Source organism: Microtus pennsylvanicus, chromosome 9 (assembly GCF_037038515.1).
Source record: "Microtus pennsylvanicus isolate mMicPen1 chromosome 9, mMicPen1.hap1, whole genome shotgun sequence".
NCBI classification, from domain to species: Eukaryota; Metazoa; Chordata; class Mammalia; order Rodentia; family Cricetidae; genus Microtus; species Microtus pennsylvanicus.
Genome location: NC_134587.1, coordinates 38268040 through 38411712, shown reverse-complemented (window position 1 = coordinate 38411712; position 143673 = coordinate 38268040). Strand labels below are relative to the sequence as shown.

At 42.8% G+C, this 143673-nt stretch overlaps 6 protein-coding genes across 6 annotated transcripts; 3 read left to right on the top strand and 3 right to left on the bottom strand.

Moving 5' to 3' along the window:
- Window positions 1–10054: 10054 nt before the first annotated feature.
- Il36rn (interleukin 36 receptor antagonist) lies at window positions 10055–13971 on the bottom strand. The gene is made up of 4 exons (XM_075984417.1): window positions 13940–13971; window positions 11719–11804; window positions 10480–10607; window positions 10055–10279 (listed from the first exon to the last, which is right to left on the bottom strand). The coding sequence occupies exons 1-4, from the start codon at window positions 13969–13971 to the stop codon at window positions 10055–10057; spliced, it is 471 nt and encodes a 156-aa protein (XP_075840532.1).
- An 18200-nt stretch (window positions 13972–32171) lies between these two features.
- Il36b (interleukin 36 beta) lies at window positions 32172–36950 on the top strand. Its single transcript, XM_075984596.1, has 4 exons — window positions 32172–32253; window positions 34050–34157; window positions 35836–35975; window positions 36738–36950. The coding sequence occupies exons 1-4, from the start codon at window positions 32172–32174 to the stop codon at window positions 36948–36950; spliced, it is 543 nt and encodes a 180-aa protein (XP_075840711.1).
- A 9872-nt stretch (window positions 36951–46822) lies between these two features.
- On the bottom strand, window positions 46823–48833 carry Il36a (interleukin 36 alpha). The gene is made up of 4 exons (XM_075984595.1): window positions 48794–48833; window positions 48576–48689; window positions 47969–48108; window positions 46823–47035 (listed from the first exon to the last, which is right to left on the bottom strand). The coding sequence occupies exons 1-4, from the start codon at window positions 48831–48833 to the stop codon at window positions 46823–46825; spliced, it is 507 nt and encodes a 168-aa protein (XP_075840710.1).
- A 13928-nt stretch (window positions 48834–62761) lies between these two features.
- Window positions 62762–84656, bottom strand: LOC142856966 (interleukin-36 gamma-like). Its single transcript, XM_075984594.1, has 6 exons — window positions 84579–84656; window positions 84376–84422; window positions 67318–67370; window positions 66730–66837; window positions 65791–65930; window positions 62762–62971 (listed from the first exon to the last, which is right to left on the bottom strand). Exons 1-6 carry the CDS (start codon window positions 84654–84656, stop codon window positions 62762–62764), a joined length of 636 nt encoding a protein of 211 aa, XP_075840709.1.
- A 6640-nt stretch (window positions 84657–91296) lies between these two features.
- On the top strand, window positions 91297–95162 carry LOC142856965 (interleukin-37-like). Its single transcript, XM_075984593.1, has 5 exons — window positions 91297–91381; window positions 92405–92461; window positions 93638–93757; window positions 94336–94469; window positions 94929–95162. Exons 1-5 carry the CDS (start codon window positions 91297–91299, stop codon window positions 95160–95162), a joined length of 630 nt encoding a protein of 209 aa, XP_075840708.1.
- An 8162-nt stretch (window positions 95163–103324) lies between these two features.
- Window positions 103325–126396, top strand: Tbpl2 (TATA-box binding protein like 2). The gene is made up of 7 exons (XM_075984416.1): window positions 103325–103378; window positions 105064–105521; window positions 106140–106227; window positions 109445–109536; window positions 118800–118967; window positions 121852–121946; window positions 126320–126396. The coding sequence occupies exons 1-7, from the start codon at window positions 103325–103327 to the stop codon at window positions 126394–126396; spliced, it is 1032 nt and encodes a 343-aa protein (XP_075840531.1).
- The last annotated feature ends 17277 nt before the right edge of the window (window positions 126397–143673 follow it).

The following is a 143673-nucleotide window of genomic DNA, read 5'->3' as shown; positions in this document are numbered from 1 at the left end:
TCTACACGAAGCCTTTTGTCTCCAAGAACAACACCAACCTTTATGGAGCCCAAACCAAAGGCATTTTAAGAATTATTTTTCTATTTCTTACTACCTCCCAGGATCTTTGACATTAGTTGAGTTCTTCAAATTTCCCCTTCTATCATTCAGAGGCACATTGTAGAGTCCCTTTCCTAGGGTCATGTCTAAGGCTGAGAGTCACAAGGAGGTATCCTAAGTATTTGTATTTTCATTTGCTATGGAATCATAATCCATCTCTTCCTCCAGCTGCAACCATCATTTTGCCCTAATGCCTCCCAGACCTAGGCTAAGCTTCAGCAGTCCACAGTCCACCCTCTTCTTTGGAAGTCCTGCCATCATGCACATCAGATATGTGTAAGGTTAATTGTCTTCTTCTCTCAATCCACTTATCTCTCTCAATTCTACTTCTCTCGCTTTTCTAATATTTCTCTCATCCATGAACTTCAAACCCTGAGAAGCACTGAAAATGTACCTCTCTTTCTCTTTAGGAGACCTTCCTTTAAAATGTGACTTTATTTTTGTTTTCAGGTGCTGCTGTAAACAAGCTAGTGCTCCTGGTTGCTGTACCAGCAACCCAATCTATAAAAAGCACACGGGATTCATTTTTAAAGTACATCTTTGACCATACTACTCCCCAGTTCTAGAATCTACAATGGCCACCTATTTTGCCACCATCTTACCCTAGTTTGCTTGTACAGTATGGTCTCATTTCTCTCTCCAGGACTCCTTCCTTATCCTCTCTAAGGGCACACTCAGTGTTGCCTCTGGTTTCTTTGCTCCAAAGCTACCCCCTTCATCACTGATCATTCACGTCAGTCATATTAAGGTCACTGGGCATGGCTTCAGTACACACGGGCTCAGCACCTTGTCTGTCCAATTGCACAACAACCGAGAATGAGAGCTCAAACACACCGGGTCATGTATCCTCATGGCCAATCCTCAGGTTCATGGCATTACATTATGTGGTTGTCAAGGTTCTTTCTAGGTCAAACTATGGTTCCCATGACTCGAAGTTTAATGATTCATTCATGGTTATAACACTACTCTGAGCACCTATTAAAATTTACTATATTGTTTATTAGTGTATATTAAGACAATTGTTTGCCTTATAAAAGTTGATAAGATCTTGAAATCATGAAGCTCATCGGAAGCTCTATTCAACCACATGATTGACACATACAGGAACTTAAGATGAGAACACAGAAACACATGTATCAGGCTTTGACTGCAAGGATGGATTCCAGAAGTAACTCTGCTACTAATTCATCTTGATTCTTCTTGTCCCTGGGTCTCCAATCTATTCCCATAGCAATGAGATGTTGGGTAAGATAATTTTTTCAAAACTGTTTAAGTTTCACAAGAAAACTTTTCTTTTTCCTTAAAATAAAAACACAGTTGGATGTATGATAGATAAGGGGGTGATGGAATTGCTTCAGAGGAGGTGGTGGAGACATTAGCATCTTGGTGGTATTCCTACTGTCCTACTGAAGTGAGTCACAGAATATCTCTAGAGAATGTCTGTGTGTCACAAACAAAACACTGAATACTACTGGCCTAGATGATTATTTTTGAGGAGACTTTGAGGTTTCAAATATATGACTTTGCTTTAACAAAATCTATACTTCTCCTCAAATTCTATCAGGTGCTCCCAAACTTAGAGAGCATCATACAACACTCTGTAAAAGGTATTTTTTGCTCCTTGGAGAACTTGGCATTTTGAAGGCATTGACAGAAAAGTGTGTGTGTGTGTGTGTGTGTGTGTGTGTGTGTGTGTGTGTGTGTGTGAGAGAGAGAGAGAGAGAGAGAGAGAGAGAGAGAGAGAGAGAGAGAGAGAGAAAGAGAATCTGTCACCACTGACCTGTAGATCCTGGTGTCTGGAACTCTGATGCCTGGAACCTCCAACTGACTTCTTCCGGGCATCAACACTGTGTTTATAATGTCTGGTCAGGGTGGGACAGGCCTGCAGCAATCTGTAATTGCCTCCAGATCAGGGAAGAAGAGCCCAAAGATTTCATAACATCTTCAACACAGTACGAATAATAAGGAGGTGGGGAGATTAATGAGTATTTGTGGGAAGGGGAGAGAGTCACCCATAAAGCCTTGACAGAGGCCAGACAGTGACCTCCTGTCTCTGTAGCTACTGTCATTGACTGTGTTATTAGTGGTTTTGCAGCTAGATAAACAATGCTGGGATCAAACATCTTTGATGCTCCGTGGGGTTCCATTTGAGACTTGGAAAGGTCTGAAGGACCAGAAATAGAAAGACTACGGCTGCTGGGAACCAGATGCATCCAGGGAGCCATGATGAAGCAGGGGCTGGTTACATCATGAGTGCGGCTCTCCTTGGGAAGATGAGAAGGAACCCTTTGCTTTTCAGATTTAATTAGTTGATGCAAACTTATTAAGATGGAGTATATAAGGAAACATGGCTGTAGAAGACATTGGCCTGTATAGGAGCCATGTGTCCTGGACTATTAGGAAGTATGAGAATTTGAACAGTGCAGGGTCAATAAACTCAGTTATCTTGTTGAAATTACATAACTCTGTCCATCTGTTCATCCATTTTCCCATCTATCCACTCATCTGCCCAGCGAATTATCTATCCAGCCAACCATCTACATATCCATTTATCCATCTGGGCATCAATCCATTTGTCCATCCTTTTTACATCCCCTACTAGAGGTAAAGAATTGGACAGAATATTCTCTGGAGATTAACTACCTTATTGTAATTTTCCTTTTTGGCTCATTTGCAAATTTCTTGCAAAGGAGTTGGTGAGGAAGACCTGGATAATCACAGAATGAGAAATGAGAAAAGATGGATGAGGATGAGACCCAAGTTTTGCTTTTTTTGTTGCTGTTATTATTGTTGGTATTTTAAACTAACAATTTGTCGATGATGTATATGCCTAGAAACATTTATTTTGTATGAGGTAATGGAAGCTACTGTAGAACTTTGCTAGGTTTTCATTATTGTATTTAGAATCCAGTTCATATTTTCCACCACCTTAAGCACTTTTGGAGAAAGAAAATAAATCCTTATTTCTTGTTAACATTCTTCATTTTTCTCCTTGAATTATGTTTCATAATCATTCATTTCCATGTACTGTGCTGTTCTGGAAAGATAATATGTTTAACATATGATTGATCATCCTTTGGGATATGCTTAAGAGCAGTATAGCTGGTGTAGTGGTGTAGCTAGGTCTTGAGATAGATTGAGTTCCAGTTTTCTGAGAAACTGCCATATTGATTTCCAAAGAGGCTGTATAAGTTTGTACTCCTAACAGCAATGGAGGAGTGTTCCCTTGCTCCATATCCTTTCCACTGTGAGCTGTCACTTGCATTTTTGATCTTAGGTGTTTTGACAGGTAGAAAACAGGATCTTAGAGCCATTTTGATTTGCATTTTCCTGATGGCTAAGAATGTCGAACATATCTTTAAGTATTTCTTGGTCATTTGAGATTCCTCTCTTGAGAATTCTCTGTTTAGATCTTGTAGTAGTAGGAGCGGCGGGGCTGCGTCTCTGGCACCCGGCCGCCCCCATGGCTAGCTTTACCCAAAATAATTACACGGAAACTGTATTCTTTTAAACACCGCTTGGCCCATTTCTATCTAGCCTCTTCTAGGCTAGCTCTCACACCTGGACTAGCCCATTTCTAATAATCTGCTGTAGCCCACGAGCTGGCTTACCAGGAATGATCTTAACCTGTATCTACCTGGAGTGGGAAAATCATGGCGACTCTCTGACTCAGCTTCTTTCTCCCAGCCTTCCGTTCTGTTTACTCCACCCACCTAAGGGTGGGCCTATCAAATGGGCCTAGCAGTTTCTTTATTGCTTAACCAATGAAATCAACAGATTGATATATGACACTCCCACATCAAGATCTGTGCCCCACTTTTTAATTGGATTATTTGGGGTTTTTTTTTTTTTGGATGTCTAGTTTCTTGAGTTCTTTATAGATTTTGGAAATCTGCCCTCTGTCAGATGTGGGGTTGGTGAAAATCTTTTCCCATTCTGTAGGCTGTCATTATGTCCCCTTGATGATGTCTTTTGCCTCAAAAAAACTTTTAGGTTTATGAGGTTCCATTTATTAATTGTTGATCTTAGTATCTGCACTATTGGTGTTCTGTTCAAGAAGTTGTCTCCTGTGCCAATTCGTTTGAGGCTATTTCCCACTTTCTCTTCTGTCAGGTTAAGTGTATCTGGATTTATGTTGAGGTTTTTTTATCCACTTGGACTTGAGTTTTGTGGAAGGTGATAAATATGGATCTATTTGCATTCTTGTCCCTTGTTTGCTTTTATGCCAATACTATGCAGTTTTTATTGCTGTATCTCTGTATTACAGCTTGAGATCAGGGATGACGATGCCCCCGGAAGTTCTTTTATTGTACAGGATTGTTTTAGCTATCATGGGTATTTTGTTTTTCCATATGAAGCTGAGTATTGTTCTTCCAAGGTCTGTAAAGAATTGTCTTGTGATTTTAATGGGGATTGCATTGATTCTGTAGATTGCTTTTGGTAAGATGGTCATTTTTACTATGTTAATCCTACCAATCCATGAGCATGGAAGATCTTTCCATCTTCTGGTATCTTCTCCAATTTCTTTCTTCAAAGACTTGAAGTTTATGTCAGACAGGTCTTTCACTTGCTGGCTTAGAGTTACCCTAACATATTTAATGTTATTTGAGGCTGTTGTAGAGGGTGTTGTTTCCCTGATTTCTTTCTCAGCTCATTCAATCCTACCTCAAAGACACTTGCTCAACTATGCTCAGAGCAGCTTTATTTGTAATAGCCACACTACTGGAAAGGGGGGGGCGCAATTCAGGGTCAGGTAAACACCTGACATAAGGGAATCACCCAGGAATCTACGAGGATGATCTCAGCTAAGACTCCTAGCAATAGCAGATACACAGCCAGAATGTCCATCTCCTGTGACCAGGAAAGACTTCAAGTGGAGGGAGTGGAAAACCAATCCAGCCATAAAACCTTTGACTGACAGTCTGTAATGCCTATGGGCTGTCCTGGGGGTAAGGATGGCCTAGAGACGAAGGGAGTGGTCAACCAATGACTGGTCTACCCTAAATTCATGCCAGGAGAGTAAGTTCAGCCCTGACACTGCCTGGAGCACCAGGAACCACAGGCTGGATGACCCAGAGACCTAGGATAGAACCAAACATGACTGGAGGAAAACTATAATGTCAACGTAATGATGCCTAACAATATTCTGCTATACTCATAGATTGGGTGACTACCCCAATTGTCATCAGAGAGGCTTCATCCAGCTACTGATGGAAACAGATGCAGACTGGCAGAGCTTGGAGAATCCTGCTGAAGAGAGGTAGGAAGGATTTTAGGAACCAGAGGGGTCAAGGACATCACAAGAAAACCCACAGAATCAATTAACCTGGGCTCATAGGAGCTCACAGAGACTGAACAGACAACCAGGAAGTCTGCCAGGGACTGACCTAGCACACTGCCTACATGTTATAGCTGTATAGTCTTCTTGTGGGACACCTAACAGTGGGAACAAGGCTGTCTCTGACCCATTGACTGGCTTTTGGGACCCTATTCCCCATACTGAATTGTCTTGCTCAGCTTTAATACCCGGAGAAGTGCTTTGTCTTATTGTAACTTGATATGCCATGTTTTGTTGATATCCATGGGAGACCTGCCCTTTCCTGAATAGAAATGGAGGAGGAGTGGGTTGGAGAGTGAGGGTAGAGGGAGTGGGGGGGGTAGGAAGGAGGGAAACTGTGGCTGGGATATTAAATAAATAAGTAAATCAAAACCAAATAAATAAATAAAAAAATATTTAATGGTTTTAAAGATTCCTCATTCCCTGAAAATGATTTCAAAGCTTGGTTTGGGTTATCCATCTTTTTCTTTTGTTGCCAATTTTCATTCTTTATTATTCTTCACAAGTTTACACCCTTCTGTTGAAAGTACCAAAGCATGAGGTGTCCTGTTAGGCAATCAGTAATGTGTAACAAGCACTTACATTGCTGTGTCAAAGACACACAGTGTCTAAGGAACTTCAGAGTTTAGCTGGGGAGCTAAGCCACAAACAAATGACCATTTGAAAGGGCGTACTCAGCTGTGAGCCAGGGTATGTGAGAGACATTAGAGAAACCCTTTAGACATGACATCAGAATCTCCCGCCGAGTGGTTAAATGCTATGGTGTCTTAAAAATAGTTGGTCAGGCTTTCCCCCAATAACTCCAAGGTCAGGGACTTTGTATCCCCTGGGAGAAGCATAAATGGTGTTCATGATCTTTAAGGTTACGATTGGGAGGGGAGTCCATTCATGAAAAAATGTCCTTCAATAATCTGTGCCTAGTGGTCCTGTTGCAGCTTCCTGGAATTATACAAAGCAAGTGCATCCTCCTGCCTGCAGACCTTTGGGTGCTTTAAGCATGAGGTGGCTGCATTTTGTCTTTTCAGGATAAACACCATCAGCTCCTTCATCTCTTCCCTCATGCCCTGATCTTAAAACATCTCTGCTCTCGAACATCTGCGCTTGACACAAACCTCAACTGCTGTGGCCCAGGTCTGTGGATTCTACCAAAATTACAGAAATCTAAAAACACTAGGTTGTCTTCATTTGAACAGCCATGACGCCAGGCTCTCTTAGGCTTTACATACCTCCCTTTACTGTTGCTGTTACCACAATGACAAAACAAATGTGTTTCTGTTTCTTCTTTCCCTCTGGATTTGGAAGTATCACCTTTCTAGGCTAAAATCTTTTTGAATTCTGCCACCCTACAAAGGATGAAGCAACCGCTCTGACCTTTGAGGATGAGGTGGGATTTGAACTACTCTTTTATAAGGGTGTAGATGGGTGGAGGAAAGGGAGAGGATGTTCCAGAATTGTGAGCTTCCATGTTCTGTATTCACCATGCTCCAAAAGTTTTGCCAAGTATTAATCTAGGTGTTTAAAACATTGCTCAAAAACATATTGACACAGCTCCTTAAGGTAGTCTGGGTTCTGAGCCAACTTTGTACGGGGAGACAAGCCCAGAGAGTATCATCATAGCAAACGACCCGGGAACTCATCTCTTCAAACGCTTCTTACAGAAGGTATTATCTTAGCAGGGTGTTGAAAAGCAAGTGATTTCTGTCAGCTGACCTTATGAGGTGGTAGAAATCGTGCTGCCTGTTGCTCAGGAGATCTTAGCTGCGTCTGGACTGCCGATTTTAGGACAGGTGGAGATTGCCTCTTCTGTCCTGCCCTCCTTTTGGCTGGTCCTCCTACTAACCTGCCAACCTGCCAAGCTGGCCTGACAAGTGAACTACAGCTAAATACATGGGGCTCAGCTCTGGACCCCTTCTTTTGCTCTCACTCTTTAGTCCCCAATATTTTAGGCAGGAGTGTTAGAGACAGAAGCCGATGTAGTAATAAGAGCGGCGGGACTGCGTGCCCAGCACCCGGTCGCCTGGCTAGCTTATGCCCCGAAATAACAACACACAAATTGTATTCATTTAAACACTGCTTGGCCCTTTAACTCTAGCCCTTACTGGTTAATTCTGATATCCCGATCAACCCATCTCTAATAATCTGTGAGCACCGGTCTTATCGGGAAGATTCTAGCCTACATCCATTCTGGGTCGGAGCTTCATCGCGTGTGTCTGCCCGGGAGCGGGGCATGGCATGGCGTCTCTCTGAGGCGTCTGCCCCCGAGAGGAGAGCTGTCGAGTCTGAGCTCACTTCCTCTTCCTCCCAGCATTCTGTTCTGTTTTCTCCACCCACCTGTGTTCTAACCTATGAGGGCCAGCCAAGCAGTTTCTTAATTATTTTTAACCAATGACCTCCCTCCATCAAGCCGGCGTGTTGGTGGGAAGTAGTGATGGTTATAGATCAGTCAAACGTTATGGCAACAGGTTAACAGTTTAACAGGTGAAGCAGGTCAGCTTTTAAATTTGTTATTTGGGTCAATAAAGGGCTGGTGTTCAGTTTGAGAAGAAAAATAAAAATACTGGAGAAAGTTTTGATCATAACAGAGTAAATGCACAGGTTTCTCTTTCATTGGATATTACTTACTCCAGAGTCTAGAGACGGCACTGATGAGCTCACAGGGTTTCTATGAGACAGGAATCTGGGGGAGCTGGGCAGCTGTGCTACCGTGTGAGACTGTAATCAAGCCAGCAGCTGGGTCAAAGTGGCTGCTGGGTAAGCCCCGCTTCTGAGCTCATACATGCAGCTGTTGTCCACGGGAGATTAGTCCCCCCCCACATGATCTCTCTACAGGGCCGCTTACAGCATAGAGTCTAGCTTCCCCCAGCGTACAGAGAAACGGGCCCCCAAAGAAGCCGTTAAGGTGCCTTTTATAACCTACCCTCTGCAGTAGCCCGCTATCACCTCCGCTGTATTTCAGCGTCCAGCTCTGGTAGAGCGGTAGAGGGAATGAACCCCAGGAAGCAGGGATGGCAAGAAGCTTCATGTTCCCTCCAGCTGCTCAGGCCAATCACCCACACTTAGAAACTTAAACCAGCAGAAATGTATTCTGTGATAGTTCAGGGTATTGGAAGTCTGAAGTCAAGGCAGCACGCCATCTGAGGCTTTAGGAAGGAACCCCTCCTCCCATCTTCCTTGCTTCTGGTTTTACACACAGTCCAGGGATCCTCTTTGGCTGGTGGCGGCAACATCACTTCAACCTTTGCCTCTGTGTCACATGGACCTGTCCCCTGTGCCTCTTCTGTATTGAGTCCTCGTTTTTGAAGGACACCAGTCAAGTGAGAGTTAGTACAGCGCTGTAACTGTAAAGACCCTGCCCCCGTAAGAGCATCGTAGATTTGGGAAGGACATGAATTTGAGGAGGGAACTTGCTAACCAACACAGTAGCCCTAGGAAGCTGGCTGCCACTCAGAATCCCAAGGGTTGCGATCATCTCGGGTCAAAGTGCAGGGTCGCTTTTCTCCTTCCCTTCCCTTTCCTTCCCTTCCCTTCCCTTCCCTTCCCTTCCCTTCCCTTCCCTTCCCTTCCCTTCCCTTCCCTTCCCTTCCCTCCCCTCCCCTCCCCTCCCCTCCCCTCCCCTCCCCTCCCCTCCCCTCCCCTCCCCTCTGCCTTCCTCCTTCTTTCCTCCCTCCACCCTTTCCTCCTTTTTTTTCCAGCGCAAACCCTTTACATTCTTCCTAGCTTTTCTGGGGTTTGCCTCTTGCTCTCTGTGCTTGCTTCTCAGGCAGCTGAGCTCAGAAGTTATGTACACTCCACTTTCCACCACAGGGATTCTTTTCTTATTATTATGCAAATCACACGCCTCCATAAACACAAATTAAAAAGTCACCTATACTGCCCCCACCTGGACATTGCTACAATTGATGTAAGCACTTCCAGAGCCCTTTTAAAATAGCTTAGTTAAGTGTATTTTAATTAAGATGAAAATGCAAGCAAGACATGTCACTTTACAATAAGCTCTTTCCACCTAATATTAACGAACATCTTTCTGTGTAAGTAACGACCAGAATCTGGGATTTTTCTTAAACCTCTGGTTTCAAACCAGAGCAGTATGCCTGGCCATCTTCCGTCTTCTCTCCTGACATCGCCCTCTCAGTCCAGGGCCAGAGAAAGATGGCAGGGATAAAAGAGGCAGCAGAGGCCAGCAACAGGATTGAGGGACGGGTCTCAGCCAACCAAAGATCTTGGTGACGCCTCCTTCTCCTGCCCGGGAGGGGATGGCAGAGCTTCTGAGGTTCTGTGCCAGATCTCACTAGGCGGGAAGAATCTCCACCACTCGCTCACCCAAGAATCATTTTATGTTGTTCTTTGTCCCATATGGTACGTATTAGGTTCCACACCAGAGGTAGGACCATCCTATGTGGAAGGAGTCTACACCCTGAGCTCCAGATACCCGAAGAATTTACTGGCGCTGGGAAACCGGGAGAAGAGAGTGGCTGGACCTCCTAAGTCAGAAGTGGGAGTCCCGAGAGGAGGGAGAGGAGGGAGTCGTCCTTCGTGGACCTCCTTGATCACTACTTGCCCCCCTCCCCACATTGCCTACTCTGCCTCTGCCTAGAGGGTTTTGGGGACCACGCAGCCCTAGTCACACTGCTGAAAGTAGAAATCCGTGATGGGAGCGTCCCAGGCGGCATCCTCAGGGATCTGGGTGAGCCTGACAGGCTGGTCAGCTTCGGGCACGGTGCAGAGGAACCAGCCTGGGAAGGCAGCTGACTCGAAGCTGGAGGTGAGGCCCATATCCCGCCGGTAGAAGGTGAAGCTCTTGGATTCCTTGCTCCCAAGGTAGAGCTCCATAATGTTCACTGGCTGTAGAAAAGGGGCATGGTGGATGAGACACAGGAGTGGGCAAGAGAGAGGGCTTAGCTGGGCAAGGGAAAGGTCCTCAGAGAGGAGGCAGCGCGGGTTTAACAGTGCCCTCGTCCAGGGTTACCTGGGCTCTGGTGGCAGAGCGTGCGCGCCTCTCCTGGCTCAGGCTCAGAACGTGAAGAAGCCGCAAGCAGACTCACCTCAAGTTTCAGAACTGGCTCCTTCTCTGTCCCACAGGACAGGCATTGTCTTCCTCCCTGAACACCCAGGATGACAGGGCACAGACTGGCATCCAGTGTCCGATTTGGGACAACGCTGATCTCCTCACCTAGAGGAAAAAGACAAGATGCAGACACCTGCTTGTCCTTCCGCCCACTCTCCCCCCAGTAGGGCCTTAAAGGGATTAGAACCAGTGTGAGGCGTCCTGCCTTCCTCCTGGCCCAGATCATAAGCCAAAGCACAGGAGCAGCAGGCAAACCCATTCCTCTTGCTCAGGGCCAAACTTTGATTCTCTAAATTACAAGAGATCACCCCTCCCACGACTCCCTTTAACTCCCTTGACTTTCAGGCCCCCTTTTCTGGACTTTGTCGTCTGCTGTTAGAGTTGTGTCATGCCTTTAGCCCCTGTGGGATTTCTGCAGAAGAGGATTTCCCTCTTCTTCTCTGTACGTCATCCATCTCCCCATGTACACATGCGCAGACATTCACACACATATTACATCAACATATGCATATGTATATAGCTATAATCACACACACATGTATGCATTCCACGCATATTACACATAATCAAAGCATACATATCCATAGGCACACGTACAAGCAATCCTTATGTGCTTGTATAAGTACACACATACATACTTAAGCACAATTATATATGAGCTTATGCATTCACATATAGCTATACCATCCCATATAGCTATACCGTCCCATATAGCTATACCCTCATGTAGTGTTCACATATGCAGCAAAGGGGTCTGTATAGATCTAATACCCCATAAGGGTGCCCAAGCAAACATGTATGCAGCAATGTGGAAAGGCCTGTCAAAGTATGAGGGCACCATGAGTAAGCAGGAGGCCAGAGGGGGCCCCACTATCCAGATGTCAGCACCGAGGGGATCCAAGGATCTCTAGGGAGCAGAATGGTGAGCAGAGCCCACCCACTTGGGAATGGAGATCTATTTTAGCCTTTTGCACAGTACTGTCTCCCAAAAGAGTTTGTGACGGAAACATAAGTCGCTTGTCCTGGAAAATATCCTACCTCTACTACACAGAGGCTTCCCTGATGTTCTCACCTGGCTTGAAGCCTGTTTTATGGTGCCCTATCTGACAGGGTCGTTCTTGGGTCTGAAGGCCTGCCACTGGTTTACAAAGCCATTTAAAGGCTTCTAAACGCATACCCCCTAGAGTACAGAGGCCGGGGACTCATAGATACCAACCTTTAATGACCTTCCCAGCATGCAGCCCGCCAGCCAGCAGCTGGTTATTGTGCAGATAAAGTATCTTCAAGGCTGAGTCCTTCATTCTGAAACATCAGGAAGGGACAAGACTCCGTAAGGGTAGGGATGAGCACTTTGCCTTGCCTGATTCCAGAAGGTCTCCCCAAACTTAGATATCTTCTCTTCTTCTATTTCTACGGTGCCAGACACAGCCACCAACGTTCAGTCCTGGTTCTGCAAAATGACCCCTCTGCCACCCATCTGGGCCCGATGTCGGCTCTCTTCCCTTATTAAACCTTTTACATCCCAGAAAATCTCTCTGCTCAGTTGGAAGAGCCTGTGAATTGGAGCCCAGGTTCTTCAAAGCCCCGGGACCACTTCTCCAGCCTTCTCAGATGTCCTTGACACGTGGGCTTCTTTGACTAAACCCGTCTTGAAGAGCCTCAAGTTGTTTGGACATTCCTGGCCCTGTGGGATCCCTGTGAGCGAAGAGCTAACTCTGCACAAGAAGGTTTGGAGAAGAGCTGCAACCAACAAAACACTTGCCCTCTCTTTGTTGCTGAGCCACGGCAGTGGGTTAAATAACACTCAGAACTCCCCTTAATTGGAATCTGCTGCTTGTTTTTTTTTTTGTTTTGTTTTGCTGTTTAAGACAGAATCTTGCCATCTAGCCCTGACTGGCCTGGAACTCATTCTGTAGACCAGGCTGGCCTCAAACTCACAGTTCTGCCTGAATCTACCTCTCGGCTCCTTCTTACCGAACATTCAAAGCACACTTGCTTCCACTGGGCCAAATATTCCACCCTGAGGGCTTTCTTTAAAGTCCTATTTTATTTTTCAAAATGACTTTTCAGCTGATTTTTTTTGACACTCTGTAAGGTGAAATATGCTTAAGTAGACCTTATGTAGACTTAAGTAGACCTCTTCTGATGTCATACGGGGATACTTTGCAGTGTAACAATTGCTTTGATGTCTGGCTGAATATTTTAGTGTGTGTGTGTGTGTGTGTGTGTGTGTGTGTGTGTGTGTGTGGTGCATGTTCACAAGTTTGAGCATGTACATGGGCCCACAACTCCATTTTGGGTGTCTTTCTTAATCCTGTACCACTTTATTACTGAAGTGGAATCTCTCGCTGAACCTGGAGCTTGCCAATTTGACTATTCCATGAGGTTGCCCCACGGATCTCCTACCTCTCCATCCCAGGTGCTGAGAAAAGAGACGGGCTTCAGACAGCCCCCAGGCTTTTATACAGATTCTGGGGGTTTGAACTCCATAAGTCACATTTTTCCCAACATGAACTTTATCCACTGGGCCATCTCCCCAGCCCCAAACATGATGAGGAAGCAGCATTCTGCAGCCGCACTCACTCAGAGAACATGAGTGCATGAATTATCTCAGGTGACTGAGCCTCAGAGAACATGCTTCGAGAAATTCTCCGACCCCTTGGCAGCATCGGGATTGTTCTGGGACCCCCTACAGATGATACCCCAATCCACAGGTGCTCAGGCTGTTAGACAAGATGGATGTAGTACTTGCATCTTACTGGCGTCCGCCTCCTGAATACTCTAATCCTCTCTCCATGGCTGTAATACCTAACGGCATGCTAACAGCACATAAGTAGTGATGCTGTTATTTAGGGAAGTAATAACTAGGAAGACTGTGTATGTTCACCACATATGCAAATTTTCATAATATTTTCAATTCCGTTTGTTGAAGCTGTGATGGAAGAAACCACAGATGCAGAGGGCTGACTGGGTCCAGGAAGAGTAAGGACCATTCTCATCTGCTGCTGTCAAGTCTGTAGTAGGGTTGCCTGGCTCAGTGCACACCAGGGAGCAACAGAGAAGGCTTTGTGCTATACCGAACCCCAGGAAGGACCCTGGAGGGATTACCACAGTGGCTGAGCTGATGGCAATTCAAGGCTATGGGAGGCAATAGTGGAGCATTGTAAGGGAGACCGGACTCTCCTCACCGAAGGCTGCTGCTCTAGACTGCCTAGCTGCTTGTCCCATCCCCAACCACACACACTTAGACCCAGAAGCCTGTGAGAATCCTGCTCAGTTCTTCTCAGCCTGAAGAAAGCCAGAAAAAGCTCCAAGGGCAGGATTGGTCCCATCTTCCCAGCTAACTGTGGAGGCCCTGCTGGGATAACAACACCTTCTTGTCTGCCCGGAACTCACTTTTCTGAGAACGCCACCAGATCAGATGACCGAATACTCACCGGAAGCACAGTGCCCCACTCAGGACCATCATGAGCGCCACACTATGGAGACCCTATTTTGAAAGAAACAGCAGAAAATTTTGGGCAAAGAACAGGCTGGAAAATCAGGGGCCTGTGTAGAAAGCAGACTCCAGAGCCTGTCAGCATGTGAACAGCCTGTCCACAGCAGGAGATTCTGGACCTGAAAATCAAGAAAGAGCCCACAAAGGAGCCCTCAGCTCTCTCCCTCTCCAGGCAGGAGCCTGTAGTTGTCCGTCTCCTCTTCTGAGATGCCTTGGTTCTTTAAGTAGCGAAGTACACTAATGATCCAGGGAGGAGCCCTGAAACTCAGGAGGGAGGAGCAGGCTTTCCCAGAATGATTTCACACCATCCCAAACTCCCCCAAAGCACCTGCTGCTGCACCTCCTCTCAATGAAGGAAGCTTCTCAAGACGGCCTTCTTCCCAGGGTTCTGAAGGGGTGCCTCTGGCTTTCCCAGCTCTCCAGGAACACTCAGCTGCTTCAGATCCAGGAAGTCAGAGCAACCTTCTTTCTCCCCTCCCTTTCTCCCTCCCTCCCTTCCTCCAGTCTCTCCTTTCTGCCTTTGCCAGACCTATGGAGCAGCTGGAGGCGGAGATCTGCTTAGGAATGTTTAGGCAACAGTTGTAGAAAAACCAGAAAGTCCAGACAAGCAAAAAAGAAAAAATATGCATGCTTACCCGTCTTTGGATACATTAAAAAAATATGTCAGCACCTTTTCCTTTGTACACATTTAACCACAGGCAACTTTCCATATGACAATGCTATAGAACCCGTGATTATTTTTCAAGCTCTATTTTTTGTGCAGGAACATAGCAGAATATCTTTCTGTACCAAACATGATAATGACATTATAAGTCTTAATAGCCATATAGTAGTTTATGTATAGCTATAGCATCATTCGTGTCTACTAGTCTACTTATATTATTGGTCTCCTACAACTGGATTTATTTGTTGCTTGATTTTATTATTGAAGACTGCTGTGATAAAACATTACTATTGTATTTTTGTCTTAAATATTTGATTAGTAAAATAATATGCATTTATAAAATAATTGATATGTTTTTAATACTGCCACAAATTGTGACAGAACTAGAGCTCAGGATCATTGCATAAGAAATATGTTAGAAGTTTTGAATACTTCTGATAACTATTGATTGCTATTGTGACACTCATCTCTCAGAAAAGTAAATTTAATATACAAGTTGTCTTATGAAAAATTGTCCTATGAACTTGAACTGCGCTATAATATCTAAAAACTAAAATTTAAGGAAGAAGCAGCCTATAGGCAAAGCAGAGTTTAAAGGAAGATTGTTCTTATCTGTCAGAGAAGATGATATTGTTTCACCTAAAAAAGCCAGAGATCCAGGACATCTTTTGTTCTTCTAGGCATGACAGGGATATTGCACCCAAAAAACCTCTATGATGCCTAAACAAGACCTGCAGAGTGACTATATCAGCCGACATGTCATTGTGGATTAGGGAGTTCCCAAGGCCCTGTTTCTAGATGAAGAACTATAGGCCTGATGAGATGGAGTCTAACTTTTCTAGGGATGAGCCCCCTAGTAAGGTTATCCAGTCCCAAATGGTCAGCACTAAATGCATGTACATACAAGAAACACTAAACAGACTAAGTACGTTATATATACACGTGTATGTAAAACAATAATAATAACTATAGAAGAAACAGTCTTGAATTTGAGAGAGAATAGAGGTATATAGGAGTAGTTACAAGGGGGAACAGAAGGAGTAGACATGATGAAAATACAGTACTCATGTATGAAATTCTCAAAAAACACAAGCACTTAAAATTTTTTTAATTTACTTATTTATTTATTAAAGATTTCTGCCTCCTCCCCCCCACCGCCTCCCATTTCCCTCCCTCTCCCCCAATCAACTCCCTTTCCCTCATCAGCCCGAAGAGCAGTCCGGGTTCCCTGCCCTGTGGGAAGTCCAAGGACCTCCTACCTCCTTCCAGGTCTAGTAAGGTGAGCATCCAAACTGCCTAGGCTCCCACAAAGCCAGTACGTGCAGTAGGATCAAAAACCCACTGCCATTGTTCTTGAGTTCTCAGTAGTCCTCATTGTCCGCTATGTTCAGCGAGTCCGGTTTTATCCCATGCTTTTTCAGACCCAGGCCAGCGGGGCTTGGTGAGTTCCTGATAGAACATCCCCATTGTCTCAGTGGGTGGGTGCACCCCTCGCTGTCCTGAGTTCCTTGCTCGTGCTCTCTCTACTTCTGCTCCTGATTTGGACCTTGAGATTTCTGTCCGGTGCTCCAATGTGGGACTCTATCTCTGTCTAATATCCAGGAGGATGACTATATGTTTTTCTTTGGGTTCACCTTCTTATTTAGCTTCTCTAGGATCACGAATTATAGGCTCAATGTCCTTTATTTATGGCTAGAAACCAATTATGAACACTTAAAAATTTTTAAAAGCCAGAATACCATCTGCCCAGGTCATTTACCCTGACTCCTTGCTCCAGTGAATTGTTCCCAAGTGTTCAGTGAACAGTGCACAGTGCACAGGCCCTGAGACAGAATGTTGCCTGTGTGTGACTGGCCTGCAGGGATGTAGCAGGCTTGCTGGGTGTACAAGCAGGGATGTCTCTCCCAGTGTTGCCACTGTGAAATGCGCTGACGTAAGGACCCACACAAGGATGGATGAGTGGAAGGACGCACAACCATTGTTAACCAAGTCTCCACATGTAAAAAGAAAATGATGTCAGAATGGGTTTGGATCTCCCTCTGGCACAACATGAAACAGACGTCCCTAACAATTACCTCTCTCTAGAACATATCCCTTGGTTCAAGTCATTCATTACTATGGATTAGCTCCCAGTGAATGCCTATGGTTCAGTAGCTCCATTAAAACACGTGCTGGCGTTCATCTCTACACCATTCAGGGTATCCAAATTATAGAATCCACCTAGGTACTCATCAGTGATTGAATGGGTAAAGACAATGTGGTGTACACGTATTCTGGAGTCTTATTCTGCCATAAACAATAATAATATTGTGCTACTTCAGGAACAAATGGAACTGGGGCTCATCATGCTAAATGCAATAAGCCAATGTCATAAAGACAAGTCATGCAGGATTTCAACCATTTGTAAAATCTAGCTAGAAGAAGAGAACAAGAAGGTAAAAGGGGGGTTATTAGAGATAGAGAATCAGAAAAGAGGAAGAAGAGTTCATAAAGAGTCATAGAAAGAATGATTATGGTCAAAGAATATCATATGCAGGTATGGAAATGCCATGAGGAAGCCATCACTTTAGATAACTAATAAATGCAGAAGAAGAGCGAACTCATGCTGAAATTCATCCTCATTGTGAATATTAAGAAATGGAATAGTTGGGACCTTTGAGAAGTTATCAAGTCCTGAGGGCAGAGGAATTAGCGGTCTAGTTAAGGATTACAGCTTCATGAGTTGTTGGATTATCTAGGGTGTGGATCTGGTATACGAGCCAGCTTGGCCCTATCTCCTGTGTATGCCTCTTTCACTGGGCAGTCCCCTAACCCAGCTTCTTGGGTTCCTGAAGAATCTTCACCACAGGGGTGGCTTCCCTAGATGCAAATGTGAGCTCAACTTTCCAAACTTTATAAACGAGTCAAATAATCCTCTCTTCCATATAATCAAGGCAGCAAAAAAAAAAAAAGTGGATTGTGTAGATTCAATATCTTTCCATGGATTCTTGAACATTTCAGAGGAAGCTTGTCATAGGGGGAGGGGAAAATAAAAACGTGAGCAGGGGAAAAGCAGAACAACATACAAGCATGAAAATGTCTACGGGAACCTATCATTTTGGATGCCAACTAAGATTAACAAAGAAAATAATCCTGCAGGAGATGATCCTTCATTTGCCTTCTCTTGCGAGTAGGCTAAACCTGGTGACTTGTTTTCCAGCAAATACATTCTGTGGCGGGCAATGACAATGTGTCACTTCTGAAGCCAGGGCGTAAGAGGCACTGCAGCTTCCTCCTGGTTTATTCCTGGATTATTCCCCTGGGGGAATTCAGCTGCCACATGACAAAGACACTCAAGTGACCTCACAGAGAGGCCCACACCATGGAGAGATGATGTCACCAGTGAAGGTGTATTGTTTACGTTGGCACAGCCATGGAAAGGACCCAAAGCCTCAGATTTATGGAAATGGCAAGGCCTTCCTCTGGGCTGCATATGGATGTTGGTGGATAGTTGCTTCTTAGCTTGGTCCTCATTTCCCATGACTGTAGCCCAGGGCTGCTCCTCTACAGAGACCCCTGCCAAGACTAGCTAATTGTGTACCAGATACCTGCCCCCTTGTTCAGAGGTATTTAATAAACACACTAAAATTCCAACTTGCAGGCTCATCGCCCTCAGAGCCCATGGCCCACTCAATGCTTCCTTTTCTGTATGGGCATCTTTCGTTTCTCCATTTCCTGTTGCTCTAGGTAGGTCAGTCCCAAAGTACGGCCACTCACGGTACCACACAGCACTGATCAGAGGTCTCAAGCCAGCCTCGGTGAGGACCAAGCTCAGAGGCCGATCCTCCACCACAGAATGAGCCTTTCATTGCCTGCAGCCCAGCTGATACCTGCTCGGCAAACTCATAAGAGCCTGGTGGAAGATCCATCTGATTCCAGAACCACGGGTTCCCTGCTTTAGGTTTGGGCTCATTTGCTAACTATGACTAACTAGCACACCTTGTCACAGTGATTGGAAGTCTGTGTCACTCTTGTTTTTCCTTCTCCACAATAGTCAGTGGCTTTCTCCCCTTATCAGCAAACATCTCAATTATTTGTGGTTTTCATATGTCCTAGATCGTGTCAGATTTGGAAGAGGGGCAGTATCTGCCAGCGACTCATCACCACCCTTGTGGCAATGGCAGTACCTCTGAATAGATAGGCATAAGGGAGTAAGACATTCATTTTCTGAGCATGCGCGCACAAACAGTCCAGGGTCCCCCGGAGTTAGGCTAACAGTTTGCCTGACGTGTTTCCTACTCTTATACTGCATGGCTACTACTTCTGTCTGCTATATGAATGTGGGATCAGACACGGAAAGATTCATTACATTTTACTGATATATAATAAAGCAAAAATTGAGACTAAGAGCCTGAACCCGAGGCTGTTGACTCCATGCAAAGTCGGAGTAATCCCTCTAGTACCCGAGTCAACCCTTACTGTTTTTCTGGTCCCCACTGCACTGTGAATAAAAGATACATCCTCACTGTGATTGAAAGACCCTACAAAGTAAGGCTCCCATGAACCATTAGCTCCTCCTTTCCTCATCAAAGACAGTGAGAGCCTACAATGGACCTTTTTTTCTTAGCTGAGCCCGTCAGGGATGCTCCACCCAGGACCTTTGCACCCACTTATCTCTCTGCCCAGATAGCTCTGCACCAAATGCATCACTTGCTCCCTCCCTCGCCTCTCCTTGTCTCTGATTCAGTGGCGCCTTTCCATCCGCAGTCACCATTGTATGCATCTGTTTGGTTCTCCTACGCTCCCATTGCCATTCTTCATTTTTTCCCGTGGTACTCACCAGCATTTAGCATATTGTACAGTCTATCAAATGCCCCGGTAATATCAGATTCCCCTGCCTAATACTGTTGGGTGCCGTTCACATCAGGGGAGGTCTTCCCTGCCAATTTTGTGGGTGGATGAAACCTAAGCCCTTTGGATGGTCCTGTTTAGAATGTGTTTCTATAAACAGACACGGTACCAGGATGAATGCTATACTCTCTCACGTTACTAAGGCCAGGGAGTTGTCTAATATTGTATCATTGCTATTTTATTTCCCATTTTCTTGATGTGGTAGTTAAGAACATGGGTTGGGGAACTGGAGTGATGTCTTGGTGGTTAAGAGCACTTGCTGCTCTTGCAGAGGACCAGGGTTCTGTGTCCCAGCACCTACATGGGACAGTTCCTAACCATCTGTAATTCCAGTTCCATGGAACCCAGTGCTGACTCCTGGAATCCATGGGCACTGCTCTCATCTGATGCCCATATCTACACTCAGGAACACAAATGAAAGAAACGATTCCTTTTTGTCTGTTTGAGATGGAGTTTTGCTATGTAGATCTTGCTTGCCTAAAGTTCACTTGGACTAGGCTGACCTTAAACTCATAGAGATCTGCCTGCCTCTGCCTCTGCCTCCCAAGGGCTAGGATTGAAGCCTTACACCACTCTGCCCTGCCCCACCACTACGTTTCAAAGAGCATGGATTAGAAAACTTAGGCTTTTGGGTCATGATAAGCCTAACTACTTGTTTTATAAATAAAGTTTCACTGTGATATAGTGAAGTAATATTTGTTGAAACATTGCCTATGGCTGTGTTTACAATATGAAGGCAGATGTAAATAATTGTGACTGATACAATGTGATCCGAAAAAAAAATATTTACTGCATGGCTACTTTAGGCACTTCCCAGAATAATGGCCAAGTCACCTGATCTTTTTATATTTTACAAATTTATATATAAAGTGAGGATTGTACAAATGATAATAATACTATTATTGTGTGAGTTAATACATGCGTTTAGTGCCTTGTAGGAGGAGAGAGCTGTTTGTTGGTTCCTGCTGTCTAGAACTGAAATAATCACACAGACACTGTATTATTTAAATCACTGCTTGCCCATTACCTGTAGCTTCTTATTGGCTAACTCTTACATCCTAATTTAACCCATTTTTTTCAATCTGTGTATTGCCACATGGCACTGGCTTACCAGCTCAAGTTCCATCAGGCTCTGGCAGGTCTAGATGGCTTCTCTCTGACTCCAACTTCTTCCCAGCATTTCCCTGCCTACCTCTATTCCCTATGCAGGCCCCAAACAGTTTCTGTATTAACCAATGGTATTCACTGAATACAGAGGGGAATCTGACATCACATTCCCTTTTCTGTTTAAATAAAAAGGAAGGTTTTTAATTTAACATATTAAAATTACATGAAATAGTTATCAAGCAAGAATTACAGTTACAATATTTATGTATATTTATCTTTTATCATAACTAAGGAAAACTATAACTATAAATTCATCAACTCCATCAAAGACTCCAGAAGGATATAGTATTACCTAAATAAACAGGAAATGCATTGTAAGCAACTTCCAAAACTCTAGAACTGACAGAGACTTCTTGCTGCCTGGACAATCACCCAAAGTTCTTCGGTACTATTGGAGCATCCATCTTAAGCTTACTGGCCCACAGCATCCAGCAGACTTTTTCACAAAGCAGGAAATTTCAAAGACAGTTCTGCCTATATTTGCAGTTTGTCCATCATTTTCTCCTTTGTCCTACAGAATGTCTAGCGGACTCTCTCATGAAGCAAGAACCCCAAAGGATTGTCTCACCTTTAGGCAAGTTTAGCAGTCATTTCTCTGTGGGTTCTGCATGTCCAGTTCATCAAGTAGCTCAGGGAAGAGCAGTTTCTTGTCCAAATGGCTAACCAACTCCATAAGGAGCCTCTTTAATGCCCATATTCCTCTTAAAGTAATTAGTGCTGCCAGGAGCAGATGTGTTTCACTGTCATGGAAAGTCCTAATTTATTTAAACATTTAAATTTCATATTCTGGAGGTCTCTGAAGAATATCTGATTAAAATATATCTCTATATATCTAGAAAAACTAACTAACATGACTATAAACTTGACTATTATAGATGACTATCTATTAACCTATATTTCTTAATTATACATTAAATTTTTAAATGAATTACACAATCAAAATACCTTAATCAAGAGCAGAGATATATAACAATATATATATTTATTATATAAATTATATAATCTTATATATAAATATAAACGTATAACCTTAAATTTGCACCAATAAACCAAGACCCATGCCAAAGAAAATCTCTATAGCATATCTTCCTTTAAATATAAAGAAACATTTATAAACAGTATTTGGGAATTTTTGCGTAGTACTCTCCAAACTGATTCCTCTTGTTTATTGGGCAAAATAATGTTTTGAGGGATGTTCAAGGCAACCTTTCAGGGGCTCTTGGTCAATTAAACCATACTAGTCTGGAATGAATTTGCAGGTTCTCATCCTCTGCGAAAACAAAAGAAGAACCTCTTTTCCAAAGCAATATATCCTTAGACCCAAATTCTGAAGTCAAGATAACTTTATCATATACATGCTGGCTTAGCTTAGCAGCCCATACAATGAAATGTCTCTCTATATGTAACTCCTTCACAGTCAAAAAATTCAAAGAAAACACAATAATATTACATAATCCAACTCTCTGCCAATTTTCCACTTTTATGTGGCTTATTTTTTAATTCTTTTAATCCACAACTGTCTATACTGTGTCTCTTTAAGACTTAATTTTTTATAACTCTCTATACTCTTTTCCTTCTCTCTCCCAAGCCTGTGTACATTTATCCAACACTGTGACCCGTGTAGAGTTCTTTTATGTCTGACTCTGCCCTATTGGGTATCTGTAAATTCTTTACTGTCTTGAAGAGCTTTTAAAATGGTAAGCAGCTTGGTTGCAGCAGCTCTGGATGCTGGCTCTGCCTCTCTCCACTTTCAAAATGGTGGAGGCACCATTACTGCCAGCTCTGGGACCACCAGGTAGGAGCTGCACTCAGCACTTTAAGAATGAGTATACAGCACATAAACCCTTTTAATCTGAGTAATGGATAGATATGTCACGCAGAGCATTGCACTGCCTGAAAACATCTCTGTGTACAGCAGCAGGAATCTGCCCTGCTCTCCTGCCTGTGCATCCCTAGCAGTCCTGATCCTGCTGCCTGTCCAGGTGGAGTGGGGGTGCTGAGCTATGGGCATCGTCTCAGTTACTTTCCCAAGCAGGCATACAAGCACCCAGGCCCACAAACCCCATTCAAGTGTTCCATAGCCAGACTTCCAGAAAGAGTCAGAAGTCGTACTGGCAGATGGCCTAGAAAGCTGGCATTTTAAAACTGCTGCTTTTTCCCTGCTACTCCTGAATCAGGAAAACCTCTCTTAAAGGAGCCATTTGTCTGCTTGCTTCTAGAAAACAGAGCCCAGCCAAGAAAATGCTGCTACCAAACCATGCTTAACTCTATTTTTTTTGTATCTAGGGTTTGTTTTTAAGCTCTCTCAGGTTTTTAAGTGGATTTTAGCTGGACACATGGGTGCCAGTTTGTAGGAGGAGAGAACTGGTTGTTGGTTCCTGCTGCCCAGAACTAAAATAATAACACAGAAACTATATTTTTAAAGTCATGGCTTGGCCCATTAGCTCTCCTTCTTATTGTCTCTTACTTATTAATTTAACCCATTTCTCTCAATCTGTGTATCACCATATGGCATAGGCTTATCAGCTAAAGTTCTGTCCAGGTCTGGTGGGGCTCCATGGCTTCTCTCTGTCTCAGCCTTTTTCCTTCCAGCACTTCCCTGCCTACCTCTATTCCCTACTCAGGCCCAAGACAGTTTCTTTATAAAACAATGGTATTCACAGCATACAGAGGGGAAACCCACATTAGTGCCTGTCATGTAGCAGGAACTTGAAATACAGCTATACCATTATTGCCAAGAACAGCATCCTCACCACCAGCAACCTCACCACCAGCATCCTTACCACTAGAGCATCATCACCAGCATCTTCATCACAAGCATCCTCACCACCAGCCTTGATGTCACCACCACCATCCTCAAAACCACCAGCATCCTCACCAGCAAAATCCTCATCACCACCATCCTCATCACCACCATCCTCACCACCACCATCCTCACCACCACCATCCTCACCATCACCATCCTCACCACCAGCATCCTCACCACCAGCATCCTCACCACCAGCATCCTCATCACCATCCTCACCACCAGCATCCTCACCACCACCATCCTCACCACCACCATCCTCACCACCACCATCCTCACCATCAGCATCCTCACCATCAGCATCCTCACCACCACCATCCTCATCAGCATCCTCACCACCAGCATCCTCATCACCATCCTCACCACCAGCATCCTCACCACCAGCATCCTCACCACCACCATCCTCACCACCACCATCCTCACCACCACCATCCTCACCACCATCCTCATCATCAGCATCCTCACCATCACCATCCTCACCACCACCATCCTCATCACCATCCTCACCACCACCATCCTCACCACCACCATCCTCACCAGCAAAATCCTCATCACCACCATCCTCCTCACCACCATCCTCACCACCACCATCCTCACCACCAGCATCCTCACCACCACCATCCTCATCACCATCCTCACCACCACCATCCTCACCACCACCATCCTCACCACCATCCTCACCACCAGCATCCTCACCACCAGCATCCTCACCACCATCCTCACCACCAGCATCCTCATCACCATCCTCACCACCAGCATCCTCACCACCACCATCCTCACCACCATCCTCACCACCAGCATCCTCACCACCAGCATCCTCATCACCATCCTCACCACCACCATCCTCACCACCACCATCCTCACCACCACCATCCTCACCATCACCATCCTCACCACCAGCATCCTCACCACCAGCATCCTCACCACCAGCATCCTCACCATCAGCATCCTCACCACCAGCATCCTCACCACCAGCATCCTCACCACCAGCATCCTCACCACCACCATCCTCACCACCACCATCCTCACCACCAGCATCCTCACCACCAGCATCCTCACCATCAGCACCCTCACCATCAGCATCCTCACCACCAGCATCCTCACCACCAGCATCCTCACCACCACCATCCTCACCACCACCATCCTCACCACCAGCATCCTCACCACCAGCATCCTCACCATCAGCACCCTCACCATCAGCATCCTCACCACCAGCATCCTCACCACCAGCATCCTCACCACCACCATCCTCACCACCACCATCCTCACCACCACCATCCTCACCACCAGCATCCTCACCAGCATCCTCACCACCAGCATCCTCACCACCAGCATCCTCACCACCAGCATCCTCACCACCAGCATCCTCACCACCACCAGCATCCTCACCACCAGCATCCTCACCACCAGCATCCTCACCACCAGCATCCTCACCACCAGCATCCTCACCACCAGCATCCTCAGCATCAGCATCCTCACCACCACCATCCTCACCACCAGCATCCTCACCACCAGCATCCTCACCACCAGTCTTGATGTCACCACCACTTCTTCACCACCAGTGCAGTCTTCTCTATTTCCACCCCAGTCTTGAGAGATTTGTCTCATTTTTCCTATACCACACATCACCCTGCCTAACTTTTATGTCTTTGTGTAAAGAGGATGGTAATTTCCTCTGCACTGAGATCTTGAGAGGACCCTAATGAGGCAGAGCCCATGAAGATCTGATTCTGCAGGTGGTGCAGATCCTGGTCACAAATTTGCTGTCCCCTAGGTTCACCCCCATCGCTTCTGCACTCATCCTAAATATTAAAGAGACCATAGCAGAGGCCTAGCTTGCTTTGACCTAAATCTGAGGCAGGTTTCAAGACCTAATGCCATCTTGTATGTGCTTGAGAAATTTCTCCACCCAACTCACCCTGTTAAATGACCACAGGATTCACTATTAGGTTTTCAAAACTCTGACAAGAAGGGTTAACTTTTGCTACATGTTTATTGTGCCAGGCACTGTGTTAAAGGACAGCCAACTCTTGTCTTAGCTCCTAGTCACATCAGCCATAGAAGGCAAGACCTGTTTTTATTCCCACTTAGTAGAAAAGACTCACTCAAGGCCATAAATGTAGTAGGATGTAGACCTGCTGTTGTGGACTTTCATGTCCAGTTCATCTAGTCCATATTCCTTAACATAAAACAACTTTGTAGATTATAGATTTAAAGGGAATGAAGATGGGTAAAGGGCAGAACTAGGAACAACTGCACATCACTGGCAGAGTCTCACTGCCTGAAGGACTAAGGGTCTATTTGAAAAGAATGGGATTCCAGAAACAACAAAACAGCACAGCTAGTTTAGACGAAGAAGGTTCCACTCAGCACTGCAGCAGGCTACCTTGTGCACGGGGCGGCTCCTTATTGGGGCGGCTTTGTGGAATAAAGGCATGGAAAAGATGTTGCTGAGGCAGGGAGCATGGAGGTGTTAGCAGAAGTGGATGTTTTATCAATCCCGACTCCCTCTTCTGTTGAGCTATACCATAAAATCATCGTCTGGGGCCGTGGGGATGGAATGAGGGAACAGCTTTGGAGAACAGACTTGAGAAAGACAGAGGGAAGCCGGTGGGTGGGGTCACAGCACTTCAGCTGGTACCATCGAGGCCCAGGAGGGGATGTAGGTGGAGGTTGGGGGAAGTGATGGTGAGGGGAACAGCCAGTTCTACCGGCTAGGACTGGGCATAATGTGCAGACAGCCCACATGATGGGCGAGGCTCCCGTGTCTGTAGCACCCACAGGCCGTTTTCCCTGATTGATTCACCGTAGGAAAGAAAGGGCCACCCTAAGGTCCCAACCCGAATCCAGGTCAGACCCCAATGGGCAGGTCCAAGCACTTTCCTTGTAATAAATATCTCAACAATCTCCAGACCTCGAGGACTCTCTCATGGATTGTATGGTTTGTGCATTGCTGGGAGGAACCTAATATTAAATTGAAATTAGGCACAAAAAAAGACAAATGCTGCTGGGTCAGGGAAAGCGTGAGTCTGGCTCCATTCACCCTGGTCTGGACAGGCTCTGTGGGCTGGACTGAAAAGCATGTTGAACTGCCAGTCTCACACTGAACAGGAGAGGGCGCTATCATCCAGTATAACCTAGAGAGGCTGCCCTTAGCTCATATTCTAATAGCCACATGAATGAGTCACGTACCTAATTTTCCATTTCTTTCTGCAAAAGACCTGAGCAGCTCACCCTGGCAGGCAAGCCCCTAGACACAAAGACTTGGCTTGGGCTCATGGGTGCATGGCTGAGGGTGCTTCAACTCCCTCTTCTTGATTTTGTCAGGAAGGCCTGGCTCTAAAGGGGAAGTAAGGCAGCATCACATCCTATGAACTCCTCGATGACAGAATCTTTTTAATGAAACAAATTTTAATCAAGGTACTAGATACTATTATGGCATATTTGAACAAAGTGTCTTAATATATTTTTCGTTTTTCCCCTTTCTTTCTTTCTTTCTTTCTTTCTTTCTTTCTATCTTTCTTTTTTTTTTTTTGGTTCAGTTTTTGAGACAGGGTTTCTCTGTAGCTTTGGAGCCTGTCCTGGCAGAAATTCTTTTCCAAAGCAACAAATCCCTAGACCCAAATTTTAAAGTCAAAGTACCCTTTTTGAAAGCAATTTCCAGAATCAAATGTCTCTCTCCAGTCAAAAAATTAAACACAATAGCATACATAATCCAAATCTTCTGTACACATTCTTTTTTTTTACTCCTTTTAATCTGTCTATTCTTTGTCTCTTTAAAGATTTCCATTCTTTTGGAGGCCTTCAGTTCACCCTCCTGCCTCCTCTTCATTACTGACCTGCTGGCCAGTCTTCCAGAGGGCAATTTCTCAGCGTGTCCCTAGTTCCCGATCTCGCTGTGAGCCTACACTTCTAACGCACTATAAAATACTTCAGAATATTCTATGCCTGTTCTACACACTCTGTGCTCTATGGTACGGTATGGTTCATGAGCCAGGGAAGGGGTTAGAGATTGAAACACACACACACACACACAGAGAGAGAGAGAAAGAGAGAGAGAGAGAGAGAGAGAGAGAGAGAGAGAGAGAGAGAGAGAGAGAGAGAGAGAGAGAGGTCATCCTTGCAGCAAGAACACCCCTTTATTGTGTTACAGGGCAACTTATATAAGGATCCTTGACTAGCGGCTACACCCTGACTCGCAGCTGCAAACCCACCAGAAACCACTCCCCTGCAATCAGGAACTCCCGAGGGTCTTGTGCTCAGAGCAGCTGCAGGTACAGGAAAACAAGTTGTTTACTCCAAGTAGGCAAGGGGTCACAGGAAATTCAGGGTCTGGAGGTCCACAGTCCCAAACATATATCCAGAAATGGAATTGCTAGATCCTATGGTATTTTTATTTACATTAAAAGTTATTTTATTGTGTACTTATGTATTTATATGTTTATTGAGAAAGGGATTCTTTGTGTAGCCTTGGCTGTCCAGGAGCTGCCTCTGTAGATCAGGCTGGCTTTGAACTCAGAGATCCATCTGTCTCTGCCTCTTGAGTGCTGGGATTAAAGGTTTGTGTCACCACCACCACCTGGCTTAAACATTTTATTTTAATAATATATTTTAATTAATTGTTTGTGAATTTAATACAGCATGTCTCGCATATTCAATGCCCATTCCTTGCCTGACTTCCTCCTGGATCCACCCCTTCTCTTTAGTCCCCCACTTGATGCCCATTTTTTTTGAAAGAGACAATCTCGCAGCAGATGTCCTTGTCCTCCGGCGCTTCTGCCTCTCTCTCCTGTGAGGTCCCTGAGCCTTAAGTGTAGGTTTATGTTGTGAATGTGTCAGTTGAGGACTGGTACCCCGCATGCCTTTTGACCAGTTAAAGCTTTCTGTGATGGTCTCCATCTGGTGCAAAAACAGGCTTTTTTTTTTTGTTGAAGGTCGAGGCTCTTATCTATGGATATAAGGACATATTTAGAATGCAGTTAGAAATGGCAGGGTCCATGGCATCAATCAATCACAGGTAGCTGGCTAAATTTACAGCATCAGGCATGCATTTCCTCCTATCGAGCAGGTCTTCAGTCCAGTTTGGTGGCTGTTGGTTGCCCCAGTATATGAACACAGCTATTGCATCTTTTGGAATATCTCGCCATGCTGGGCATCGTGGTTCTGGACATTATAGCCAAGTAAGGGCTATTGAATACTTTTCTCTCTTTGTAGCTTACAAGACTCCTTCCAATACTGAGAGCCAAGGCTTCCAGGCCAGGTCTAGATGGCTTCCTCCAAGTCCTCTGGCTGAAGCGTACAATATCTTCAGCATGCGATCTTTCCTTCTTTCTCTGGAAGGCACCAAGCAATGGCAACGACCAATGTTTTAGGAGTCTCTTAGATTCTCCTGACCAACAACTTGAAAGAAGGCTTCCCATGCCTAGCATAGGGGGGCTTTGCTAGATAGTCTATGGTTTTGGGGTGAGTACTGTCACCCTAAGTAATATAACCTCAATTAAATTATATACGTATACACACATTTACATACACCTATACATAGACCTACATGTTTTATGCAATTTGTGTAACCGTAAACTACTATGACTCCCTATGGATTTTTCAAATATTCCCAGTCTTATTTAGCCCTCCCCATGCCTTCTTCTGTGTTGTCCTCACTCCTGTCCCCAGGACTGGGATGCTTCTTTTTGTTGTCAGGTGAACTGTTGTACAAACAACACGTCGGTCAAGTCAGCAAAAAGCATTGCTCAGGTCGGTATCTTATCTCATCAACATTCCTTGCTACTTGTTCTATTAACTTTGGATCAAGGAGTGTTCAGTTCACAAAGGGAATTGAAGGGAAGTCTATTTGTTCTTTTAGCCCCACCAGTTTTTGAATCATATAATTTGAAGCTGTATGATGAGGCAAGTGCACATGCTGAATTGTTCATGTTTCGGAGGTTTGACACAGCATTGCGGATTGCTCGTCTTCATCCCTGTAAATCTTTCCTAAGAGTGATAAAGCCAGTGCAATATTCTTTCATTCGGTATTTATGTGGTATCAGAATCATTTCCCTTTCATCTATGTGACCTGTTGTTTTAAAAACCCTGTGATGGTTAGGTTGTTTTCAGAAAAAGCAAGACCTGGGTAGACACCCAGTGGCCCAAGCAGGAGCAATCTGGGAGAATTGGCACCTGTCCAGTGTGTACTGAAGCCAGGGAAATCCTGAGGTAGCAGCGGAAAAGGAAGGGGCGGGTCCTGTGGGCTGGGGTGACCAGTTCAAGGGTTCTGAGTGTCCAACGCTGAACTGACACCATTAGAGAGTTTTGAACAGGAAGGCGATGTGACTGTATTTCTGTCTTATCCTGGTCACAGCTGGGTGGACATTGAAGTCCAGGAAAAAGCAGTTTCTTGGTGTTTTCTCTGCTTTCTTTTCTCCAGAAGCCCAGAGCCCTCACACCTGCATGGTCTCCCTGCCTCCCTTTCAAATCTTCCCAGGTCTTCTGTGCCAGCCCAGGTTTCTTGGTTAAGTGGGCACAGACCTAGGGCCAGACAGGGACACTAGTTAGGGACCATGGCAAGATTCCAAGGGGAAGACTTAATGGCAGATTTCAGAGAATACAACCATGACCCACACTTGGCAATCCCCAAATGCGGAATATCAGAGAGTGAAATTTTGAACAAATTGAGCAGGGTTCTTTTAGTGTTTAGCACTGACCCACAGTATTATTCCAGGAGTGACATTTTCCTCCTGTTATCAATGTCTGGGCTGCATCAGACTCGTGCTACATAGTTAGGAGCTCACAACCCCGAGCATCCTTCATAGCATCTTCATCTGCTCCCTGGGTACAGAGTGAAGCCCAAGGCCTCCTGGGTATTTCTAATACAGTATGGAGAAGATCAAGACCATAAATGAACAGATCACAGGGCACCCAAGAGCAGAAGGCTTCACACTTGGCTGGGCAGTGTGACTGGCTAGGTGGCTTTTCTGTCTTCTCTCTGAGCTGGTTTTCTTCTGTGAGGACTACTAGCCTGTAAAGGACTGTTGTGAGGAATAAAAGATTATTCAGGAAAGGAGAGCCCTGATGTCTTTATCAGAAACAGAAGAAGCTCTCCTGAGCTGTAGCATACTAAATATGTAAACTCATGAGATCAGGACTGAGATTTGCCACGCTTACATATTTGCATTCACATTTACATATTCACATTCATATTAACATATTTACATATCACATTTTCACATTTACATATTTACTTTTGCCAGGCAAATAGCACTTTGTTGTCATGCTGCTCACTGAGTCAAGACAGCCACACCTCTGCCTTAAGTCCAGAGCCCATGTCTTCCTCTGTGACTCAACTTCTAGCCTGTGCATTTCTTCCCTGTTGTTTTCTGGTGTGGGTTCTGCTTTTGTTTCTCCAGGAGCCCAGACCAGTTATACCTGTATTGCCTCCCTGCCTCCCCTCCAAGGGCTCACAGGTCCTCCTTGCCTGGCTCAGCCTTCTTGCTAAAGTGGGCACACCCAGGGTCAGGCGACAGGGCTGCTGCCTGGCTAATTAAAAACTCCGTAGTCCCGGGCAAGCTCTCAGTGCCTGCAGATCCAGCTGCAGCCAAACGTTTGATTCCAGAGACAAGAACCTTTTTGGACAAAGGTAATTTCTGCTATTTCGAACCTTCTGAGAGAGACCTTTCACTGCTTTCTGTCTAGCCCTGGGTGCTTCTGGGGGCCTTGACCCGAGGTACAAGGTATCAGAGAAATTAGAGTTGCTTATAATAAAAATGCTGCTTGCATTTTTGCTTATTTCTGCTTTTAGACAACTCTCATGTGAGGCACTGAGGCTCTTGGACCAGGAGGACTGTGAACTACGGGTTCTCATGGTAAGAGACTGTGGACTTTCGTAGATCTTGTGCTATTAACCAGAATCTCAGAATCAAATATCTCTAGAGATGTTTGAGAGACTTGTGATGTGGCCGTGGATGTTCACATGCAGAATCCTTGGAGGTGCTTCTCTGAATGGAGAGCAAAGGGATACACAAGTCAGAGGGGCGGGTTTTCTGACAGGAGAGCAGGAAGTATAGCCATCCCCTAGCTGTGGGGAGCTAGAACAGGGGTGGGCAGCACACCTTGCTCTGTTCTAAGCCTGACGATTCAATGCACAAGAAGGCACCTGGGGTGATGGAACGTCCTCACCCTCCAGATGTAGTGGCAGATGGCATTTCAAAGCCATCACCACCCGGAGACCTAGGACCACACCAGTCACTAAAGGCCTGGGAGTGTCTTCTCAGGGCTTGCTGGCCCTGAAATACGTTCTGTCTAGGTACACTTTAAAACATCAGCCTGGGTGCTAGAAAGATGGTTCAGTGCTTACGGGCACTTGCTGCTCTTGCAGAGGACCACACTGGGCAGCTCACAATTGTCTACAACTCCAGTTCCAGAGGATCAGGCTTTCTCTTCTGACCTCCACAGACAACAGGCACACACTTGGTGCACATGCGCACAGACAAATAAAATACTCAACGCATGTAAACACCATAGATAATTCATCAAGACATCTTAATGTGTGTATGGGTCTTAGGGAGGCTTTTACTAAAGAAATTTTCATAAAATTCTAGGAGCATATAAGAGAAGAATAAGTTTCTTTTTCTTTCTCATGGCCAGGCAACGATGGCCTTCTCTCCACAATCTAAAGTACGTTATCCTCCTCAAGAAAGCTCTGAAGATTCAGAAACTAATATCCACAAAGAAAGTAAGTGTGAATCACAAACCTGTTTGGACCATCTCCGTTTGCTCTCACCGAAGAGTCTAAGGGGCCTGTTTCACTTTCTTAACCCACGAATCTCTTTGCTCTGGCTGAAATACTCAGAAATCTACATATTGAAATCTCAAGGCACCTAATTCCTTTCTTGTTAGTTACATTTAGATTGTTTGTTCCTTCACACACTGCAGCAAGTCATTGATGGGGCAGATGCTAGGGTGGGCCAGCTCAAGGGATGGGTGGTAGCTAACTAAGCTGGTTGGTCCTGGCCAATGCGACCCCACCCCCTCAGGCGAGGGGCAGGGACAACTCTCCTAGGCCCAAACCATTGGGGCCAGCTCACTCTTGCCTATAGTGAGGGGTGGGGTGGAGAGTGGGCGGTGTCAGCTCTCCCATAATGGGTGGGGTCAGTTGTCCTGCTACAGGGTCCAGCAAGGGGCAGGGCCAGCTATCCCCAGGGCTAGTAAGGGGCAGGGATGGTTCAGCACAGCCCTCAGATTTCAGCACACATAGTCCCTATGACCCCCTGTGGTAACACAAGCCCTTCACTATCAGCCCTGATCTTGGCTGCCTTTGGGCCACTGACCCAGACATGACCCACTGTGGTAGAATGGGCCCAAATGGCACCACGGCCCATGTGACTGTGCAGGCCACCCAGATAGGCCTGGCCCTGGTAGTGGCGTGGCTCTCAGATATTAGCATGAGCATAGATTCCAACCTCAGACCCAAACATGGTCCTCAGTAGCAGTCTGGTTTGGATGTCACCATAGCCCCAGGTGGCAGCACAGGCTATTCAGATTGGCATGGCCCAAGTTCCAGTGAGTCCCTCGGACATCAACAAGGTCGCAGGCTGTGGCCAGACCCCTGGCATCAGCAGTAGCTTCTATGGTATCAGGAGCCACATACATCAACACAGCCCCTGACTGCTGTAGGGCCACAGACCCAGATAAGGCCCTAGCAGGAGCTTTACCACCGCCTCAGTGGCAGTACGGCCCTCAGACACCAACATGGCTACAGGATGTGGTCTAGACCCCAGGCATCCGTGTGAGCCGGGTCCTGTGGAAGGATAACCACAGAATCTGCATGACTCGGGGCAACAACAGGATATCCGGGAGGAGTTTCAATGAGGGCCCAGGAATGATGACGGTGTGGCAGGGGACAGAAGCCTTGAACCAGACCAATGACTCGTCGCAATGAATATTTGTGGGTGGGGCTGATCTCACAGAAGGGTGCACATTGTGACATACTGCAGCTCCCAAGTAACTGGGATGCAGGGAGGAGGTGTTGGAAAGATGTCGGAGCGCCGTGAGTTTTTGGTTTTGAATTAGGTTTGCGGGGGCAATGCTGAAGAAGTGAGGGGCAGATATGGAGGAACTGGGAAGAGAGCGGGATTGGGGTGCATGCTGCGGAATTTCCAAAAAATCAATAAAGGGTTATGTTAAAAATGAATTGCGTTATTTATTTTGATTAAGATGATTAGATATTACACATACACACTGATGACAGATTTAAATAGTCTTGGTTGGTGTTGTTATGTGGAGACTTTATAAACCAGGAAAAGGGAACCCCGGAAGAAGTGGCAAGCGTCATGCATCTCCTGCAACCAGGAATGTACCCAGTTCTTCTCTGTGCTTCGATCCGTAAACCATCCCTGCCCTATTTCCCTTCCTGTGGCCATTTCTTCTCAGAACAATGTCTGTCACAGAAATTCACAGTTTGTTGTTATTAGAATGGAGCTCAAACCTTAAAGCCAATTATACCCACACCTGTGTCTTGTTATCTGGCAGGTCAGGAATTTCCCAGAACCTACAGGATCTATGACTCCCAACAGATGGTGTGGGTCCTGGCAGGAAATTCTCTAATAGCGGTGCCTGCTAGCAGCAATGTCAAGCCTGGTAAGTGACATGAGAGGGGACTATTACTCTTGAAGATGCATCAGACACACTGCGAGTGGACATCAGCCTGCATAAGTCTTCTGCCTTCCTTACCTGGTCACCTACTTGATGTTCAGAGGACAAGCAAGGAAAAAAAGACAGCCCCATGCTACAAAGGAAGATGTATACATAGAAACAACAGCGCACTTACCCTCATGAAAGCATCTTCCAATAGGAGAGAATCGTGTAACAGTCACCAAGTTTCTTTTAGAACGGCATTCCTTTCAAATTCCAACCAACCATACCCATATCTGCAGATTCAAACCCGCCCATCTTTCCACTGCCAAAATTACATGTTCTTCTCTTTCCATATCTCCTCTTCTAATGATGGTGAAAAATTCCTTCTTCCCATCAGAAGGAAACCCATCTCAGCCTTATCTCACTTCTTTAAAACTTCCATGTTTTGTTTAATCCCCCTCGTAACCTTGCCCATCACAGAGAGACCTCCCATATCATATCCCCTGTCTCAGTACCGAAGCTTGCTCTTCACTCTATCTTTCTCTTCCTTCTATCATTTGTGGGAGCCAGCTTTTCACTAGTACGACAGCCTATCCTTACCACCACCAAAAATAGCTTCAAAAATACTTAAAGATTGATTTGGGTGACTAAGTTCAGAGTTTTCAGAGCATTCTGCTGGCTCCACTGATTTTTTAGGTATCTGTCAAGACAGACACATGGTATGGTGGAAAAGAGCTGCTATCCTCGTGGTAGACAGAAAGTTGGGGGGAGGTTTTAACCTTCTTGCCTTAAAGGAACATCACCAATAGGTCTGGTATCCAATAACTCATTCAGCTGTGAACTCATAAATGGATTAATCCATTGATGAAGTTAGGACTTTCATGATCTGATATTGCTTCAATAGTGCCTCCAGGTGATGTTCAAGTTTTCAATATATGGGACTTTGAGGGAAGTATTTCATATCTTGCCCTAAACCAAATATTCAATGTCCTCATAGTGCTTTGTCTTAGGTGAATAGTTAATAAATAGTTTGTCAAATGGGTTTGTTTCCTGTCCTATGCCAAGAAATAGATACAAAATGTCTAAACTCTTGGAAAATTCTTCCTAAATTATTGGATAATTAATTCCAACCAAGAATGATAGAAAATTCACACAACAAGGACTAAAGTAAGATAATGGTTTGTTTCTTACATATATAAAACCAGTGGGCTGGGCCAGGCTGGGTTCCATGTTGGTTCCATGATGCCACCAGAGATCAAAGAGTCTCCTTTCTGATTCACCAACCTCAGGTTTGCGTAAGCTATCACTTAAGTGTTTGGTGTAGGTAACAGGATATGACAGATGAAGTATTTCCAGGTGAGTCTAGTCTTTTAAGGAACCTTGTAGAAACCCCCAGGATACCTCTACTCATATATCATGAATCACAATAAGTGCATGACTATATCTTATTTTAATTTTTGGGAAACAATGTGCCCAAGTGACAACCGAGGTTCTGGTATCAAGAAGCAAAAAGAAACTGGTCCCAGGATAGCAACCAGTAATCACTGTTATGTGGCTAATGTGGGAGCTTTGAAGGAGGAAATGATGATGATGATGATTGGGAGGGTTAACAGGGTGTGGGTCAAAAGATTGAATTTCTTTCAAAGCCTGACATTGTCCCCATTTTTTATTGTGTTTCCAGTCATTCTTAACTTGATAGCATGTAGAGATCAAGAATTCCAAGATATTGAAAAAGGTAATCTAGTTTTTCTGGGAATCAAGGGCGAAAAACTTTGCCTCTTCTGCGCTGAAATCGGGGGCACACCGACTTTGGAGCTTAAGGTGAGTACCTGCAGCTGGTAGGGGAGGTATACCAGATAGACTTTTATTTAAGGAAGCTTATCAGTTTGCAGAATAAAATTGATATCCCTGCAAGGTTGCACCCTTCAGAGTAAGAAAGGAGCCCTTACTTGGCCAGTCTCCAGATAAATAACAATACCACTGAGTTATACAGCATCTTTTTAAACCCCAGATTTGGGAATTAAAGTGAAAACCAGAGCATCAAACCCATGGAAATGTTTCTGAAAGTGAAGGAACAGTGGCTTCTCCATTCTTAGTCCTGAGCAACTTCCTCCTAAATAACATCAGAGATGCTAATAAGCCACACTTAGGCAAAGGAATGCTAATCTGAAGTTTTCTGTGTGCTAAAAGAAAAGATATATAGTTAAAAGTCTCATCTCTTGCTAATGATGGAAATTGTAATACATAAATTCACTCAGAGGTTGGGCATTCAGGCTGGCTGGCACAAAACTGTAGATGGGTGTATACCAGAAGCCCTCTCCCTCTACGCCATTCTCTTCCAGGGAGTTCCATACCTCAAAGAATCAGTCCCTTGTATGATGGGACTCTGGAGAAAAGCCAGGCTATTTGGAAACTAGTAGGTGCCTGGTTTGATAGCTTGCTATCTTTTCTTTTGCCTGTATCCCTAACCCGTGTCCCTCCTATTGGGCACAGCAGTTACTCCCATGTTGTGCACTCAGTGCTCAGTTACTGTAGTCCCCTCTCCCTGGTCATCCTCATTAATAAGTCTCTTTCTTACCCTAGGATGTAAGCATCATGGAAATATACAAAGAGGGCAAAGCACAGAAAGACTTTCTCTTCTACCACAGCACAGAGGGCTCCACTTCTGCCTTCCAGTCAGTCTCCTATCCTGGCTGGTTCATAGCCACCCCTGCCATGGCACGGCAGACAGTCACCCTCACACAACAGAGAGGTGAAACGACCAGTACCAACTTCTACTTAGAGGCTGAAGATTAAAGTCCAGCATGGGCCATATGTGCGGCTGAGTCCAGGACAAAGAAGCAAACGGATGGAGAATCCTTTACTTGGAAACACGGCAAGGCATCGTAAAAGACCACCATGTCTCCTCTGCACCAGAACATACATTGAAGTGTCACTCATCTGAACATCATTCCAGTGTGAAGCCCAAGAATCGCTTTTATCCTCTTCTGATCTCGTCCCGCCATCCATTCAGCTACCAAGTACAGTCAAGTCACAGACTTACATGCAATTCTCCCTCCCTGTTCTCACAGCATCCCATGGGGCAGAGGTGTGGATTCCAGTGAAAAATTCTTCCTTCTTAACTTTACATATGCTTATTGTAAATATGATAAATGCCTGAAAGATAAATACCAAGAATGAAGTAATATAAAAGAAGATTTTATGTGTCTTGATGATCATGGCAGATTCAGAACATCAGCAGTTAATAATTTGACACACAGTATATGCTTTTATTATGGATATCCTGTTGTTGCTCAAAGCCAGGAGAATCCTTCAGCTGGGCAGGGTGTCTGGGGACAGGATCCACTAGAGCTCCAGGCTGCTGCTGGTTCACATGGTATGACCTTTATGCCGACGTCCTCGGGCAACTCCATAGAAGTAGAGGCTCCATGTTGCAGACTGGGTCTGTTGACCCCAGGTTGGAATAAGGACCCTTCCTTCAAGCTGCTTCATGGTCCTGCTGGTGCTGGCAGCCACCACCATCTCTGGAGATACAGCCATTCTCTCTGATGCTGAGTTTCTCGCTGCAGCTGGGGCTTGGGTGGTGGCAGCAGCATCTCTGGCTCCCCCATGGTGGCTATAAGGGTGACCGTGGGAGGGAGGAGGCACTGGCTCAGCGGCAGCATCTCTCATCTATGCACCGGGTCCTGCATGGCCACTTCAGGTCATCAGCTATGGCCTGGTGCAGGCTACCCAGAGTTGGAGGATGTGGGAGACACTCTATTGTGCTTCTTAATAAAGATGGCCCAGTTCCTCTTTTGTTTGCTTTGTCCTGAAATGCCTGTTGTGTCTTCTTAACACCCTAAATCTGAAGTGTTTGGAGGTCGCACTTCACCTCCCCAGCCAAAGGCAGAACCTTTTCTTCTTCGAAGTCATAGAAATTTCAGTTTTTTATGGGAGATTTCTTTTGTTTGGCTTTGTACTATTCTTGCCTGCTGCATAACAATTTCTCAAGAAATATTGCTAAAATAAATTATCACCGCATACTGTGCATCTTGCATCAGTATCAAAGTGTGTTGGCAAGATCTTACATTGCCACATTGGGCAGGGGCAATGTTCAACTCCAAGTAATATCTAAGCAGATGCTGAGCCCCTCAATGAACATGGAACTGAAAAGCCCAGAAAGTTATATCTTACTTATTTATTGCTTAGTAACTTCTCATTTCATTTCTTCCTCTACTTTTTAATATGATACTTGTAACTCCAGGGAACTACGGCCATGAAAGGATGTCCACTCAGGAAGAGGTGGGCACAGACAGAACAGAACTGAATATTCCTGAAGTCTGTCCCCCCGCAAGTAGTGTTCACTGCCTGCCTCTCAGAGTGTTGTGGGTATAGTCTGAGGGTTTATACTTTGCCCAAGCCCTCCATCACATACCTTTAGGTATATGCACAACATTTGAGTAACATAGGAGTCCAAAGAATTAATGGAGATGTTATTTTTCTAGGACAGAGCACGGATAAAGAATAAGATGGCTCTACAGATGACCAGGAGAGACTTCCAACAATGAAGGCCAACACACAGTAGGGCCTGCTACAAAGATTCTGAGTTCTGTAAGCTCAGGAGGTGCATAGAAAGAGTGGCCAGTGGTACTGAAAATGTAATGGAGTCCTGGGTTGTGCTCAGAAGCAGTCACTTCCGAGAAGGTCCATAGGCTGGACCTAAGTGGGAGAGATACAACCCATCTTCCATGTCTGATACAGGAAGTGAGTGTGGTGCCAAGGTGAAGGGGGAAAAAAGAAGGGAGTAACACCAGACGCAGAAAGTGTCCAGATATCCTATTTGCGGTACTGGATTGATGCATAGACAGTATTTGCCACTTGAATTTAAGCTAGAGACCAGGGAAGGAGACTCAAGGATAGTGGATTTCTGCATGGTTAACCTGAAAGCAATTCCAGAAAGCCATGCCCTAAGATTTGCAGGAGAAGGACAAGTTCCTTGTCAGTCTGTAGCATGTAGAGAATTTATGTATGTGCACGTGCGCACAAGAAAAAACAGAAGGAGAAAGGATGCAATATGGTGTTGTTTCTTCTGTTCTAATCTCTGAATCACAAGTCCTTATGACTTTTTCCTGCAGTCTATGAAATAGTTTAATACTGCATAAAATGCTGATGCTATTTTGCCTTCTTAAACTGGAGGTATGGTGACTATATTCAAGCCTAGGACGCTGAATGTCAAATTATTCAAGAGTGTCTAGAAGGAAGGTTCATCCTCGAATTCCAGGTCCCCCTGAATTTCTTTCATTCAGCAACCTGAGTGCAAATCCATTTAATCTGTCTCATCGAAGTTTTTATTCCCGTCCATCTATTCTTTCCTTCTGTATGTTTTTGATATCATCTATATCTATCTTTTCTTCTCCTTGGTTCTGATTTCCTTTATTATTTGGAAAATACATTTTAAAGTCCCTACAGCTTAAAACTGAACACCGTTGTCACTTACATGGGTCAAGAGGGGTATCTTGATTTTGTTTATGATCTAATATAAACAGCAGGCAAAGAAAACACTTGTGCCACCATTGAGGAAGGAGGAAAAGTGGACATGCTGAAGAAATAAAAGCCACCTTTGGGTCACTTTTAGGGACAGGAAGTAACCAGAGAATCAAGTGGGCATTATGTAAGTCACAATGCATAAAGACATCACAGTGTGTTCCCATAAATATGAATATTAGCACATGTCAACTTAAAATGTGTGGTAACAAAAAGTTATTTCTCTAAGGCAAGATCGTCCAGACCTAGCATAACGGAGTAGTGATGGCTCCTCTTCCCCCCGCAGCGGCAGACATTCACAAATCACAGGCCTCCACCACAAAAGGACGCTTTCACCCAAGTGTAAAAGTACCTTGGTCATACGCTGCCTCTACCGTCTTACCTTTCTGTTTCTTAAGTACCCCTTCCTGGACTTTGTCTCTAAGGGCTATTTTGCTTCTACTTTCATGATATATATATATATTGCAACGTGCTTTATGTAGCTATAAAAAAATCTAGGAGCCACAAACTAGAGAAATAGTTGTCTTTCTGAAACGGACTTAATTTGCTTGGTATGATTATCTCAAGTTGTATCTATTTTCCTGCAAATTACATTCTCGATGCCTGAAAAAATTTATGCACGTGGGGGTGTGTCTGTTACATTTCTTTTGTCCACTCCTCTGTGGATGGACATTGACGCTTGCTGCAATGAACCTCTGTGCGCGTATCTCTGTGCAGTATGTCTGTGCATGTACCTCTGTGCACGTACCTCTGTATCTCTTCACAGCAATAGAAACTCTAACTATGTCAGTGGTTGCTTCTCTGTGACAAATGATTACTATCCTCCAGCAAATTTGGGGGATCATATGCTTTATTCTGGGGGGGGAGGTCCTAAGAATTCAAGCAGTCCTAGTTCTGACTGTCCATAGTGGGAAGGAATAAAATCTCTGTGTGAATAAGAAAGTAGCAGTCATTCATCATGAATAATTAAAACACATATTCATTTTTTGAGCCATTCTCCTCTCCCAGTAAATTCTTGGATGAAGAAATATGGGTCCTGATACTTTGCTCCTAGCTTTACTGGTGCCCTGTGGATACAACCTCATGAGTGGTGTACTGAGCTTTACTTTGTTGCTAGATGATGTAGGATCTTTAATCTTCCTCAGCCTTAGCCCTGATGTGAGAAACAATGACCATGGTCCCACCCACTCTCTGTCTAATGGGAAACAGTAGTTCCTTGAAGTCGAAGGGCCTTATCCATGGCTAGAGTTGACTTACTGATGGGCTTTGTAAGAACAGGCACCAGCTGCCTCCTGGGGAGCAATGCTTAGGGGTCCAGATACAGGTATCCATGTATCTGTCTTGGTGGCTTCTCTCACGGCAAACACTGTGCTCTGCCTGCTGAGGCAGGGCTTTTGGCCTTTGGCCAGAGGAGCATGTGTAGGTTTCTGTCGTGTAGAGAACTTCTTCCTGGGGAGGCTTTGGGAAGGGAGATGACAGCTGCAGACCAGATCAAAGCATCTCAAGGGAAGAAGGTGAGGGCAATCCCTAGAATAGGAAAACGGAAAGACATGGCAGAACTTTTTGGCAGAGTCTACCAAGCTGGAGCCTGGAAGCTTTCCTTTCTGAGCATGGGAACTCCCTGCAGTCAGATAAGACATTTTCCTAGGCTGTAACAGTGAAGTCCTGGGAAAAGGGCTCCTTCCAGCAAGTTTCCCATAGAGCCTAGGGCAGGTCACCAGTGCCCAACCTAGTGTCAAGAGTCTAAAAAGTTTGTCAACCTCTGATTCCTAACTCTTCCCAGTGCCCTTTCTTTAAATCCCATTGGCTGGAACTTTTAAAGACGATGCTGCCACTGCCAGATGTGAGGATTCAGCCATACCTTTTCACTCACCTGACTCCAGACTTCTCTGATTTTTAAAAAGCACCACAAGTGCTGTTTTTAAGGAAGACTGATTGCTTTTGGTATAATTTGGATAAAAAGAGTCAACCCAAAATCTTTGGTTTATCTCTACTAAGAGTTACTAAGATCAGTTACTCCTAGGTAGACAAAAGGCTGCAGGGCTTCGAGGAACCTTTCCTTCCTTGACATTTAACATCTGGAATTTGAGTTCATTAACTAGAGTTTTTATGTTTGGAAGGTATGGTGAGTTCCTGTACTATGGGGCATCGAGCCACATGTCTAAGACAGATGGCTATCAGGATCAGTGATTTAAAAAAACAGGCAACTCTGGCGTTAATTGTAATGTCTATAAGTTTATTGTATTTTAACATTTTAAATATCAATAGCAACACAGAAATCACGTTGGTTGGACCAGTTCATCCCCCCCCCCCTTTAAACAAAGTGTTATTATTTGTGGTTCTAGGAATTTGGCTCTAAAATAGAGGTGCCTCCAAAATGGAAGGTTTGGGGGACAGATTTACAGTAAAGCTCTGTTCAACATCTATACTGAATAATAATCATTTTATAATAGCAACAAAAATGTGAATATTTTTAAACATGAAGTCTTGGTTTAAATACAGTAAGTAGACTGTTGTGGGATATGAGTTTACACTATGTGAAGATGTGCCACTGTGATTGGTTTAACAAAGAACTGAATGGCCAATAGCTAGGCAGGAGAGGTAAGACAGGACTTCTGGGCAAAGAGAGGGACTTGTGATGAATCTAGGCACACAAGAAAGACACCAGCAAGACATGAAGGGAGTTGGACATACAGGATGGAGGAGAGGTAAAAAGCCACATGTCAGAACATAGATTAGTAGAAACAGGTTAATTTAAGTTACAAGAGCCAGTTGGGAACAAGCCTAAGCCAAAGGCAAAGTTTCATAATTAGTAATAAGTCTTTGTGTCATTATTTGGGGGCTGGTGGTTCCAAAAGAAATGGGTCTGACAAGAAAGACTGGTTACATCAGACAATCAAGGTAGGCAAGCTGTCATAGAAAAAACTTGACTAAGAGATCATTCTTACGGGCTGGCCCAGATCTTTGACTCAAGAGGGAGTCACCTAAGACACGAATATGAGTGACCCAGGTGGGATCCAGCTCGTTCAGTGTAACTGAAATGGAACAAGTACACGTCACAGAGGTATGATGACCCCTTGTCTCTGCAGAGCAGCTTGACCACAGCCTCCAGATCCCCAGCCTCCATAAAATTTTGCTTATTGCAGTCCCCTTTGCTGAGACAGCCCCCCTTTCCTTAATGCTCTCCTGTTATACTCCCACCCGACGAAAAGCACCATATAAACCCCAAACTCCTCTTTGGCAGTGCTGAATTCCTTTTCTTGGGGACAGCCCGACAGTCATACCCTGCGTAAAGCTTTGCATTCTAGTCTCAGCCTGGCTCCTGAGGTCTGGTTTTCTTGGTAAGCCAAGCAGTACTATTATCCTCAGTTATAGGTTTATAAAACCAAGGTTGTTGTTATTTCTATTGTTTAGAAAGTGTACCAAAGAAAAAAAGTCAGACCACTTTGAAGAGACCTAAATATAAACTGGTTTAAAGGAGGAGGGAAGAAAGTGAGAACTGGGATTGGTATATAAAATTAAAAAAGATAGTTTTTTAATAAAACAAAAAATAAATTAATAAATTAAAAAAGAAAATGCTCTGATAATAAAGTATTCTCACAATGTTGGTAAAAAAAAGAAACATATTATAAAAGAGCTATCTAGTAGAAATGAGCAAAAGGGGTTGGGGTTCTGTTTCTTGCAGAGTTCAGTTGTCACTGTGGTTTGAAGATGAGTAACCCCCAGTTCTTATGAAGTTACTGGGATCTGTCCTCAGAAGGACTGGAAACCAATTTTAGGTAAAAATGTGACCCTAACAGTTTATCTCTTGAAGTTTTATAGCACAGGAGATAGGTAGAAGAACCTGATAGGGCCCTTTGCACTGAAGGCAAAGGGAGGCTTTGACTTACTGTCATTTCCAGCAGGATAAAGAGATGAATTTATCAACCACCACACTGCAAAGAACTTAGCTTTGTGTATGTGTGTGCGTGTGTGTGTATAACGGAAGGAAATCCCGAATGTATCTGCCTCCTGTAAGACAAAGAAAATGGAACTTAATGGGTTTGAAAATACACAAACAAAAAAAAATGAGGACACAAAGCTGAGTAGGTTGGGAAAGAGGTATGGATCTGGGAGGGGTTTGGGGACAGAGTGAACACCATCAAAACATACTGTAGGAAATTCTCAAAGAATTACTAAGAATATTCTTGAACTTTAAAAGGATATAGGAAAGGATAAGCCTTCAAAAATGCATATGCTCACCACACATCAAAGCCAAGTCAATTTATGGTTGAAAGATTCGAAGGAAGAATTCAAAGGATGCTCACAGAAACACATTTCAGGGTCAGGCAGGAGATTTTCAGACAGTTACGTATCCACATCATGTCCTGAAATATAGAACACAATCTTTATTAATGGAACCCTGCTTGTCCTAGCTATCCCATATTTGGGCCTCGAAGAGCCTGGTTTTGGAAGAGACCACCTTTCTTAAAAATCTTGCTGGTTCTAAAGGCTAAGAGACTTGGGACAGAGAAGAGGGAATAGAGGGTAAAGTAGTTGCTGCTCAGATCTGAGAACCAGAATTCAAATCCTTAGTACCCACATAAGTGCTAGGCAGGCATGGTGACTGTGCTAGCCTACTTTCTATGGCTTTTTATAGAGATTATAATCAAAAGCAATTTGGAGAGGAGAAGATGTATTTGGCTTACACATTCTGGTCATAACCTATCAAGGAAGCTGTCTTGGTTACTGCTCTATTCCTGTAAAAAGACATCATGACCAAGGTGACATTTCTAAAGAAAATCATTTAATTGGGTGCTTGCTCACAGCTTCAGAGGGTTCTCATTATTTCCATGGTGGGAAACACAGAGATCAGGCACTGGAGCAGTAGCTGAGAGCTTTCCATCCTCTCAGACCCTCAGGCAGCAGGTAGAGAGAGAGAGAGAGAGAGAGCGAGAGAGAGAGAGAGAGAGAGAGAGAGAGAGAGAGAGAGAGAGACACTGGACCTGGTGCTGGTATTTGAAATCTCAAAGCCTACCCCTAGCAACACACTTCCTCCAACAAGAAGGCATCTACTCCAACAAGGCCACATCTTCTAATCCTTCCCATAACAGTTCAACAACTAGGGACTAAGCATACAAATATATGAACCTGTGGGGGGTATTCTCATTCAAACCACCACAGAGGTCAAGGTAAGAGCTCAAAAGGGTCAGGACCTGGAGGCAGAAACTGAAGCAGAGACCATGGAAGAATGCTACTATTGGCTTGCTCTTCAAGGCTTTCTTATACAACACAGGGTCACCGGCACAGAGGTGACACTTCCCAGAGTGGGTAGGACCTCCCCCCCCCCCCACATTGTCATTAATCAAGAAAATGCTTTACAGACTTGCCAATCTTTTGGGGGCATTTTCTTTCTTTCTTTTTTTTTTTTTGGTTTTTTTGAGACAGGGTTTCTCTGTGGCTTTGGAGCCTGTCCTGGAACTAGCTCTGTAGACCAGGCTGGGCTCAAACTCACAGAGATCCACCTGCCTCTGCCTCCCGAGTGCTGGGATTAAAGGCGTGCGCCACCATCGCCCGGCTATGGGGGCATTTTCTTAACTGAAGTTCCCTCTTCTTGCTTGTATCAAGTTGACTAAAAAGCTTAACCCATTTGTAATATCAGGACCCCTGAAGGTAGAGATAGGGAGTTCTCCATGAATAAGTTGACTAGCTGCGCTAGCTGAATTGGCAAGCTCTGCACCCAAATGAAAGACCCTGCTTCAATATAAAAGGTGGGCAGTGATTAGGAAAGACACCCAACATCAACTTCTGGTCTTCACATGGACATACATGCAAATACATACATACACACACACATACATATATACACATACATACACACACACACATACATACATACATATATACATACATACATACAAAAGAGAGAAAGCAACTTCATATGAACCTGCTTTATAAGCTATAACTCCTTATAAATGCAAAAATATTATGGCTGTTTCATTCTACCACAATCATTGTAGTCAATAAAGCAGGTGAGACAGACGATTTTATTCCACCAAGTTCACTCCTTATAAAACCCAGCAGTAATGCTTTGGATGAACACATGGTAAGATGGCCTGCAGCTGATCCAGCTGTCACAGAGAGGGTGACGGCAGCCACGGGAGGGCTCAGCTTTCTTTTTAGTCTTCCGCTTTGTTGGGGGTGTAGATGGTTGCTTCTTCTTGTCGGGATCTGAGAGATCTTGAGAGAGTGCCACAGAGCAATGTGCCTGAAAACCCAGAAGTGTGAACACAGATGATCACCATCCACATTTCTTAGTTTTCATATTAGCAGCTATATAGATACATACATCTCATATAGTATATAGTTAGAGCTCTCTTGGTTAGTTTTGTGATGGTGTTATGATTTAACTCTACGACTATGCAAAGATGCTCAATATATCACTACCATTTCTCCGACAGCCAGCATTTAGATCATTACATGAATATATTGGAAGGCATTAATCACCTATGAATGAAAAGCCCAGAAACAGATTTTTTCTTCCCATTCCAGGCTCAGGCTTTGCTACCAATTGCCCTTTAACCTGCTTCCTATCTCTGAAACTTGGATATGTCTGTTCGTTTGCTTCTTTGCTGTGCTGATAAAACATTTGCCAAAAACAAGTTGGCAAGGAAAAGGTTTATTTCATTTTACATTTCCAGGTACCAGTTAACCGTCCATCACTGACCAAAGTCATAGCAAGAACATAGGACGGGAACCTGGAGGCTGGAGCTGAAGCAGAGACCACAGAGCAATGCTGTTTCCTCTACGTGGCTTGCTCAGCTTGTTTTCTTATACACCCTAAGATTCCCCCACCCCGCTGTGGCACCAACTGCAGTGGTGTGGGTCTCTCTTATATCAATTACTAATCAAGAAAAGCCCCGCAGGCTTGCCGACAAAGCAATGTTGGAATTTTCTCAACTGATTTTTTTTTCTTCGCAGATGAATCTTGCTTATAGGTTGACGGAAACTAACCAGCGTTCACACGAGCAGACCTGCCTCTCTGTAAATAATTGACCAAGATAACAATGCTCATGTAAGGAGGAAGAGCCTTGAGGGCCAGAATGGTAGAGGCAAAGGCAGGGCTCTCTGCTTGGCAGACAATACCCAATACAAGACCAACCTTACTCCACCACAATCATCTCAAAGTCGGTGATGTGGGTTTTCCCCAGTTCTTGGGTCAGAAAGAGCGGACAGCTTCCTTTGGAGCAGACAGCGATGAACCAGCCAGGGAAGGCTGCAGATTCAAACGTTGATGTTGTGCCACTCTTGTTGTGATAGAAGAGGAAAGGTTTTACAGATTCCCTTTGGCTGTACAGCTCCAGTATGCTCCCTTCCTGGTGGATGAGGAGATCCCAGGAAGAAACATCACCATCTGAACTGTTCACTTGTCTCTAACATCAGCACCCTCTCCCCACATGAAAGCCTGGAGACTTCTGTTTCTTAAGAGAGTGTTTAGAATCACACTCCCAAATATATGTTAAAAGTACAGTAGAAACATTAGGACATGACTGTCAAATTTGTTTGTTTGTGTATAGCTTGCTATTTCTAACGGTTTGAGATAAATTCTCTCTTGTGTGTCCTCAATGCTGAGATGAGAGGCGGGTGCTATGTCTAGCTGCTTCAGTCATCCCAACTGTCCCATCTCCCCCGCCCCCAACCCCAGTCAGTCTAGTCTAGTTGGTGAGCTCCAGATTTAGTGAGAGACCTGTCTTAAAAATAATGGGGCGGGGGAGGATGGTGGCGCATGCCTTTAATTCTAGTGCTTGGGAGGCAGAGGCAGGATATCTGTGAGTTCGAGGCCAGTCTGGTCTACAGAGTTAGTTGCAGAGAAGCCCTGTCTCAAAAAAACAGTAATGATGATGATGATGTAGGGAGAGATGAAGGAAGATACCCACTGCCAATGTCTGACCTATAACCACATGTGTGCACACATGTACATAGACACGTGTGAACACGTGAACACACACACATGCACGAGTAACTCTAAAAACCTTCCTCCTTGTCAAAACTTACTCTTGTAAAATAAAGCAAAAAGTTATTTTGGAAAAAGCTACTTCCAAAGAGCCCTCCAATTTTGTTTTCTCTTGTTCTTTGATGATGCATGCACCCTTAAGGGAACAACAAATCGCTGTGAGGATAATCTGTGAATTGCCTTTTAAAAGATTTGAAAGTCAGGGTTTCTGTCAAGTGGGAGTGTGATGGGCTAGACGGGCTACTTAGATAGACTCTGGTCAAGCGATTTCAGATCCTTCTCTTCCTAAACTCACCTTAAGCCGCAGCACCGGCTGCTGGCCTTCCTGTGTGCAGAACAGGCAACATTCAGGGTCTTTCAGTCCCAGATATATGGGCTCCCCTCTTTTCATCTCAAGAGTCTCCAGATATTGGCATGGGAGTAAGGTGACAGTGACTAGGGATGCAAGGGCAGAAACTGGGGTTCAGTTCATACTTCCAAAGTATCTCTCTACACTAGAGACAAAGAAACAGTCGCTGGAATCTCCTCGCCAACCTTGTGCCGCCTGCCCGCCACTCACCACCTGGCTCACACAGTCAGCCCATTTGGGTGACTCTTTCCTTTAGAGAAGTCAGCTTCTCATAGACTCAAAGTTTAATCCCATAGATCTTTCTTTGTTGTTTGACTCTTTGAAACGTCACAGAAAAAATCTTCCCCCTCAACCTCAACCTTCTTGGAGTCACCTCTCGTTCCCTTGACTCAACCCCTAGCTGTTCAAGCCTATGGCTGCTCTCTATTCTAAACTGCCCACGCAATGCTGCTCCAGGTAAGGCCAGCTAACACACGTGCATTGAAATGAAAAGCTGAGGACAGACCCACAACATTAGCCAGAGGGGCTGCCACAAAGGGCCTGGGCTACTCACCTGGGACTGTTTGCTCTTTCCTAGGGACTACAGTGAGGATATCATTGTGAAGAACCCACACACGGCTACTAAGGTCCTGAACATGTCTTAACAAAGGTGTTTCTCTGCGTAATTCTGTAAAGAAAGTAAAAATGCGGATATGTAAGGACCAAGACACAGAATACCCCCACCCACTCACCCACCCACGCTTCCCAATCTTTTGCTCTTTTGATCTTTACGGTTTTTATCATTTATTACGATGATGTCATCCTTATCCATTATGGTGATGAGCTGCTATCCTAGCTCCAGTATTGTGCAGACCGACCCTAAGGGAGGAACAGAGTTAGTCCCAGTTTGACCCCAGGTCTGAGGAGCTGGTGTCCAGCCTAACAACCAGGCCGCCTCTCTAACCCAAGTCTCATCAAGACCCCTCTACATTCTTAGACTCAGCTTATTGTCCAAGCCAAGCAGCTACTCCATAATTCCCATGCAGGCCTGAGGTTCGACAGGACAGAGAGCACCAAGGCCAGAGGCAAACAGCAAGAGATCAGAAGTCACAGATTGAAAGCCACAGGATGCATCGCTCACCTGATTACGGAGGAACTGAGGCTGCGCGCCACGGAACTACGGCTGCTGTTGTGCTCAGCTTTTCTGACAGGCTCTCCTGGGGCCGGTGCCTTTTTATACACTACATAAAGGAAGGAAGTTCTGCCTCAGTGGATCTGGGACTGCCTGGCACCCTGGATAATTGCTGGTTCCTTGTGCTGGAGGGTTCACTGAGCATTTATCGGAATAAATGTCAGCGGCGGCAAGGTTGTAACCTATCAGAATGTCCTGGGATGGGAGGGCATGCTAAACCCGTAAGAGCAGAAAGCAGGAAACACAGTTACAGATTCTGACCGACTGAGGAAATAAACATTATGGGATTTCCCCAGGGTGGATGACAGGACTAGGTGACGTAAAATGAAGTACTAGAATATTGCTCATTCCATAGGAGCTGGTAGCAAGGGCAAGAGCCAGTAGAAGACCGAGTCCTAAGTCCTATGTAGCTTTTAACCTGGCACAAGTCACCTTAGGCTGACTGGAGGGGATGCTCTACTTTCTCCCAGCCAACATGTGCTTCTGGAGCGCCACTTCTCCACCATTGAGCACCGATTCTTGGACTGCCTGCCCATCCCTCAGCAGATATGAGTCATTACCTTGTTATAGGATAAGGAAGCCTGAAGGAACCTACACACCTCAGGGTGCTCCCTTCTGAACCCCATTTAGGCATAGAACACACCCAAGCACCGATTCCTAACACAAAGAGATCCTTTATTAAGCAAGACAGAAGAGAGACAAGATGGCTGAATCTGAGTCGGACTGAAACAACAGCAAAGTCTCTCCAAGAGTGCTTTTTAAAGGGGAAAGGCGGGGGCTGTCTGTGTTAGGATGAGTTGGTAGGCTCTGATTGAATATATTGGTCAGTGTAGCTAAATAGGGTATATATATATATATATATATATATATATATATATATATATATATATATATAAATCTGGAATCAACTATTCTGATAGCTGGACTTTGGGGGTTAGCCTCAGGAAGGAGTCAGGCATGAGGAAGTAGCCAAATAAGAGAATGGACCTTGATGGCCAGCTTTAGGAATGTGAAATTGCCTAAATAAGGGAACCTAATGGTTTAGCAAGAGAGAAGGAAGTGGGGAGGGCTGGGGAGGCAGGGCCTGATTACAACATATTTTCATGTGTGGGTCTCTTGGAGTCCTTCAAAGCCTAGTTGTCAGATGGTCTGAGACAACAGTACCTATATTAGATCTTTGCAAAAGGAAATTGAGGTATTGGTTTTGATGTTTTATCCCATATCTGAGTTCACAGTCTTCCTCCAATAGATCCCAGAACATGTCACCTTCATATCTCACTGGCTTCCATCTCAGGGACAAATGCTATCAATGGGCTAAGGGATTAGTGGATAAGGTCCCAGCCTCCCTGTCCCCTGAGGGCCCCTCGTTGCTCCCAGACATAGTTACCTGTATAAATACAGAAATTCAGGCTTTACTCCAACCTATAGACTCAAGATCTGAAAGAAAAGAATATTAAAGTTGCTATACCACTTGGAGTGATGGTACATGCTTTTAATTCCAGCACTCATGAGGTGGAGGCAGGTGGATCTCTATGAGTTTGAGCTCAGCCTGGTCTACATGGTGAGTTCCAGGACTCCGGGACTTTGCCTTCTGTGTTTACAGCACACATCCATGCTCAGTAACACAATCAAACCAATACAAAAAGAAAGAGGTGGAGGGGTCCAGGCATGTCTGGGGGCAGGGAGGGACCATTTCCAGAGCCCTGAAGCCATTTTTCTTCAATCCCTGAAAACTATGCAAATGGACTTTGTTGGCACCAAACAGGAGGAGGAGAGAGAGAGAAAGATGAAAAGAAGCCATTTCAGGAGAGCAGTGGGCACAGGTACGAGGTTATTGGATTATATCAAAGAAATGCCCTTATAACTTCATCAGCATACAATTTCATAAAATCAAACACAAAAGTCAAATAGTAAAACTAACAAGTAATAAAGATGCATTTCCTCCTAGGGAACCAAAGACTGACTGTAATGGGAGTAAGAAGACATTAGAATAATATCCCAATGCTGAATTCAGCTGGACTTTTGGGTAAGATAGCTGATTACATACTGACTCTGGGTGAGGCGGGAAGGAATCATGGTTTGAAATAATAGACTTTATCTCAAAGAGAGAAATAGAGGAAGAGTCTTGGGAATCCAAGAAGGAAGCAAAAGGATTCCTGAAAAAAGCACCCCCCCAAAAAAAAAAGAACAAAGAGAAGATGGAGAAGCAACTGGAATACAACCTCAGCCATGAGTTACATGGCCAGGGAAGGGGAAATTAGAAGCAGCTTTCAAAAGGTAAATGATCCTCTCCTTGAGACAAACCACAGTTCTCACGGGCTTCAAGGGCAGTTGCAGGTTTTAGTGAGAAGGTGAGACAGCAGTGGAGAGGAAGCCTAGGATGTCAAACTATATTACTTAGAGGCCAGCACCCAGGCAGCATCCTGAGAATCTGCTGGTAAAATCTGAACCACCCTAGGGGCCTGATGAGGGAGAACCCACAGGTCTGAGACTCAGATCTGAGCCAGCTCCTATGGCGAAAAGGCACCTGCAGGCAGGTGTGCAAAGCAAGGAGGACCAGGCACTGGAAGAGGAAGGATGCAAGGAGGACCAGGCACTGGAAGAGGAAGGATGCAAGCAGCTACAGGACTAATTTAGGGGGGAACTGCATAGGGAGAGACAGCCCATGTTGGGTGGTCAGAAATCGACCTCATCAACTGGAAATGGCTCAAAGAGACTGGTAGCTTTGAGCCCAAAGTCAGTGTATGATCTGATGAGGGAACCTCCTTTGTTCACCGCCTTAGAGTTTAAGAACACTGAAGTATAGGTTGTAAGTGTCTTAGAATTTCTATTACTGTGAAGAGGCACCATGGCCACAGCAACTCTTACAAAGGAAAGGATTTAATTGGCGCTGGCTTACAGTTCAGAGGGAATTTTCTTTCTTTTTTAGAAAACTATTTATGTATGAGTGTTCTGTCTGCATGTACACTTATATGCCAGAAGGGGGCTTCAGATCCCATTATAGATGGTTGTGAGTCACCATGCACTTTATGTTCCTGGGAATCGAACTCAGGACCCCTGGAAAAACAGTCAATACTCTTAACTACTGAGGCACCTCTTTTCAGCTCCAGGGGGACTTTCTTTTCTGGTCCAATTTATTCAGTGCTCTGTATGCTTCTTGTACATGTACAGGCAATCCTTCTCTAGGTTAGGAAAATTTTCGTCTATGATTTTGTTGAAAATACTTTCTGGCCCTTTGACCCGTGTTTCTTCTCCTTCCTATTATTCTTAGATTTGGTTTTTCTATAACCGTCCAGATTTCCTGGATGTTTTGTGTCGTGAGCCTTTTTGATTTAACATTTTCTTTACGAATGTACTCATTTCTTCTTTCATATCTTCAATGCCTCAGATCCTCTATTCCATCTTGCTTCTACTGGTGAAGCTTGTTTCTGTAGTTCCCGTTTAAATACCTAAGTTTTTTATTACCAGCATTTCCTCAGTTTGGGTTTTTTTTATAGATCCTATTTATATTTCCAGGTCTTAAACAATTTCATTCAGTTCCTTCCACTGTTTGTTTGTGTCTTACTCTATTTCTTTAAGGGATGTATTAGTTTCCTCTTTAAGGACCTCTATAATCTTCATAATGGATGTTTTAAGATCTTCTCAAGTTTCAGCTACATTTGAATATTCAGGGCTTGCTGTATTGGGTTGCTGGGCTCTCATGCAGACATATTGCCCTGTTATTGATTGTGTTTTTATACCAGTGTCCAGACATCTGGAATTAGGAGGATTATAGTTCTAGGTGCTGGTATCTGGTTTTGTTTTTGTTGGGTGGTTGTTTTGATTCTTGGTTTCTGTTTCTGTAAGTGAAGGGAAAGATCTTCTGGAAGCCAAAAAGGGCCTAAAGTTCTGAAGGGAAAGGTACCCCAATAGAAGTGTTACAGTTCTATTCCTGCAGGGGACAGTTTCCCCAGGCAAGTGTTACAGTTCTTGCTCCAGGAAAGGTTTCCTTAACGCAAGTCTGCTCCAGCAAGTTACAGTTTCTCCAGCAAGATTGTTACAGCTCTACCCCGAGAAGTGTTACAGATTGGCTTAGCTTCCCTGGAGTGTAACAATTCTGCTCCAGCAAGGGAAAGTTTCTTCAGCCAAATTGTTACAGCTCTGCTCTGTTCCAGCAGACAAACCTCACTCAAGAGATTCATTGGGAGGGGGAATCCAGGAGAGGTCTGCCTCTGCCAGGGTGGAAAATGGCAGCCCCAAACTGAACAGGTACAGGGCTTATATAGGGTTTCTTAGGGGTAGAGCTTCTCAGGGTGAAAATTTTCAGGGTAATGATTGGTAGAATCTCAAGGATAAGCTCAGAGATTGGTTGGAGTTCATGCTTAGGCATTGGCTGGCTTTTGTGCTCAGAGATTGGTTAGATTTCAAGTCCCGAGTTGGTTAGAGGCAGGTTGTGTTTCCTTGGCTCTGGTTTTAGATCCAGGGTATTTTTTGACGGCCCCTTTAACCCTATGTTTCCTCTCTGGGTTTTAGGAGAGTGTGGTGGCTATGTTGTCTGGTAGGAAATTTTCTGTGGCCCTTATAGGAGTGGCTACTGAGAGTTCCAGTTAAAATGTGTTTCTGGGTATTGGGAGCTGATACTTAGGTATGGAGATAGGCCAGGGGATTAACAGAATTGAGGAAAGCAGAGTGTTCCATCAGAATCTGCTTATTTAGTCTCTTTGTAACAGGGGTGGAGAGTGAAGAGAGAATTCACTCCAGAAGTTCTTCTATAGGGCTGGGGATAAGACTGGGGGATTGGATCTGGTGGAAGAACAGAAGGAGAAGGGAAGATCTACAGTCTGCCTACCTACGTTCCAGGCAGGGGTTCTCTGTGGGTTAGCCAGGAATGACTGTTGAATTTGGGGGACTGGGATAAAGAAAGAAGTAGAGGAAGGAGATCTATAAGAGAAGAGCTGTGGGATCTACTAGAGATGGGGTTGGGGGCGCCCTGCTGCAGATGGTCTGCTGTAGAGTTGGGGATTCAACTGGAGCATTGGATCTGGGGGACCAGAGGGAGAGGTGAAGATCTGCCCAACAATAAGTTTTTAAATTGACATACTAAATAATATTTGAAGACAAGTACACCTTAAGGCAGCTCATGCACTTAAGGCAGCACTGCAGAAGATACCTAAGGGTTATTATATATAGAAGAGGAAGAAAAATATCTTAAATTATGAGAGCACAGAAAAGAATAAATTTCCTAAGAGGAATGGCTAAACAAACAAAATCTAAAGATGGATCTATTTTGTCAGACATAGTAAATTAGTAAGTCCTTGATATTAATAGGGAATAAAGTAATCAACAAATAATAATCTAACCCCAAACATATTGACTTACATAAATTAATGAATATATCTCAATAGTAATGTTAAATGCAAATGACCTCAACTTACCAATAAAAATCAATGTAAACCGTCCTGCTTGATTAAAAATCTATATCCAAATATCTGTTACTGGCAACAGACACGCCCCAAACTTAGAACCAAAGATAGAAAGCTAGAAAATGAACAAACTGGTGTAGTTATTCTAATATTTGATACAGTAGATTTCAAACCAAAGTTAATAGAGAAGATATTATTAAATGAAACACATCATAAAAATAAAACCATAAAAAGATATGTATCAAGCATTAAAATTTTCAATTTTATAAAAACAAATACTTAAAAGACATAAAAGATCCTGATACAGCAATAGGAGTGATTTCAACACCTTCTTCTCATCCAAACTAAAAACCAGTAAGGAATTGCCAGAGTTAAAGTATACCATAGAGCAAATAGACTTCACAGGTATCTATGGAACATTCCACCCAACAGAAAGAGAACGTTGGAATCTTTCCTAATCTAGATTCCATTCTAACCAGCAAATTAATTTTTGATAAATACAGAAAAATCATAATCATTCATTGTATCTTTTCAGGTCATAGTTCAATACAACCAGAAGTTAATAGACAGAAGAACTGTATAAGCATATGAAGGCTAAACATTTCACTTTTGAGTGATAAGCGAGTCATTGAAGAAATCAGAGAGGAAATTTAGAAGTTTCAGACTATCTCAATAATAATAATCAAGGGAGGATGAGATATTATCCTTCAGGCTATTAAATAGGAAAGAAATGTCCTTCACTGCCCACTCTTGAATGCTCTCTCCTAGGCTTAAGTATTTCTCCCATTGAGTCTCTTGGCATCTTCTCTGCTAAACATCCTGAGTCACATGAATGAATCCCTAGAATGTGTGACTGTAGTTGAGTGCATACTCTATGATCTCATCTCCACAAAAAATTAAAACATATAAAGCTACACAGTACATATTCTAGGGGTAGTCATATATGCAGTAATATTATAATAAAATCCAAAGGAATGGTGGTCACCAAATTTAGGGTGACATTTAGAGAAGCAGGGAGTTGGGGAAGGAGATGGAAAAGAAGATTGTGAAGTGATGCATCCAAAGGTCTGTTTCTTCAGCTAGGTGATGGAGATCTTGGAAATCTTTGCTGCAAGTAAAATCTCCACACTCACTCAACAGTTATTTGAACCACAGGGGCAAAAAGTGGGTTCTGAAGAGATTTCCTGCATGTTCTAGAAATGATAGAAACACAACAACAATAACAATATTTTATTGTTTGCCACAATCTCTTTCCTTCATTAAAATCTTATAACAGCTTTGTTAAAAAGCCATGGATAAATTAAAATAAAATAAAATGTCATTTAAAAGGCAGATCACTATATCAAGTAGCGAAAATACAATAGCCCTGTTTCATACAGTAATCTTTATTAATCCTTTTCTTCTCCCAGGTAATATTCTTGCTGGAATAAATAATTGCCTTACCTTATCTTTTTTCAAGTTTTATTGATTCTCTGTGGGTTTCACATCATGCATTCCCATCCCACTTATTTTCCCATCCCCTTGCACCTGCCCTCTGCCCTTGCAACCTCCCTGCAAACCAAAACTCAATTTAAACGAAACCCCCAAAATAAAACCATACAAAAACAAACAAACAACAAAATAAAAGTGGGAGAATTTTGTATTGGTAGCTGTAGTGTGACCTATTGAGACACACAGTCTACCCTTTAGTCCATACGTCCTTACTTGCAAGTGTACATTGCCTCAAGTCACTGGTCTGGCTCGAGGCTTCTGGTTTCTGCTACACCACTGATAACGGGTACCTGCTGGAGTTCTATGGGGGGCCTTGAGTACCAGCCTCAGTACCCACTCAGGGTTCAGAATAGGACATCTATGGCAGATGAGAATGTCAAGCTAAAAAATTAACTCAAGCACATTATCTCTGCATGTTCTTTATTTTTCGGGCGAGGGGAAAAAGTGAAGTGAAGGGACGCGGAGAAGAATACGAATAAGGGGTGATCGCCGCGAGGTTTCTAGTTTTTAGAGACATAGTTGGAAAATTCCATAGGCAAAGGCAATATTTTGATATGCATATCAAAATCACAAAAATGGCAGGTAGAACCTGACAAAGTAGTACTCCAAAACAGACAACACCACCCAGGAAAGTGCCAGTAACCAAGGGGAAAATACCTGGCATTCCAAACCATCAGATGGAATTACTAAACATCCCTCAATCCTGTATTCACCATTCTCCCCATCCAGTCTCTTTTGTGATAACCAGCTTTGGGGACGCCCAGATTTATTTGTTAGCAAAGGTGGGGCACTCTATCTTTCTGTTCAGTGCCTGTCTTCTATAGAAATTCCTATGTGGTCCGTTAGAAGGTAATTTTGTGGGGTTGACTCTACGTAAATTTGACTGTTAAGACAAAGAGTGAATGCCATGGCTCCAAGGTCTCATGGTATGGGGGAATGGAGCAAGGTCATTGTGTTACCCGTGCAGAAGTCACACTGCTGAGGTGTTCTGGAAATGAATCCCATTTTGAAGGGAAGAACCATGGCTTCACAAGGTTTTTTACAGATATGACAATGACTTTTCTAAAAGACCAGTGTTCCTGCAGCTCTGCAAAATGGGTGCCCCAAAAGTTGAACACTTGTGGGTCTGTCTGCCTTTATGATCTGTCATCTGTACATTTACTGGATAGTCTTGCGGACTTCAACAGAGTTCCTCTTGAATACCCTGTTGTCCTGTGTCATGGAGATCCTGCCATTTTGGACCTGTAGGTTTACTTCCTTCACATGCTCCGATAGTTCATAAATTTGGTGGATGTTGGTGTGGGTCAACTCATATCCCTGGTTTTGGGCCTGGGGGTACCTAGATTGGTCAGCCTGCCAGCTTTCCCTCATGGTCACTACCCAGGCGAGCTCTCCAGCACTGCCTTTTCTAGCTCACCCAATGCAGCTTGCAGTGAGGAGTGGGGGTCAATTCTGCTCTCTGGGCCTCAGATCCAGGTCCCCCTTACCCATATTGCTAGGGCCAGCTCTACTATTTTGCCCAGGGAAGGTGCAGGGCCCTCTCCCAGTGGCTGCAGAGGACATGAAATGGGGTTGGGTTTGCTCTCCTGCTCTCTTGTCCTCAGAGTTGGTTTACCTGAGCTCTAGTGTGCTGTCCAGGTGGGGTGCAGGACCAACTCTCTCACCTACCACAGTAGCAAGGGGTAGAGGAGGGAGACCATCTTTCCTTCATCCCTGACACAGCATGGCAGGCAGGGGGAGGGGAGGGCCTGCTCTGTTGCTGGCTCACTTGCATCTCTGACATCAGGGTCAGTTCTAGTGTGCTGCCAGGGCTTCTTTAACCTCTCTGTTTCTCTGCTTCTGCCTCTGTCGGTCTGTCTGCTTGTCTGTTTTTCTCTCTTTCCTCTCTTTTTTCCCCTCCCATTTTCTTTCTCTTTCCACCTAGGCCTGGCCTCATACTCATTATCCTCCTGCCTCAGCTTTCTGAGTGCTAAGATTCCAGGCATGTACTACGACATAGAATTTTTCTTATTTTTATATAGAGTTCATTATTTCCCCCACTAATTTTCCCACCATCAAAATCTTTCTAATTCATTTAAACATACTGAGCTCACTGTCTACATGACTAGGTTATTTCTGCTGAGCCTAGAAAAGCTCTGCTCTGCCTGGTTATCTTCTGGGGTATTCCTTTACCATTATCAGGCAGGCTCACCTTCCTGTTCTCTGCTGAAGACACTCTACTTTAAGGAGGCCACATTTTTCTATTGTTTGGGGAGACATCTCTTTAGCAATTTTTTTTAAAAAGCAAAACATATGGAAACGAATCATTTTAAAACTTTTAAAATTTATTTATTGTGTGTGAGAGAGTATGTGTACATGTATGTGTGCTATGACACATGTGTGAAGGTCGGAGGACAGTTTTCCTGAGTCAGTCTTTACTTCTGTTGTCCTACTGTGGGTTTCAGAGATGGAACTTGGGTCATCAGGCTTGCACAGCATTTTTACTCGTTGTGCCATCTTGCCAGCTCTGAAAAGAAACTTCCTTGAATGGGATCATTATACTTTTATTCTTAATCAATAAAGTATGTGTGTAAGGACTTCTACCATGGAAATAATTTTCCTCTACCAAGCATTGCTCCAATGGCCTCTGGTGCACTTGGTCACAGCGAGGACTGCAAAGCTACTGTGGTTCTCCCATCCTTTGGATGGGTCTGGTTTTTATTCTCTAGCAGTTTTTAAGAAATTACCACTGCGTCCCCATCCCTCAAAGCATTGGTGCTGATTTCTATCATCAAAATTGGTTTCATCTATTCTTGAACTTCTTATAAAGGAACCCATACGTTATATCCCTCTTGTGCTTATCATTCTTGGGGCATTTATGTCGTTCATCTAATATCAGCTGATGGAGGAGGGTCTATGTGTTACTTTCATTGGTTAATAAAGAAACTGCCTTGGCCCTGATAGGACAGAAAATTAGGTAGGTGGAGTAGACAGAACAGAATGCTGGGAGAAAGAAGCAGATTCAGGCAGTCGCCATGCCTCTCCTCTCCAAGATGGATGCAGGTTAAGATCCTTCCTGGTAAGCAACCAAGTCATGGTGCTACACAGATTATTAGAAATGGCTTAATCAAGATGAGAGAGTTAGCCAATAAGAGGCTACAGATAACGGGCCAAGCAGTGTTTTAAAAGAATACAGTTTCTGTGTAATTATTTCAGGGCATAAGCTAGCCAGGCAGCTGGGAGGTGGGCAGGACGCAGCCCGCTGCTCATACTACAATCAGCATTTTTCCTTTACTGGGTAATATTGAATGCATTGTGTGTGTCACTGGTTGATAGGAATTTGGGTTCTTTCAATGCTTAAAGTATTATGAAATTTGATTCCAAGGCTTGAACATTTTATGCAAGTCCTTTTGCACAGCTCAATTTTAAATCGCCCAAGAGGTAAAGGCCTCAGGGCGAAAATGTCAACGTCAGCAAGAAACATACACATTTTAAGATAACTTGATTTCTACAGAAGAACACATATAGTCCTAACTATGATTAATCCGAGTATATCTACTAGAAAATTATACTGAGAGGATCCAGGGAAGCGTTAGTCAACCAGCAGTCCCTAGGGGATATGTTGCAATGTCTAGGATGTTTTAATTTACTAGGTGTGGGGTTTGTGAAGGTCTAGCACATGCCCCTGGCAACTCTGATGCTGTTTCAAGTTTGAGAAATGCAGTGAAATAAGTACATGTCAGCTCTTTACATAATCATATTTGCGTGGCCAGAGGTACTGCATTTGGGTGAGTCATCTGCCTATACCCTGCAAAATAAGGCCAGCTTCAAGGATGGGAGGGAGGTGCCCCTGAGTTTGCCACCTATTAGGCAACAAGTTTCTGCCAAGATTGAAACAGTCTATCCCTCTAGGGAAGCTCCTTAAGCCAGAAAGTAAACAACGCAAAATAGCTTCAGGAAATTCCTGAAATTGACCAGATTCACTAGGCCCCTCCCAGGCAGAGTAAACAATAAAAGCTGAGAGTTCTCCTCAGAGAAGCTAAAGTGCAGAGAAGATTGAGATCAGACCTCTGCCTGAAAGAACAGAAACCAGCAGAGCTGGCTGGGAGAGACTCAGACCAACTGAGGCACCTTGCAACAACACGCTTCAACCTGTTGAGTAGTCTGCAGGCTGTACAATGTGCTACAGGTTTCCTAGCCTTTGTGCATGGTTACCCATGCCAGGGTGGGTTTTGGTGACATAGTTGTCTTTGAGTTCTGCTCCTGTAAGTAACCCTTCACCTATATTCCTGTATGTAACCCTAATAAAACTCATTGATTTACCAAGCTGGGCTTTGGAGGTATCTGTAATTTGGTCTGTCATGCCATGGGATCTCTCTTTTGTGTAAGTAGAAATGTGTGTTGTGTCTCCCTAGGAGAAATTTTGTCATGTACATCATAACATCATGAAATAACTAAGGTAACACCATCCTATCCCAATATTATTTTGTGCCTGCCTGGTCACGTCTCAGCCTTCTACCAACAGCCACATTCTCCTAGACAAAACTTCTGGGACACTCCATGACCTTGACCATGGTCCAACCATACTGTGTAGTGTCTGGAAGATATTGATGAGCCTTGTAAAGAAAGCAGATGTTACTAGGCAACTCCCAAACCTCCCAGACTAATGTAACACAGCTCCCTAACACTGATATAATTATGGTTCTATCTTTTAAAACGCTGTACCCTTGAACTTGGGCACCAAGAGACTAACCAAGAGACTTTCCGAAGATGTGAGTCCATTCTTAGTTTGGCTATTAATAAAGAACTCAAAACTTGTAATTGACTTGATCAGTGTAGTTGTCACTATCCCTCTCATGTGGACCATTTCAATATTGTTCAGGATCATTTCTATTGATTTATTTTCTTTTTTGAGGGAGGGTAGGAAAGCAGTTTATTAGGCTGGACTTCCAGCCTTGTCCACGGGAGCCCTGCTTGCTCTCGGTACAAGTTATGGAGCACCCTGGCTGCCCTCCTGTCTTCCACTTCGAGGCACCGCATCCCTCAGATCTGGCACTGCAGCACCCTGCCCAGCAGGGGTACAGCACCCTCCACTTCTTCTGGAGGTGGCAGAGGTGATGGTGTTGCAGTCTCCAGGGCAGGCGCCAGGGGTATCAGGGGCTGTTGTGCTCTCTAAGATCCTTGTTGCTTTGCCTAGTCCTCCCTCATCCAGAGCATCATCCTCCACCTTGTCTTGTTCCTGCTCCTTCTTCCTCTGGGCTGTCACTGAAAGGATTCTAACTCTCCAGATAACACTCCAGCTTCTTCTTACACTGTGTTTCATAATGGCTCAACTCCAGCAGACAGAAATTTGAAGTCCCCAAATCAAGAATGCCATTATTTTCAGTTATAGTACTCAATGTTAGTGCCATTCTCTGCATTTCTTACCCACTCCACATTCCTTCCTGACCTCATTCATAAAATAAAAATGCAGGAGAAAATGTTGCCATTTAAACATTTATCCATGGACTGGAGAGATGGATCAGTGGTTGAGAGCATGCATAGCTCTTGCAGAGGTTCTGCATTAGGTCCCCAGTATCTATATCACACATCTCACAACCTCCTGTAATGCCCAGTTCTAGGGAATTCAACAGCCTCATCTGGCCTTCAATAGTACCTGCATTCACGAGCACACACACACACACACACACACACACACACACACACACACACACAAATAATAAAGTAAATTATCCAAATCCTAAAGCAGGCAAAAAGACCATCCTGGGCCACTGTGTAAGAGGCTCTCCTAGTCTCACTGTTGGAAGGTACAACTCCCCATGACTCATGCTTACTCCCATTGCTCCCATGTGTATCTCTGTGCATGGAAGCAAGCTGAAGGGGGGGAAATGAACTGAAGAAGAGGAAGCACCTTAGGGAGGCAGGACTAGGGTGGGATACCAATGCTTTAACCGCAGATGTGCCTTGTAATGGAAGGAATATTAAAACATGTATGGAAGTCTAAAGTAATAAGAGTTGATGTTTTATTGACATGAACTATTACTCATACACATTGTTCTCAGTGCTCATCTCTACCGGGATGATTCAGAAAAGGGTTGCCCAAGCCGAGTTACTTGATCTAACTGTTTATTAGTCACCAGGCTGCATCCTCGCTCTTCATGGAGCAACCACTGTACCCCAATATAGTTGTCATAGCCCTAAACATGTTTTTAAGGCTACTCATTCACCCAGGAATCTAATCCCTTTGCTGGTGTGTCCAGCTCCACACAGCATTCTGCTGCTAAAGGATCAAAGCAATTGGCTGCCACAGTGAACGTTACTGTGAAGCCTCTGCTACTCAAACACAAGGATTTGATATTCCAAGTGTGTAAAACCTGGTATGAGTTAGGTCAATGGTTTGGACACAAGAATGTCACCACTCACAGGCCATTCCAGGTTTTCTACACCGTGTTTTAGGGACAGCACCCTACCTCTCAGGCATGATGCCTTGGGGGCTTGGACCACTGCAGCCTTAGAGAACAGCCTTACACGGCTCCCATCCCACCTATTTTGGAGTACACATCTTGCTTTATTGCTCCTTCATCTATGAAGTGAGATAATGCTGGTCCTGCTCACCTCTCAGTATGAAAACACCACAGATCAAATAAAAGTTTTAAGACAAAGACTTCCAGCCAACCCCCTACCTCTATGCTGAGTTCAAGGCCCTATGTCTAAATTGAAGTTAATGTTGTAGTATTTCCCCTGTTCTGACGTGAGGAAGATGGGCTCGCCACTCTTGGAGGATGCGATGAAGTTGCCAGGGAAAGCCACTGACTCAAAGGTGGACGTTCTGCCCGTCTGGGTATGGTAAAATAGGAAGGGCTTCTTGGGCTCAGGATGGTTGTACAAATCCAAAATCTCCTCCTCCTGCATGTGAGAGAGAATACACATAAGCAAAATAGAAGCTGCTTCTGATAGGCAAAGCTATTTTTGCAGAACCAATATCTATTCCCGAGCTCAAGGAAGCCTCTCTTACAACAGAACAAGAAAAGACATTTTAAGGGTTACGAATTTAGCTCAGTGGTAGAGCATGTCTAGCAAGTGCAAGGCCTTCGGTTTAGTCTCTAATAATGCGCCCCCTCTACAAAAAGAAAAAGAAAGATGCAGAAAGGGAAAGGAAAGGAAGGGAGGCAGATGAACATGCGGCAACTCTCCCTGCCTCTCACTATCTCTGTTCTGTGTTTTCTCCTTCACTAGCAAACACCCTCTGCCTTTGGCATTTCTACCCACCAACCACGAATGCTTCTCAGACTTTCCCAGACTATCCTGACATTTGGCTCAGCAGAGATTGGCTGACTGTCAAACAGGGGAGCCTTTGTATTTCTGGCCTCCCACCCCACTTCTGTCATCGCCACTTCCAGTTTCCAACTCCCCGAGGAAGCCTGGATGAGGTCTCCTAACCACCTACTGACCAGACACATCTCGTCCATACCTGTCCTTCCTACCTGAGGATGACTAGACATGGCTTCTCTCCACTCCCTCATCCATGGACATCCTTCTAGCCGGCCTTCGCGCTCTCTCATGCAGCACCCACTTTTGTTTTCTCTGCTCAATCATTTTTATCTCTATATTTGCTTTCATCTTAAAAAACATAGGCACGGCACTGAAGGACAGACACACGCTGAGAGTAATCGTTGATGATTTCACCACTGCGTCAACACTGCAACACTGCTTACACACCCAAAGCAGTGACAATGTCTCTGGATGACATCATCTTAGGAGACCACTGTGCATGAAATCCACACCCAAACCAACGTCACGTGTCACATAACTGTATTCTAGTGACCCAACACCTCTGTCAGTTCTTACTTTACAGAAAACCCCTCGCGATAGCTGCCAATAGTTGCCGTCTGGTTTATCTCTTTAAACTCATTCTGTGTAAGCAAGATTTAACCCCCCAACGCTATCTCATTAAAGATCCCCTAAAATCCATACATTATCAATGACTGTGATCAAAAATCCAACAGAAGAGAGACCTAGAAAAAAGCAGGACAGAGCTCAGAACGCAATCACATTTACTCTGTCCACAATCTTGTTGTTGATACTTAGAATGTTTTCAGAATCTACCCCCACCCACTCCATACCATCCCAGAGCCATCGACTCCCACCTAACTCCCCATAAAGCCTCCCGAGGCCTTCCCCTCTTCCCCCCTCTCTGATCAACCTGCGGTCAGAGTGATCTACTTTAGATCTCAGTTATTTTGGGTCACCCTGCTCAAGGCATCCCAGGTTTCTCCTTTCACTTGGGTGGGTGGCCAGGTCCTGGCAGAGGTCTGGTCTCAGTTCACTGCTACACACCTGTCTACACTGGCCCAGGGGCCAACCCTCACCTGCTGACTTCCCAGCCTCCTGCTCACTCCAAGAATTCCTCCTACACAATGACACCTACCAAACTATTTACACCGGGGCCTGACTCCACTCCTGTTTCTGCTACTCCCAGGCTCAGCCCTGATCTGATTTTGTTTTGCTTTGTTTTTTTGGTGGAACTCATTTGTTTTGCTTTGTTTTCCCTAGGATATGTGACAAGTGTACTATTATATCTAAAATTTGTATGTCTCCTCTTCTTCTATAATCTAGGCTGGACAAGCTCAGAGCCCTTTGTCATTCTGTTTAAAGATATCCCATGTAGTCACGTGATATGATTAAATTTCTGCATATTTTGCTACGCTAAATTGTATTGAGTTGAATTAGCCTAATTAAAGGGAGGTTTATGGAGAGCATCCATATAAATGAAATTACATTTATGTATCTATATTTCTATGTGTGTATATAATGAATACAACCAACTTGACAGCTTAGGAATTGGAAGAGCAAAGACGAACCTTTTAGAAAAGGTTAAGGAAGGCTCATTTAGCAGGCAAACCAAGACAAAAGCATCATTATAAACTGGCTGAGAAGTTCTAGAAGGCAAGGCCAATGTGGAAATGAATGAACAGTGGGGGGACAGAAAGCATGGCAGTTACATAGGACAGTAGACAGTACTAGGGCGAGGCCTCTTAACTGGTGACTAGGAATTGTAAAATGAGAAATCCAGGAGAATTAGGGGAAGGGCACACGTGAAGGCACAATGACAGAGGACATCTTACAATTTAAGAAAGACTAAAACCCTCAACTACAGAAGGGCAGATAAATTGAAGTCTTTTACATGTCTGTTTTTTTTTTATGTTGTTCCAGGGGAGAAAGAGTTTATTTGGCTTAAAATAGCAAGCTATAGCCCATGGCTTCTGGTAAGTCAAGGCAGGGCTTGGTCTTCCCACAGTTGACAATGAAGGTAGACGGCTACAGGTTATGCCCATATTTTAAAAGGGGCTAAACCCAAACATGCTTAGGAAAAGAAAATTCTTTGTTAATTCTGAAATTTGATATCCTGCCAAACAAACCATGTCAAGATACACGAGTTTTTCTTCAACACCAGAAAGGGAACCAAGCGGGGAGGGGGAGAGGGGACGAAGTGGGGGAAGGAAAAAGGACGTGTGTGATGTGCAACAACAGAACGGAAGCTGGTGGAGAGTTAGAGGTGAGGTTAAAGGAGGGAGTTGGGATGTTGAGGGTCCACTAACAACACGCTTTGCTTAAACACTGCCACATGCAACCTAATGCTTTCTATGCTAACTTAAAAATGAAAATTATAAAAAAAGAAATGCAGGCTTTTTTTTATCTTTATGTTATTTTTCTGGGTCACCGACCTTGAGCTGCAAAGTGGGCTGTCCATCAACTTCCTCACAAAACAGGCATTTGTCTGGATTCTGGATTCCCATATAAATGGGAATCCCTTTGCCTTGCTCCAGAGACTCTGGATACTTGCATGGGAGGACCGTGATGGTGACTGTATGGATAAGAAGATAACAATTTCCTTCTGAGGCTGGGAAGAAGAGAGCTCTAATTGTTCTGATTTAGCAGAGCAGCATTTGTCAAGCGAGGCCAGAGGACGCTTGATGAGGGTAACCCCTGCTACCCAGACTAACTAAGTGGTCATCCACCCACTCACCCATCCATCCTGACAGGCAAGCCCTGTCCTAGCTATTGGGGCCTGCACAGAGTTAAGCAGATGGTAGGATTGAGATGTTCACACCTGTGCTTAAACACCTGGAAGCCGTAGCTCCTACCCTACGCCGTATCTCTGGCCCTTGGAGAGCTGTGACCATTAGCCTAATGGGATGTTGAAATTTACCTTTCTGTATTTCCAGCTCATTTCATCCTTTTAGGATGCCTTCATGTATATAGACATATATCTTCCCCTTCCATAGGACAGATCTGTTGGTGACTGTGTTACTCTAGTCTGGTACAAACCTCTCCCTGACTTCTCTTTCAAGGCAGGAGTAAAATTCTGCCCCTTCCAGGGAAGCCCCATGGAAAGTTAAGTTCGGTTTTGATGCATAATTAGACATATTTTGGAGGTACACAAAGTATTGGTTTAATGCACGTCTATGCCATACATCAATGAGGAAACCAGAAACTCGGTATATCCTTCATCTCATATATTTAGCATTTATTTCTGGTCAAACACTCAAGAAGCTCTCTTCTGACTACTGTTAACTGTGGTCATCCTGCTATATGATAGGGTACCGACACTTTCTTTAACAGAGACTGTGTAAGGAGCAAAGCAGTGACAGGTGACCACTGACCTGGGGCTATGTTGCTACTCCATGGAACCACCACAAGGCCCTGACCACGAAAGATCCACACCTGCTGCTCCAGGTCAGAAACCCTCCCAGACTGAGGAGTGCTTCTGGCTGTTGGAATGAAAACAAATGATAGGCATGAAGATTCAGTCTCAAGAATAGGAGGAAAATGAACTAAACCTAGGGGCCTTTCTGTAATGAAGATTTGCATCCAGGAGTTTACATCCCTAAACTGGCAGCCTTCATGTAGCCCATCAATCTGGACTTTCTTTGCAGTAAATCCATGGTAAGCAAAGGCCACTAAGGATTACTGTTCTAAGAGGACAAACAATTAAGACAGTGTGACAAGTAATTCTACACTTCCTATGTGTTGAGACCCAGCTGCTTGGCCTGATGCTGTGAGCCGTAGCTAGAGCAGTGGCTAAGCAGTGGTCTCCACCCTGCAGAAAATGAAGGCCTAGTGGCATATGGGCACCTTGCTATGTGCCAAGAGCCATATCTGAGGGATAGGATGGAATTCTGGGGTGCCCAGAGGACATATATGAGGATGCAAATTCTCCAGCGCTCTAATGTCCCATTCCCAGTTATCACCTCCAAATATGTCATTTCCTTGATTGTTTGCCATAGTAAGCTTGTCCTGGTACCTGAGGAAGGAAGAGACATCAGGAGGAAAGATAAGCTTCAGGAGACATTTCCAAGACTTTTCAAAACCCTGAATCCCCGGGCTCTCATTCAGGATAGAACCGAAGTGAATAACCAGACACGATGCTCTAGTCAGAAGAGCTAAGCCACCTCCTGCAACCAAACCTCAAGGCACTGGAGACAGAAGAGCCAGCGAAATTCTCCTCTACCCCCAAATCTCAATAACATTATCTCCCTACAGATCTCAAGGCCATAAACAACATTTGGCCTTAAACATTCCCCCAGTGCCCAATTCCTTGTACATCTCTCCGCCGGAGGCTTTTCCCCTTCACTGCCAACTCTTTCTGCCTAAGGCAAGAGAGAGCTTCACGTTGGGCGGTTTGGCAAGAATCCCAGCAATTCAGAAGAGAAAGACAGAGGTTCACACATAGAGTAGGGCCCAGAGTCATGGTTAGATTTTTTTTTCCCATTCACTAAGCCCTAAGGAACAGAAAGCCTTGGAGTCTAAAGTTTTGTAGGTATGGACTGTACCTGCCAAGAAGATGCTTTATGGAAAGTCCAAGAGACCAAGTCACAGCTGGGACAGCTCCCAGGTGCCGTGATGAGCTTTGACGGAGCCTGTGTCATTTATCTAGGTGAGTGCAGGAGGCTCCAGACTCTTTTGTGGGGTGTGGCAACATGGAAGATACCCAGTTCCTCCTGCCAGAGTCTTGCTCCTGGGAGTCTCAGGTGAAGAAATCACAGAATAATCATGAGTGTGACTTGTCTGAGCTCCTTTAGAAACATGAGGAGCCCAGCCTCATAGGTCAGTCACCAGGAAACAGAGGTCATGACAAACCTTAGATTTCTCAAAAGGGAGTGACTGTAGGGTTTTCCCAGAGCTCAGGTGACCTCACCCGTCACTTTGGGGTTAGGCTGCAAATTCAAGAAACACAAAAGACAGGGTTGGCTCCTGGCATCCGGACCTTCAAATATTTACTTTCTGCCTGGTTCTCTTTCTGGCATTTGAGGAATGTGCTCCTCTGTTACCTTGGAAGACAGTGTAAAAATGAATTGAGAATCACTCTTATCCAAAATCAGGTTCGGTGACTGTCACTTCCCAAGTCCCTTCCATTAACGCTTCAGTCAAAATGTCTCTTCCTTGAGATGCTCATCACAAAACAGCATTGTAAAGGTACCATTTGCCCAAATCCCTGAGTGTTCTGTTTCAGTCAGAACCCAATCTGGGAAACAGAACCTGCTCTAGGATTTTAAATGGAGAAAGCCAAAGACAAGAAATTGGGCTTACTCCTACAGAAAGGTTCATGGAGGCTAAAGAATAAAAAGAATTGTGGTACTGTATATAGTAACAATGTGGTAATGAAAGGAAAAAAATAACCAGGAGCTCAAATGAAGGCTCTTGGGGTAATGCCTTGGGAAGTGGGAAACCCTGCACCAAACTGATGCCCTTAAGAAGAGTATGCAAAGAACACACCAATTGGTTGCCCAGTACCAGATGGTCAGTACTGAGAACAAGCATACAAGCAACATTATATGAATTTAACAGGTTATATTTAGGAATATATATGTACATAAAACAACAAATTATGAAAAAAGAGGACAAGAATTTGAAGAAGAGCAGGGAGGGATAGATGGGAAAGTTTGGAGAGAGAAAAGGGAAGGGAGAAATGTTGTAATTTTAATTTCCAAAAACCTAAAAAGAATATGCCATCTTGTGGATGCACGGTCCATGGAGGTAGAGGGGGGAAGGTCAGCTAGCAGATACTCCTAGGAAAATATTTTCAGGCATTTAAAAGTCTCTGAATATACCTTGAATTCTCCATGGCTAGAAGAAGATTGTAAGATCCTGTGTAGTCTGGTGATGTGTCTCTTTAATTTCAGCCTTTGGCTCCACTTGCTTTTGACTCATCCTCAGCTTCCTAGCCTTTAGGGATACAGCCCTTCCCAAGTGGCCATCCTTGAGTCACTGGTCCAAACTTCAGTGCGGATCTCAAAGGACAGAGACATTAGAGGAAACGGGAGTGTGGAAACCTAGATCTGGTGCTATAAAAACATTTCAGACTGGGGAGGTGAGGAGTAGAAAAGAAACAGGTCATCAGTGAGAGTGATCATACAGTGAGAGAGGACACCCAGAAGGACGGAGGAGTCAATCTGATACTTTCATAACAACTAATTCTCAGGTGAACTAACTGGGGTCTCTCAAGAACTATGTCAATCTATGTTAAATTAATCTAATATTATGCTAATAGAGTAAAATATTATATTAGTTATGTTAATCTCCTCTGAGGTTGGAACACCCAGTGACATAATCCCTTTTCTCTAGGCTCCTTTCACATGGTTTAATATGCTTTTAGTATGACTACATTGGGAACCAGTCTTCCATAAACACCATGGGGCATACTCAAGCCATATCTAAACCATACCAGGAGTGATGATGATAAAGAGGAGGAGCAGAAAACAACTCTTGAAGAGCAGCTACTGAGAAAGTCATCCAGCAGTCTTATCTCAGAAATGAAATGGATAGATATTGTGAATATAAGGTCCCCTAGCATCACTTGAGATGATTACCAATATTGATACTAGCTGTTGGACCATGAGTATGTTGTTTTAAAATGAGGCCACCTTAAGAGATGTGGCAGGCTGAGAGGGATCTAGTTATACCTCCCTGAAGCCCTGGTCCTAATTCTTCTATTCTATAGGTACAGTAGCTATGTCAATATCAAGGGTCCCTCTCCCATCTCTGCGGCTTCAAGTGAGCACAACCTTACTGTCCTGCTCAAGACAGAAGTGCCCTAAGTTATTCTAGAATGTTAGATCACAGATCCTCTCATTGCCAAGTTGTTATTTTTCCCCGGAAACTCAAGCCACATCCTCCCCAGTTTCCTCTACCCTGCCTCTCTCTCCCTGCCTCTTTACAGAGAACTGATAAGCAAAGTTTACTATGGCCTTGCAGTCTTCCCCCTTGTTGCCCATGGCAACTGTGAGCAAACCCAAGTTAACCTTGAAGTATAATTTTACATTTATCCAGTACCCTCCAGCCTCTGACTAGCTGGCTGGCTAGATCAGGCTAGGTCACACAGTAAGTAATCTTCCCTCCCACTCTTGGAAACCTAAAGGACAGAGAAGTTCCCTTTGTGTTATGGAATTGAAGGATCTGCTTCTCCTTTCAGGGACTCCTGATAGTCGCCTATAACAATAGCGCTGTGTATTCCTAGGCATTCAGGGGACTGGAAGAGGATCCCCTTCAGAACCTATGTCAGGCTGTCTTCCCAGACGCAGGTCTTCCTTGGGCCCAAAGGCTCGCTTTCCCACTTCGAACTGTGATGATGTCACTTCTTCATCTCAAGAGTGGCTCCTCTCGGCTTTCTTTCTATGAGCTGTTACGATGTCCTTGGTTATTTCTGAGAGCTAAAACACACAGCAGAATTTTGCTGCTAAAATAATCCAGTTGCCAGTGCTTCCTATTAATATTTTGGCATCATCTAGAATAGTAACAACAATGGCTTTAAGTGTGCTATGGAGCTGAATCCTGGTAAGTATACACATGGCTAAATGTCTTAGGTATGGAAATAGTTTCAAGATAATTATTAGTCCAGATCCTAATTTTCAGACTCTAAGAAGCTACTATACTATCCATTGGCTTTTTTCCTTTCCTTTCCTCTTCCTTTTTTTTTTTTTGTGTGTGGAGAGAGAGTTAGATAGAGAGGATAGTAATTAGTCCTACAGACTGATTCACCTTATTAGATTGAGGAAAGATCAAAGGAAACTGGGAGGGTGAGAGTTCTTCCGTATCATGAGAATATGTAGATACTTTATAGGTATCATTACGTAATCTGCACTCATATAATCAGGTTGACAATCAAAACTAAAACGTCAGGGATCCTGCAACAATAAAGGCCATTTGACCCTTTCCCAACACTCATCAACTATACAGAAGGGCCAGTGGAACACTAGAGTCTCAAAATCACGTACAGAATTCTCCACTGACACATGCAGAGGACCCAATCCACTGTTGCTTGTAATCTGTCAAGAGCAATCTACAAAAATGCCTAGCATTTTGGTCAGGGTCTGCCACTGTAAAGGATAGAGCCATCAGGGCAACAGGTGTACACCATGAACCACAGAGACCACTGAGGGGTCACTTGCACTCTAATAGACTTGAGGAAGTGTCATGGAAATTTCTGGGGCAGCCTCTGGTGTAGCCCCTGTAAATAAAGCAATAGTATGGATGTCCATGTTGAAAGGCTTCTGCTCTGTCAAGCAGCCCGACCCTGTGGCCCAAGACCTGCTTCTGTCACATCTTTCTGAAGCTGGTCTCCATGAAACCCGCATTCTATGATGTGAGCCAACACGCTATTTAACTTCATCCCTCCCTTGCGTGAAAGTGAAGGGCAAATTTACAAAAGCAACCCCTGAACTACTCAACAAAATAGCAGAAGTAAATAGAAGTATCGAAAGAATTCTTGTCAAAGAATGGAACCATATAGGACTGCCATGAAGATGTTTCTCATAATTCATGGCAGCTAGGGATGATTGTGCAGTTCTGGGCAAGTGGAAAACTAAAGCAACGCAAAGCACTAATTAGAACAGAACACACAACATCACTTAAAAAAATAGTTAGATGCCTAACATTTAAAGTTTTTGGATAAAAAGCCAATGGCAGAGAATTCCTAGCCATTACCCAATGGTCTGCCTCCTAAAAACTGCCAATGAAAATCTGAGACATTAGGTGCCATCAAAATGCTCAAATTTCAGAGAAAATGTGGACCAAAGACACCATGAAAGAAAACCAAAAAGACAAGATACTCAGGAAAAATTATTTACAACACACCAAAGAAAAGAAGCAACTCATACCCAAAGATTTTGGTTACTATTTGCTAACTGGTAGGAAAAGTTAGATTTAAAAGCATTTTACCAGATATGAACTACAAATATTCAATAAACACAAGTAATTATAATTACCTACAATAGTTATTAGCAATATACAAATTAAAGCAATAAATGAGGTTTCCACTCACCAGGAAGTCACTAATTACAAAAACAATACTCAATGGTGTGAGGAAACCGAGTCTGTGGCTGTTTCTCCATGTATCGTGTGTGAATCAGCATAGGCAATTTATGGGAGACGAATTACAGAAGGTATTAAAATTTCAATGCGTGTGCCCTTGCCTTGGTAATTCTGCTAACAAGAATGTATTGTTTTGGGGGATTCCAGCTCCAAGAGCTGGAAAAGCCATACTGAAGAACCTAACACCATCGAAACCTCCTTAAGTTTTAGTGGAAAACTGGAGCTTGCTCTTACAGCACATTTGAAAGCAGGTTCCATGTTTGGAATGCCAACTAGCAATTCCCGACCCAACCCTCTTAGCAAGGATCTTTCCTTCTACTTTCTTGGCTGCCACCATCACTAAAAAAGTATTCATGCAAGAAACACAGCAGTGGTGTTGATCATCTGCTAGGTACCTGTAAGGACTCTCAGTGCTCTTAATTTTCATGGGAAAATAATTCTATAACACACTTTTCATTATTGCAGCCGGATCACCCGTACACCGGCCCCCACAAGGCTTCAGCGTTTTATTAATACCAAGTGCTACCTGCACTGGTTAGTTTTGAAACAAATCAGTTACTTGGGAAAAAGGAACCTCAGCTGAGGAATTGGCTCCATCAGACTGGCCTGTGGGTAAGCCCATGGGAACATTTTCTAGATTGATAAGGGAAGGCTCAGCCCACTGGGTGCCGTGCCACTCCTGGGTAGGTAGTCCTGGGTCGGAGTTGTATAAGAAAGCAAATTGAACAAGCCAAGGGAAGGAATCTAGTAAGGCTTCATTCCTCTATGGTCTCTGCTTCAGTTCCTGCCTCTAGTTCCTGCCCCCATCTAACTACCAGAAAAGGGCTCAGATGAAAACTGAGGCTAACAAGAATTTTAGGGTTAAAACGGCCAAGTCAGGATGAGAAACAAAGAGCTCGCAGCTGTGCATGAGACAACCAAACTATAAATAAGAGGAAAGATGGATCTCTTGGCTGCAGTCAGAAGTCCCAGTGGCCCCTGGCTGCTTATTCAGCTAACTGTAACAGAGTAAGTAAAGATGGGTTCTAAGAAAGGCTTCGCTTATTTCAGAAAAAAGACCTCGGACTATGTTGCAGAAAGGTATTAACTAGGAACCACTACAACTACTTCTGTAGCTGTGAGAACAAGAGGGAGTTCAGTATAATTATTGAGACACCTGCAAGGTCAGAAGTAACAAGGCCAGCAAAAGACTCACAAAGCCAAGGTCAGGTACGGACAAAGGCGGGGGTTCAACTACTCCTGTGTAGGCTTGCATGATCAACTCCAGGTGGACCAGCAGAGCATGCCTCAAGTGTGTGCATCCTCTATTGGCTCAGCCATGACAGTCCAGGGAACTAATCAATGTCACAGCGATAGCCTCAGCCTAAGCCCAGTTTCTGCCATTGACAGACAAAACCCCCAGATAAGGAAGATCAATTTTTTTTTCTTGTCGGGTACCCCTTCAAATACTTGAGTGTTTTGCCTTTCCTTAATTTCTTATTTTTTCCTTACTATCTCTTAATTAAGCTTACTTCTGCTTTGCTTATTCATACAAGTGCCCTTGCATCATTGGCATGAACAAATGAACTCAGGGGCCACTTTCCCCGGTCAGTCTTCGGTGACTGAGTGTCTGGTACCCTAGGTCCTTGGGCTAAGCACACACAAAAACAAACCTGCAGCAGTTCCTTTGATGTTTTCAATATTTTTTATGTAAATAAAATATTTGGGCTAAAGAATAAAGTAATAAATGGGGCAGTCAGATTGAAACTGAGCTATTCTGTGATGTAGATGTTGACTGGTAATTTTAATTTTTTCTTGTTTTACATGAAAATAATGGTGGCTTGGGAATCTGAGACTTTCTAGCTTCAATCAAAAGCTATGCATAATACTGACTGCAAAATAAGCATGTTTAATACAGTAAAATCTATTTACATGCCAAACTCATAGAAAACTTTACATTTTAGAGAATTAATTCGTTTTTGGTTGTAGTTTGTTTTTTGTTTTTGTTCTGTTGTTGTTTTTTGAGAGAGGGTTTCTCTGTGAAGCTCTGGTTGTCCTGGAACTCATTCTGTGGACCAGGTTGGCCTTCAACTCACAGAAATCTGCTTGTCTCTGCCTCTCAAGAGCTGGGACTAAAGTAATGTACCACCATGCCCATATGAGAATTAATTCTTTAACAGTTACTATCTTTAAAAATATTTTATCCCAAGTCCCCAAAAATAATTGATAAGCCCCAAATTTGTTAACAAATTAACTTTAATCCACAATTAAATTTCAAGGATATTGCCAAAATATAAGAAAAACAAGAATTTAGGCATAGCTTAGTGCTAGAGAGCTTGCCTAGCCTCACCTACATTTCTCAGTTCTTATCCCAAAGCACTACCCAGGAACTGAGTTGCACTACTAATCGGTTCTGCTGTCTTCCTGCTTATTTAAAAGAGAATCAACATACAGGTTAAAGAAACACTCTCCCATTATTTCTAATGCAAAGATTTTTTTTTTAAGTTAGAAGTAAATGTTGAAAGCTAGCAAGTGTTTTTTTTTTGTGTCGAGTGCAATAGCATTATAATTTTAATTGTTAATTAATGTAGCAATTTTTCTAGTGAACTTTTTTGTTCATAGGGTAAACCTTTTGTGACAAGAAATATTTTAATACATTGTTATATTTTAAGAGTTATGGATATTTTGTTCATTTGTTTTCAGATTTTGGGACTTTTTCATTAGCAACCAAAGATGGTATGATACCACATTGCCTGCTAATATCATCATTCTTTTCTGGTTCTAAAATAAAAAGCTTAACTGTCCTCATGCATCTGATAACTTTTCACCCAGAATAACTTGGTTACGGCAGGAATTAATTGTTCCTCAAAAATCTGGTAAGATCAGTCCATAAAATGTCCCTTCTCCAGTACTTTTGGGGAAAAGAGATCCTAGAATGTTCTTCCGTTTTCCTGCTGTGTTGACTGGTTTCTTCTATTTAGAATAGGTTTATTCTATTCTATTTAGGAGAATATTTATTTCAGTATAGCTTCTGTTTTTCTAATTTCTTTGTTGTTTCTGTGGTATTGCCATTCCTCTGATGTAAAACACAGTGGCTTCTTGATGACACTTATCTTTCCTGCACTGAAGACTGACGCTGATGAGGGTTCCACAAAAGTTTGTCGGGCGACTATTTAAAGCAACAAATGATAGGTGTTTTGACCCTCTTTTGCTTAAAAAAATGGCTGAGCCGAGTCATGTTTCTTTCCACTGACTAGACTGGAGGTGTAGCTAAATGGTAGAATAGCTGTGGACCACATCAAGACTTGTTCAAAACGTTAGAAAAGTGCCAAATAATGTAAAAGGGAAATGAGAGTAGAGAAAGCGAAAGGAAATTTAAAAATAACGAACATTAACTCTTTTTAGTTTTGTATAACGCTTAAATGAAAGGAATACTTTTTTCTATGGAAGGATAATTGTATCAGACTCTTTATGGGCTTTATTCTGTTGTTCCTTAGTTTGTTTTTTAGAGATGGGTTTCTCTGTGTAGCTCTAGCTGCCTCTGTAGACCCTGCTGTCCTGGAATCAGAGATCCACCTGCCTCTGCCTCCTGGGATTAAAGTGTGTCCACCATGGCTGACCGACTTTTGTGGGTTTTACCAAGACATGATTCATCTGCATAGGTGTGGGAAACGTTGCATACTCCAGAAAGTCTGTTAGTCATTATGAAAGGACTTTGGGTGCTGTGTTGGGAGGACAAGCTCCCCTTGCTGAATGAGTCATACATCTCCCTGAGGGGCAGAGCCGCCGCTTTACTTGGGGTGCGTCACCTACTCCACACCATTGCTGATCTCACTGCTTTGCCTCCCAACGTTCCACTTCAGCAAACAAGGACAGACAAGCCAAAAGCAAGACACCCACCCTTCAGCTCTGCTTCTGCTGTTGCATGCCATAACGTGCTCTAGAAATTGCTTTCTTTGACTCTGGCTTGATTTAAATAGGGCTTGCCCACCGCTAATTGTATAAACCTCCAATTGTCAATGATTTCAAAATGCAGAGACTCAACTCTCAATAAGGTCACTTTGGTTTTAGTTTTTATCAGCAGAGGTAAAGGGTCATGATGGAAATCCCTGGCTGCAGGACTGGGGAGGCGGTTTAGTTGGCAAAGTGTTGTGCCAGCATGTGGACCTGAGTTCCTATCCTTAGCATCCACATTAAAAAAATTTTTTTAGGTCTTGTGGGATGCATCTGTAACCCCAGAAACTCATGGGGCTAAGATAGGAGGATCCCTGGGGCTTGCTGATCAGTTACTGATTGGCGAGCTCTGGGTTCAGGGAGAGACCCTGTCTCTAAAAATAAGGTTGAAAAGTGACGAAGAAAGACACTTGAAAACCTCTCACTCTGTATGTACACAAATAACAACTGTGTTCAAGGAACACAAAAAGAACACGAATAAATGCCATCATGGAGGCTGCAAACACACAAACGTGCAAATGAAATAAAGAAAAAAAAAGATGTAAAAATACAATTTAATAAAGAGAGAGAATTTAGGAAGAAAAGTCAAACCGAAATAAAACTTGAAGTGAAAAATGTACTGAGGCAAACAGAAGCTCATTGGAGACCTCACCAATAGAATGGATCGAGGAGAAAGCACACATTGCTCTATATGCCATGGTTGTGAAGCTCAGTGCTTTTGTGTGATGCATCAAGTAAACAAACAATTAAAAGTGAAGAATGGAACTAGACCAGTGGTTATCAAACTGTGGGTTGTGGCCTCTTGGGGGTTGAATGACCCTTTCACAGAGGACACCTAAGATCATCAGAAAACGCAGATATTTACATCACATTCATAACAGTAGCAAAATTACAGTTATGTAGTAGTGATGGAAATAATTTTGTGGTCAGGGGTCACCACAACATGAAGACTTGTATTAAAGCATCACAGCATTAGGAAGGTTGAGAACCTCTAAACTAGACAGAGAGCTCTCAAAAGATGAAATAAAAATGACTGAGAAACACTTTTGTAAAATATTCATCATCCTTAGCCACCAGGGAAATGCAAAGCAAAACTACTTGGAGATTTTACCTTACCCTCGTCCGAATGGCAAAGTTGTTGTTGTTGTTGTTAAAGACAACAAATGCAGGTGAGGACGTGGGGAAATGGGGAACACTTGTTCACTAATACCCAGGAAGACAAACTTCACATGTTCTTGAGCACATGTAGATACTATCTTTGAGTTTAGATATCTGTGATTAATCTGCATAACCATGGATCTCATGGAGCTATGGAAGAGTCACTGGGGAGAATCTTTAAGAGAGGGTAGAGGGGATGGAGAGATGGCTCAGCAGTTAAGAGCACTGTCTGCTCTTCCAATTCCCAGCAACCACACGGTGGCTCACAAACACCTGTAATGAGATCTGGCGCCCTCTTCTGACCTTCAGGCACACATGCACTCAGAACATTTATATAATAAATAAATAAATCTTAAAAAAAACAAGAGAGGGAAGACAAGATGCAGGTGGTATAAATATAGTCAATCAGGGAATAATGGGACAAGAAGGATTAGGTGGGGTTGGGGATACAAGTGCAGGGTGGAGAAGGAAGAAGGGAGAAAGGTAACTAACACTAAAGACCTTTGGAAAAGCTGTATTGAAACCTACTACTGTAGAAACATCCTACAATATACTCATATATACATGTAAAAGAGTTTAAGTGAAGTTACTCTGTAACAGGGGTGGGGGGAATGACAATGCCCTTCCTAGATGTCATAGGCTAATAAAGATCCCAGTACCAGGAATGGGCTACGATTGTGGAGCTGTTGATCAGTGAGATAGTGACTCCTGCTCTTGGTTACTATGGTGATTTGAATGACAAATGTTCCCCATAGGCGTAAGTCTTTCAATACTATGTCCCCGGGAGTAATGAGTCTACTTAGAGATTGTCAATTATCTGCTTTTCCTTCCAACATTCTTACAACAAATTGCTGGTCTTTCCACATTAAACACTGCCAAGATTTGAGCATTTGTAAGTTAATTCCCAATATAATAGTATTAAGCAGTAGTATCTTTGGGAGCTAATTAGGTGAATGGGATTAGTGTCCTGATAAAGGGGCTTGAAGATGCAGCACAGCGGTTGTCCCTTTTACAAGCATTCAATCCTATGAAGCCAAGAGTAAGCACTCACCAGACCCCAACTCTGTTGGACTTCCCAGCCTCTAGAGTTATGGGAAATATCTAGTAGGGTTAAATTACTCAGCCGAGGCATTTTTTTTTTTTATAGCAGTAAAGGAGTGGTTGCCTTTACTGACTTCCCAGTAATCAGCTCACGTGACAGCTACTCAACGTTGACACTTTGAGCCACCGCATCTTCGTTAGGCATAGTCAAAACAGATCCTGTCTGAGAAACAGGGAAGTGTGGATCAGGGAAGAGCGCACCTCAGTTTAGTCATTCTCCTGATTGAATTTACAAATGACAGGCAACTGGACAGGCAAAGTTATCACTAGGAACTGGAAACATTGAGGGCATTCCAGTCCACTGTATTCAAGTATTCAGATCCACAACCCAAGAAAGCTGCTGCCACAAGGTGGCGCTGAACTCCTGCAAGGGAGAAGATGAATGTATGTTTAACACACAGGAGAGAGGTGGGGGGGGGGATGTGCAATTATGCCAACATTTTTACTTTTATCGTTGTTTTGTAGATTTCACATCATGCATTCTGATCCCACTTACCTCCCTGTCCCCTTGAATCCACTCTCTGCTCTTATAACCAACCCAAAACAAAACCAAATTAGAAAAAATAACATGCAAAACAGAGAACTAAAACAAAAAGAAAGAAAAAGAAAGACAAATCATGTTGTGGAAGTTGTAGTGTGGCCCCGTGAGTCACACAATTTATCTTTTAGTCCATACATCTTTACTTGTAAGTGTTCTTTGCTGAGTCATTGGCCTGGTTCGAGGCCCCTGATTTCTGCTGCATCACTGATAATGGGCTCTCACTGGGCCTCCTCCTGAATATCCTGTTATTGTCCTGGGTCATGGATATCCTGCTGTTTTGGACCTATAAGGTTTGTCCCCTTCACATGCTCCAACAGTCCATAAATTTGGTGGATGTTGATGTGGGCCAAGTCTTCCATAGTCTGAATTCAAGTATCTATAGTTCTTCCTTTGTCTCTCAAGCACTTATGAAAAGACTGTCCAATGCTGCCTCTCCTTCTCTCCTTTTCAATAGATGGGTTAGGGATTCCCAGAGTAGGATACAGACAATTGATACCTCCTAATAATTAATAATTCCTGAGGGTTGGTAGCTGTTTCCAAAGTCTTCTCTAAGACACTTGTCTGTGTGTATGTGTGTGTTTATGCATGTGAGTGTGTGTGTGACAGTCTGTGTGTTCTGTGTATGTGGTTTAACAGCTGTTCTAGTAACTAGTTGTCTCAAATATTTTACAGTGTTGACCTTTATACCTTTTCATGAAAAATAATCCCATTTTTATATGGCATATCCTGGTCATGTGATATATGGATTATAGTCCTTTCTTTTTTGGAGGCGGCTAATAGGATATCATCCACATAAGAAATAATATAAGCCTGAAAGGAAGACTGCTTCACAGGCCTTAAAGCCTTTCCTATGTAGTATTTATACATAGTAGGGAAGTTTGTCATATCCTGAGGTAATGCAGGCCATTGATATCGGAACTGAGGTTCTTTATGATTGAGTGGAAGAACAGAAAAGGCAAGATGCACCTTATTATCAGGATGAATATGTATAGTATAGAATCAATTCTTTGAATCCAAAACTCTTAATAGCTAATCTTTACGAAGAGCTGTGGGTGTAAGGAAACCAGACTGTAAGGCTCCTATTTGCCACATGGTGGCACTAATACTATGTAAGTCAATCAACAGTCTCCATTTGCCAGATTTTAATTACAAAAATGGGAGAAGAGGGGGTCCTATGTGTCCATTCGCTAACTGCTGTCCAACTAACTGGTGAAGAGCCTTTGACTTTTCTTTAGAGAGGGACCATTGAGGTGACCACAGAGGCTCACTGGATTTCCTTCTAATTTTTAGAGATAGTATTTTTTTCAGTGACCCCCCCCCCAATGAAAAACCCAATCTATGTTTACGATTCTGTCCTTGTGGGAATATAGATTTAGGGACCCCCTGCAACTCTTTCTAATGCTTTCCCTTTTGGTTCCCCATTCTGTGAAGACCAGGCAGCATTAAAGGGAGGGATACAGATTTCTGAATTCATCTATTGTAGAAAGTCTCTTCCCCAGAGATTAAATGGACCATGAGTAACAAGTCTGTAAGACTGCCGTTCTGTCTTCTGGACTTCTGTGATGTCATTCTGTAAGACCACCGTTCTGTCTTCTGGACTTCTGTGACGTCATTCTGTAAGACTGCCGTTCTGTCTTCTGGACTTCTGTGATGTCATTCTGTAAGACTGCCGTTCTGTCTTCTGGACTTCTGTGATGTCATTCTGTAAGACTGCCGTTCTGTCTTCTGGACTTCTGTGATGTCATTCTGTACCACTTTGTTCAGCCTTCCTAGAGCTCCCAACCCTATTGAGGTTGGATTCACCTCCATAACAGGCCAGTGCGGGGGCATTCTTGCAGTTTATGCTCCAAGGGTTAAGAAGGGTTACCTGAGTATAGTTCCCATGAATTCAAGCTGTGTACAATCACAAGGGAAAAACACATGTGACAAAAACATGTTTTTCCTCAGGGGCATATAAAGGATAGTCTAGACATTTAATAGATTAATAACAGCAAGCAATATTGAGTAAAACTCATCTGGGAGGAGCACAAAACCCACTCCAAGAACAACTTTGTGTTTTGAAGAAACTGAGGTCATTAGACTCCTTCTTGTCTTACTGCTTGGCATGTTCTCACAAGCACTCAGAATTGTTCTCACATAACTCCGTGTTCTGATATGCCGCCCTGATGAAGATTCCTGGAAAGAGTAGAATTAACTGGTTTTTATGATCTGAATTTGGGATGTCCTCTACAGGTTCATATATTGAGGGCTTAGATACAAGCTTTGAAGAAGTTACTAGGCCCTAATGGCTCTGATCAGTGGTCTAATCCCTTGCGAAATTTAGAACACGATACATTATTTGAACATGTTGGAACTATGAGGTAGGTCCTACATAGAGGAAATAGATCACTAAAAAAACATATTTTGTCCTAGCCACTCCCCTTTCTCTGCTTCTGTAGGTAGTAGTTTTCCTGTCCTGATCACGTGCTCCTCAGCCTGGTAGCTGCTTCCAAATTACCACACAGACACTAATAATGCAGGCTTGTTACTAGCTAACAGTTACATTTAAATTGACCCATTTCTTTTAATCTATGTATTGCCACGTGGCTTGTGGTTTTACCTGTCCTTCAGCATGTCTTGCTTCCAGGGTGGCTGGTTGGCGTCCCTCTGACTCCACCCTTCTCCTTGTTCTCAGTTTGGCTTGCCTGCCTAACTTCCTGCCTTGCTACTGGCCTGTCAGTTTTTAAATTAACCAATGAGAGTAATGAAGAGTCCGAACATACAGAAATGTAGGTTCCAAAAACAGAAATGCAGAAATATAGAAATCTAAAGTTGTAAACCCAAACACATTTTGGTAAAAATAAATAAATAAAGCTGTCAGCCAGTGTTCACCTTTAACAAACACTTTCTTGCCTTTAGAGTAGACACCCTGAGAGCCACTGTGTACAGAGATGAACTTTTAGCAATTGTCTCCTGCCTCCCAGCTTCCCAGCTAGGCAGGTACTGGGACAAAGGTTAGCTTCTAACTATTGCCTCTGTGAGACCCTCTGCTTGTATTCCCTTACTTTTCAGCTGTCTCCCTACACCCTTTGTGCCTCTACTCTCTGCCTTGCATTCTGTCAGGGAAAATGAAAAGCCGCTGTGTCAGTCACAGGCATTTGCAAACATCCTAAGTTAACATCCTATAACCAAAAGTTGTAAAACTTAAAACGTAATGTGACTTTAAGCCTGATCTCAAGGTTGTAAAAGCTCTTTGATCCACACCTGGTGCTTGATTTTACTATAAAACGAGGCCCCGCACCAACCCCCATTGCCACAGGTATACAAGCCTATCTGGCTGCAATCACAGCCAGCACTTTAACAGCTACAGCTTTGTGTGCCTCATGGTGATCTATTTTCTTTTTCTGGACTAAAGTTTGCTTCTGGTTTAATAGACTTTGGTGGTCTGTCCCTCATCACTGGGCGACGATGCTCGGACCCAACAGTAATACACATTCACAGTGTGCAGAAGGATTATCCCACAACAGCTTCCTGTCCGTTTAGTGAGTATTCCCATGACTGTGAGGCTCAGCTTCACCAGACCCCTGGATCGGCAGTGAAATCTCTGAAACTATAAGTTAAATTTAATTTTTACTCCTTTAAATCACATCAGGATTTTGTTACAGTTAGAAAAAGTTAACAAAAAATTCCAGCTGACCTAACAGAAATATATCCACACCTAGAAATATATCCAAAGAAAAGAGTATTAGTCTGTCAAAGAAATAGTCCTCAGATTCATTGCAAAAAAAATTTATAACAGCTGGAATAACTCCAAGTGTCATAGTCGACTTCCTGTGGCCCGCTTATCAAGATGTGGACAGCACCATGTCTACCTGCATGCCACTATATTGCATCATGATGATAATGGACTAAACCTCTGGAAATGTAAGCCACCCCAACTGAATCTTTTCTTTATAAAACTTGCCACTATCATGGTGTCTCTTCCCAGCAATCAAAACCCTAACTAAGATAGAAGTTGGTATCAGAGACTGTGATGGGCCAGTTGAACCATGCATTTGGAGGGATTTGGGTTTAGTACTGTGGGTTTGAAAGGCAGTGGGATGCTTTCAGTACTGCTTCAAGGACCATACTAGTTGGCATGTGGAAGACAGTGGTGCTAAGAGTTATTTGAACTATGAGGGGGCTCACTCAAGAGGTTTCAGAGGAGAAGAATTTTAGTATGTTGCCTACAAATAATTCTTGTGGTATGTTAGTGTAGAAAGTGGCTGCTTTTTGCTTTTTGTCCAAAGAGTCTGCCTGAGGCTAAAGTGAAGAGTATTGAATTAATTTCTTGGCAGAGGAAATCTCAAAATAGCCTAGTATAGGCTCTGTCATGTGGTTCTTAGTGGTAACTCTAATGATGATATATAATGAACTTTCCCTCCTTCCCCCTAATCCTTCTATAATCCCTCCTCGCTCTCTTTCAAATTCACATCTTGTTTTTGTTAATTGTTTTTACATACATTTAGGTGTATGTTTATATTCTAAATACAACCTGATCAGTCTGTATAATGTTACTTGTAGTTTGCCTAAGGCTTCTGAACAAGAGTGCAGCTCCTCTCCATGGGGCCTCTTGGCTTTCTTTGTGGGACTGCAGCTGGATGCCAACAGTAAGCATTCCAGACACGTGGAAGAAGAGTAGAAGCTATCCATCCGCCGAGAATGGGGCCCATTTTGCCATAGCCTCTTGATCAGTCCCAGAGTCTGTACTGATACAATAGGAGGGCACACTGAACATCTTTCAGAAGAAGTGTCAAGGAATTTGCATTTATTTTTATTCTATTGTAGTCTTTTGGGTACAAATTATATTCCCTCCTATGAAAATGCCTTCTTTCCTCCACGCTGCCTCCCCAAATCCCATTCAATAATGAAAATGTTTGCAAAATGCATATACAATAGTGTGTCAAGTCCGTTTTTGTGTCTTTGTTCCTTTCAGCCTAAGCAAGTACAATTACTGGAAGCAGTTTTACATTATTACTCTATGACCAGTTTGATTGGGGGAAACAATATACATTTACATTTCTTTTCAAGATAGCGTTGAGTCGCTTGTGAACCTTCTGTGCACAGGCACCAACCTTTCTTGGAGGACATGTTCTTACATCTTCCTGGAGCCTTACAGTTCTGCTAAATGTCGCACCACTTTGTAACACATTGCTTTTCCTTTAGCTTTCTGTAGACCTTTCCTCACTCTTCCGTCATTCCTACCAGCTTTACTGTGGTCTTCTTATCTTCTACCTGCAATGCAGAACCAGAGCCAATATTTATTCATCAGCTACTGTGGCATTCTGTCCTAGTACCAAATTCTTTTCTGGCTTCTGGGACAAACTAGCCCAAAGATTCGTACCTTATTCCATGCATAATTCTGTGACTGAGGCAGAATTTAAGGCTCACCTGAGCTGGTTTATTAGGTTCCATGCAGCTCACCAGGATGACTGGGCTGGTTAGTTGAGGCTGATAAGAATCAGACATCGGGGACTGTCAATAATGTGGGTCTTGACATGCAGCGAGGCAGCTTTAGACTTCCTACACCCACACGACTGTGTTATAAGAAGTATGCCAAGGGAATAGAAGCAAAAGACACCATTTTTATTGCTGGAAAGAGGTTGGAAATGGCTCCAATATTCCCACTGCTTGTTATTGGTGATCAGCAATCACAGAGCCAGAGGAGGGGATCTCACCCAACGAGCAGAAAAACATCAAGGACTTTACAATCATCTTCAAGGTGACAAGCCAATGAAACAATGAGATGATAATTATAACCACAACATCATATCTATCCACTCCCATTCTATGACTCCCAGTGAAGCAATAGTCTCTGGGATTATTGCATCCAAAGATACTCCAGAGCTTCCAGCATCTTCTCAGAGCTACCGAAAAGCACATCTGTGACCCAGGTATGTAGTCCTGGCATACCCTCTGGGCTGTGGGACCTGTGACTTAGTTCTTACCAGCTCTGACCCAAACCTGCATCTTATTATTCCTTAGCTGTAAGCTTGTATCACTAGGAAAACGGAATGGATCTTATTAAGTTGGCCTGGCTTTTTTCACTTGTGGCTCTTCTATCCTTTCAATCCTTAACTTTAAGTTGTATGCTAAGCAACTTGCTCAAGGTGCAAAAGGAGATGTTTTACCCAGCAGTACTTGTTCCTCAAATTGATAGTATCTTAGAAGTCTGGGCAGAGGTAGGGAATGGAGTTTGAGGTGTAATCCCTTGGTGCACTGTGGCAGTGTTGTTGATATCACTTGGTCCTCTCCTAGTGATGTGAATGGATTCTAAAGGTAAACAGCAAATTTGTCTCAGGAGTCACCTTTTTTGGGCTTTTTTTTTTCTGGGTGGACAGTGGTCCCTGATAGCAAATATAGCATTTCCTTAAATGAATGGACATGTAGTAGATACCAACTGATACGAATTCTGTCAGCCGTGTGGACAATGATGTCTGTATATTTATCAGTTTACTGTTATTACAAAGAACCACTAAGGCTATATAACTTATAAGGACATCAGGATTATTTGGCTCATGGTTTTGGATGCTGAAGCCCAAGCAGTGTGATGCCTACCACTTACTGTAAGGGCTCTTCCAGTTGCATAACCTTAGTTCTTGATGCCTGGGAGAGGGATAGGTCATGGCAAGACAGAGGGACCAGAAATGACTGCAGCTGGGCCCTTCCTGATGAAGGCCTTACCTGCTCACATCACTACACTGGGAACCAATTTCTAACTCTTGAAATCCAGAGAGTTGGACCACATCCAATCCACGGCAGTCTGACCATCCTCTGATGTCCTCAATCCTCAAAAGATACTGAATTACCCTGTTTGCAAAGTTGAAGTAAAAATTGACTCAAACCCCTATCTCTGTTTCTTTACCCAAATTCCTGACATTTCACAGATGGCTCTTGTTAGGGGTGGGTCCCTGATTTCTTATAATTGCTGATCTTGTTCTCAAGGTGCACCAATTGAAATTGTTTTTCTCTTAGGTGCTAAATTGATTCAAACCTGGATCATCTCCACCACAAATAAAATGAAATGAGCTCTCTCACAAATCAGATGTATGAGCCCAATACTTCTCCAACCTCTGTTGAGTCTGCCTTCCCCTGAGTTTCTTTGGGTGATTCTATGTCAGCCATAATGGATAAAATGCCTCATAGCACGGTGTACCTCAAGATGCAAGTGTGATAGGGATCAGCCAGGCTTCCTGTTAAAAATCCAAGCTCTGATTCTGATTGGGCCATAGGTTCTACATTTCTGATGATTCGTGGACCATCCTAGTATTGTAGATTCACTGAGTATTCTAGGAGCTAGCAGGCACAGGCTGCCAGTGGCTCACCCTGAATGTCGGACACACTCTTAGCAAGCGTTAGTCAGTGGTGGGTGGTGCCCCTCCGAGCCTTCCTACACATCTAATCTCAGCCCCCTGTCCTCCTTATCTTTGTATGTCTCTGAGTTTCTCTATGTTTGTACCACTTGCTCCTTCATCATTTGACGGATCAGTCTTATCCTGTCCCCAAGCTCACCCCATTGCACTTTAAGACATTCTTCTAATCCCTGGATGTCTATCAAAAGGGAAATTCCAGGGTAGTACTTCTAAACCATAGTGTCCTAAACCTTCCTATTTCTCATTGACATTTGGAGATTTCTTTCTCAGGGTACCTTTAAGCCAAAAGAGATATTTGGTGATTCTGCTTACTAAGAGTTGAATTGAAACAAACTAGTAGTATGTCTTGCCTGGGTCTGTATTCCTATATTTCACTCAAGAACTCTACCTCAGAGCCTCCATTTGAGTGTGCTGAGGGGCCCTACAGCTCTCTACTTAAGGGGCTATACTTCTAAGCTAATGGTTGATAGAATTGTGTTGGTCAACCCTTCCCTTCAGCAAGGTAAGAAAACGCTACCAGGTATGTCCAGGTTTTTGACAATATAACACAGCATTGTCATTTATGAAGTTCATGCTTGAGAACCATGAAATTGATTGAATTTTTTAAAAAAGACCCATAGTTTTGTAAGTTTATGATTTGTGTTGGACTGCACAGTTGTTCTCAGTCGCATGTATACCCTTGCTGCAGGCTGGACATGCCTGGGACTAAGCTGGTGCTTGTATCTGTTCCAAAATGAGACTGAATGCCATAGGAGAGGAGATTTCCGGGTTGTCTGTCCCACTACCCATAGCAATCTGGTGCAAACTGGCCATAACACTGCTCTACTCAAAGTCAGTGGGATTTCCAAGGAGTTTGGCAGTTAGATGGAATAAGTAATAAAGTGACTCATCTCTTATCAGAAGCTCTGTCTAGGTGGAGAGCTGAGAAATTATCTGAAAGCTAGGTCATACAGAAGCCCAACTGGCTTCCGGTTAGGAGCCCAACCCCGCATCACCCTGAGTCTCGGTTCTGCCTCTCCGAGCGCTTTTAAAACTTCTCACTGTCAGAGCAGTTGTGTCTGGCTTCTGAGATGGAACCAGAGATCTAGAACTTTGAAAGCTCCTCATTGCTACCAAGATCCTGCCAGAGCTGAGCGTATGGCCCATGGGTCTACTGCACCTCAATTCCTTGGGAACTTCTCAGTACCGCAGCTTTGGCCCCCCACTTCACACATACTAAACCAGACCCTGTATTTTAACAAGGATGCTAGTTAATTAATATGCACTTTAAAGTTTGGGAGGATCCCCTGTCCTAGATTGGATCACAGAATGTCATTCTTTCCATCATGTCGCGCATGTGTGTGTGTATGTGTGTGTGCGCGCATGTGTGTGTGTGAATGTGTGTGTGTATCTGTTGGGGGGTGTTTCTGTGACCACCACAGCCAGCAGAGTAAGGCAAGCGTGAGGCAAGAAGGACGTCCAGTTCACCACAACTTAGTAGCCAGTGTTGGTACTTCCAGAGTCGGACACCAGGCAGTTTATTTTAGGCATATTTAAGTTCAATACAATTTGGAAAAAAGTTCCCCTGTTGTAACACAATCCCTTGTGCACTACAAAGCTTAAGATAAAACTACATCGAAATTCTTTTCAAAGTACATGCCACCACTTACACTAAGTAGGGCTTTGCAGTTAGACTACATGTTCATCTTAAAGACTGAGGGGAGGATTCTTGTACGGACTTGGTCATGCAGGTAGCACAAAGGTCACTAGGCTAGTAATCACCTTCAGTCCTGTTTATTAGGGCCTGGGAGTTCAGGTGTGGCCTGTCCCTATAGATAGAATGGAGGTCAACTAGGCTACTAGCCACCTCCATTCCCAGCCTCTGGGCAGAAAATAGGTTATATACATACATACATACATACATACATACATACATACATATATATCTTCCTTTGAAGAGACTACTCTGCACGTTTAACATTCCTGCTTGGCCTAGGGCTTATTTGTGAGCTTAACTGTGTCCCCAGTAGTCACCAACATCCTTGGGAGTCCTTAGGAGGCAAGGGAACTTTGATAGCTTGTGTAAACATTTATATACGGTAGCCAAAAGGAGTTGCTGTATTGTCAAAAAAGCATTAAGGACCTGGATTTGAATGTCTCAGCCATGTGATCCTAACTCTAAAACTAGGGACAATTCTCAAGTCCAGTTCCTTTACCTATAAAAGTGCAGTAAAAGCTCTTCATGTTCTTTGCGGTCTCATGATGAGAATTTGTTGGCTCACACATGCCAAAGATTTAAAAAAAATTTTTATTTATTTTTATAATAAGATAAACAAAAATGAGTTTGACAAAACAAACAAGCAGAAGTAAAAGAGCCCAGGAGAAGGCTCAAGAGTCAGAGACCCTCTTGTTCAAACACTCAGGAATCCCATAAAACACTGAACTGGAAACCATAATATATATGCAGATGACCTGGCACAGACCCATAAAGGCCCTCTGTATGCTGACTCAGTCTCTGTGAGTTCATATGAACTTCGATCATGTTGATTTAGAAGGTATTGTTTTCTTGGCGTTCTCCATACCTCTGGTTCTGACAATCTTTCTGCCTCCTCTTTTGTGGGATTCACTGAGCCCCGAGAGAAGGGATTTGATAGAGACATCCAGTTTGGGGCTAGATGTTCCAAAGTCTCTCACTTCCTGCATTATAATGTCTGGGTGGGGGGTCTCTGTATTTGTTCCCATCTGCTGCAGGAGAAAGCTTTTTTGATGCTGGCTGACCAAGGCACTAATCTGAGTATAGCAGAATATTATTAGGAGTCATTTCACCCTTCCTTCCTTCCTTCCTTCCTTCCTTCCTTCCTTCCTTCCTTCCTTCCTTCCTTCCTTCCTTCTTTTCTCTTTTAAAGAAATTGGTGGTACAAACTTTGTGCCACCTTTGGCCTAGCATATCTTGCAGGCAGGATGCCATTGTAGATCAAAGGGCTTGGAGTTTACATTTATTTTTTTGGTAGCATGCAGAGTACCTTCCTGTACCAAAGATGCTGGACTGTAAGGGTGAAGGCTCTACATAGGTACCAGCTCAATTTTTTCCATGTTCAATGAGTTGTATAGGTGTCTTCAGCAATGGGGCCTTGCTGTCACTGTGTAGAGAGCAACCTATAGTATATAGTATATTGACAACTTGGGTTGTTTGGGGATTCCCATGGGACCCCTTTGGCCAACGACTTGCAGAGGCAACCAAATCCTAGTACTAGAAACCTCATTTGTGACAAGAGATGGCCAGCTGGGACTCTCTCTCCCCCATATTTGGCAATTTCATTCAGATCATCTTGATACATGTATATATTGTAGGAAGCTTCTACTGTCTTAGGTTCCCATATTGCCCCTCAAATGGCCTGTCATTTTAGCTGTGTTTCCATATTCCCTCCTTCCCACCTCTTCCCCTCCCACTCTGTTCCAGCCCCACCACCATTCATCCATCCATAACTATCTATTCTATTTCCTTTTCCTAATGAGATCTATCTGTACCCCACAATCCTTTATTCTATACTTAACCTCTGGTTCTACAGATTGTAGCTTGGTTGTCAGTGACTTAACAGCTAATATTCAGAGATAAGCAAATATGTGGCATGTTTTTCATATTTGTCTTTCTGGGTCTGGGTTACCTCACTCTACTTCTATCCATTTGCCTGAAATTTCCTGATTTACATTTTTTAAAATGTCCTAGTAATGCTCCATTGTATAAATGGAACATTTTCTTTATCCATTCATCTGTTGAAGAACATCAAAATTGTTTCCAATTTCTGGGTATTATGAATAGAGCAGCACTGAACATGGTTGAGCAAATGTCTCTGGGGTAGGATGGAGCATCTTTTTGGTATATACCCATGAGCAGTATAGCTGGGTCTTGAGGTAGATCTATTTGGATTCTTTTACACACATCCAGTTTGACCAACACCATTTGTTGAAGATGCCCCTTTTCCAAAGTGTGTTTCTGGGTTCTTCAAAAAAAAAATCAGGTTTCTATAGGTGTGCGGATTTATATCTGTGTTTTTAATGCAATTCTATTGATGAACACATCTGTTTTGTGCCAATACCATGCTGTTTTCTTTATAATCACTATAGCCCTGTAAAACAACTTGAAATTGGGGGTGGTGACACCTCCAGCAGTTCTGTTATTATTCAGGATTGCCAAAGTTGTTGTTGTTGTTGTTAAACTACAGTATACTATTTAGCTCTAAAGAAGTGAGATTTGGACCCTACAACACGAATGTGATCGTGAGTCTGATCTATTCCAGGACACTCACCAGTAGTTGAGTCTTTTAGAGTCTTGCTGCCTTCCCAGTGTGACCTTTGATCTACCACCACCACCATCAGCAGCAACATTATGAAGATATTAAAAATATAGGATTTCAGGACTCTCCAGGTCACTGACTCAGAACTGCGTGGTTCCTGGAAAGTAAACTTATATGGAAAATACAATATACCAAATGCCTGAAAGTATATGTTTATTTAAAAGAAAACCCAGAATTACTTTTGTAAGTAAAATTAAACTAGAATTACCCTATGAATGGGAATGAAGCTGGCGTCGTGGCCTTAAGGCAGCATTTCAAAGTGGAGTCGGGGCTATGTCCTTCAGGTATCAAAGATGTGAGGAGGCTTTCGAGGGTTGAAAGTTTCCTTAGTCAAAATTCTCCTGTGCACGCTGGCTTTGCCTTCCCTTCCCTCTCCCACTGTGTTCACTCTCTGCTCAGGCTATGGCGTCCTCACCCAGCTGCTCAGATGTGAAAATGTCCCCCAAGTGCCACAGAGACCAGGATGAACCCCATACAGAGACAAAAGGTAAGAAACCCATTCCTGGTCTCAAAATGGGGTCTCCAAACACAGGGAACTGTACTTAAACCTTTCCACAGAAGCCATGCTTTCTCTGACCAGCCTACAAGACATCTGAGCGGCAGGAATTCCTCCAGGACACTGATGCAGATAGACATGTTAGAGTTCAGGATCTCAGGCATATCATTAGCAGACACAGGATATTTGTTATTATTTTTACTTTGTGTTTAACTACTGGACAGGAGGACAGGTGCCATGGTGCATGGGTGGAGGTTGGAAGACAAATTTGGGACTCAGTTCTCTCCTACTACAAAACCCAGGGATCAAATTCAGGTCACCAGACTTGGCAGCAAGTGCCTTTACCCAATGAGACACCTTGCTGGTCCTTCAAATCAAGTTTTGATACATACGTTCAGATGAATTTTGAAGCACTGCTTTTCCAGCAGATGGTTTGGCCGCCTCCAGATTTTCTTCTTTAAAAACAAATGAACAAACACAGGCATCAGACAAGAGGGATCTGGCTAGGTCAATAAATTATAAATGTTCCTGTGATTTAGAAAATTATTTTTAAATTGATTATGTGTATGGGTGTTTTGCCTGCAAACACATCAGTGCACCATGGACATGCAATGTCTGTGCAGGCCATAAGAGGGCAATCAATCCCCCTGGGACTGGCCTTACCAACAGTAATAAGCCTACTCGTGGGTGCTGAGAATTGAACTCAGATCTTCTGGAAGAGAAATCACTTTCTCCAGCACCCAATTTTTGTGATTCTTATTAAAATATTTTGAGAAAATATATCTGCAAATTCATGCTATAAAATAATCTTACTTCATGTTCTTGAATCTGGAACCTCAAAAAGTTAACGGATGTAGAATTTCTTTAAAAAGCATTTGCATGCCTTCAGCATATGTGCTTATAAATGATGTAGAAACTGTAGACGTTAGGAATGAAATCACCCCACAGTCCAGTGAACTATGATCTCCCAGCTCATGGAATTGACATGCTAATCTCTTGTCTTTGTTTCAACAGCAAAATGCCCTCTACTGTCAGATCCCAACCCTGTGGCTACGATTTCCAACCATGCAGGTGATTTTCCATGGGATCTTGGGGTGACAGGGAGGGGTGGTCGGCTCTTCAGCATCCTCAACAAAGGAAGCAACTCTTTCTGATGACATCTAAGTCATATGCAGTGTGGCACGTTTCCTTTCCTTTATGACGTCACACTCTTTAGCTTTTCAGATAAAATAAACTCTGAAAATCCCACACACAACTCGGTGCCCCAGGGAAAGGTTAGATTTCAATGAAGAGGTCCAAACCGCATGGCAAGCTGAGCACAAATCGCAGGGTAGGCAAGGCATGGGCAGAAGACAATTGGGAGGAGAGTCCAAATTGGGGGTGCCAGTTGAAGGCATCGTGTTTATGAGGCAAGGGAAAAGCCCAGGTGTGTATGACTGTATGCATATAATACACAATCATAGAGCACAACTGACGACCTATTACACTGCCATCTGCTAAGTAGATTCCATCATCAGCCCTGTATTGGGCTCATACTCATCTATCAGGTAAAATCTGACCTCTGTCGCTCATGGACAACTCATCCACTCCAATAGAGATGGCAACATGAACAAGTTCTCTGTCCGTAGTAAATCCATATTCAGACAAATCGCCAGCCCCAGCCGCAGCTTGTCCCTGCACACATAGAGAGTCTCAATAAATGCAGGTATCTCCCTCTGGCAACCTCCCATTGCCATGCCCTATCTGACACGGAGTTGCTGCTTCTGGCTGCCTTCTGCCCTACCCTCTCACCCCTATCCTTCTATTGTCCTCACCGCTTGAAAGGACAGAAATCCATGGCATTAGGGCACAGCTGAGGGCACAGGCCCAGCAGGGAGAGGATTCAGACAAGCAAATTCTCAATACCATGACTACTTGGAATGAGGATCCCTTACAGTGCCCTCACTCTTTATACCAACCCCGTGAGAGTTACCTTGTCTAATCCCTATTTTTATTGGTCTGCAAAGTAATATTTGGAGACATTTAGTAACTTATCTTATGAACGATTGAAGAGAGGTGATTGTTTCTGAGTCAGCATGGTCTCACTGCCCCAAAGGGTCCAAAGTTCCTGTATCAGTGAGTTGGGGTAAAAAAAAAAAAATAACAAGAGGACTATATAGTGTCTGAGCCTGAAGCCTGAAGCAAGATTTATAGCTGGACTCAGATTGGTTCATTATTTGTAACCTCTGTTCCTGTTTTGTTTTTCAGGTCCAAGTATTAAGCCATCTTCCCCATATAAACATTTTATTCGCGACCCAAACCATCAGATTCTTGTCCTGGAAGGCGGCACCCTTGTGGCAGTTCCAGACAAGTGCGGCAGACGTGGAGGTGACCCTCAAATTTTTTTCTACCCATTAGAGATGATATGTGCTCCCCTACAGTCTGTGAATCTGGGCCCTGGCCCACTCCAGGGGGATTGCTCAGCTCCTCCTCCTTTTATTTTGTTTTTTGTTTTGAGACAGGGTTTCTCTGTGTAATTCTGGCTGTCCTGGAACTCACTCTGTAGACCAGCCTGCCCTGACACTCACAGAGATCTTCCTGTCTCTGCCTCCAGAGTGCTGGGATTAAAGATGTGCTCTATCACTGCCTGGCTTCCTCCCCTTCTTAAAAGGAGGAAGAGGGAGTGAGTTTGGAATCAGGGATGAGCATGAATGAATTAGTGAGGTGATAGAGGGAACCAAAAGGTGTCCCCCACCCAAAATAAGTCTCTGCAGACAGGTGGGGGGTTCAAAACCAGAGAGGGGGAGATTCTGAGAAACAGAATGTTCTAGGTTTCTGAATCAATGTGAGTATGAGGATTTATCAAGCTTGTTATGCCTAAAACTTCAACAGGAAAAAAAAAAGAAAAGGAAGGGGGAAAAAGACAAGGTTTTTATTCCAGAGCTGACCCAGTTTTCTTTTCCTAGAGGTCTTTTATGTGTCAGCCTTACCCATGAGAACACTCAGGAGTGCAAAGGCAAATCGGATTACTTTGGCTGTATGTAAGGGAAAACGCTTCCTCTGCTGCAAAAAATCAAAGTGCCCCTCATTAGAATTAAAGGTAAGAGCTAAGAAGATTTCCCCCACCCTACCACCCAGGGAAGTAGAAATCCTTATTGCTATGATCACCCTGAAATCGCTTCTTTCTCCACAAAAGTAGCCTGGTCTTGTGTTAGGCACTTCTCAGTCACAGTAACAAGTACCTAAGATTTTGGTTGACATCTTGGCTAATTGACCCTGATGCTCCGAAGCCTTTGGTATACCACAGCGGAAGTGCACAGGAGTGGGGGCTGCAGACTTCTCATTTAATGGTTAGGATGCAAAAGAGGAAGAAGGGGTCGAGGTCCCACCATTCCCTTTGAGGGCACACTGCCCAACGACTAAGCCCCTCTTAATGCAGTCATTGCCTCCCAATAGCTCCAAGATGAGGATCAAGGCTTTGACATGTAGGCCTTTGGGGGTACATTCTAGATCCAAACTGTAGCAGCTACTAATGAATTCTCCTTTGTATTTCCAAAAGAAAATGAGAGATTTGACGAACCCGAGCTCTAAGAAGGTCCTGCCCTTCACCTTCCTGAAGGAAAAGGCTGGCTCCTACTACACCCTGGAGTCAGCTGCGAATCGAGGGTACTTTATCTGCACCTGCAGTACACCCCGGCAACCTGTAGGGGTGACGAAGGAGCTGGGGAAACAGAAAAACACCCACTTTGAATTTCTAAGCGCCAATGTGGATGTCAGTGAGTTTGAAGACTGAAAAACGCGATAGGACAACGGCCAGATCAGCTCTGACAACAGAATTTGGTTTCAGCCTGACGCAAATCAACAAATAGGAATAAATAATTCTCCTTATAAATGCTACCTTCAATCAGCAAGCCCGGGGATTTGATTTTTATTGTGTGTGTCATTTATTTCTTTAAAGTGTTTATAGTTAATTTGGAAATTTCTAGGTTGAAATAACTTCATAGAGAAAAACACTCACAAACCTCAAAGGGATTTCCTATTTTCTGAAACGTATTTGGCCACCTCTGGATGAGTCTATACTCCATGACATAGCCAACATGGCGGTGAGTTATTTCTCCCAGGAGATGGCTGGAGTGATGATGCAGGCTTTCGGATTAGTCACACAGAATGTGGGTGTTAGGTGGACGCTAGAGAAACTCACCAAGGTGCAAGTGCAAACACAAAGGTTTCTGGGGAGCCCCAGGGCTTTGGAGCATGGCAAGGCTCTTCTGATGAGTCTTCCCAGGGAGAAGGGGGAACATCAAGTATGAAAAGACAAGAAGAGGAGAAGACCAAAGGGTCTGGAGTAGGTGGCAGGCAGAGCCGGAATCAGGGAGACCTGAGGGCAAGCAGCAGGGCCCTTGTCCCTCAGTGGGGCATTCCAGTCAGTCAGATGAATCTAGCTCCAGTCCTCTGCAGGATCACAAGCAGGGAAAACAATCAGCAGGGGCTCAGAGTTGGAGAGGAGAAGGCTGTGTGCATTTAACTTTGAGGGATGCGTGTAATATATTTAATACTTTGGTGTAGAAGATTCCTGGCTATTCAGAAGCTGTCGTCTGCTACTAGGACCAGTCTGAAGAAGATCGCATGTCCCTCTGTTATCTGCCATTCTGTATCTGTTAGAAAGACAGACCCTGTGTGTGTTACCTAAAAGTCAACTATTTACCCAGTCTCCGGCTGTGCCTTTATCAATTAGTGAGCAATAGCAATCACCATGCAGCTGAAAATATTGATGCTTATATTAGCTTAGTTACTCTTGACTCATTCACTGGCTTAGAGTTTAAGAAGCCCAAGTTTAACACCAAAATGAAAGCAAACAGCCCTTGATGAAAACCAAGATTTAACATTTCAATGAAAATAATAATAATAACAAACTAAACATTCCATTTTGTATTATTATAAATACAGTATAATATTTAAATGGAAAATTCCGGAAATAGATAACTCATGCATTTCTTTCTATACAGTGATGAAATCTCACATCCCCTAACTTAGGAATCATTCCAGTGTATCTGTGTTGTATATGTTTTGCTTACTTATTAGTTGTCTCAATTGTTGGCTCTGTTCTCAAGGTACCCAGGGCTTGTGTTCAACTAGCCCCTTACTGAACTTCATAACAGCCCCACAGTCCTAGAGTCCTCAGTGGGATCAGACAACACCAAAGAAAGCTATAAAGTGCTTCCTTTGCATTTTCTATGTTGTAGGAAAGGAGGGTGGCTTAGATGCTGAAGTTGCTGAAATCCATGACAGGTTATAACGTGTCTGCTGAAATACTGAACTTTGTAACAGGTATGCAAACATAGAAAAAAAAACCTAGCAGCAAGTATAGGATTTGATACTATCCACAGCTCCAGCATCCACCAGAGGCCTTACACCATCCTCACAGACAAGGAGCGTTTTCCTGTTGATACTATCCACAGCTCCAGCATCCACCAGAGGCCTTACACCATCCTCACAGACAAGGAGCGTTTTCCTGTTGATACCATCCACAGCTCCAGCATCCACCAGAGGCCTTACACCATCCTCACAGACAAGGAGCGTTTTCCTGTTGATACCATCCACAGCTCCAGCATCCACCAGAGGCCTTACACCACCCTCACAGACAAGGAGCGTTTTCCTGTTGATACTATCCACAGCTCCAGCATCCACTAGAGGCCTTATACCATCCTCACAGACAAGGAACATTTACTTGTTGATAGTATCCACAGCTTCAGACATCTACTGTAGTCCTTAGACTAGATTCTCGTCATCAAGGATAGTTTAACTGTGGATACCATCCACTACCCATTAATTGAGGCATCCATTGTGGCCTTGTACCATATCCTCTTAGATAAGGAGAGTTTCGCTGTTGATATTATCCACAACTTAGCTTATCTACAGGAGGCTTTAGAGCATGCCCTCGGTGACAAGAACCTTTAACCTGTTGGTACTAGTCATAGTTTCAGAAAGCCACCATAGAGTTTAGAGCATGTCCTCACAGTGACAGAGAATTTAACCGATGATAGTATCCACAGATCAAAGCCCCCATCATAGACCTCAGACAAATTCCTCACAGAGGAGAGTTTAGCTGTAGATAATCCACACTTAATGCCTCTACCATAGGACTAGGGCCGTGTCCCCCACACAGAAGGAAAGTTTAAATGTGGATGGTACCCACTACAGGCTTTCCACCATGTCCTCAACAGAGGAGAGTTTAACGGCTGACACATCACAGAGTCAAGCATCCTTCATAGGCCTTAGACCATGTCCTCACAAAGAAAGAGGGGTTAACTATTGGTACTACCCACAGCTTCAGGAATTATGGTAGGCTTAGATGATGCCCTCGCAGAGATTCAGCATTTAACTGTTGATATTTTCCACAGCTTCAGGAATCCACCATGTCCTCACAAAGAACTAAGTAAAGTTTAATTTTTTTTTTGAATTTTTACAGCATTGGGTTAATTCACTTAACAAACATTTTATTAATAGCCACTTAGCATTTTTAAACCACATCGATTTAATCACATTCTAAACTGGTTCATTTGAAGGAAAAAAATCATTGCATTTCAATCCATGCTTCATTCAGATAGCACTTATTTAATTTCTCAGTTGGTTAAACCATGTCATTGGTTATTATTTTTTTTTAAAAAATAACCATGCTAATTCTCTCATTACAAACCAAAGAGCTAACACAGAGAAGTTTAAATTGACAAAATAGTGAGGTTAGGTGTTGACTTTTCAAATAAACCAGACAATGTATGAAAGACCTTCGGTGTGTGGTAGGAATTATCAAAACAAAGTCTATATTTTACAGTATGGTTGGGAAACATGTTTTTTTTATTTTTTTTGTTTATTTATTTTGCAGGGCTGGCATTAAACCTAGAGACTTGTACATGCTGGAAATGCTTTATCACTACGAAAGAGCCTAACTCGTTACAGTGATATGGGTCAGAGGAGATCTGAGCCTCTCAGCACTGGCTTATGCTAGACTCTCCTTGAAACCTTTTCTGGTCCCAGAGAGTCTGAATTCACAAGGCAGGTGCAGGTTGATTGAGTTCCTGAGGTAAACTAAGCCTTTCCACTTCCTACCTTTTACTATGCCCTGAATCACCTGCAGATTGTAATTGGTAGGTCTGGTTGGGCTGAGGTTCTGTCTTCCTGGTTCTCGCCAAGGTCCCATGATACACTGAAGTCAGCCTTTGAGTGGCCTGACCTAAAACAATAGTCTTTAACCTTGGCTGTACACTGAGCACTGAGAATGTGATATATACAGACCATGAATGCCTAGGTCCCCACCATACCTATTGGGTCATACGAATATGTCATATTCAGATGGTCTAATTTGAGACCAGACATTGCCTTGGAAGTACCAGTACTGCGCTTTTCTACCTCCTAAATAGTGTCTCTTAAGCCTGCTTTTGCTTTCACTTTGTCTTTCAATCATTGTGTCGTGACTGGGCCTCACCATTGTGGGCCTGTATAGTAGTAGTATTCTCACTCTCTGGCTCCTATTCTCTTCTTCAAACTTCCTTCCCAAGGCCAAGGTTGAGGCACGCATGCTTTCCAGGCTCTGGTGATTATTACTATTTCCTATAGGGTAGTCTTCTTAGACTTTTGTGTGTATCACTATAACCTAGAAGCTCATACTTAAAGGAGAAAAGGCTTTCTTGTTGGCTCATGTTTAAGCTTACAGTGCTGTACGGCAGGGAATGCTCAGAGCAGAAGCAGCTCTCATGGGAATCCTCGCCTTCTCACATTGCAGTGAGCAGGGAAGACTGGAACTCAGATGGATTTCTACTTTTTCCATTTTCATTCATCCCGTGGTTTCAGGACATTGAGTGTAGCACCCGTATTCAGAGTCAGTCTTAATTCCCTCAGTTTAGCCTCTCTGGAGCAGCCTGACAAACATCTCCAAAGGTGTATCTCCTAGGTGAGTCTACATCCAGTTGACAATAAACATGATCCATCTCAAGTTTGCTCCTTGTCTGTCAATATGACGCTGAAACACATTATGTTAAATTCTAACACCCCACTCCTGGCCACTAAAGTCTCATGTTCATTGTGCAATGTAAAAATCCATCTTAAAACTCTCAGAATCTTAACAGTTCCAACTTGGTTCAAAAGTCCAAAGTTTCTTCTGACAGTCAAAACAACTCTTAACTGTGAAACCTACAAAAACAAAACACATACACATACACTCATCCAGACACATACACAGAGAGAGAGAGAGACAAGACACACACCACACACACGGAGACACACCATACTCACACACACACACACACATACACACGGAGACACACCATACACACACACACACACATACACACGGAGACACACCATACTCACACACACACACACTACACACAGAGACACACCATACTCACACACACACACATACACACGGAGACACACCATACACACACACACACATACACACAGAGACACACCATACTCACACACACACATACACACAGAGACACACCATACTCACACACACACATACACACGGAGACACACCATACACACACACACATACACACGGAGACACACACCATACTCACACACACACATACACACGGAGACACACCATACACACACACACAGTGTTAGGTAGAGTGTAATTGGACCCCATAAACTCATAAGGAGTGGCCCTATTAGGAGGTGTGGCTTTGTTGAAGTGGGTGTGGCCTCGTTGGAAGAAGTGTGTTACTGTCAGGGCAGGATTTGAGATCTCTTTTGCTCAGGATACCGCCCAGTGTTTGAGTTCATTTCCTATTGCCTGCAAGATGTAGGACTCTCATCTTCTCTAGTACCATGTTTGCCTGTGTGCTGCCTGTGTTTGCTGTGAACTGAACCTTTGAACTATAAAAGAGTCTCTTCAGTGAAATGTTTTCCATTATATGAGTTGCCATAGTCATGGTATTTCTTTACAGCATTAGAAACCTAATTAACACACACACACACACACCATTGAACAGTGGCTCCTCAAGGACTGGAAGTTTGTGGGAGAGTCCAATGTGTTTGGGTTATGCCCAAAGGTGACGACATGTAGGAGGCAGAATGCTGAGTGGGGAGATCTAGAAAGTGGCAGCAGAGAGGAAAAGGGGCATGGACTCGCTCCTGCGCCCTTGTGCAAGAGTTCTCAAGGTCCTCGGGAAAGGAGCTCAACTGCCTGCAGCATGTGGAACGGCGTTTGAGCCTGTCTTTACTAAACCATGAAAGGAGAGCTAAGTACAGCCAGCTGCAGAAGTTAGAAACACCTGGAAGCGGACAGCTGGCTCCCAATTTCACTCTCATGGAATCGTATAAGTAATGAGCAATGGGAGGCTACATGGCCCACCACCTCCTCCCAAAGAAGGCGGCCCCTCAGTCACCCAGCGGCCCATCTGTGCTCTCACTCTCTTCTATGATCTTCTATGCTGGGGTAATGAGTTGCTGCTTTGTGGGTCTCTGGGGTGCGCGGCTGGCAGCCTGATTTAATACCCACTGATTCAGAGGAGGAAGGAGCCCCGGCTGGTCTCTGATGTAGGTGGATTTCTGTTTCTTCTCCAGCTAGGAGCTGGCTAAAGGCGGACAGACAAGCATCCAGAGACCCAGACATTGCTTCCCAGCTATTTCCTGTTAGCCCCTCTGTAAGCAAACTGCCGCTAAAAAACAAAAACAAACAAACAAACAAACCAAAAAAAAAAACAACAACAAAAAACCAAAAACCATAGGAACCGCTCTGTGTTCCTGTCACATAGGAATTCTACCAGGCAGGCCGGTGTCTAGGAAGGCTGCCTGGTATACCACTCCTCAAGGACCGCTCCATGTGGAAGGAAGAAGCGCTCAAATACAGGACACGGTGAAACAAAGTTCAGACCGAACTGAGTCAAGTGTCATAATGCAGGCATCCAGAAGAAAGGGCACCATGACTGTGCCATGGGAGATCAAGGGAAGGTGATCCACGTGGAAGTGGACTAGGAGGAAGTCCCAAGGGAGGGGGCCTGGAAGGTGACGTCCCAGCGAGTCCACTGGGGGCGCTAGAGAGCGGTAGAGACCCGAGGTGTTGCCTGGAGACCACAGAACTCTGGAGAGATTTTGTGGTTTTGATTCTATGCTTAGGAATTTGTGTTTTATTACGAACACCGTAGGGAAACTACTGCAGGTTTTTTTTTTAAAGCTTGGAATGAAGAAAATGATATGCTTTAGTAAGATGGTGTGTTTTCTAGAAATATCTGGAATTCCCTGTGCTCCCATGAATGATTAGGCAATGAACCAAAAGTTTCACGTGTTATTTTTTATTTATTTTATTTTTGGCAGTTGTTCTGTTTGTCTGTGCACTTTATTTGAGAGAGAGTATTACTCTGTAATACTCTGGCTGGCTTTCAACTCATGATCCTCCTCTCTCAACCTTCCAAGTGCTGGATGACAGGTGTGTGCCACCATGCCCAGCGGCAATTGCTTTAAATATTCTCTATTCACAGACAGAAAGACTTCGGCTCAGAGGGACCTAACTCCATCAGTCACGCATCTGTGCAGGGACACCAAATCCAAAGCCAGTTCTCCTAGCCTGGTACTACTCTGCTTCCTCAGAAATTCAGACAGAGAGCTTGCCATTAGCAAAAGTTAAAGAAAACGGGACAAAGCAAACAAAGTAACTTTACGTCCTTGGATAAAGCTTGTTTCCCTCATGTTTGTAATTTTTCTATTTCTCAACACTTTTTTTGCCAAAGTACAAAATATTATAAATTCCGAAACGAAAATAAGTCAGTATACTCAGCTACCGAACAGGGGTGCTTATTGACTTGGGGTGTAGCTCAGTGACAGAATGCTTGCCTGGTGTGTATGAGGCCCTGGATTCAATCCACAGCCATGCAGAGGATGGGAAGGTGCTTTGTCCCAGCTCTGTCATGACACTTAAGTGAGTCCAGACATGTGAAGCACTTAGCCTAGCTCTGATTCAACGGAAGCACTTCAATCCCAGCAAAAAACAACTGGATATTGAGTTTTGCAGTATCTTCTTGCGTTGTCTGGACCCTATCTGTGGAATACCCCAGCTGCAGGTAAATTCCCTGTAGCTGCTGAAAAGCTACCTGGGCTGACACAGCTGTCGGTAAATTCCCTGTGATTGGTGAAAAGCTACCTGAGGTGTGACGGTGAAAAAATAATAACAGAAATGTCACATCTGGGTGGTAAGGGGGCTCAGCGGGTAAGGGCGCTTGCCACCAAGCTTGCTACTCTCGATTTGGAGCCTCCAGTTCCTTCCACATGCTGGAAGGGGAGAATCCATTCCTGAAAGCAGTCATCTGACCATCACGTGATCTCTGTAATGCGCCACATGTACACGCACACATCAACGGAGATAAACAAATAAAATAAAGATGCCACATCAGAGAAATCCGCGAATGGTGATATGCTCTGTAATCCCAGCACTCAGGGGCTGGGGGACGGTTTGTGGCTAGCCTGAGCTGCATGCAAAGAGAAGAGGGAGGGGGAAAAGGAGGGAAAGAGAACGGAAGGAGGAAAAGGGAAAAAGGAAAAGAGTAAGAGAAAACGCATTTTTTTTTTCTCACAGCGCACGTCGCTAACTTTCTGCTGCTCTCCTGGAAGCATGGCAAAGGGTGCAGGCCCAGTGGTGGCGGTGGGAGCGCCAGTGGGGGCTCTGCCTGGTCTGCCCCAGCCAACTCAGCAGTCCTTCTCTGCCTCTGGGCGCCACCAGCTGTGTCTCGCCAGGCTCATCAACTCCTTCTCTGCCTCTCACCTGGTTCCTCTGCTCATTCACACCATCTGTGCAGGTGGTAGACCCAGCAGACCCCACCTCATTGTGTCCTGCCCGAGGCTGATAAAGGTCATCAGCTCTAGAAGCTGGGCTGGTTCCACCAAAGTGCCTCTGATTTGCTTGGACGCTGATCCCTTTGCTTGTTCCCAGCTCTTCGTGGTGGGCTCTCCCTCATGGAGGAGGAGGACGCGTACCTGGACCTCTTCCTGGAGCCATACTCCATCCAGGTGAGCCTGGCAGCCACCTCGCTGAAAAACTGGGACTTGTGTTGGCCCTGGGGAGTCTCTTTGAAATGCCAACTCTTCCCTAAGAGGCAGGTTCGATCCAGGCCCTTCAACTGAACTTGGAAGTTCAGTGAGGTAATCAGGATTGTCAATTTAGACATCCTAGCCATGAAGTTAGATGGCCTGGTCCTGGTGGTAAAGGGACATGCTGCCTGCAGTCACCTGGGGTTCCAGCGCTTCTGCTGTGCTAGGTTCAGGCCACGCTCAGGGCATCTGACCTCTCAGACTGATTGTGAACAACTAGGCTCGAGCTATGCCTCTGCCTCAGTTTCTACAGTAGCTGGAACTACACTTGCGGCCCACCACCTGTGACCACACTTGGTTTGTTAAGATTTTTTAACTATTTCTCTCTCTCTCTTCTCCTCTCTCTCTCCCCTTCTCTGCCCCTCTATCTCCCCCTCTGCACCCTTCTCCTTCTTTTTGTCCCTCTCTCTCTCTGTACCCTCTCTCTCCCTCCCTCTCCTTCCTATTTTTTTGGGGGGGGCAATGGGGCATATTTCTTTATGTAGCTTTGGCTATCCTGGAACTCACTAGAAAGACCTTCAGATTCACAGAGATCCACCTGCCTCTGCTTCCTGAGTGCTGGAATTAAAGGTATGAGCCAGCACCATAGAGGCTGAGGCCAGCCTAGGGTATAATGAGATCCTATCTCCCAAACAAAACCAATGTCAATTTAAAATATCCTTAATATTTCAATCTCAGTAACTTATTTATCTGTTCTAAATTCACATAAGTTGTACATCTCTCCTTTGATGAGAAAAAAACAATGCTGAGTCTTTAATGAATGCTGACCAGTCAAGTAAGACTAAGTCCCAAGATTCACCTGCTTACTCTAAACTGTGATTTTTGTATGGGGCCACAGAGATGTGGCTCCGTAGTTAGGAGCAAGAACCAATCTTGCAGATCGCCTGAGTTCAGTTCCCAGCACCCATGTCTGTGGCTCACGATTTTCTGTAATTTTAGCTCTAGGGAGATCCGGTGCCTTCTTCTAGATTCCTTAGGCCCCTGCACTCAAGTGGCCATATCTCCTTCACACATATACGTAATAAAAAAGTAGTTATAAAAATCCTCAATGTGAATTTAAGTTATCTGATGCTTACAATTATCTAACAGAGTACAGCTGCTGTCTTCAACTTTCTAGGCATCTTGAGTTCAACTATACCTATTACCCAGCTGGAGTTAGGGACAACTTAGCAAGCTATAACTGAAGTAGGAAAAACATTGTATGGTGAAGGCCTTCTCTATATTTTAAGATATAGTTAGCACAGATTTATTTGTTTCTATTTTCTGTGTATGAGTGTTTTGCCTGTGCGTATGCATACCATGTGCATGCCTGGTGCCCAATGAACGAATCCATGAGCGCATGTCAGATCCCCTTAAACTGGAGACTCTAGAAGAGCAGGCAATACTCTTAAGAGCCATCTTTCCAGCTCTAAGATAGGCTCTTAAGCATGCTGGTGCTCTGTAGTAGAATCTTGGTGGGACTTTGTAGGAGGCGGGGTGTGAATCGAGGCCATCTTGAACTCCCTTTCAGACTGAAGCCGTTGGCTTCCTGCCATAGTGGAGTCCCATTGGTGTAACCCACTGGCGTTTTGAATTCTTTTATTTTTGCTTTGCACGTTGCCTAGGATTACTATCCTCGAGCCGTGTCTCAACTGTTCAGCCCACAAGCGCCTGTAGACGTGCACCCGCTTAATCTGTCCCATCCAGAGACGGTGTTTAATTCACATCTTGGTGGAGGCAAAGAAGCATCCAGGGACTTCTCACCTGTGGATCTAAGCTTCCTACCAGATGAGCTTATTCAAGAAAATAAAGACCAGACTGTCGTTGGAAACGAGCATGAAAAGGAGCCAAGTTGTGAAGCTCAAGATCAGCCGTATCAGTTGCAGTTGCCTGGTGGGGAGGACAGTGGGCTGAGCTTGAACAGCGGCAGTTCACCGGATTTCCTCCTGCGCCCTGATGGTGCTGACTCCAGCCAGCCTGCTCCAGGAAAACCCAACTCTGATGCCTTACCTATGGCATCCTTAGTGTCCATGACACCAATGAACCCTGTTCCAGAACGCTCTGGAATTGTGCCTCAGTTGCAGTAAGAGTACTTGCTTTTAAAGGGAGGGCTGTTTCTACATGAGCAGTTTATGAGTTTATGTTTCAGACCGTGAGAACTAGCTTCAGGATAATGGTGGAAGGAGGAGCATTTCAGATCGCCTTATTCTTTTTCAGTTCTTAATGGATCATAACCAATGGCAGACTGGTTAATTATTAAAGGAAACACCAGTTCTTGGCCCCCTTAGAGGAGGGTCAAGATTAACAACACATTCTTGAAAGATTATATTGTCTATACCAAAGCACTGAAGTTGTTAACAATGGTAGTTAGGGGCTGGGTAAACACAAAAGATATAAAATTGAGTTTGATTAGCAAACTCCCTTGGGTTTGTGGTTTCTGTTTTAGGACAGTGTGTTTTTTTTAATTAATTATAAAATTAAGTTCCAAAACTTAATTTTAGTTATGAAATGTAAGAAAATGTGGATTTTAGCACATTGAGGTTTACAGTTAACTAAGGACTACATGCCTTTGCATTTCATGCTGAGAATTCTCCCCCGAGCAAGTTGCTAAGGCAGAGTCTATGAAATAACTTAATGAAGTAAGCTAAGTTGGTGTTGAAACTATACCATTATGATCTTCTGGATTGCCTTGTTTCTTCAGGAATATAGTTTCCACTGCAAATCTGGCTTGTAAATTGGACCTGAGGAAAATAGCTCTGAATGCCAAAAACACAGAATATAACCCTAAGGTAAGAGACTTCGGTGTCCCTTCCAACCATTGCAATTTTCTTAGATATTGTTCACTGTATGGTTATGACATTGGCTCATTTATTTTCTTCAAAGAAATTCTTAGTGAAAAGTTTTGTTAATTCAGAAGGTTAACTATCTCATTTTTTATTTTGAAGTTATAAAGTCATCCATTTTCCATGCTGAATAGAGCAATAATTGAAAATCCTGAAACTAGAGCTTTCCTTGTCATTCACAAAGATTTTTCAGCATGTCTGTTTTCAATACAGTGGAACACTAACTTGAAACTAACTTGAATTATCACACCTGTGGACCTGTGGATTCTTTTGGATCCTTTTTTTTTTTTTTTGACAATGTCTTGCCACATAGCCCAGGTTAGGTTTGAACTTGGACTCTTTCCAGCCTCTTCTTCCAAAAGGCTGGATTGCTGGGATTATAGGTCTGTGTAACCATGCCTGGTGAGAAATACTATTTTTCTAAATGCTGGCTCACATAGCTGACATGTCTATGTTTTTCCATTTTTGGTTTCTTTTGTCCAAAAAAGCTAAATTGAGGCAGGTGGCGGTGGTGCATTTGGGAGGGAGAGGCAGATGGATCTCTGTGAGTTCAAGGCCAGCCTAGTCTATAGAGTGAGTTCCAGGACAGTCAGGGCTACACAGAGAAACCCTGTCTCAAAACAGCAACAAGAAGCACATAATCAGAAAACAGAAAAAAAGCTAAGTTGTTTATAAGGCTCTAGCTTTTGCTTACACATGGCTGATTCAATGGTTCCCCACCTAAAGGTTTTTTTTTCACTATGTAACCAAGCCAGCCTCAATCTCACAGAGATCCCCCTGCCCATGTCTGCTGACTGCAGTTTAATAAAATATGAAGACATCCTGTCTTCGTTGACATATTTGCTTACAGAATTTGGATTTGTTAGCTTCCTCAACATTTAATGATTCCTCAGGCTTTGTGCTTTGTAGAGGAAGGCAGGGCTCGAAGCTAAGTCCTGAGCCAGGAGTACAATTATGTGTACTTCACGTTCACTGGAAAACAGCTCCGTGGACCCAGTGGCAGAAGATTTGTGGTCAGATGATAAAGAATCACAATAGTGAGAGAGACTATGTAAATCAATTCTTTATAGACTAAGCATTTGCTTTCGCTGACATCTGAATTTAGTGTTATGTTATTATCCAGATACCAAATAGCTTTTCCTTTTCTGTCTCACGTCTCTGGCTAGAGTATGGATAGAAACACCTGGTGAGGTTGGGCATGGTGGTACACACCTTATAATACCAGCATTTGGGAGACTGAGGCAGATGTAGTTCTGTGGGTTCAAGACCAGCCTCATCTACGAACTGAGTAAGGTAAGCCAGGCTTACATAGTGAGATCCTGTCTCAAACTATTCTCCCTTCTCCCTACACACAAAAGGAAAAAGAAGTGGAAGCAAAGAAATAACAGCTGTGAGGTGAATTCTTAGGGCGGCAGCAATGACAGATTGCATTATTGGAAAAAAAGATAATTTTATGCATATTTTCCTCATCGTCTTCAGCTCCCCCTGCTGGAATGTATAGGAAGAGAATGTAGAGGAGCTGTCTGGAATTGTACTTTCTATGCAAATTCAAGTTCGTGCTTTGAATTATCTTAAATGTTTAATAAAATCATGATGAGAATATAACAATTGCTGGGCATGGTGGTACCGGTTTTTAAATTCCTTTTCTTGGGAGGCAGAGGCAGACAGAGCTCTGTGAGTTCGAGGTTAGTCTGGTCTACACAGAGAGTCATAGCCTGGGTGCATCGTGAGATCCTTTCTCCAGAAAACAAAAAGAAAATGAAATAGTTGGTTCACACCTGTGCTCCTAGTACTTGAGAAGCTGGGGCAGGATTACGAGTCTGTTTGCTTGGATCATCTAGTGAAGATATGTATATTTCTCTCTTATATTAATGAATACCAGGGAAAATGATATATTTTAATAAGCACACAAAAAGCATTAATGAGAACTCATTCAGTCTCTGGTGGTGACGCAGGGTTTTTTTCGTGTTTCCAGTTCAAATTGCAATTGCTTGTCTGAGCCTGTAGTGATCCATGATCTTTTGGAGTAGCTGCCCCCACAAGAGGTGATCTTGCAGGGGACCCACCCCAATTTCAACTAGAAAGTTGGAGAAGTGCGTGCGTAGGACCTATGGGAGGACCAGGTCATTTAGTGCCTTGCTAATGTGATAAGCTGACTGTGTCAAGGGCTTCAGCGTCCTTGAGGGGTCTTATCAATGAGCAGGCCTGGGAACACACATTGAGAAGAATTATAAAGGCTGGACCTTGATGAAATGGATTTTCCCTTTGTCTTTAGCATGCTTGTCATTATGTGTGTTGTGTTCTGCATTTTAGTTGCCTTGGTATTCTAGAATCTTGGCAGTAACATATATAATAGCATACTTTTCTTTTCTGTGATTTTTTTTTTTGGTCTTGAAATGAGATTTAGCTATGTAGCTTATGTTATTCTTAAACTTGGAATCCTCCTGCCTCAGCCTCTCAAGTACTGGGATAATAGGCATGGGCCACATCAGGCTCATCTAATTTTTGTTTTGGGATAAGATGAGATCTCATATATTCTAAACTGGCCTCAAATTTGAGTGCAGCCGAGGATGACCTTGAACTCCCCCCCCCCACTCGTCTCTACTTCCAGAGTGTTAGGATTCCAGGTGCACCACCAAACCTGGATGATTCCATTCTGGGAATCAGACCCGGCAATTCATGTGTGCCAGGTGGGCACCTGGCTAATGGCACCATATCCTCAGCTCGCCATCTGCACGCTTGCTCTTAAGAGGAAAAGAAAGTATATCAATATAAATCTAATGATATAATGGTAAAGATTATATTATGTCTTTACCAAGTTATGATAATGTTGGAGGTGAAATACTTGTTTATTAAATGAGGGCAACAATGGACTTTGTTAGTCTTGTTGAGTGTATAAATGAGAGAAAGTCTAAAGCTCATAGCATCAGACCTTAAATGGAACAGATGCTCTAATTTTAGCTGATCCTTTGGAAACAGCTGTAGAGTAACATTTTGTAATTATAACTTTGGTTAACGTGGGAGGATAGACCCAGACATTGTTCAGTTTTTCTCGTCCATTTCAGTTTCCTTGAGATTTTCATACACAGTCCCAACTTTCTAACTGGGCTACTACTGTTCACTCCCAGTAGAGACTAATTCTCCCATTGGCTTTGGTGTGCAGAGGTTTGCTGCAGTCATAATGAGGATCCGAGAGCCAAGGACAACAGCCCTCTTATTTAGCTCTGGGAAAGTGGTCTGCACAGGAGCCAAAAGGTATGAGGATGAAATTTTCCTTTCTTACCCCACAGGCGACTCACTATGTAAGGAAAGAAGTGTAGAATTTGTGTGAAAACTCATAGTAGGAGCAACATATTTTTCTCTGTCAAACAGTTAATATGGGGTTAAAAGTTCTTAGTCTTGGCCAGGCAGTGGTGGTGCATGCCTTTGATCTCAGCACTCTGGAGGTAGAGGCAAGGGAATCTCTGTGAGTTCGAGACCAGCCTGGTCTACAGAGTGAGTTTCAGGACAGACTCCAAAGCAACTGGGAAAGCCTGTCTTGAGAAGCAAATAAAATGTTCTTAGTCTTACTTTTAATACTAAGCTATATCCCATACTTTATAGTACTCAACATTTGGTTAAGGTTCAAGGAAATTAATTGGGTTATGGGAACTTGTTTTTAACATATACATGCATGTTACATGTATATTATATACACATATGTTATATATAACATATACATGTTAAAAGCAAGTTCATGTGTACACACACATAATTTTTCATCTGCAGTCATGACAAGATATCAAAAGCCTAGGGATATTATTGTGGATTTATGAAGACATTTTTCAGTTGTATTTCTTCTTTCTTGAAAAATTTATTAGATTTTAAAAAATACCAATTCAAGTTCCCACTCCCTCCTCTCATCCCATTCCCTCCACACACCCTCCCACCCATCCCTATCTAATCCTCAGAGAGGCTAAAGCACATTGCTTTGGGGAAGGTCCAAGGCTATCCCTAATATATCTAGGCTGAGCAAAATATACATCCAAAGAGAATAGGATCCCAAAAAGGCAGTACATGCAGTGGGAATAAATCCTGGTGCCACTGTCAGTGATCCCTCAGTCTGCCCCAGCCATGCAACTGTCAACCACAATCAATGGGACTAGTTTGGTCCTACGCTTGTTCCTTCCCAGTCCAGCTGGAGTTGGTGAGCACCTATTAGCTCAGGTAATCTGTTTCAGTGGGTGAACCCATCATGGTCTTGAACTCTTTGCTCATATTCTCATTCCTTCCATTCTTCAACTGGACTTTGGGAGCTCAGTCCAGTGCTCCGATGTGGGTCTCTGCCTCTGTTTCCACCAGTTGCTGGGTGAAGGTTCTATGGTGATATTTAAGATAGTCATCAGTCTGACTACAGGGCAAGTCAAGATCAGGCCCCTTTGCCTCTATTGCTTAGGGTTTTAGCTGGGGTCATCCTTGTGGATTCCTGGGACTTTCTCTAGAGCCAGGTTTCTGTTAACCCTAAAATGGCTTCCTCAATCAAGATATCTCTTTCCTTGCTCTCATCTCTGTCCTTCCTCCATCTCAACTATCCCATTCCCTCAAGTTCTTCTCAATGCTTCCCTTCTTCCCTGCTCTTCCCCTTTTACCTTCCCTTCTGCCCCCACCTCCATGCTCCCAATTTTGTCAGGAAATCTTGTCTGCTTCCAATTTCCAGGTGGGTCTTTATATGTTTTTTTTATGGGTTCACCGTATTACTTAGCTTCTCTAGGATCAGGAACTATAGGCTCAATGTTCTTTGTTTATAGCTAGTATTCCCTTATGAGTGAGTCCATACCATATTTATCTTTTTGGGTCTAGGTTACCTCATTCAGGATAGTGTTTTCTAATTCTATCAATTTGCATGCAAAATTCAAGATTTCATTGTTTTTTACCACCAAGTAGTACTCTAATGTGTAAATATGCAACATTTTCTTTATTCATTCTTTGGTGAGGGGCATCTAGGTTGTTTCCAGGTTATGGCTATTACAAATGATGCTGCTATGAACATAGTTGAACAAATGCTTTTTGTAGTATTACTGAGCATCTTTTGGGTATATGCCCAAGAGTGGTATTGCTGAATCCTGAGGTAGGTTGATTTCCAATTTCCTGAGAAACTGCTGCAAATTTCCAAAGTGGTTGTATAAGTTTGCATTCCCACCAGTAATGCATGAGTGTTTCCCTTACTCCACATCATCTCTAGCATAAGCTACCATTAGTGTTTTTGATCTTAGCCATTCTGACAGGTATAAGATGGTATCTCAGAGTTGTTTTGGTTTGCATTTACCTGATCGCTAAGGATGTTGAACATTTCCTTAAGTGTCTTTTGGCCATTTGAGATTCTTCTGTTGAGATTTCTCTGTTTAGTTCCATTCCCCATTTTTAATTGGGTTATTTAGAATTTTAATGTCTTTATTTATATATTCTGGATATCAGTCCTTTTTCTGATGTGGGGTTAGCGAAGATCTTTTTCCATTTAATAGGCTGCATTTTTGTCTTATTGACTGTGTCCTTTACTTTACAGTTACAGGAGGTTTTGTTTATTTATTGTTGCCCTCAGTGTCTGTACTACTGGGGTTATATTTAGGAAGTGGTCTCCCATGTCCATGCACTGAAGACTACTTCCCACTTTCTCTTCTATGAAGTTTAGTGTGGTCGTATTTATATTTATGTCTTTAATCCATTTGGACTTGAGTTTTGTGCATGGTGATAGATATGGATCTATTTTCATTCTTCTACATGTTGATATCCAGTTATGCCAGCACCATTTGTTGAAAATGCTTTCTTTTCCATTGTATAATTTTAGCTTCTTTGTCAAAAAGCAGGTGTTCATAGGTGTGTGGATTAATATCCAGGTCATTGATTTGATTCCATTGGTCAATCTCTCTGTTTTTATGCCAGTACCAAACTGTTTTCATTACTGTAGCTCTGTAATAGAGCTTGATGTCAGGGATGGTGATGCCTCCTTTATTGTACAAGATTGTTTTGGCTATCTTGGGTTTTTTGTTTTTCTATATGAAGTTGATTATTGTTCTTTGAAGGTCTGTGAAGAATTGTGTTGGGATTTTGATGGGGATTGCATTGAATCTATAGATTGATTTTTGGTAGGATTGCTATTTTTACTATGTTGATCCTACCTATCCAAGAACATGGAAGATCTTTCCATTTTCTGGTATCTTCTTCAATATCTTTCTTCAAAGACTTAAAGTTCTTGTCAAATAGGTCTTTCACTTCTTTGGTTAATGTTACTCCAAGATATTTTATGTAATTTGTGGCTATTGTGAAAGGTGATGTTTCTCTGATTTCCTTCTCAGCTTCTTTATTGTTTGTGTATAGGAGGGCTACTGAGTTTTTGAGTTGTTCTTGTATCCTGCCATATCACTGAAGGTATTTATCAGCTGTAGGATTTCTCTGGTAGAGTTTTTGGGGTCACTTATATACACTATCATATTATTTACAAATAATGAAAGTTTGACTTCTTCCTTTCCAATTTGAATACACTTGATCTCCTTTTGTTGTCTTATTGCCATTGCTTAAACTTGAAGAACTATGTGAAGAAATATGAAGAGAGAACAAAACACCTTTGTCTTGTTCATGATTTTAGTGGAATTGCTTTGAGTTTCCGTTTAATTTGATATTGGCTTACTGTTTATTGATTTTATTATATTTAAATATGTTCCTTGTATCCCTGATCTCTCCAAGACCTTTATCATGAAGGGATATTAAATTTTGTCAAATGCTTTTTCAGCATCCAGTGAAATGATCATATTTTTTTCCTTCAGTTTATTTATATGATGGATTACTTTGATAAGATTTTTGTATGTTGAACCAGTCCTGCATCTCTGGGATGAAGCCAACTTGATCATGGTGGATGATTTTTTTTGATGTGTTCTAAGATTTGGTTTGCCAGTATTTTATTGAATATTTTTGCATCCATGCTCATGAGTGAGATTGGACTGTAATTCTTTCCTGGTTGAGTCTTTGTATGGTTTTGGTATCAGGGTAACCGTAGCCTCATAAAAAGAGTTTGTCCCTTCTGTTTCTATTATGTGGAGCACTTTAAGGAGTATTGGTGTTAGCTCTTCTCGGAAGTTCTGGTAGAATTCTGCACTAAAACTTTCTGGCCCTGAGCCTTTTTTTTTTTTTGGCTGGGATGTTTTTGATTACAGCTTCTATTTTTTGCAGTATAGGTCTATTTAAATTGCTCACCCGGTTTTGATTTAATTTTTGTATATGGTATCTATCTAAAAACTTGTCCATTTCTTTTACATTTTCCAATTTTGTGGAGTACAGGTTTTTGTAGTATGACCTAATTATTCTCTGAATTTTCTCAGTGTCTGTTATGTCCCCCTTTTCATTTCTGATTTTATTAATTTGGATTTTTGCTCTCTGCCTTTTGATTAGTTTGGATAAGGGTTTGTCTATCTTGTTGATTTTTCTCAAAGAACCAGCTCTTTGTTTCATTTATTCTTTGTATTGTTTTCTTTGTTTTTATTTTGTTGATTTCAGCCCTCAATTTGATTATTTCCTGCTTTATACTCTCTCTGGGTGAGTCTGCTTCTTTTTGTTCTAGAGCTTTCAAGTGTGCTGTTAAGTCATTAATGTGAGCTTTCTCTGTTTTCTTTATGTGGACACTTAGTGATATGAACTCTCCTCTTAGCACTGCTTTCATAGTGTTTCATAGGTTTGAATATGTTGTGCCTTTATTTTTGTTGAATTCAAGGAAGTCTTTAATTTCTTATTTCTTCCTTGACCCAGGGATGGTTCAGCAGTTCACTGTCAATTTCTATGAGTTTGTAGGCTTTCTGAGAGTAGTATTGTTGTTAAATTCTAACTTTAATCCCTGGTGATCCTATAAGACATAGGGGGTTACTCTAAATTTTTTTGTGTCTGTGGAGGTTTGCTTTGTTACCAATTATGTGATCAATTTTAGAGAAAGTTCCATGAGGCTCTGAGAAGAAGGTATATTCTTTTGTATTTGGGTGGAATGTTCTATAAATGTCTGTTAAGTCCATTTGATTCATGACATCTGTTAGTTCTCTTATTTCTATGTTAAGTTTCTGTCGGGTTAACCTGTCCATTGGTGAGAGTGGAGTGTTGAAGTCTATTATTAGTGAATTTGATGTGCAATTTAAGTTTTAGTAATGTTTCTTTTACATATGTGGGTGCTCTTGTATTAGGGGTATAGATGTTCAGGATTGAGATTGCATCTTGACGAATTGTTCATCAATATAGTGTCCTGCTCCATCTTTTCTGACTTATTTTATTTTGAAATCAACTTTGTTAGATATTAGGATAGCTATACCCACTTGTTTCTTTGGTCCATTTGATTGGAAAACCTTTTCCCAACCATTTACTCTGAGGCAGTGTCTGTTTTTGAGTTGAGTTGTGTTTCTTGTATACAGCAGAAGACTGGAACCTGTTTTCATATCCATCCTCTTAGCCTATGTCTTTTTTATAGGTGAATTGACTCCATTGATATTAAGCAATATTAATGAACAGTGGTTGTTAAATCTGGTTATTTTTCGATAGCAGTGTTTGTGTGTTTCCCTTCTTTGGGTTATGCTTGTAGGGGATTATCAGATGCCTGTGTTTTTGTGGGTGCAGTTAGCTTCCTTGGGTTGGGGTTTTCCTTCTAGTACTTTCTGTAAGGCTGGGTTCCTGGATACACATTGTTTAAATCTGTTTTTGTCATGGAATATCTTGTCTTCTCCATTGGTGGTGAATGAAAGCTTTGCTGGGTATAGTAGTCTTGGCTTGCATTCATGGTCTCTTAGTGTCTGCAGCACACCTAAACAGGACCTTCTGGCTTTCATAGTTTCCATTGAGAATTCAGGTGTAATTCTGAGGTTTACCTTTATCTGTTACCTTTTTTCTTTGAAGCTCTAAATATTCTTTCTTTATTCTGCATGTTTTGTGTTTTGATTATTAGGGGATTTTTTTGATCAAGTTTATTTGGTGTTCTGTAAGCTTCTTGTGCCTTCATAGGAATATCCTTCTTTAGGTTGGAAAAGTTTTCTTCTATGATTTTGTTGAATATATTTTCTGTGATTTTGAGCTGGAGTTCTTCTTCCTCTTCTACCCCTATTATTCTTAGGTTTGGTCTTTTCATGGTGTCCCAGATTTCCTGAATATTTTGTGTTAAGAATTTGTTGGATTTAATGTTTTCTTTGACCAATCGATTTCCTCTATAGTATCTTCAAAGCCTGAGATTCTTTCTTCCATCTCTTGTATTCTGTTGGTTCTACTTTCCTCTGTAGATCTTGTTTATTTACCTAGATTTTCCATATCCAGAATTCCCTCCGTTTGTGTTTTATTACCTCAGTTTCAGTCTTCAAGTCTTGAACTGTTTCCTTCACCTGTTTGATTGTTTTTTTCTTGGTTTTCTTGGGTTTCTTTGAGGGATTTATTAATTCCTTCCAATTTTTTTGTTTGTCTTCCAATTTGTTGTTTGTTTTGTTTGTTGTTCGTTTTGTTTGTTTGTTGTTTATTTGAGGGATTTATTAATTTCTTCCAATTTTTTGTTTGTCTTCCAATTTTTTGTTTGTTTGTTTTTTAAGGGAGTTTTTCATTTTTTCTTTAAAGATCTCCATTTTCATAAAGTTATGTTTAGAGTCATTTTCTTCTACGTCTTCTGTTGTGTCACTGCTGGGTTCTGGTGTACTGCCAATGTCTGTCTCAGAAAGCCTCTGTAATCTCTATACACCTGCTCTCTTGGTCTTCTCTCCTGGTTTGCTCCCTTGGTGTTCTCTCTTAATCCCCTCAGTGTTGTAGCAAGCTATTGTTCCCCTCAGTATTACAGCAATCTCTAAGCTCTTAGGCGGGGTATGGCTAGTAACTTGGAGGGTCCAGTGGATGGGTTTGGGTTTGAGGGGAGCCTAGCCATAGGAAACTCCCTGTTGGCTGGTTAGAAATGCCAAGGGAGTTGGGGAAGGGACCTGGGATTTTGTCCCATTGTGGAAGTCCTAGAGAGCAGGGTGTCCCACTATGTGGCTGTTCACTCACCTCTTGAGTCCCCTCAGTATTGGACAAGATAGAGTTTTCTAAATGGGACATACCTGGAACATTCACTTAGGAGCTATCTCTGGAAAGATTTCTCTTTCCTGGATCTCCTACAGGAGAAGTCTGAGCTCTGATGTTTGCTCCACAGTCGGTGGAGAGAGCTGGTGTTTTCCTTGTGTCAGATGGACAGCAAGTCCCCTTTGGAGAGGTGATATCAACCTGTAGCTACAGAGGCACCAATCATTCATTTATTCCTATGAACATGGGCTGCCAATAAACTTACTTATATCTGCTAAACTTATTGAAAAAACTTACATCATTTAAATTTGTATTTTTATGATTATGACATCAAACATCTCTTCATGAGCATGTAAAATGCTTATTATATCTTTTGCCCAATGTCCTATAGATATTTGTCTTTTGGTAGAAGTCTTTTGCATTTTAAGTATTTTGCAATTTTATGCTGCAAATATTTTTCCAGATTACTATGTATTGGTTTTCAAACACAACTTAAAGTTGTTGGTGTACAGTTGGCTGATTCATTTTTCCCCCATTATGTTTTCCCTTTATCATTTGAAATCTTGTTTGGAAAACCATTCCCCTTGTAGCTCATGATATAAATATTGACCTCCAATATTTTTCTAGCCCCAAATATTTTTCTAGCCCTTTTAATATCTTATATTATATAAGAAATAACAGAGAAAGGATTGTGGCTTTTGATTCATTTAGAGTAGTGGCTCTCAACCTTCCTTATACTTTGATTTTTTAATGCAGTTCTTCATGTTGTGGTGACCTATCTTGTTCTTGAGTTCTGCAAAATGAATTCTGAGTGTTCGGTTTATACAAGAGAGAGAGAGAGAGAGAGAGAGAGAGAGAGAGAGAGAGAGAGAGAGAGAGAACGGTATTATTGTCCAAACTCTATCCAAATCTATTTTCTGTAATGATAAGGATGAAGGATACATGTTTGCTTAGGGATATGTACAGAAGGTAAAATTTAAATAGTTCTTACCACCTGTGATGAAACTTTAGGGTTTTAAATCTATTCTCTAATGTTTGCGCAATGAATATATGTGTAGACTTTGAGCTGTAGCTAAAATAGGAACCCGTATGTGAGGTTTACAGCAGAACAAGACTTCTTTTACAAAATGTCTTCATTTCATTACTAACTTGGGACATAGTCTTGCCATGTCAGGAGTTAGAAATGGGTGGGGAACACAAGGGTGATTGAAATAAAGTGCATGGCCCAATTCACATACGAGGACAGTGAGGGATCTAGGGAAGAGAATTCAGCACTTCGCTTGTCCAGGCAAGCTGAGTCCAAGTGGCCTTTCCTTTAGGAACTGCTGGTTTACAACTTAAGATGGGTACACCTCATGAAGAGAGCTGTGTTCATAGAATTTACTCATGGTGGCCCCTGCCTGGCAGCCCCTGCTGCTCACTATTGCTTGGGCAAGTGAACAATGTCAGATGAAAACTAGAGGCCCAGATCTCAAGCCTGCCATTTCTCTGACATGTATTTGGGGTCAGTCGCAGCTATGAGTTTGGATACATTTTCTCCTCATGTTGAGTATGAATCTCATAGCAGTTGGGTGAGAAAGCTGAGAAAACTGGGCAAGTTTTAAGGAATTTAAAGTTGTTTTTGACAATTCGTCTCCTAAAGACACAAGTCTATGCCACTCACTTGGCCCATATCTGTCTTCCTTGCGTTGATTAATGTTTTGAATGTCTTTGTCCTTATTTTTGTCCCTATACAAATGGCTCACACATTTTTAGACCAGGGCACTTCTCAGGCTGCAGTGAGAACCAGAAGAACTTAGAAGACTATAGACAGCAATTCGCTGGTGCCCAGACAAGAGTGTCTATGTGCCAGAGGTTACACCTGGGTCATGGCTCCTCTTACAAGATTTTAGGTCTGAGGACACACTTTGAGAAATAGTGCAGTAGTCAATTTTTCAAACAACATTCAAAACAAGTCAAAGTACCTTATCGGATGAGGGATGACCAATCAAGGTGATGGGTGCCGGTCAGTTCAACAACCAATTGTTCATTGTTCCAAACATTTTACACGACACTATGGACAAAGGTAAGCGAGGGAGATCCTTCTCATGGAGGCTCACTTATTTTTATTTTATTCTTGTGATTCTGGGGACCAGATCCAGAGTCTTACACATGGTAGGCAAGTGCTCTGTTGCTGAGCCACACCCGCATGACCAGCCTACAGTCTCATAGGTACATTCAAAGATGAACATAGGACATAGAGTAGAGAGGTGGTCAGAAGTGCAGGCTACAAATGCAATAGTAAAGGGGTCATTAATCAACCAGTTTGATTAATAGTAGATGCCATTAATTAAGTAGATGTGGTAACGCATGCCTGTAATACCAGCATTTGGGAGATGGAAGCAGGAAGTGCACGAGTTACTCACTAGCCTGGGCTATACAGCCAGACTCTCTCATGAAACAACAAGAAAGTGTCTTTATTTGTGTTTCCATCTCCCCAGTGAAGAGGAGTCTCGACTGGCAGCGAGAAAGTATGCTCGCGTGGTGCAGAAGCTTGGCTTCCCCGTCAGATTCTTCAATTTTAAAATTCAGAACATGGTTGGAAGCTGTGATGTGAAATTTCCCATCAGGCTGGAGATTTTGGCGCTCACCCACCGGCAGTTCAGTAGGTATGAAGGCTTCAGGCTCAACCTCACTCTTGCTAAGCTGCAGCAGTTATAAATTTCAGGCTGTTTATACAAGAGAGTGGTCAGGGAGAGTGGCTACTTTCCAGAAGATCAGAGGAGAAGGCAGGGTAGATGAATGGATTAGGATGCTGTGCCCCAGACCTCAAAAGTTGTGGTATGGGTCAGGGTCTTGAAATAGTGGTTCTCACAGTGACATTGCAAAGTGGGCCACTTTGGCCCACATCTCTGATTGGGAAGCTCCACCGGAATAGATTCAGCTTGCCATCCTGCAAAGTTCATACCCAATGATGGTGCTGAAGCTCTGTATTGAGGGCCACTAATGGATTAGGTTTATAAAACTGGCCCAAGTGGCTTTGGAGATGGCAGTAGAAGTGAAGGGGTGAGGCTGACAGCTGGAGGGTGGAGAAGAGGGGGGAAAGATGGCTGTGACATACATAGTCTCTGAGCGAGATCCTATCTAGTCGTGTTTATTTGGGAGGGGGTGTCTTTGTATAGCTGTAGCTGACCCAGCACTTCTGTGTTTACAGTGTTCCTAGCCTAAGGGAGCATCCTAGCCTTCCTGGTTCTGTAACCCTAGTCTCCACAGACAGACTGGCTCCCTGGCCTCAGCTCAGCCCTCAGAGAGGACAACTCTACACCCCACTCCCCTGGATACACATTTGGGTCAAAACAACTGACCTAATGTAAAGGGCAGATGCTTTTACTCTCTTGGTCAGTGCAGTCTCATTCCAACCTTTTACCTCCTTTGGGAGTCAACAGTGGGTCTGCCTTGTCACGTGGCTAAAGATCAGTGGAAGGGGTTTGTTGGCTTTTCTCTCAGATCCAAACCCAACAGAAGATAAAATGTCTGGACTTAACTGCCGAGCTATAGTTTATTCTGACATTTCTCTTGGGTGATGGCTTTCTTCCTCCTTCTCAACTATATTTTTCCCTCTTCCACACAATTTGCTTATTGAGTGACTATGATATCTATCATGTTTATTTTTCAAAAGTCAGCTCCATGGTCAGCTTCCTCATGCAATATACATCACCTCTGGGTGTGTTTTCTTTTGCAACTCGGGGTAATGTACAGACATAGTACATGCTCCATTTTTAAATATGTGAACACAGACATTTTATCATCCAGTATCTTGAGCCACAGGAGTCCAGTCTGCCTCCTCAGACACACGAATGAGGTCCACCTCAACTCGGAGCATGACACCTTGCTCTTTTCAGGCCGCTCGGGGCTCATCATGTTGTGCGTACTTCCCATGCCTTCGTTCCCTTCCCTTCTCAACAACATACAAAAGAGATTGCAGTTGACAGTAAAAGTCCCTTGACATAATTTTCACTTTCTGAAAACCAAAACTGGCCGAAGAGCAAGATCAGAGTCAGCTTCCTGGCTTTTATCTTCTAGAAGAGGCCCACACCAGTCTCTTGTTCCTAGCCGGCCAGGTTTATGAACTCAGTCACTTTTGTTGTGTCTGACTGGAAAGTGTGCTTTGTATTCCAGAGGCCTTTCTGCTCCCATGCTGGCCTCTCTCAGAAGCACTCTGTCAGGCCTCCATCCTCAGGATATGGATCTCAACTGCAAAGCACGCGCGCGTATGTGTGCGCTTATGTGTTTGCGTATGTGTGTGTGTATGTGTGTGTGTGTGTGTGTTTTTCACATTGGGGGCCTTAAGGATACTTTCCTAAGCAGAGAAAGGGATTTCTTTTTAACATTTTTCAATGCCTGTAGCTTGGGAAACATCACACCCATCAGGCGTGATTGAGTCAAGTGTGTCTTATGTTAAAAACCTCACGTTCATCTTTAATTTAGAGTCTGAAAATGTGCATTTCAACATCTATTACAGGCGTGTCCTGGTTTTGTATTTAGTTTTGGAACCAGGTCTGGCTACGTAATTCAGGCTGGTCTCACACTATAGCAATCCTCTCGTCTCAGCCTCCTGAGTGCTAGGATTATAAGCACCTCCGTGTCCAGGGTGTTGAACTCGGGGCATCATGTCTATAAGGCAAAGGCTCTACCGCTGAGCTACATCACCATTACAGCCTCTTCCTTGCTACCCTCTCTACCAATCTACATCACATAGTTTTCTATAAGCATGTCCCCTTCAGTTTTAAAGTCAGAAATATGCTGATAATAAATGCTCATTAAGGGTCTAAAATCGAAGTGAGTATTGTGCAGTAGATAAGGTCCTACTGGCCACCTATGCAGCCTTAGTCCCTTGCCCACGTGGAGTTTGCTGACCAAAATAAAGACACACTGTCACTGTTACTGTTGAACTGTGGAAGTCACTGTGGAGCTGAGACTGCTTTGTGTGCAGTGGGGTCCTGAGCAGGGTGCTCTGTGTTAGGTAGATTTTGAGAGGCAGAAATGCATCTAGAGAGGTGATACTGGAAGGAAATTCAAGGCTGACCTGGCCATGGACTCATCAGGTGTTTGCTATTCAGTCTCCACTGGATGACCTCCTTCCTCCCTTTCTCTGAGCTTCAGCCCTCTCTTATTTACACCAAAGAATAGGATAAATAGTACATCTCCAATCAGGAGTTTATTGTGCCTGTCACTTTAAAAACATGGTTTTGGAAGTGACCTCCATACTCTTCAGGAGTGTCACTTCCTTTATAGGATCACCTTCCTGTTTCCAGCCAGGGCTGCTACAGTTTTATTGGTTGACGAACTGCAGGTGCTTGCCAGTGTGGTCTGCTTCGTCCTCTGAGCATGAAGAGTTGGGTGGATCCTAGTGAGTCACTCTCCAGGCTCTTGTTTTTCTTCTGTCTGTTGTCCAAGAGCAAGTACTCTGAACAGTCATATTTTCTTTTCTTTATTGTTATTATCACTCTATACATTTTTTCTCTGACTTTCATGACCTCTTCTTCTAAACAGCTATGAACCGGAACTGTTTCCTGGTCTTATTTATAAGATGGTGAAGCCGCAGGTGGTGTTGCTCATCTTCGCCTCTGGAAAAGTTGTGTTGACAGGTAAGTTTAAGGTTATTATCTCATATTCACAAGATGTAAAACTATGTGTGCGTTTTGCTTTTCCTTCCTTCCTGAATGGGTTTTCCTCCATAACAAGGTACTTTTTGCTATATTGGGGGAAAGAAAAGTAGAGAAAATAATGACATTACTCATAGATCTCAGTTCCTAAAATGATAGATTTTTCATGTATCCTGTTACTTGATGTGTATTTTCATCTTCTGCTTTATATCAATCATTGCACACATGCAGCTTAACTTGCTGCTTCAAACCCTTCAAGCTTTTAATAAAGCTGCGCCATGTTCCTAAGGCAGGTACATATTCTCTGGAAAGGACAAATACTGAATATTGAGACTTTGTGGCCCCAGGAGTCTCTGCTGTAGGTGGTCTCATGTAGGGCCTTTGGAGTGTGACTTATGTGACTCTGTGACTCTGCTTTAAACATGTCACCAAATAGAACTCTTATTTTCTCCCAATCACTAAATGATCTAGAAGTCAGTCTTGGGTCACAACTGACATATATAGTCAGTGCGCTGGGTTTGTCAGCTGCCCCGCACTCCTTGACTCCTGTTCTAACAGGTCACCTAGTAGAACTTGTCTTCCCACTGTCACATGCTTCTGTGTTCCTTTGTGTTCGTTACTTACAAATGGAACAAGCCTTTGGCTATTTTATTTGTAGAGAATTGTTAGTAAGCGTGCTCCGAAGTCAAACTTTGGTTTGAGTATATCACTGTTTTCAAAGTTCTTAGCATGAGTTTCCAAATTCCATTAAAGGCATCTACAATATACTTTCCTATATCAAACCTCCCTTCCAACAGTGTATTCTAAACATCTTTGGACCAAACTTCCAGCAGCATTTTAAAAAATTGTATGGAAAGCTGGGTACTTGCCATTAGTCCTGACACTCAGGTAGCAGAGCAAGCAAATCTCTGAGAAAGAGGTCAGCCTGGTCTACATAGTTCCATGCCACCAACCCCCCCCCACATACATACCACTCGGCTAGTTTAAGTCATTGTATTGCTGGTTGGTGTGTCAATTGGCTAAACTATGGAGATGTATTCATAGACCTGATGTCCAAATGATGGACCCTGAATTTCAGGTGCCTACCAGGTATAGTGTTAGGATGCAAACACCCATCTGGCAGCAGTCCAGCCCTGTGGAGACAGATGGTGAAGTTATGTTGCATGGCATCTCACCGAATCAGAAGTTAAGTCATGTATACTTAAACCAACCATCCAGTGTCCCTAATGCTGCCATATATTCTTCAAGGGCAATAAAGTGGCCTAGGTTTTTGTGAAATTCTGTGGTTTTTTCTAAGGTCTTCACACAGACATTAGTGCACATAACCCTCTCACTACTCTGTGAGGAGGGTTGCTGTCTTTTCTGGCAGGTAACCTGAAACTTGGAGGTCAGGTAAGACGCCATGGTCGCCATGGTAGCTAGTGGTGCAGCTGACACTTGGGCTCTTACTCAAGTTCAAAACCTGTCCTTTCTGAGTTGATCAGGCCACATCTTGCTACCAGGGCTAGGAAGGGCATGCATGCCAAAGGGCAGTCATTGTAGCATGCACAAAAGGCATGGTAATCTTTGCCTAAAATGCTGGGGTCGCCCAGTTGAAGCTGCTGCTATAGGGCAGGGGCTGTCATTATTGATTGTTAATTGCCCTGTGAGCTTGGTTTTTGTTCTTACTTTAGTGAGGAAATGTCAGGTGAGGTCTGGGACACAGAAGGAAGAGAGTTTACTTAGAATATAAAAGTCCCTGGTCTGATCCCTAGTGCCACATCTAGTACTAACAACAAAATCTTGTTTTAACACATGGGAGCGGGCACAGGTGGTATTTGGTTGATGGTTTCTGGAGGGAACACTGGCTGCATGTCTCCCTCATTGCTGCTTTATGATTTCGGTAACTTCAATTTCTTGGGCTTCACTTTCCCCATTTATTAAATAAGGGAACTGTGCACTCTGTTGTATCAGGAATCACTGTTGCTAATGTAAAATACTGGCTGTGTTTCTGCTTCCCAGGGGTCTCCAGGTGGCATGCTCTTCGTGTTTGAATGCAGCCGTAGGTACAGTATTTTATATAAGGCCTTATGGAAAAAAAACCCAAATCAGTGTTTATCCCAAATGCCGGACCTGGATGCCCTGTTCCTTAAGGAACAGTAAGCAGACTGTCTTGCCCTGGGATTGGTTTTGGCATGCATGTTTGCGTCACCACTCACAGGCCATTGTCGGATGGTAAGAAGCCTATTCCAGATACAGGTGTGAACAAGCCAGAGGCAAGTTCTTTGTCAGTAGCCTTGTTCCGTTAGTGTCCCCATCTCACTGATTTGCATAAAACTGATCTCTTTGGAAAGGGAAACTGTGATATTCTACCTCTGAGAAGACTCTGGGGGATTTCCTATCCAAAGGTGCAGAGTTTCTCGTGTCTGTTAGTAACACGCCATCTTCCTCTTTAATCTTTCAGGGTGCAGAAAAATTCCTTAGCAAGGAATAAATGCCATTTTGCCATTAGCAGTCCAAAAATAATTAGACTTACAAGGATTTTCTTCTCCTTACTACTTTAAATTTTTTTAATGAGATTTATCTAACAAACTACTTGAAAGTAGGCATTTATTGCATTTAGTGTCCTGCAATACAGCATGACTATACCGTCACCTCCCGTTCTAAAACAGTCCATGGCTACAAAGAAATTTCCATAGTTTGCCATGTTCTCCAGCAGCTACCAGTATCTGCTATCACCATGGATTTACCTATTTTGAATGCTTCATCTAAATGTAACTTTTCCTACCTTTTATGGGTGGGTGGGTGGGGTGTCTGGATTTGTTTCGACTGTTGAGGCATGTCCAAATTTTGTACTGTTTATGGCTGAGTAATACTCTCTTGTAGACATACACTGAGGCTTTTATTCATTGAAGGCCACAGAGGCTGTTTCCATCTCTTCGTTATTATAACTGCTGGAGCAATTCCAGTCTGCACTGTGTGCCTGCTTCTGGTTTTGTAAGAAGTCTGCTCAGGAGGAACTGCTGGGGTGTGTGGTGACCCCATAACTCTTGAGGAACACCCAAACTTGGGAGCTGAACCCAGTTTACAGTCCCTCCAGCAGTGCAGAGGTTGCTGAACTTCAGCATCCTATCAGTTTTTTCTTTAATAAAAACATTACAGCTCATCACTGATCTGAATTCTGGTAGATGGTTTTTTAGGTCTTCTCCTCACTGGGCCTGGAGCTAAGCCAAATAATCACTCTTAGATTTTCTTCTTCCTTCCTTTTTCTGCACCTCTGAAGGTCCTAGGACCCCAGCTAATCCAAGTTATTCACTTACTAACAGGCTGTTGTTTTTGTTTTTGAAACAGGGTCATCTGTGTATCTCAGGAGGGCCTTGAACTTAAGATTCTCTTGCCTCAGCCTCCCAAGTGATAGATTAGAGGCATGTATCACTAAACCTGGTACTAACAGAACAGTTTTTTATTGTTTCTTCCATTAGCATCATTTCTTTGCTTTCTGCTCCCAAATATGTCAGATGCTAATTCTCATTTAGCTGAAGCCCGAAACTCCTATAAGAACCAGCCCATAACACTCACTGGGTTGTCCCTTATCCAGTTTGAAGGTGGTAAGGGTGATGATAAATTGTTGTCAGTGAGAGGCAAGTGGGAACGGACTAACATTTCTCCAGGGAGAGTGTCTAATCTTTGTTTAGTGCTATAAGTCATATCAATTATTAACAATTAACAAATTAACAATTGCTGACACCTAAGACTCCAATAATGAAAATGGTGTAAATTTTTCCTCTAATTACTTCCTATGTGTCAAAATTGTAAATTCTTAGAATAGTCTGCCTGGTCTGATACTATGGAAACAAGACACTAACCAGAAATGAAGGAATCCAAGAAAGACATTTTTGCCATTCATAGTAGCTGAGTTCACAGATTCTGAGGGTGGCTCCCTTAATGTCATATGGTAACACATTTGCAGACTATCCCATCTACATTCTACTGAGCCTGGTATGACTGAAGACAGCATCCAAAGAGAGGAAATGCTGGAGGAACTTCTGCCCTATGGCATGCATTTTGGGGAGACTAGGGCTATTGTGCCCCTCCAATTCTTCTCTTTATTAGAAAGAAATGCCACACTTATTGGGCACAACTAAAGAGGTGTCATCTGGAAACCATCACAAAACTGTGCATCCCTGTAATCCCAACACTGAGGAGGTAGACACAGACGGATCTATTCTGAGGCCACCTCAGGTTGTTTAGCTAGACCATTTCCCAAAATCAAAGAAACAGTCATTGAATATGGTGAAATGAAATTTTAGCATGTAAAAGAAACTGTTGTTGTTGTTCTTATGTTAAAGTTCACACTCACTTGAATTTCTTTATAGGTGCCAGAGAGCGTTCTGAGATCTACGAAGCATTTGAAAACATGTACCCTATTCTGGAAAGTTTTAAGAAAATCTGAGCGTGTCCCTGGGCTTCTCATGTTGTAGCGATTTGGATATGTGTTTAAGCACAGCAGAGAGGAGCAGGTTTCTACACATGGCTGTAGGAACCTCCCATGCTTTCTAGCAGTCCCTGTTCATAGCTAACAGGGTTAAGTTTCTTGTTTGACTTTTGCCTTGGTTTGGAAGTAGGGTCTACTGTGTAGCCTGAAGTACGGTTTGATTTATTACAAGGTGATTCCATGTGAATAGCTGTGATTAAGAAATGGAATTTTCTTACTTTAAGGTGACACTTGTGTGTTATTTAATTATAAATAAACAAGAACAAATGAACTTATTTCAGAATTTGAGATGGTTCAGACCTTGCTAGACTAAGGCACCGGGTCCATGCTTTATTTTTAAATATATAATGTGTTAAAATGTGTTCTTTGAAGACAGTAATACATCTGAACACTAACTATAATGTTATACCTATCAATAGAAATCATGTTCAGTTTTTTCTTATTTTTCCATTTGAAGTATAGGAGATGGAATTCAGACCCTTTGGTAAGAGATACTGTGAAAATTGCCTTGGGAGAGCCAGTGAACTATCCCAGACTGGAAAATCCTTTGTTTGAAATGGCCACGTGAAACTGTCCTCCAGCTGCCCCCAGCCTCAGTTATTCTGTTATTGTGCTGATAGCATTGTGTTTGGTTGGTTGGTTGTTCAGGAACCGTTCTGGTTTAGGGAAAGCTATTTGGAAAGCAATATAGGGATTTTTTTTTAAAATTACTTTTCCAATACTACCTGACTGTATTTAAGCAGACTCTGGAGAAAAGAGCAAAGAGTTCAGGCCAAAGATTTAGCTAGATTGGGGTTGCCAGCATTTGGTGATGTGCACAGGAAGATTGACAGGCAGCCTGCTCTTGTGATTCAGGCTGTAGGCCCCACATGGCTACTGGTATCATCTTTTCTGAGGGTAGACTTCAGTCTTTAGGTAGAATACATGGAAAATGCCACTTGGTTCCTAGGAGGCATCCCTGAGTGTGTGACTTGAGGGGAGAAAGCCCGGCTGGAGAGAATTCCGAGTTCTCATCGGTGGATTACTGGTCCAGTAGGACCTATAGCTCCACTTCTCCTGTTTCTGCAATGGTTTAGAAGCACATCCAACAATCTGATATAAACAAACACTCTTCTCTAAAGAGACTTGGTGGAGTCACGTCCATATTCACTGCTAAAGCACGGCATGGAGTTAGAGAAGAACAAAGCCCAGTAGAATTTGGTCTTCTGGCTTTGCTGGTGGGGTCGTGCCTGTCATTCCTTTGCCCAGGAGGCTGCCACAGCAGGGTTGGGACTGTAGGGCAGTGTGGGCTATGTAGAAGGCACTAACCATTAAAACCAGATTTTAAAAATCTACAACTTCGATTTGCAAGTTCAGTTTGTAAAGTGTTAGGCTGCTCTAGGTTTTTGTATTAACCACGATGGGGTGAGTATCAGGGAGAGGGTAAGGGTTTTTTTTTTTTTTTTTTTCCAAATAGCAAAGCAGAAAAGGAGGAAAGGTGAGTCAAGGATTCAAACTAGTCCTGAGATGGAGCTCTCTCCCAACTTTGCTTCCTGCAGTTTTAGCCAAACCTAAAAGTATCTTTAGTTAATAAAATGAATAATTCCCTTGTTCTGTCTGTACCTTAGGCAGAGAATGAAATCCTTGGGATACCCTATTAATATACCTTGAAAAACAGAGACATCGCGCTACAGGGCTCAGCAGGTGTTACAGTCCCAACTCTGGAGGGCACTGAGGAGGATCCTGGGCTCCCAGGCTCAGGCCCCTCTCCAGGCCTCTTTCACTCCCCACATGACCTCCGGACCATCCTCTCCCCTAGACGGACCCCACCCCCACTCCTGGCTTCCATTTGCCCGTGATTCTGACTAAGTTGCATGGGACCCACATATAAGAAGGGACACAGCATTTGTTCCTTGGCCTCCACATACAGACTGTGGAATACCCTCCCCACCCTTCACACACGAAGTCAATGAATTAGCAGAAATGTGCCTGCTGCAGTCTTGGGCTGTGTGTAAAGGTTCTAATGCAATGGATGAAAAACTAAAGGTGGTGTTTGGGCGACCTCTTCTGGCAAGTGGGTCTTTGTGCACTTTTCCTGAGGAAATGACGAGCCTAACAGGCTGGGCAGGCCATCCACCTTCAGTCATTTGTGTCAAAAGCCATTAGTCGCTTTAGAAAAAAGACATTAGAATGGTTCATAGGTATCTGCTAACCCACAAGATCGGCCCTGTCTTAGGGTTCCTGTTGCTGTGAAAAGACTCCGTGACCATGGCATGTTATAAAGGAAAGCATGTAATTGTGGTGGTTTCTAGTTCAGAGATTTAGTCCATCACCATCATGGCTGGACATGATGGCATGCAGGCAGACTTGGTGCTGGAGAAGGAGCTGAGAGTTCTATATCTTTGATCTACAGGTAGCAGAAACAACTGTCTCCCTGTGCATGACTTGAGCATATACGAGACCTCAGAGCCCCCCCCCCCCCCCACAGTGGCACAGTTCCTCCAACAAGGAGGCACATCTACTCCAACAAAGCCACAACTCTTAATAGTGCTACTTCTTTTGGGGGCATTTTCTTTCAAACCACCACAGCCCCGCTGCTCCCATTTGCTCCTCTCCTGCCATTTGGAGCGAGAAGTCCATGGTGAAACAAAATGACATTCACAACCATTCCTATGTCTGGAGGTAGCCTCAGGGTTATGGGAATGTTCCATTTTTTTTTTAAAATTGAAGCTGTGACCCTGGGCATCATTGTGTTAGGTTTCCTAGCTTTCATGCACATTGCATGTGTTCCTCCACACAGGAAATGCCTACAGTAAATGGCAAAGACATTATGAGAAGACCTAAGGGTACAAAAAGAGCTATGGTTATAAAGAGAGCCGGGTAGGGCTGGGGTTGAGGCCGAAAGGCTTCTCAGCAGGTAAGCACACTGAATGTTCTTCCAGAGGTCTTGGGTTTGCTTCTCAGTACCCACAGAGAGGCTATCAGCCACCTGTAATTCTGGTCCCAAGATTTGCAGCACCCTTTTCTGGTCTTCACCAGCACCTGGCACTCATGAGATGTACCCTCCAATATAAGCAGGCAAACACCCAGAGATATAAAATCGAGGTGGGACACACAGATGGGGTATAGGTCCTCATTTCAACCAAGACCAAAAGCCCTAGTCAGGAACCCCAGATGTGCTTCTATCCAAGTGGAGTCACAGAACATCTGCAGCCAAGTAGAATAGCCTGCAACCTGATGCCACAGAAAAACCCTCATTTACTAACAAGAATTGTTTGCTGGGAAAAGGCACTACAAAGTCGCTCACCCTAACCTAAAGAGAACTCCCCCTTTTTCTCCTCCTTCCCCTGCTGCTTTCATTATCATTGAAAATATGTTATATTCCTCAAATACTATGATTATGGTTCTCCTTCTATTCTTTCCAATTACTCTATATTTCCCATTCCATTCAGATCTACTCCCCTTCTCTAGTCAGAAAAGAACAGGCTTCTAAGAGATAATAAAATGTAACAAAATATAAAACAAAAACTATCACGTGGAGTTGGACAAGACAGAGGAGGCACAAGAATCAAGAGACTCACTTAGTCGCTCACTCAGGAATCCCATAAGCATACTAAACTGGAGGCCATAATACATGCGTGTGTACACACACACACGATACACATATACATATATACATGAAAAGTATGTACATACATACATACAAACATAGCGTGGTATGTGCACACCTGTGCAGACCCTATGTATGCTACTTTATTCCTTGAGTTCATGTGAACTTTGCTAATGTTCATTTAGAGGTATTCTTGGTGTCTTCCATTCCCTCTGACTGTGTTTAACGTAGAGCTATTTATGTAGCTAAGGTAGGTTTCCTACTCCCAGAGATCTGCCTGTTCCTTCCCTCCTCTGCGAGTCCTTGGATTAAAAGCTTGCACCACTACATCAGGCAGTTTCTTCCTGGTATCCCACAACCATAAACAATTAAGTTCATATTAGTTCATTATAAAATGTACTATTTATGTATGGGATTCAAGATAATGCCTAAATTCTGCCATGGCATGTAGAGTGAGAGCTTTTAACCCAGTATTTGAAGTTCAGTAGTGTCCTATGGGACTAGACAGAAGGCCGCGGCGTGAATTGTTCAATGACATTCAGTGCCATAGGGTTTGGGTTGAGGCATGAGTGTGGATCTCACTGGAGTGTAAGTGTGTCTCTCCTTGGCTGGGGTTGGGTTTCTGTCTGGGGGAGGAAATGTGCTTGTGGAGAGGGTGACCCCACTCTACCCACACTCTCGCTTTTGGAATGGACCAAGACAGTGGCTCAGATGCACTAAATTCTTACTTCCACAAGGTGGCACCCTATGCCTTGTGTGCCCATCCTCAATCCCTCAGGACAATCTTTGCCAGCAGAGGTGGCAGAAGCACCACCCATTGTTTCTCAATCTGGTAAGCGAAGTGAGTGTGACTAGTTAGGTCGGGACAGCTGTGGTCAGAAGAGAGGAAGGAGATTTTTAAGCCTGTCACTAGAATAAGAAGTTGACATGGGGCCCTATTCTATCATGCAATGTTGTATTCAAGTCTGTAGTTAATACTTGGTAATATAGAGACATAAGAGTAAAAAAGGAGGAAGTGCTATATCATTTTTAACTTCAGATGGCATTTCTAACCTCAAGGCTGTCAATGCAGAAGCCACTATCATATTCCAGCTAGGGAAAGAGGTGGGCTAGTTGCAGATCTCCCAAATTCATCACCTACTTCTTCAAATTAATCTCCCAGTCTCATCCCAGCTCTGCAGCAGAACATCCCTTGCAGCCTCCCTTCCCTTCCTGTTTACATCTCTAGCGGATCACACAGATCTTTCCATCCGAACTTCCCTTCTCCACTTGCTAATTTCTCTCAGCCCCAGCTCCAGCACTCACTCACTGGGAATGCACAGGCCACTCCTGCTGGGAAAGCAGGTAGGTAAACTGCAGAACTTTGCCTCTCCCTTCATTCCTTAGTTGCATTCCCAGCTCTGCAGCAGAATACCTGTGCCAGCCTCCTCCCACCTCATTTCTGGTGGATCCCATAGATCTTCCCCTCCATTTCTATCCTCCCTTCCTCCATGACTTGCTTTGTCTCTCCCCTCAACTCCAGCAGGCATTCTTTGAGAACCCACAGGCCACTCCAGCCGGGGAAGCAGGTAGCCTAACTTCAGATCTCCACCTCTCCCTCTGCTCCTTGAAATTAGTCTTCCAGTCTCATCCCAGCTCTGCAGCAGATCCCCCGCTGTAGCCTCCTCCCCCTACATCCTGCACCCATATCCAGTGGATCATAGATCTAGATCTTCCCCTTCCAAACTTCCTTCCCCCAACTCATTGCTTGTCCCAGCCTCCAGCAGGTACTCTCTGAGAACCCACAAACCACTCTGACCATGGAAACAAGCAGACTAACTGCAGAACCACCTCTCCCTCTGTTCCTCTGAGTCCAGTCCCCAGTCTCATCTCCAATTCTGTAGCAGACCTTCTTCTGTGGCCTTACCTCATCTCTGTTCCCATTTCCAAGAGACTAAGCAGATCTTGGCAGAACATACTGACTTCTTCCTAATTCTGAAGCTTCTCTACCATATCCATCCCATCCCCATTCTTAAGTTTTAGGTCCAATAGCCAGAAACATATTTTACTTGGAACCTCCACTCCCAAGTATCAGGACCCCAGAAGATTTTTCAACAGGCAACACACAGTCACCACAATCTCCTAAGAATCAGAGAGGAAACAGAAACCAAGGAGCAAAACACCCACCCAACAAAGACAACACCAGATATCAGCACCTTGCAATCTTCCTAATCCTAGATGCCTAGACACCAGCACCAAAACCACCATCAGTGGCCAGGGCAATATGTCACCACTAAACATAGGACTTCCCTAGGCAAAGATCTTCCTAGTAATCCTATTACAGCAGACCCAATTACTCCAACATAGTTGAATCACAAATTAAAGACCTTAGAATAGTCTTTATGCATATGATAGAGCTCTACAAAGAGAAAGCAAATAAATCACTTAATGAAATATGTGAAAATACGAATAAGCAGTGGAATGAAATGAATAAAATTATTCAAGACCTGAAAGTGGAAAGAGAATCAATAAAGAAAGTTCAAACTGAGAGAAATCTGGAAATAAAAAATTTAGGAACTTGAACAGGAACCAACCACAGAGGCAAACTTCACCAATATAATACAAGAGATAGAAGATAGAATCTCAAACATTGAAGACATAATAGAAGAAGTGGATACATTGGCTAAAGAAAATGTTAAACCTAAAGAATTTCTGACACAAAATAGCTATAAAATCTGGGACAATATGAAAAGACCAAACCTAAGAACAATAGGAAGAAAGGAAGGAGAAGAAACCTGGTCAAAGGCTCAGAAGATATTTTCAGTAAAATCAGAGAAGAAAATTTCCCTAATCTAAAAAAGGAGATGTCTATCTAAGTACAAGAAGCATACAAAATGCCAAACAGACTGGAGTAGAACAGAAAGCTCAAAATGTATAGAACAAATAATATTTCAAGGAAAAAAGACCAAGTAATATAAAAGTAGACCTATTAGACTTATACTTCTCAATGTAAAAAAGCCAGAAGGGCCAGAATAGATGTTCTGTAAACTTTAAGAGATCACAAATGCTAGCCCAGACAACTATACTGTCTTAGTTAGGGTTTCTATTTCTGTGAATAGATTCCTTGACCATGGCGACTCTTATAAAGGAAAACATTTAATTGGGTGACTTATAGTTGAGAGGCTCAGACCATTATCATTATCATCATGGTGGGACATGGTAGCATGCAGGCAGATATGTAATCCAGCCTTACAGCAGGTGTTAGAAGGTAAACTCCAACCAAGGAAGGTTAACTACATCCAAGGAAACACAGACCAGCAATGTTAAAAGAAGTGAGCACACACATACATACACATTACCACTTCCAACAACAACAACAACAACAACAACAACACAATAACAACAAAACAACAGCAACATAAGGACATTTGACAATCAGTGGTAATTTACATCTCTCAATATCAGTGCCTCCATTTCCCAGTAAAAAGATACAGACTAACAGAATGATTGTAAAAACAGAATCTATCCAGCTGCTGCATCCAAGAAACACACCTTAACATCAAGGATAGACTTCAACCTCAAGATAAAGGGTTGAAAAAAGATATTCCCAGCAAATGGAATTAAAAGGCAAGTTATTATAGCCTTCTTAATATCTAACAAAATAGACTTTAAACGAAAGCTAATCAGTAGACACAGGGAAGAACACCACATACTCATCAAACGAAAAATCCACTAAGATGACATTACAATTCTTAATATCTATGCCCCAAACACGAAGGCCCCCAAGTTTGTAAAAAAGAAAAACAAAACCAAATAGCACTTCAACAGCTTAGATGCATATAGACCTTCACACACTGATAATGGGAGACGTCAGTACCCCATCCTTACCAATTGACAGGTTACCCAGACAACCTAAACTGAGAAATGTTGGAACAATATAAAGTTATAAATCTAATGGACCTAGCAAATATCTAAAGAACAATTTACTAAATCACTAAAATAATATACTTTCTTCTCAGCACCTAATGGAACTTTCTCCAAAATTGACACTCAGAAATAAAGCAAGTCTCAACAGATACAAGGAAATTAAAATAACATCCTGCATCCTGTCTGACCACCATGGATTAAAGCTGGGTATCAACCAAACCAAAAACAACAGAAAGCTTACAAACTCATGGAAACTGAACAACTCTCTACTAAATAAAAAATTGGTCAAGATATAAATAAAGATTTTCTAGAATTGAATGAAAATGAATATTCAGCATATACAGACTTATGGGACACAATGAAAACTGTTCTAACAGACAAGTTCCTAGCATTAACTGCCTACATAAAACAATTGGAGAAAACTAATACTAGCAACTTACAGCACACCAGAAATCTCTAAAACAAAAAGAAGCAAACACACTCAAGAGCAGTAGATGGCAAGGAAAAGTAATGAAAATCAGGACTGAAATAAATAAAATAGAAATGGCAACAATAAAATTATTCAAATGATCAATGAAAGAAAGAGTTGGTTCTTTGAGAAAAAAGATTGACAAACCCTTCTCCAAATTAACTAAAAGGCAGAGAAAGAAGACCCCAAATCAATAATAATGGAAATGAAAAGGTAAACATAACAGCAGACACCAGAAAATCATAAGAGAGTCATAAGGATATACTTTAAAAACATGTACTCCATTAAATTGGAAAACATAAATAATTTTCTCAATAGGTATTAGTTTACCAAAGTTGAATCAAGATTAGCTAAGCAATTTAAACAGACATATAATCCCTAGTGAAATCCAAGCAGTAATTAAGATTCTCCCAACCAAAATAAAGCCCAAAGCCAGACGGTTTAAGTGTAGAATTCTACCAGACTTTCAAGGAAGAGTTAATGCCTATACTCCTTAAATTATTCCACAAAATAGAAACAGAAGGAACATTGCCCGATTCATTTTATGAGGTTACAGTTACCCTAATACCCAATCCCCACAAAAAACTAACAAAGAAAGAAAATTACAAATCAATTTTCCTTATTTACATAGATGCAAAAATGCTCAAAAAATACTTGCAAAACAATCCCAATACCACATAAAAAAGATCATGATCAAGCAGGCTTCATCCCAGAGAGGCAAGGATGTATCAACATATGATGTGGCAAGTCCTTCTGTATATGTGATGCTTTTATTGGTTAATAAATAAAGAAGCTGCTTTCGGCCAATGGCTTAACAGAATATGGCCAGGCTGGAGGAGATATTTATAGAGAGAGTAGGTGGAGTCAGAGAAGCCATGTAGTTCCACTGGGTACAGGTGTGCCCAGAACCTTGCTGGTAAGCCAGGTTAATTCAAGAGTTATCTAGAAAGGGGTTAATTCAAGAGTTATCTAGAAATATGTATAAGCTAATAGGCCAAGCAGTGATTTAATTAATACAGTTTCTGAGTGATTATTTCATGAACTGAGCAGCCAGGAACTAATGAGCAGCCCTCTCCCTATAAACATGCATAAATTGTTAAATGTAATCCATTACATAAACAGAAAGACAAAACAAACACAAACACCTATTAGATGTAGAAAAGGCCTTTGGTCAAATCTAACATCCCTTCATGAGGAAAGTCCTAGAGATATTAGGGATACAAAAGATATACCTCAACAAAATAAAGGAATTTTAGAGCCAGCCCATAGCCAACATCAACTTAAATGGAAAAAAAATTCAAAGGAATTCCACCAAAATCAGAAACAAGACAAAGTTTGTTCACTTTCTCCATACCTATTTAATATACTACTTGAAGTCTTAGCTGGAGTAACAATAAAACAACCAAAGGAGATCAAAAGGATAAAAATTGGAAAGGAAGAAGTCAAAATATCTTCACTATTAGATGATATGATACTATAGCAAAGTGACCCTAAACATTCCACCTGGAAACTGACCAACAACTTTCAGCAAAGTAGCTGCACACAAAATTAACTCACAAAAATCATTACACCTCCTGTATACAAACAACAAATGCTCAGATAAAGAAATTAGGGAAAGAACACCTTTCACGGTAGCCTCAAATAATATAAAAGGTCTTGGGGGTATGTCTAATCAAGCAAGAGAAAGACTTGTATAATAAAAACTTCAAGTCATTGAGGAAAGAAATTGAAGAAGATATCAGAAGATGGAAAAACTTTCGTAATTAATATTCAGTCTCCGTATCATTATTGGGGAGCTGGCAGTTCCACAGAGGAAAGTTTTACTACATTTGTATAAGCTTGCTACAAATACCAAGCCACAAACTTTTTAATTTACAATGGTGCCCTTCCTACAAGATATGCTAGACCAATGGTGGCACCAAGTTTGTGGGAATACCAAACCAATATCTTATTTGATCTAAGGCCCACTCCACAATATGGAACCCATACCCAGCACTGCTTGAGTAAACAAGAACCTGAGACGATATGGCCCTGGGACCTAGGAGATGCCAAATGATAGTGGTCTACAAAAGCAAAACAGCAGCAGCAACAACAAAAGCTGTGTAGGGATAAAATGACTCCTAGTGATATTCTGTGCTCACAGATCAGCGCCTCACTCAGCCATCATCAGAGAAGCGTCTTCCTTCAGCCAACGGAAACAAATACAGAGACCCACAGGTAGGCATTCTGCGGAAGGTGAGGGATCCTGGAACTCTCAGCCCTAAATGGGATGTATTCGTCAAATCCCTCCCCTCACAGTTCAGGGAACCCCTCAGTAGTGGAGGCAAAAAGAGTTTAAGTGTCAGGGGTATGGAGGACATTAAGAAAACAAGGCCCTAAAGATCAGGGTGGGATAAACCCATGGTGACCCCACCATGTCAAGGCCCACATAAATGTTGCTACTTGGTTTTTGAGCTAGGGTATGGCCTATAACAGAGGTTTGCCTAAATCTCACAGTGATTCTTCTGCCTGACTCTACTCTTTGCGGGGGACTGCAACTGTCTGCCATACCTGACTTAAAAATATGCAGAATGAGTAGAAGTCAGGTGTGGTAGTGCTGATCTTTAATCCTAGCACCCTGGAGGTAGAGGCAAACTGATTTCTGTGAATTCAAGGCTAGCCTGGTCTACACAGTGAATTCCACTTCAGTCATTGCTTCAAAGATAGATGCTGACAGAGGGGCCAAAAAAAATAAAATAAAATAAAAATATACTTGTTTTTAATTTAGCTTACTTAGTTTCCCTAATCATGAAACATTGAGAGAAAAATAATTCCGTAGCTATATATGTAAACTCTCATAAATAAGATATTTTCTGTTTGGCTAGTGTAAATATTAATACCTTCCGGTATCCCTAAGGAGGATATAATCAATTAAGAAGTAATATATGCTTTATGGATTCATCAGACTATTAAGAGCCTTGATACTAAATGATTTCTATTTAATGTATTAAGTGATTAAATACAAATCTGCTTTGTTTCCAAAAGACTTAACTGACTAAAATGCTGTATTTACAATGTTTGGCCTTTAATACAGTTTTTTGGTGCATAGTATTATTTATTTATTTTGGTTTTTTTAAGACAGAGTTTCTCTGTGTAGCTTTGGAGCCTGTCCAGGAACTAGCTCTGTAGACTAGGCTGGTCTTGAGCTCACAGATATCCACCTGTCTCTGCCTCCAGAGTGCTGGGATTAAACGCATGTGCCACCACAAAAAAAAAAAAAAAAAGAAAGAAAGAAAACAAGGCCCTTTAAATTAACGTGAGTGAGATTCATATGAACTCACAGAGACTGAGGCAGCAAACAGAAGGCCTAGATGGGTCTGCAGCAGGTCCTCTGTGCTTATGACTTTCAGGTTAGTGTTTTTACAGGATTCCTGATTTTTTTTTGTGTCTTCTCTTGGGCTCTTTTCCTTCTGTTTGCTTATCTTGTTCAACCCACTGTGATAGTTTTAGTTTCATTTAATTATACTCTATTTTGTTATAATGTAAAGAAATGAGTGGATGAAATCTAGTCGCTAGGTTCAAGGTTAACAGCTGATTTGTCACTTAGACCTGTTGGGAGAGGGAAAATCAGTTTTCTGCAATAGAGTCAACACCGTGTATGTCAATCACTCAAGACTGGCCCCGTATTTAGGAGTAGTTGATTGACGTATAATGGACTCCACAAGTTTTTGTGTGCTTTTATTTGGTTACAGCTTGGTGGTTTTTCTTTTGGTGATGTGTGGTTTTGTTTCATTGGTTTTGGGGAGGTTTATTGTTGTATTCTTTTAAGTTGGGTGGGTAGTGAGAGCAAGAGGCTCTGGAAGGATGTGAGGGAAGGGAAGGATAGGAAATTGAAGAAATAATGTAAATAAATAACAAAACAAGCAAGAGAAAAAGCCACCCATCAACACTGAGTAAAAACTTCCAGCTGATTGATCATCACTTATATATGGAGTGCAGAAAAACTGAAAGCAATTGAAAGCAAAAGCATGTGCTGAGGAATACTGAACAGGACTGCATGCATTTTTATTTTTAAAATTTATTATTCCTCTGTGTATGTGTGAGTGTGAGAGTATGTGCCTGCATGGGCACAAGTGCCCGCAAGTGTTGTGTGGTCTTGTTCTCCAAAGTGCTGCCATCTGCAGGCAGACCTGTGTCCCTCCCGGGCAGTGCCCCGTGACTCTGGTACAGACTTTCTTTCTCCATGTGGAGAAGTGGCTTCTGGCTTCGAGCTGATACTGTTACATGTAACACGAGGTTTGGGTTTTTATTTTTGTGTCTAATTCTAAATCCTTTTTTTTTTTTTTTGGATTTTTCGAGACAGGGTTTCTCCGTAGCTTTTTAGTTCCTGTCCTGGAACTAGCTCTTGTAGACCAGGCTGGCCTTGAACTCACAGAGATCCGCCTGCCTCTGCCTCCCGAGTGCTGGGATTAAAGGCGTGCGCCACCACCGCCCCGCCTAATTCTAATTAAAATTTTATTTATGTGTTGTGCTCCCTGGAATTGCTAATTCTAGATTCTAAACTCAGAAAACATAGGTGTTGGGAATCTCCCTTTGTTTGCCATGCCTTTCCCTGCACCCTTCCCTGCTTCATGGATCATTTTCGTTATTTCTAGCACCTCCTGCCATTATTGAACAGACCCAAGCAGAGCTGCAAGTACAAAAATCCATCCCAACCTTTCTCCACAAACGACAGCGCCCAGTGGACACTGCTCTGCTCCTTGCTTTGTTACTGATTGCTTCAGAACAGCCGTCCTTTGGCAGTGCCTGTGATGTGGATCTTTGCCAGCAGAGGGCAGCGGAGGATCGCTTTCAGAGGAAGGCCGGCTTCCAGGTTCTGTGAGTCTCTGTACTGCATGTTTCTTAGCCTGGTGACACTGGACATGGAAGACTTTTCCTTTTGACAATAGCAGCCAGAAATACCCTGCCCTGTGCCCTGGTGTGGGTTTCCAGATAGCCAGGAACAGACCTCCGTTCCATGCCTGTCAGTTACCGCTAGCAGCAGGCATATGTGTGGAAATAAATGAGAGTCCTTCCAGGTACATGAAATATCGTTGGATAGTCTTTTAAAAGTGATCAAAGATGAGAAAATTAATTATAGCAAAGTGATACAAATCCCTCCAAACACTGAAGGTAGGATGGACTTCACAAGAAAACTGATGGCTTCAAATGGGAAAATGCACACAAAATTGTTCATGAGAAATGCTCAGGTTAATCCACTGTTTGGACTTAAAGATCAATGTAATTGAAAGGAAAGAAATACGGTAACAGATCCAAACCCAGACAGACACCAATGCCTGATTTCTGACAAAGACAAACATACATATGTATTGAAGCAAAGAGCATCTTCAACAAATGCTACTGGAAAGACTTGAAATCCACATGTAGCAAAATGAAACTAGATCCTTACCTCTCCGTTTGCATAAAAACAAATAAATTGAAGGCTTTAATGCATGATCAAAAACTCTATAGCTATTATGAACAGAAGGAAAACACTTCAAAATGTAGGTAGGTATAGGCTAATAACAAAAAACCCAAAAAACTAACAAACAAAAAACAACAAACAAACAAAACTTGAATACTACCATCCAACAATAAGGTCAGATATTCATGACAAGAAACACCACAGACGTCATAACTCCAGATTGGAAAAATGAAAAAAAAGAATAACCACGTCAGTTGGTCTCCTCCAAAAGACACTCACCTATTGTAAAATTTACCTAGAAAATCAACTTAGTTGAAGCACAGTTTAAGAACTTCAAAAGAGGAGTTGTGAATATGTTCAAGAAGCCTAAAGAGGTATGAGTAAATCCCTCAATAAAAAACCAAATATTTGAATGAAATTATGGCTCAAGATATGAAAATAGAACTTAACACAGAAATAGAATTGCTGAAGAAAAGCCAAACTGAAATAAAACTCAAGGTAAAATACTCATGGAATCAAGCAATAAGCTTAGGAGAAAGCCTCACGAACCAATTGAATGAATATCAGGTCAACGTAGAAGACAACGTAGAAGAAATGGATAGCTTACTCTAGGAAAATGCTAACTCTTAAAAGAGAAAAACTTAGGCACAAAAACCCAGGAAATCTTAGAAACCATGCAAATATCAAATCTATGAATAATAAGTATAGAGGAAGGAAAAGAAACCCAGGTCAGATACACAGCAAATGCTATTAACAAAATTATAGAAAAATTTCCAAAACCTAAAGAAAGAGATACATATGTACTGTACAAGAGGCACACAGAGTACTAAATTATCTGAATCAGAAAAGAAAGTTCCCAATGACATATGTTTATTGTTTAGTCAGGGTTATTTAGAGAAACAAAATTTACAGAATATTAAACACACACACACACACACACACACACAAACAAACAGGTTTTATGAGAGTGATTTCAAGACTATAATCTGATAGTTTGACTATTCCAACTATAACTATTTCTGACTCCCAAAGTCAAAGAATCTAATAGTTGTTTGATCCATGGGACTGGATATCCAGTCTCAGGAGGTCTTCAGTGTATACCAGAATTTTTAAGACGTATGCTTTAGTACCGGTGAAGGAATGAACTTGACAATAATAATGACGGTAAGCAAGCAAAGAGCAAGAGTTCCCTTCTTTCATATATTTTATATGTGGCTGGCATCCAAGGTTGATTGTCCCATCCCAAATGATTCAATAAAAAAAAGAAAATCCCTCATAGGTATACCTAATAGTTTTGGTATTCGTTAATTTCAGATGTGGTCAAGTTGACAACCAAGAATAGCCATAATAAGTTCACCCCTTGTCAACTTGACATACAGCTATATCTCATTTTGTCATGCTTAATTTCAAAATGAAAACAATAGCCAGGTCATAAGTATGCCTAACATGATATAACAATTCCACCTGCAATCACAAATGTATTCAATATTTAACCAGATCATAATTATGCCCAGCATGATATAACTATTCCACATACAACTGCAAACACATTATATATTTTAGAATAAGTGGAAATATACCTTGAAGGACATTCTTTTGTTATCTCAAAACTTAAATATGATAACCACTGATATTCTAATGTCAGAAGCTAATTTAGAGCCTTGCTCCAAACTCTGAGGTGTGTCTTCTGTGATTCACCCATAGATCTGCCAAGGGCTCCAAGCAGCATCCTTATCTGCCACTGGCACCTCAAATACTATCAAGTCTACCGAATCTATTGCCCAAGTGGTAGAGCAGTCTGCACAGCAGACTGTGGAAGAACCTTCTCCTCCTCCAGCCACTTTCATCATGCTCAAAGCTTGCAGCTTTCCAAGACACGTGGCCTGGTGGATTGAAATAAAAATAACTCACATAGGCTCTTATATTTGGATGCTCAGTCACCAGGGAGTGGCGCTAATTAAAATGATTATCCACACCCATATCCCTTCTCATACATATTCCCAGACTTCTGCTTAAATGAACTATCAAACTCATCAAGGGCTTCTGTGCACATACTCACTGACTAAATTTTCTATCTTCCCTTCACAAGCCTGCTTCACTTTAAGTTTGGTTATAGGTATAGATGCAATATTTGTTGTCCCTGAGGAACATCGGTTTTGCCTTGACTAGTATCTCCTCCAGGAAAAGTTATTGCTGGGTTAGCAGACAAGACACTACTTAAGGCAGTATCAATGGGAATTTGCCTTCTGCTAAGGATGAAGAGACTTCTCTATTAGGTGAGATAAGCCCCTGAGAATCTGAGGGTTGAAAGTTCTCAGTAGGGTTCTCTAGCACAACTCCTTCTCAAGTTACATCATCTCCATCTTTCTTTATGTATTTTAACATCTGATACCCTCTAAGGCTGTATGTGAATTTTGGTTGTAATTCTATCGATCTTACTTATAATGAGGGCTTCAGTTTGATCTTCCACAATTTGAGCTTTGCGGCTGCTGGGCTGAAGATTCTCTTCCAGGACACACTGAGAAACATTTAGACTGTTATGTACATCTGGAGCTGGTCAATTTTATCATGGAGTTCACTGTTGTCCTTTATCACCATATGCTGAGATGCAGAAGTTGGTTCATTTTATCATGGAGCTCAGTATTTTTCTTTGTCAGTTTATCCAGAGATTCTATAAGCAACCAATCAGCATCATTATTTTCATTATATTTCCATAAATATTCAATAGTTTTACATAGAGAGTCACTCATTTCCTTGCTTATCCAGTAGGTGAATCAAAATAGTCAAATGTATTTGTTTTAGTAAGTTTATTGAATAGATAATACCATGAGTCTTTACTCCTGTCCATGCTTCTAGGAGGGGCATTAGTGATTGTAGTTAGTGTTGGCAAATAGGAAAGCTAGTGTCTCAGTTAAAGGCACGATTGCTGTGATTAGATACTGTGACCAGAAGCAACTTAGGGAAGAATGGGCTTATTTTTACTAACAGTTCAATCTAATAGTTTATTGTCAAAAGCAGTGAGGTCAGGAACTCTAGCAGGGCAGGAACCTGGAGGCAAGAGCTGATGTAGAGGCCATGGAGGGATACCACTTACTGCCTTGTTCCTCATGACTTGCTCAGCCTGTTTTCTCATATAACCCAGAACTACCAGCCCAAGGATGGTCAGATATATGAGAGTTATTAGAAGACTTATAGGGTTTGGTCAGAATATTCCAATAATTATGTTTTCTGATGGAAAGTCCAATAATCAAATAACTATTTGATTATCAAATTAAGACTCGATGTTTCAGGTGTCTTCAATATACACAAGAATCCTGAACAATTTGACTCTAATACCAGTGAAGGAATGGGTATTAGAGATTTTCTCTCACTAGCAAGAGTGAGAAAAAGCAAGCAACAGCAACAGTTTCCCTCTTCCATGTCCTTTATAAAAGCTGTGACCAGGATATGTGGCCCAGATTTAAGGTGGTACTCCCTACCTCAAATGATCCAATTAAGAAAAAAAAATCTCTCACAGGTGAACCCAGTGGCTTGGGTGTAAGTTAATTCCAGGTGTAATTAAGTTGACAACCAAGAATAGCCATCACAATAATAAAAATACTATATGTCGAGAACAAAGAAAGTACATGAAAGGGTGCAAAGAAAAAAAGCCACATTAAATATAAAGTCAGGTCTATTAGAATAATACCTGATTTCTCTAAAAAACTATGAAAGTCAGAAGGGCGTGGACTTATGATCTACAAGCAGCGAATGACTACAGATGGAGCCCCAAATACTTTACCCAGCAAAACTACCAATTAAAATCAAAAAAGGAAGAAAAACATTTCA

What these genes read in the sequence shown, in the direction of transcription:
- LOC142856965 (XM_075984593.1), top strand. Translation starts at nt 91,297, where the DNA reads ATGGCGTCCTCACCCAGCTGCTCAGATGTGAAAATGTCCCCCAAGTGC. An exon ending in CAAGTGCGGCAGACGTGGAG is followed by an intron (nt 93,758 to 94,335) that starts GTGACCCTCAAA and finishes TTCTTTTCCTAG; the next exon opens with AGGTCTTTTATGTGTCAGCC. An exon ending in GCCCCTCATTAGAATTAAAG is followed by an intron (nt 94,470 to 94,928) that starts GTAAGAGCTAAG and finishes TATTTCCAAAAG; the next exon opens with AAAATGAGAGATTTGACGAA.
- LOC142856966 (XM_075984594.1), bottom strand. Translation starts at nt 84,656, where the DNA reads ATGTCTGATTCTTATCAGCCTCAACTAACCAGCCCAGTCATCCTGGTG. An exon ending in CTGGTAGGAATGACGGAAGA is followed by an intron (nt 67,371 to 84,375) that starts GTGAGGAAAGGT and finishes TTCCTTCCTCAG; the next exon opens with GTACCAGGACAAGCTTACTA. An exon ending in AGGAAATGACATATTTGGAG is followed by an intron (nt 66,838 to 67,317) that starts GTGATAACTGGG and finishes TCATTCCAACAG; the next exon opens with CCAGAAGCACTCCTCAGTCT.
- Il36b (XM_075984596.1), top strand. Translation starts at nt 32,172, where the DNA reads ATGGCCTTCTCTCCACAATCTAAAGTACGTTATCCTCCTCAAGAAAGC. An exon ending in TAGCAGCAATGTCAAGCCTG is followed by an intron (nt 34,158 to 35,835) that starts GTAAGTGACATG and finishes TTGTGTTTCCAG; the next exon opens with TCATTCTTAACTTGATAGCA. An exon ending in CACCGACTTTGGAGCTTAAG is followed by an intron (nt 35,976 to 36,737) that starts GTGAGTACCTGC and finishes TTCTTACCCTAG; the next exon opens with GATGTAAGCATCATGGAAAT.
- Il36rn (XM_075984417.1), bottom strand. Translation starts at nt 13,971, where the DNA reads ATGATGGTCCTGAGTGGGGCACTGTGCTTCCG. An exon ending in AGTGGGGCACTGTGCTTCCG is followed by an intron (nt 11,805 to 13,939) that starts GTGAGTATTCGG and finishes CTGATGTTTCAG; the next exon opens with AATGAAGGACTCAGCCTTGA. An exon ending in AGCCAGTTCTGAAACTTGAG is followed by an intron (nt 10,280 to 10,479) that starts GTGAGTCTGCTT and finishes CCTTTTCTACAG; the next exon opens with CCAGTGAACATTATGGAGCT.
- Il36a (XM_075984595.1), bottom strand. Translation starts at nt 48,833, where the DNA reads ATGGATAAGGATGACATCATCGTAATAAATGATAAAAACC. An exon ending in GAAAGAGCAAACAGTCCCAG is followed by an intron (nt 48,109 to 48,575) that starts GTGAGTAGCCCA and finishes TTGCATCCCTAG; the next exon opens with TCACTGTCACCTTACTCCCA. An exon ending in AGCCGGTGCTGCGGCTTAAG is followed by an intron (nt 47,036 to 47,968) that starts GTGAGTTTAGGA and finishes CTCATCCACCAG; the next exon opens with GAAGGGAGCATACTGGAGCT.
- Tbpl2 (XM_075984416.1), top strand. Translation starts at nt 103,325, where the DNA reads ATGGAGGAGGAGGACGCGTACCTGGACCTCTTCCTGGAGCCATACTCC. An exon ending in ACCCACCGGCAGTTCAGTAG is followed by an intron (nt 118,968 to 121,851) that starts GTATGAAGGCTT and finishes TCTTCTAAACAG; the next exon opens with CTATGAACCGGAACTGTTTC. An exon ending in TGGAAAAGTTGTGTTGACAG is followed by an intron (nt 121,947 to 126,319) that starts GTAAGTTTAAGG and finishes ATTTCTTTATAG; the next exon opens with GTGCCAGAGAGCGTTCTGAG.